Source organism: Mobula birostris, chromosome 7 (genome assembly GCF_030028105.1).
Source record: "Mobula birostris isolate sMobBir1 chromosome 7, sMobBir1.hap1, whole genome shotgun sequence".
Taxonomy (NCBI): Eukaryota; Metazoa; Chordata; class Chondrichthyes; order Myliobatiformes; family Myliobatidae; genus Mobula; species Mobula birostris.
The window spans coordinates 123,514,996-123,659,174 of NC_092376.1; the positions used below are offsets into that span (position 1 = coordinate 123,514,996).

Sequence of the window (144,179 nt, forward strand, 5' to 3'; positions counted from 1 at the left end):
ATTTGGTAGATTTGGCAGCTTCATAGTTTGAAGGTTACTGGAGAGAGCGTTTATGCCAACAGCACTTGTGTGAGAATTTCTGCCGGGAGCGCTTGCGTGAGATTTTCGCTATGGAGATCTGTGCAGGCAATCGTTGTAGAGAAGTATTTATACTTTATATAGGCTGTGTATTTATCATATCATTCCTGCTTTTACTATATGTTACTGTTATTTTAGGTTTTATGTGTTATTTGGCATGATTTGGTGGGTTATTTTTGGGTCTGCGAACGCTCACAAAATTTTCCCATATAAATAAATGGTAATTGCTTCTTTGCTTTACGACATTTCGGCTTACGAACTGTTTCATAGGAATGCTGTACCTTCGGATGGCGGGGGAAACCTGTACCACACAGTAGCAGCGGCAGCAAAGTGGGCATTTCAGAAGTTTCTCCAGATGTTCCTCTGTACTCTCATGTCTGTCTCCATCAAATCAGAATTGTGCACGGTGCACTACTTGACAGATTACAGATATTCACCGGAGAGGCCGCGCGCGCTGTGTCGCATCACCATCTTTTCCTCCTTTTCCTCCTCCTCCTCCTCCTCAGAGTATCCCAACTGATTGCTTCATGGCTTGTCGTGGGAACACCAGTGGTCAGGAATGGAAATGGCTACAAACAGTGGTGGATACATCCAGACCATGCCCTCTCCTCGCTGCTACCATCAGGCTGGAGGTACAGAAGCCTTAGGACCTGAACTACCATGCTCAGGAGCAGTTAGTGCCCTGAAGCCATCAGGGTCCTGACCTGGTGTGAATAACTTCATTCACCACTACTCTGAACTGGTTCTGTGACCTACAGACTCCCTTTCAAGGACTCTTTACAACTCATGTTTGTCTATTATTTTCATTTTCACAGTTTGTCTCCTTTTGCACATTTTGTTGTCCGTCTTAATCTGTTTATGCGTAGTTTTTCATAACATTCTATTGTATTTCTTTTTTTCCCATAGACGCCTGCAAGAAAACAAATCTCAAGGTAGTATATGGTAACATAGTGCTTTGGTAATAAATTTACTTGGAACTTTGAAGTTTGATGATTTAGGGAACTGCTTTCTTTCCACCATCAGATTTCTGAGATGTCTGTAAACCCATGAACACTACCTCATTATTCCTTTTTTTTGCTCTATTAGTAATTTGTAGTAATTTTCATATCTATGCACAGTACTAAGAAAAACATGGTAACATACCTTAATGACTATTGCCCCATGGCTCTGCCATTCATCATGATGAAGTGCTTCAAGAGGCTAGTCATGGCACGCATTAACTGCAGCTCCCAGCCAACCTTGATCACTGCAGTCCGACTGAAACAGGTCTATGCCAGATGCCACTTCCATGGTCTTACACTCATTTCTGGATCATCTGATAAGTAAAGACACTTATGCTAGACTATTGGTTATTGACTACAGCTCTTCCTTTGTTATTATAATTCTAAAAAACTCATATCCAAACTCCTAGACCTGGGACTTAGCACTTCCATTTACAACTGTATCCTTGATTTCCTGACCAACAGACTTCAATCAATAAGGATAGGTAGCAACACTTGTGCCATGATCATCTTCAATACTAGTGCACATAAGGCTGTGTCCTTCACCTCCTACTCTACTCCCTATACACTTATGTCTGTGTGAGCAGCTTTTATAACCATCTGCAAGTCTGCAAATGTTACTATCACAGCCAGAGATTGGTTGCTATGTGCTTTGTATTTGCTCAATGTCACTCATGGATATGTGTTGTCCTTGGATTGTTTATCTTTTGTGTCTAATTGTTTGCCTTTGCACTAGCCCAGGTTTTTCACTTTGTTTTGCAGGTGTCTCATTTGGGGTCATTGGGTATTGTTAAACTTTGTTCTCATGACTTACTGAATTTGGGATTATTAATGTGGTATTGTCAATGTCCAGAATTCCTACGTGCTCCAGAGTGTATTTCAAGGGGGCATGCCAATTCCTCTTTGTTGGGTCGTTGTGGTTCCTTGTTGAGTGAAACTCAAACCGAGTTCTTCTGTGTGACACAGTGACTTCTGTTCATCAAGATACTGTACAGTTAGCCTGAGCTTTTGTTGTTTTTTTTTCTAGTTATTTTATGTAATAAATCTTTTGTTCTATTTTAATTGCTGAAGTCTCTGTGATTCCTGCACTTGGATTTGCTAGTGATCATCACAGTTACTAACATAGTGGGCCATGTTTCAGTGATGGACCAGAGTACAGAAAGGAAATAGAGAGCCTCGTGAAGTGGTATCGTGACAATGATTTTTCCCTCAATGTCAGCAAAACAAAAGAATTTTAGGAAAGGGGGCAGTTCTCACGTTCTTGTGTATATCAACAGCACTGGGGTTGAGAAGATTGAGAGCTTCAAGTTCTGAGGAGTGAATATCAACAATAGCCTGGCCTGGTACTGCCATGTTGACGCCATGGCCAAGGAAGTTCAAGAACACCTAGCAGGCTAAAGAAATTTTGTATACTCCCTTTGACCCTTACTAATTTTTATCACTACTTCTCATTATGTCACTGGGCAGCAGTGAACGTCCTCCATCTCTGGCGGTGCTCAGGGCTTCCTTCACCATGTCAGTAACTTCCTCTCGGTGTTCACTACTGTCAGTCATATAGTCCCTGGTGGAGTCCCAGAAATGCCATCACACTTGGATGTAGAAGGATTCTTCATTGCTGTTTCTGTAACAATTTTTTTTTTTACCAGTCAAGGTTGTTAGCTCTGAGCTCAACCCCTGAATCTTGAGGTCAATTTTTGTCAAGGCACCATAGAAAACATCCTATCTGGATGCATCATGGCTTGGCATGGCAATTACCCCATGACTGCAAAAAATTGCAGACACAGCTCAGTACGTCACAAAAACCAGCTTCTCACCATGAATTCTGCCTACACTTCTTTCTGCCTTGTTAAAGATGCCAACAGAATTAGCAACCCCACCCAGTCAGACATTCTCTCTTCTCCTCCCTTCTATCAGCCAGAAGATACAAAAGCCTGATACATACTACCATGAGGCTCAAGCTGGTTTAAGCTTATTGAATGGTTTTCTGGTGTTATATGATGGACTCTTGACATTACAATGTACCTCAGTATGGTCTTGTCTACTTGCACTGGTCTTTACTTCTAATTGTAGCTCTTTATTCTGCATTGTTTTTGTTTTACCCTGTACTATCTCAATGCTTTGTTGTAATGAATTGACTGTGCAAATAGCAAGTTTTTAACTGTATCTTGGTACATGCGGCAATAATAAATTTCACATCATGTAAGTGGGTGATAATTCTGATTTAAATATAATAAATATTAACCTGACTTCTGAGAGTATTATAATTAACCTGTTTTATTCTGACTGGCCGGATTTGGAGAAAAGCTATATGTCCTTACAGCAATTGTTGGCTAGGAGAAGCGAGTATTTTCTCCAGCTCAGCAAGCCATCAAGTATCACTTTTTCAGAATGTCGGTACTAATCCTACCCCTAACAACAGGTTGACCGAAAGACCATGTGAAATAGTAGTATTAAGCTATTCGATCCATTGAGTCTGCTCTGCCATTTGATCATGGCTGATTTATTTGCCCTTTCAAGATATTCAATCACTCAAGGTCTGGACCTCTCATTCTCCCCAATGTGGAATCAGGTCCTTAACAAGCATATTTGCACAACCTGTCCTGAAGGCTTTCAGGCTGGACAGAGTTCCCTTGAAGTAAATCTTAGAAACTGTAGATATTAGATTTGTGATATAGAGGCGGAACTAAAAACTAACCTTACACTCAGCCATTGCAGAGTCAATACCTTACAATACCGTATACCTACCTCGTCTAGTGTGAGAAAGCAATACAAGTCTTATTTTCTGGTCTGAGTGCTGTAAATGTACTGGATGTCAAATGAAAAAAGTATTTCTTTGCTTCATCGGAAGGCTGGGAACTCTGTGTTGATGCTCCGAAGTAGCTGTTGTTAATGTAGATGTCTAAATGCCCGAATTTAAAATTTTCTTTACAGGAAAAGGTTGGATTTGATTAATATGCCACATCATATTATCTTAGATGCACGTAAATTCCAGAAAGCTGATAGGATATTTTACCATACAACAGTTCGTCATAATATTAGCCACTTTGAGAGATGGTTATCAGTTTAGCTAGTTGTAGTCGGAGCTGTAATGTCTTTGGATGCTGAGGCGTTATCTACAAATGGTGGAATATATTAGGCATAATCTATATTATAAGATGTATTATAAAATGAATATCTCAAATGTTTATTTCAGGTGTCAAGATGGGAGTAGTTGTTAAGCACTGCATACTTAATGTAATATGACAATTAGATGCTTTGCTCATCCCAAATCCCACAGCTTTAAGGAATTGATGGATGTAGAGCAGAATGAAACACTTAGTTCTTTGAAACATGGATCTGGTACAGGTGGGAGAGGAGGTTTGTCATGCAGTGAGAAGAGAAGGAGGATAAAACTTCTAGCCATTGAGTTCAGTATTTGAAAGTTTCTTTTAAAGATTCTGGCCACAAGGTGGCTCTGTATTAAAATACAGTATTACCAGTACAAACAACAGGAATTCTGCAGATGCTGGAAATTCAAGCAACACACATCAAAGTTGCTGGTGAACGCAGCAGGCCAGGCAGCATCTGTAGGAAGAGGTGCAGTCGTCGTTTCAGGCCGAGACCCTTCGTCAGGACTAACTGAAGGAAAAGTTAGTTAACTTCCTTCAGTTAGTCCTGACGAAGGGTCTCGGCCTGAAACGTCGACTGCACCTCTTCCTACAGATGCTGCCTGGCCTGCTGCGTTCACCAGCAACTTTGATGTGTGTTGCTTGAATTACCAGTACAACATTGGACCACTTACTAGACCTGATTCATTTCTGAAATTTTCTATTGCTTGGTTTTCTGCCACTTATAATCCTGGTTGATATTACACTCACTTATTCTGCAAACCTAGATTTATGAAACTCTCAGCTACTGAACTGAAATATAGTGTAATATTTGCAGCCACTTAAGGTGTTAAATGTTGAAGAAAATGTGCACAATAATTGCAGCCTAAATGGAAATGTTACTGTTTATTTTCTATGCATTAATAAGGCACCTTATTGCTTATTTGAAAAAAGGTGAATTACTTTATTGAGAGAAAAATGTTCCTCCTTTGTCATATTCCATTGTCAGACAAGATTGCTGCATTTTGTGATCAGCTTGCAAGGTTACTTTGAACTAAAAAGTTAAGTGCTATATATTTCTTTATTCCTGGTGTAATATTATTAAGACATACTTTGATTAACAATTCCCTCAGTTTTGCTAGAAAGGATTACTTTTGCACAAAACAAAATGCCCAATTTGAAAGAGAGTACTTGAATTATTCAACCTAATAAATTGCTTTTAGTTTTGGCTATTGTTTTATTAACTGTGTAGTTACAGGTCAACAAATGATGGTAAATGTAGAAAACAGTATATAAAATTAGAGCCTGGGTCTCAGGTTAAAATTACAAAATTGTACGGTACTGATGACCAGCAAATTGTTTTAATAACATTAACAAGACTAGAAATAAAGGAAACCTAAGATATTATAGTTGAAAAAGGTGCTGTCCTTTGCACAGTTGGAAATAATATGGAAAGTTAATTAACACAAGTTCAGAACCATATAATTTTGAAATTAGCCCAGAGTTAAAATTATCCCACAAACTCCTACATGATTTTTAATGAGCCCAATTTTACAAAGCAAGCTCTATTTTAACTAAATTAAATAAGGATGTGCACCTAGTGACAGAACCTTTCTGAGGTAAAATTATTGATTTGGAATTGACAGTTGGATCAGCTTGCAGGTTATATCTAACCACCTATAAAAAGGATTTATGTTGGTGGACAGGTTCTGTTACGTGATGAACTGATAATTGAAAAGTTCTATGTTGTTCAGGGCTTCACCAGTACGATTGGAGCTGACCTCACTAAGAATCTGCTTAAGGTAATAGTTTGTAGAGTAGATAGGTTTAGCGTCAACAAGAGCTATTCTGAAGAATTCTGGGCCATTATACTTTTTCCTTTTATAATATATAGTCATTGACTTTAAATGTTAATTTCGTTTCTCTGTTCATGGATGCTAACTACATTGCTGAGTGTTTAGAAAATAAAACAGTCAATCCTTTAGCCAATGTTCTACAAATGCTTTTCCCTTTAAGAATTTGTCACAAAAGTCCCATCACATGACTTAGTCATTTTGTGGCCTATATAGCAACTGTTTCCATCCGTTACCAGTTGCTTTTGACCTCTGAAGCCAAAATACAGTAATGCCAGTTAAACACAGACTGAAACATTTATTTTACTGAAATCTTCTGTTTCAGTATTCAGATAAGTATTTGTATCTTAGAAATGTCTTTATCAGGGTAAAAACTGTAGAGTTCACATTGAATTTATGCATTTTAATCAATCACAATATGTATCTCAATCAATTCTTGATCCAGAAGGTCATTTGTGAAGAACTTAATTAAAAAAACAAGTTACATTTTAAACTGGAGTAGCCTACCCTCCAATTCAATAAGATCATGATTGATCTGATCCTTGACCATAACTCTTATTTTTTTGCTTGATTTCAAAGCCAGCCATTCCCCCATGGTCCAAAAATCTGCCTGACTTAATTGCTGAGTTCTTGAAGCACAATAAATATTTATTGTTGTGCTTGCCCCACTTATTACCAAAAGTTTTCATGGAAAAAAATTCCTTGCTCTTAAATTATATCACATCAATTGATCAAAAACAGAAATGATGTAGATTTAGAAAATTACACAGGTTTGTTTGAATTCTTTCTACCTTTATCACTACACTAGTGATAAAATTAGGCGCCTTATTTGTAAAACATTATAGTTGTATTTGAGGACAATGTTTTGTAAACTTAACATTTTAAATGTGTATTTTCTTGGGCTCAAAAATAGACTTGCATTAAAGTAGGAAAAGATTCCCTTAAATGTGAATTTATTTCTCTTTAATTGTTACTTTATACAGTCTGAGGAATTTGTTTCATCTTTTTGGCTTGGTTGTCTGCAATCCAAAAAGATTGTACCATTTGCTAATTTTTGGCTACAAACAAACTCATTTTTAGTAAAGATGACAACTATTGATGCCCTAAAATACACCACAACAAATTCAAGTACCTGTAGTATAGAATTACTGATTGGAGTACGTGAGCTTCTTGTCCATATATATCAAATATTTAAATAATTTTTTGCCACTTGTAATCTTTTGAAATAAAGTGTTGATATTCAAAGGCATATTATCCTTTAAACATCAACATACTTCAAAAGCCAGGGATAGATTAATTACACCTTAGAATGAATATTCCATTGCGTTCATGATTTTTAAAATTCAGAGAAAAGAAAGATATCTGAATATGCTTTTTTTTAAAAGCTGTTTCTGTTATGGAAATATTGTAAATTCAATACTTTTGTAAATTCTTATGTTTGTTAAAGTGTGATCTGATACATATATAAATTGGTTCCTACAAATCTTGATGTCAGCTCTGTAGAGCTCCACCAGACTAACTGAGGGTATGGAAAATACTTTCAGCCCACATGTCTAAAGATAAACTAGCTCGTTTTTACTCCCATATAAATCCTATTTGTGATAGATGTCACTCTGAGGTGACTCCTTTGACTCATATGTTCTGGTCCGGCCCTCTTTTGGAAAAAATTTGGAAAGATACCTTTGATATAATTTCAACAGTTTTGCGCTTTGATTTACAACCCCATCCTATTACGGCAATTTTTGGTTTGCCAATGATGGAACATAGCTCTTTATCCTCTTCAGCTTGTCGGATGATCACATTTGTTATATTAAGGGCCAGAAGATCCATTTTATTTAATTGGAAAGAGACCAATCCCCCTACTATATTTTGATGGTTTTCCCAAACTATATCATGTTTAAATTTAGCAAAAATCAGAAGTGACATTTTTGATCCTTCGGTTAAATTTGAAGAGACTTGGAAGCCATTTATTCAACATTTTCATATGATGTAGTTTGACCTTTTCCGAATCCTTTTTATTAACTTAGAATACATGAATAGAGGAGCGGAGTTGACGACATTAATGAATGTATTCAATCTACTATATTGGTTCAGCCCTGTTTTGTTCTGTTTGTTTTTTTTGGGTTTAGTAATTTAGCTTTTTTTTAAAGTTATTTTTTGTTTTTTTTGGGGTTTTTCTTTGTGATATCCTTTTCTTTTTATTTCTTTTCTCCATGATTAATTATATTAAGAGTCTGGAAGTCTATTACACTTGTACTATTTGTAGTTTCTCTTGTATATGTTTATTACCAATAATATAATTCCAATCTCTTTGTATCACTATTGTTATTACATTTATGAAATTGAAAACTAATAAAAAGATTAAAAAAGAAAGGAAAATAGTTTCAGCATGCCATGACCTCCTTTTTACATTTCATGTGATACCATGGCTTTCGTTATGTGTGTGCTGCATGCAAGTGTGTATCTGATCCCTGTGGGGTAGTAAACCATATCATCAGCAAATTGCCCTTGTGTCTTGTTCTGAGCCTTTTGTTTGTAGTGATCACTCAAATGCACGTGGCATAGTCAATCACTACAGAATGAAGGCATTTTATCAGTTGTCAGGATAATGGGTATTAACCTGAATGAGTTGCCACCTTGTTTGCAGACCTGCTGAAAGTTATTTTTGGGTGCCTAGTTCAACATGAGAAGGTGGTAGTGAACCACCTTCTAAAACTGCTGTCATTCTGGAAAATCAATGCCCCAAAATGCTATTGGGTTAAGACATCTAGGATTTAGATCCAGCAATTTTGAAGGAAGTGTATTGTATTTCTAAGATAGTATGGTGTTCAGCATGAAAGGAATGTGAAAGTGGTGGTCTTTCCAGGAACATTTGTTGCTCTCTTGATTAGAAGGGCACCACAGAAATCAGTGCTATAGTTCCGGTCACAATCAATATCAATGATACAGCTGCAGGGGTCAAATGTAACACCAGACTAAGTGGAGATATTAGTAGCAATAAGGATTCATGGAAGCTTCAAGTGGATATAGACAAGCTCATTGATTAGGCAAAAACATAATGCAATGTGGAAAAGTGATGTTTACCCATTGGTGGGAAAATCTAAAAGACTGAGTTTTTAAATGGTAAGAATTGGGAAGTATTGGTGAATAAAGGGACCTAAAGGGCCATTATATAACGCACTGAAGAAAATAACATTAATGTGTAGCAGGCTTCTGGGAAAGAAATTCAGGTATTAGCCTTTATCTCAAGAATTTTTGAGAGCAAGTCTTAGCCTGTCAATTAAATGCTCTACTTGGTCCCAAACAGAGCAAAGCCTCTTGAGAGTTGTCATCCAGGTTAGCTAAGAAAGTTATATCAAGGCCCGTGCCTTGCAAATACATGGTGGAATGTGGATAGCTAAAAAGTAAAACTAGTTTAGATCTTGGTATTGACTGGGGTCCAAGTTTCTGGAATTCTCTTCAAACCCCGTAAGTTTCTATTTCATTTAAACTCAATTTTAAACATTCTACAACGGGTTAAGGCGCTGCTAATTAGTTTGGCCGAGTTCCTTTAATTTAAAGCAGTGAGAACTAACCAAGTAGCAATTCAATACGTAATGTTACTCTGTTTTAACAGGATGGGTTTGGTAGCAGAGTTTGCTGGGTAAATGCAGTAGGCGGCGTTGTTTGCACAATGCAGAGAGGAGCATCAAGGGTTCTGGGCTGGACGTCAGTGTCCCGCAGCGCACGGATTTTTCACTTTCAGCACCAAACCTGTTCAGTCTGCGGCAGGAGCGCTCTCTGGTCAGAATCTACTGCAAAATCTTCCCCTTACCAAACGCCATCTTGTGACATTAGGTGCTTTTATTGTAAAGGTAAAAACCACCTACACTGTAAGTATGCATCAAAGAGCATAACACCAAACTGTCACATTTTATCGAACGTAATTCGGACGGTCTGGATTTCAGCCGACGTCATTTAGCTCCAAAAAGGCAACATTCGACTGGCATTTCCAATATGTGAATTGTCTGACTAATATTAATTCGTGTCGAGTCAATATGAATGTAACGAAGTGCTAACCTTTTGCGGAACAATTACATTTTTTTTCTTTGTGATTTATCATGGTTGCGTTGAAAATTAGGCAGGTATAAATGATACACCGTGGACTCCAGATTAGTGCAGGTGCTGTGCTGTGGTGGGCGAGCTCGAAGGGCAGAGAAAATGGCAGTGGGGTACGGTCATCCACTACATGCGGGAATTATATTAAATACTTGTTAAAGTGCAAGCGTTCGTGTTTCGTCTTTCCTATCTGAAAAAGAATTCTTCTCAATAATCAAGTCGTAAGGAGTCTGTTCGCATAATCTACAAACCGACATATCGACAACAATGCAGTCATCGTTCGGAATGCAGATCCCCAGACGTGAAAACGCGAATTCTACTCGTCTTTGTACTTAATAAATGTCACATAGGAATGGGAACAAGTTCAATTGTGCGGGCTTTTTGTTTCTGTGATCGGGATTGTATTTAGTCACGTACACAATTCTGATATGTATATGGATGTAATGTTGCACGTTGCGTTGGCATTAACGAAGACTTTCTTTCGTACGCTGGCTGAAATTTGTCATCTTGGAGTCGAGGATCCTTGTGTGTTGTGATGGTTAAATTATCTTATTTAACATAGGACGCTTTATTAATCGCTTTGGGATTTATTACAGCACGAAAGAAATGAATTAGTATTCTAAGCTCGTGCCAATTCCTTTCTGAAAAGAAGATGGCATTGTACTGAATTCACGGTGTGGATTTAAAAGGGAGATACGTGGAAAGGTTTGCTGTAAGAGTCTACTGTGTTCTTTCTGCTCCGTGTCAAAACATTGCTCCTCTCTTTCTCTTGTTTTCCCAGGATTTGGAAATACGTGAAGTAGCCGCCCTCGTGAATAATGGTGAAGCTGGGGAGTAACTTGAATGAAAAGAATGCCAAGCAGTCTTGTAGCGATGATAATTTTCACACCGTCCCTTTGATCACACCCTTGGATGTGAATCATCTGCAGTTCCCCGCTCCAGACAAGGTACTAAGCTTCAGTCAACTCACCGCAGAGATGAACCACAATAATACAAACGAGCACAGCTTTTGAGTCATATATGATTTATTGAATAATACTAATTAATTGCAACAGCACGAGGAAAGGGTAATATATTACCTGAGTCCATTTTGGATATGGCTATAATGGGCGAGTTCCAGGGGCTACTATCGGTCAATCAAAAGTTAGTAAAGACCGATGAAAATTGACCGAATACGCGCATTAGGTTATTTGGTGTTGACTCCGATGAATAAACACTGGGCCGAACAGCTGCGGAGGGGAATCGGGTGGGGCAGGAGTCTTGGGTTAAAAAATGCATCACAATTGCGGTGCATTTCTGCTATCGTTATGTTTATAATTTTCAGTATTGGTTCAGAGTAGCTTTGCAGGTTAAAGAACCGGCACGCCCTGATTTTTCCTTTATTGTAGGTGGTGGTGAAAACGAGAACCGAATTCCAATCGGATCAAAAGAACAAAGGGAAACTGCGGGTACCCAAAATAGCTGAGTTCACCATCAGCTTCAACGACGGAGTGTCGGAAAGGCTCAAGGTAAAGGTTTCAATACTACTTCATTTTATCATAATGGAAACACATTTCAACATATCTTCGGTCCAGTGAAGTATTAGGTACATAACGAATGGAAAAATCCTGCATTAGAAAAAATCATAATCAAAGAAAGATATTTGCAGTGGAATAAATGTGGAACCTTTTATATCTTTTCCAGAATTAAGCACATTGGTATATATATTTTTTAATAAAATTGAATGTGTTTTAACACCAACTTTATTTCTCTAATTTTGAGAAATGTTCATATTTTTTCCTGAATCAAAGTACTTATGATTATACTGTATAGAGAATAATTTAAAGATCGTACCTCTCAGAGAAAACCATTTTATTTTAGATGGACTGAAAATGTTTCACATATCTCAGAGATATAGTGAATTTAAATGAGTGGAATATTTCACACACAGCTGGTCTCGATGAAATATATAATGAACATAGGAAAGTATTCACTTTTTAAATTAAGAATTATGATGTAGTACAAATTCTCCTCAAGCACAAAGCAGATAGATGACACATTATATCCTTTGAAATAATCTAGTTATGCATGCAGACTAATGATTAAGGGGACTTGGCATCAATTGTTCATTTCAAAAGGCTGGAAATTACCCAGTTTACAGCAAAGAGATCCACAAATAAATATTGTGGCCAAGATGCTTGGCTAATAAAATACAAATGCTCAAACCAATCAAAAATTGGTGAAAGGTCATCTCTGTGAAATGCTGACTTTGTTTCTCTCTTCACAGATGCTTCCTGACTTTTGAGTATTTCCAGGATTTTCAGTTTTTTTAAAATTTAGGTTTGCAGCTTCTGCAGTTTCCCCCCTGTTTTTAGGTAGTTCCTCAATTATGTGCAGGTTTGTTGCTGACTGTTTTGAAGATGAGATTGGTTGTTGAGAAACATCCTTCCTGTTTGCAATCTTAATGCAGTTTCGGTACTTTACAGGGAGTTCTACTGCAAAAGTAAGATATGCATCCTGACATTTAAGGTTCTAGTGATATTTCCTCTTGGTGTGCATGAAGAGGCAGTATGCAAAGAGGACCTGCCAGAAGAGTTGGAGGAAAAGAGCCTCAGCAGAATATTCATCAAGAGAGCATGGGAAGTAGTTCAACATGTATCTTGCAAGGAGCAATGTAGGAGGGCTCTACTTTAGAAGGGTGATTGAAGATAGTCGCAACTCATCTGCACTATTAATCAGAATTATGTTGCCAGTGGTTGTAAAGGCCAGGGCGAGCATCAATTTCAGTGTTTCTGCATCATTCCTGATGGGTCTCAGAGACATCTGAAATGCTTTTCTGTTTGTAGTATGTTCTTGCATTAGGGGACTCTTTTACTTCTGGAGAATGGTATCCATTTCCTGTCATTGAAAGCTGTGAAGTTTTGCAACAGCAAGAGTTTCCATTTCCCACATGTGCATTGATGACCTTTTTCAGTGGATTTTTATTGTCACTGCCTGATGCTAGATAGCAACCACAATCTATTTATTTTATGACATTCCCTCCATCTTTCACTGTGGAGTGCCTTCCCATCAGCTAATTCTTGACTCCTGTCAGAACCACATACAGAGGGACATGGCAAAATTCAGAGTGAGTATCGTGCTGCTACAGGCAACCTCCGAGAATAGATTGTCATATCCATGCAATGCTTTCACTGCCTAATTTGTTCTGGTATAGGATGCACAATGAAACTGGATTCCAGGTTCTATTTTCAGTTGTATGCTTTACACCTGTCAATTATCATCTTATCATCTGAAGGTAGTAGGAGAATAGAAAGAAAGGAGGCAATGTTAGATCCATTTCATGCTGTCAGTGACCACATCTGAATTATCCAATTCACCACGGTTCCCATTTTACTGTCCACTTAAACACATTGAACAACAAAAGCCAACGCCAAGTCAACAGTTCACACTTTGTTATCCAATCACAACAAGTGATTGAAATCAAAAGGAAATACTTTCACTGTTAGAAAGCAAAGGAAATTAGTGCTCAGTGGAATCACTACCTCCCCCTAGGGGATTGTAGCCCAGAAACCCTTGTAGTCTTTTGAAAGACTGGTTACTGGAATAGGGATGCATTTTCGAAGCTCTTTGAAATACTGCTGTACAGAGCCATAATAATAGCATTTAGTTCTTACCTAGCATTTTTTTGGTTGTTGACTTTAGCATGTAGTTTACTTGTGGCTTCTGCTGCTGCAAATAGAAGATAGGAACTCACCATCAGATAGTGCATGAAATCTAGGTCCATAACTGCTTTGCCTTTGTACTGGAAAAGGATGGGTTCTAAGCTTTGTGTAGACCCCACTAGTCATAACTGGATTCCTTTGTGGTTCTCAGTGTTGCACGTGTGTTTTTTATCCAGTCCTCCAATCCATCAGGCATTTTGCAGTGCATTCAGCCTCCTATGGGCTGCTCAGAAGAGTACGCTGAATGCATTGCTGTAATAAATGTCTGTACCTCTTGCTTCAGAAGTTTATACCGTTGCTACATTTTCCCTCTGCCCTTGCAACAGGCCATATGTACCTGGTAACAATATGTGTGGGTATTGCTTCTCAGCTGACATCGACAATATACAAAATTGCCAGTAACTACTGGGAGTTGCATCTATCAGGTAGATTAATAGGGTGTCTTTTCCTCTGTTATTTTGCTGTTAAGTTGCCTCCTGTCCATGTTTTATTTTTGGCTAACTAAAAATGAAATGCCACTGCGTGGGGTTGTGGAGAGGAGGAAAGTGTTTGACACTATGTTTGTCTCTTAATCTAAACAGATTCTGGGGTGAGTGAGAACTGTGAATTAGCATTATATTTCATCATATCATCATTCTCAAAGTAAAGATTTGACTATTATCTCTATGATGGCTTGTGTTTGTCCTCTAGGGTGGTTAGACATTGTAGTCTTGAATTTGCATTTCTTGTTTTGCTGCTGTGGCACCAGTTATGTGCCTCCCTGTTGTGCAAGTGGAAATGTGTGGTATGATTCTCAGAGTTAAATCGGTGTGCATTCTGTGAAATAGGGTTGTGAAACTTAGAGTGGTGCTAGATGTGTAAGAGTGTACTTTGACATGTGAACATTAGGTTCAAACCATGCTTTATGAAGACTATTGATAGCTGAGTGATGGGCCATGTGGTGCATTGAGCAGTGTGTGTATTTGTTTCCTCATAAGATGGAAAATATCATTCAAAAACCAGTTCCCTTCTCTTATGACCATTAAGATTGACACCACTATGTTGATGGCCTTGGTGCTGGACTCTCCCTGTTGCCCTTGCCAGCTACTTTTGGCCAGTAGTATTTGAGCATATACCTGGAGAGATTCTCTTCCTCTGAGTATCTCCTTCCATTTTAATAGTTAAGGCCTCCAGTGATTGGTCCAGCCTTGCGTTTCAAAAAGTTCCTAAGACCTCCACAATGACTTCCATTAAAAGTTTTTGCCACCAAACTCCTCTAAGTTAAGAAGTGGAGACTGTTTTTAATCATTTGAGACATCTTAAAATACTACTTCATAAAATTGATGCCCATGATCATGCTCCAAGTCAATCAATAATGTTGTAAACTTATTTGAAATCACAGTAATGATCAAGCAGTACAAAATTTGCTGCAGCAAGCCAAATGGACATGTCTTAGTTGTGCATTGTGGCCCCAGCTCCCGTCTTTCAGTACTATCGAGTTTTTGATTCTACTGTATCTATTCAGACATCACAGTCATTTTGTCAAGATGAGTCCTCATTGCCTTGAAATAATTTTATTAATTGGATCAATGTGATAAAATACCATCATGGATTTGTCAATAGAATTAATTTGATTATTGAAATAGCAAAAATGAGAACGGAAGAGCAGCCAATATAACAAAACTTAATACATTTTACAAAATGTAATAAGCAATGATGTGTTCCTTGCCAAGCGTATTTATTTAGATGTAAAATTAATAACAAACCATGAGACTAAAACAATATATTTTTGAAAGTAAAACCATGTAAAATATTTTCTAAACTTTGTTTACACCTCTGCCTCAGTAAACTGGATTGCTGCTGAGTTCTTTCATTACAATCTTTCTCTTAGTTCTCTGCATATATTTTGTTCAAATAGGTGAGATGGAAGATGTAGCTGCTAACTCAACTCCTGATATCAGATTGAACTTGAAATCTCTTCATCTAAATTTTTATTTGCTTATTTTTAAATGTTTCTAACATCACTAGGATAATAAAAAGGGTGGGATAATTTTTATTTTTAATATTTTATGTGCATTCTTGTGAAATGCAGAGCTGTAATAAATGAGTGACAGCACACACAGCTAAAATCTCTATGTGAATGTAAATTCCAAAGGTCAACAGAGTACAGGGAAACAATTTATTATCTCCACATGGCAAAAATAAAACTTGTATATGAATTTCACAAAATCCATACTCTCATTGACTTTGTAACACAGAGGCTTGTTTGGTAGAATTATGCATACATCTCAGTCCAGAGGCTTGGCACTACAATAGCTCAGCAGTTAGTGCGACACCTGGGGCAATCCGGAGCTCAGAGTTTAATTCCGGCACTGTTCTGTAAGGAGGCTGTATGTCCTCCCCATGGAAAGTTTGTTTTTTCCCTGAGTGCACCTGTTCCCTCCCACAGTCCATAGACTTGCTGGGTGGGTGAATTGGTCATTGTAAATTGTCCTGTGATTAGTGTAGGGTTAATCAGGTTTGTTGGGGGTTTCTGGGGCAACGTGGCTCAAAAGGCCAGAAGGGCTGACACTATACTATACCACAAAATAAATATATATGTGGGTTGACATTCCAGTTCACTACTGAGGTCCCATCTATTTGTCTATGAAATATTTTAGAGCAGGGATATTTTCTCATGGGCAGAATCTAGGTCTTAATCAAAATTACTTTGAAAAAGATGGATTGATCATACTGCTGTTTGTGGAATTTTGGTGCACCAGTGACTACCAGCTTCCCTATATCACCATGGTGAATATATTTCACTACGTGAGGGATATTTGTGAGAGAACAGTATACGCAGATTGGTGGCCACCTTTCTCACAGTACCGTTAAAGGCGGTATTTCAGAAGGGTGTGAACTTCTTTAGGACATCCTCTTGCTCTGAAAAGCACTACATATATATGGTTGTTGTATTTTATCTTGTTCACTTGAAATTGCAGCTCTCCTGATTCTCATTACCTGGCTCGATATACTTTGAGAAACATACAGATAGTGTTCTCTGTTTTTTACAGTGTTCTTAATGTTCGGAGTAGGATTTCTTTCTTCTGTTTGAGGCATAGTAGTAACATCATTGCTCCACTGTTAATCCAATTTGATAAGCTCATAGTGGTGCTCGGTCGTGACATACTATCCTTTGATAGAAATAATGCTTTTGATAACCTCAGAATATTTGAAGTATGTCACAACCTGGGAAATAATTTTGAAATGTATTCACTATGGTGATCCAGGGAAGCTGGTTGTCATTGGTGCACAAAAGTTCCACAAACAGCAGTATGATTAATCAGATTAAGCACTATCCAAGACAATGGAGTAACTCTCATGAAGTTCTTGCCATGGTATTTTTAAATGTCTGGCAGAACCTTTCCAACAGTGCAACTAGCCATTGTATTCAGCTCTCTGGAATAATGGTTAGCACCACTAACAATAATCAACTTTAATATCAATCAGTATATCTTCAAAATACACAATCTCTGCACATTCTGCATTACACTTATCACAGTAGCACAGGTTCATCGTGAATTAGTTTAAATTTCCTATTAGTATATTGTAGTCAAATTAAAAGTCAAAATAAGAAGATTCTACTTATCAATTACATAAAATAACCCAGATATAGTGCTACTTTCACAACTTTTTGTCTGTAGTTTGTACCCCTCAAGAGGAAATATATTTTCAACTATTGTTCTAACATGGTAGTGCTGAAAAATTAACCATTTCACAATAACATGATTAAAGCAAGTTTCTGTGTCTAAAAAACTTCATTCATTTAAAAAAATCTGGAATGTCCAGTTTCAATATCTTGGGTGCTTCGACTGCCTGAAAAATCCAGTAGCAAAAGGTTTTCACAATTGATTTGATTTAATTTTTTCAATTAGTCACAAAGTGGTAGAGGAAAAAAATTTTATAGCTTAAAGGTAGCAATAGATATTTAAGAGGATGTTAAGTGGAAAGGGTGGGAGAGAATAAAAAAGAACAGGTGAATATCACTGGATTTTTAATTTTTTAATTTTAATTATTTAGATACAGTGTGGAACAGGCCCTTCTGGCCCTACTAGCCACGCTGTCCAGCAACTCATCCATTTAACCTCAGCCTAATCACAGGACAATTTACAATGACTAATCTATTAACCAGCACTACTTTGGATTATGTGAGGAAACTGAGAAAACTCATACAGTCATGGGGAGAACATACAAACTCCTTACAGATGGCACCAGAATTGACCTCTAAACTCTGATGCCCTGAGCTGTGATAGTGTTGTGCTAACAACTACGCTACTGTGGCACCCACAGCTTTGACATAGATTTATAATACAATGTTCATCTTTTTTCAATCTTCAGTATCCAAAACCATCTACTTTTTCTCTGGAAGTATGGTTGTATATTTACATGAAGCATTATTTTCAGATGCATTGTTGAGAAAATGGAATCAAATTCTAGAACAGTACAGCACAGGAAAAGGCTAGTCAGCCCATGATGTTGTGTTGCAGTAACTAAACTAATGACACTTAATTAAACTGATTCCTTCTGTCTTCCATTCTCTGCATATTCATGTGTTTAAAAAAAAACCTCTTAAATGTCTCTATCATATCTGCCTCCTCCATCACATCTGGCACCTACCACTCCATGTGTAGTTGGAAAGGAATCTTGTTTTGCACATCTCATTTTAACATTCCCCCTTTCACATTAAATGCATGGCCTCTAGTATTAGACATTTAAAGCCTCGGGAAAAAGATAGTTGCTGCTTACTCTATCTACGCCTCTCATTAGTCTATAAACTTCTATTAGGTATCCCTCAGGCTTCCACTGCTCAAGAGAAAACAACCCTGATTTATTCAACCTCTCCTTATAGCACATTCCCTCTAATTCAGGCAGCAACCTGGTAAACCTCTTCTGCATCCTTTTCAAAGCCTCCACGTGCTTCCTATAATGGTGCCAGCAGAATTGAATGCTGTACATCACTCCAGATGTGGCCTAACTTGAATCTGATTCTTGAACTCATTGCCTTGAGTAGTAAAGTCAAGCTTAACTTGTGCCACCTTTACCCCCTATCGACTTGTGTAGCCTCTTTATGGAGAGTGGGTTTGAGAATGATGAGTGTGTTTGAGAATATTTTAAGTTAAAGTTTCATGTAAAGTCACTTCAGCTTCAAATCGCTGTAGGTCTAGCCCCACACCATGCACTCATGCACTGAACTTATCTTCTGCAACCTGTCACCACAGCAGAGACAGAGTGGAGGCCGAGGGGAAAGTTGTGAGTAGAGTGCACCCAAGGGAGAGGAGAAGAACCTGTTCCTGAATCACTGAGTGTGTGCCTTTAGGCTTTTGTACCTCCTTGATGTTGCAATAAGAAGAGGGCAGGTCCTGGGTGATGGGGGTCCTTGGTGATGGACACTGGCTTTCGAGGCACCACTCCTTAAAGATGTACTGGATACTATGGAGGCTAGTGCCAACGATAGACCTGACTAATTTTACCACCCTCTGCAGCTTACTTCGATCCTGTGCAGTAGACCCCCGTACAAAATGTTTGCCATGGTAAACCTGCAGGAATTTGCGAGTGATTTTGGTGACATACCAAACCTCCTCAAACTCCTAATGAAGTATAGCCACTGTCTTGCCTTCATTATGGCTGCATTGATATATTGCATCTAGGTTAGGTCCTCGGACATCCAGGAACTTGAAATTGCTCATTCTCTCCACTTCTGATCTTTCTGGGGACTGGTGTGTTTTCCCTCATACTACCTTTTCTGAAGTCCACAATCAGTTCAGCGGTCTTACTGACGTTGTTGCTGTGACACCACTCAACTAGCTGGTATATTTCGCTCCTGTACGCCCTCATGTCACCATTCAGATTCTGCCAACAATAGTTGTATCGTCAGCAAATTTAAAGATGGCATTTGAGCTATGCCTAGCCCCACAGTCATGAGTGTAGAGGGAGTTCAGCAGTACACCAAGGACACATCTGAGGTTTGCCAATATTGATTGTCAGCGAGGAGATGTTACTTCCAAAGGATACAAAAGGCAATATTTTATGCTATTCTCACACTTAGTTGCAGTGGGATTTATGAAAGTGTTACTTTTCAATCAAGAAAACAATCATCATTGCAAATTGACCAGAATATCTCTGTTTAAAACAGTAAATCTTATGGTTTGTATCTTAGGCTAGACACACAAATATCTACCTTTCGTTTCGGATTAAGTGTTGTGTGGTACAGTGTTTTACCCTTTGTAAGAAGAATGTTCTTTAACTTGGAATAACCTGACAAGTGTCATAGTATGAATAAACTTATTATAAGTGAAGATTTTGGTGGACTATAAAATTGACTGAATATTGGCACATAGCTCGCCCAGTTTCCATTCCATTAATTTCAGTGGACAAGAAAATCTAGCAGGAGATTTTACCAGTGGCTAATCCATCTATTTGATGGTCCCAACAAAGTTCCATCACAAGTATTTAAAAAATATTCTATGATTCAAAGTTTGATTGTTTAGTAATATACTGGTATAGCTTTCTATTAACTAAAGTGTTGAATGAGTTTTTCTATGACTAGAAATTCTATTATTTTGAACTGAAACCAACCAATTTCCAAGGAATAGGTTGTACAGTATTGTATTACATGTATTATTCCAGAGAAATAACTTTTGTTAGCCTCCAGCATTGATATTGGAAATGGCTTTTATTCTTCAGTATGTGATTAAAAAGGCAATGTTGCAAATAGCAAGTTATCCTTTCTTGTTCAGAAATGACACCTATTGGTGACACATTTCTATAATAGGAATAAAAATCGGAAATACGAAGATTTTGCCAGAATGTATATTGGATGCATTAGGTCAGGGGTCAGCAACCTTTTTGCCTCTGTGGGCTGGATCGCGTATTAATGAGCAGACGGTGGGCCCGATAAATGCCATAGAGACTTGAAATATGGGAATTATCTACTTAAGTACATCCAGTTATGTTTTGCCTCAAATTAATGAATAACGCATGCTAGAAAATCATTTGTGCTTAATGTTCCCTACCCCTGCATTAGGTATTCTTAACAAGAAATGCAGGGCGGCTATTTAGATCAAGTTCTCTGTTATGGCTTACAAACCCAGAGCATGTGATCCTTTTTAAATATATAGATGGACATCAATTAGATTGAGTAATTTGTCTTTCTATTTTGGTTACTGTTATACTTTATGCCATGTATCATATTACTTTGGGGGGGTAATCTTTGCTTCCTATGTTTGCTGTATGTCGCATCATTACTGATTTAGACCTATCTGTCTGCTCCATTTTTTTTACAGGTATTTCACACTTGGTACGAGTCTTTAAACAGAATATTTACTTTGACCTTTCAGAAAACCAAACTAATCCTCTCTTTATTTCCCTTTTCATCTCTTGTGCATTGGAACCCAGCAGTCTTATAAATACATTATTCTACAACTGTACTTTGCCTCTTCATTTATACATGTAATGGTCAGGATACCAGAATGTTCAATGAAATTTTGTTCCACTCTTTCCAACGTGGAATTTTCATGTGACTGTTGTTTCTTTCATCAAATGCAAATTCAATCTGCTAATTTTACTGTGTAATTCTATTGATTTGTTGACGGTCAGTTTGTGGCTAACCCACATCAACATACATTAAGTCCCTGGATGGATTTTCCTTTGACTATTCTTTCTGATCATTAGGTAAGACATACTTTTTCTAGCTTGATATTGATTGGCTCATATAAATCAGCTTTCATTTCTTTGGCATAAGGCTTCATTAGATGTGAAGCAAGCATTTTGTCATATATTGTATATTAATCCTTAATACAATCTCCTATGATAGACAACTCATTTCTGTATTTATTCCAAATAGTTTTCTTTTTCCTTTGTTTAATATCATTACAATGGGTCCATTGTATGAATACATACCTTTTTTGAGATTTTGCATGAAAGTGCAGAATGGAAGACGTTTTTTGTATAACAGTAACAGCTAAACGAGAAAGTTTATTGCATTCCTCATTAGATATTAGTTTTATTTTATAATACTGTTTTAGATTCTTTCACATTATTTACTATATTTGAAAGCTTTGATGTTTTGATCCAAAATCAATTATGCATAAAGAGCTTTGAGGTTAATGCCATGTATTTCCATAATTATGGGATAGATTATTAGAAGAATATCTGTAGAAAAGTATGTTTTGAGTCAAACTATATTTTGCAATAGTAACTCTTTTTAGCTGTACCTAATATTTTTTTGCACACATAATTAGTTATCTGTTCTTTCTGTTTAATTATGTAAACCTCAGAGAACTGTGAAGGTTCAGTGAAAACTAAAGTCTCCACCATACATTGATGATATCAGCGCATAAATGTGTTTTCACTTCTGTTCTAGATTGTTGTGATTTAATGATGCCATTCTAAATTACAATGACTGCTTTAAGCAGTATGTCCAGAGTCTCTAATGATCTTAACAGGCTTCCATAGTGTGTTATGTCTGTGTATGAGATAGGGCATTGTATCAGTTTACTTTGTCTGGGTGGATTTGGCTAAACATTCCATATAGCATGATTTAAGAAGCTTCCAATCTCTGGTTCTTGAGTAGAATGAAGACAGTGCAGTGAACTTACTGGCCTGGAGCTTTCAGCTCATTTTTAGAATGGTGGGTGCCTGGAATGTGCCCCCTGGGCTGGTGCTGGAGGCAAGTACGAGAGAGGCTGTTAGATAAGCACATGAATTTGCATGAAATGAAAGGATATGGACATTGTGTGGGAAGAAGAGATTAGTTTGGCATTTGATGACAAATTTAATGAGATGGCACATCATTGTGGACTGCCTGTTCCTTTGCTGTTCGAGGTTCTATATTGCCCTTCTATATTCTATGAAGTGGGCATGGTCTGCACAGGTGATACCTGCTTAGTGGAGAGAATAAACCTGTGAGTGAGCCAAAGCAGTCAGTTATCATTTGCTATTTTGTAACCTTGCTTATTACTTACAGTTAGGCTAAATTCAACTCAGTAACCTTTTCCCCCCAAAAAAGTGTGATTGACCTCCACATTGCCTTGTTGCCATTTTGGGAGATAAACTTCCCTGTCCATTAGGTTCGCTGCTGAGCTAGTTAAGGAATAAATGCATTCTAATATCCTGCTGTTTAGTTTATTAGCTGCTCCATGGACCCCAGCTTTACATTCTATTCTCTCTGTCAACAGGTACTGCTGCTGCCTCTCTGATTCTTTCTTAAATATTGATGTGGTGATCTCTTTTCTCACTGAACCATGCGTGAGCTTGCTGAGTATGTGGAGGCGTGGGCATTGGAATTAAACATATGCCTCTGTTGCTGCCGTAAGGCAGTCTGTGTCCTGATCTCCTTTTCCAAACTGGTTGTAGAACAAATACCAGCAGCTTGCATAAGAGAAAAAGGCACTGCAAAATAAATGGATAGAAATTCATTTGCACATAAAACCATGCATGAGTTTGATGTTGTGCAGAGTATCCATTGCAATGACATTAGCAAAATATTTTCATTGTCAGGTATTGTGCAAAGCTTCATCCCTGAAATTGGTATAATTCACAATTTTGTTTTTTTTCAGGATTATATAGTTACGTATCTTTATTTTGGGATTTGAAGGCAGTACAGTAAGTAAACCTGAACTGTCACATGTAAAGGCTGAAACTCCTAAAGCACAACAATCAGCTATAGCTGTGTTGTGAAAAATGCTGAAACATATAGAAGTGGACAGTTTGGTTTTCTGCCTTTGACTTTGGGATTGTGCAGATGTGAGCATCTATACTGATTGTTCTCTACCCCTTTCAACAAAAGGCCGCATTGTCCATGACTGAACCAAAACATCTTACTGTGTTTGCAGCTCAGCTGAGTTCAGCGTGAAGCAGAGTGCAGTGGTTGATTCAAGTGTGCAGTATGTGATCCTTGGACTACACTGTGATATATTCAGGCAGCTCCAGGCATTCCACTAGGAGGGAACAATATGATCAATAATTTCAGGGTGCACTTGCACCACAACTATCTTGTAGCATAAGATAATTGTAATGCAAGTCTAAGATGATTGCAATTATCTTATAGCATGGAAGTGCACCCTACCCCTATAAACTACATTTTTATCCATTCAAGTACATACCCAATTTAATTAAAATAAGCTTGCTAGTACCCCCCTTTCAGTCAATGCATTCAAGGTCAGATGACAAAAATGTGATGGCTGAATGATAACTAGGGACAGGTAGGAATGTCAATTTAAGGAGGAAATTGGATCAACTATGAGCTTTTTGAGTGATGGAGTAGAAACAAGTGGCCTGCTGATGTTCTTAATACCTATGTTTGCATTACACTATGTACGGATATTCATCTTTAAAAGGAAAGAATTGTATGTAATCTCCAAGAGCACTATGTGTGACAATCACTATTTTTCATTGCTGGATAAATCAACTGATATTGTTCTACAATTTACTGCTATCATATTTGTTACGATTGCTTTTTTGGACACTGATACTTGGTTGAAACTTGCAGCTAAATATTAGCCCATTTCTTTCTAATTTTGTTGCTACTTTGAATTTGTCGACAATGTAATGATTTTGTTAGCCCAAGTACATTTTACAAGGCTGCTGTCGTAGTCAGCGCCCCAATAATCAACAAATGTGTTAGTTGATAATAGTTGATACTGGAAGGTTCGAATTAAGTAAGTTAATGTTCAGGAATAAGTCAGCTCTTAACTAGCAGAAGCTCTGTAATCACTGCTCTAAAGATCATTGAGTTTCAGCAGAGATAATCCTAATAATAAGTGCCTTGGCTACTAACCATTCTTTGAAATACAATATTTTTGTTTGCCGGTCTGTTTTGGGTTCTCTTCCCCTGCTCCCTCTGAGCTGATTGTGGAGAGGCTACTGCAGAGGGTTGATTGGAAAAGGGAACAAGAATTAATTTTAAAAAATATTTTAAATTTTAAGTATTCCATGTAATTCATTACTAAACGCGGGATGTGATGGATCCCACTTAGGAAGAATTCCAAAAATTTGGCTTCTATGCGGCATTACATTTTGAGCAGTAGTTCTTACTGGCTAATCTCAATGAAGTTATCCCTGAAGAGGCTGCAGTGGAACTACCCCGTACACCAGGTGAAATGTACATTGCCTTTATTTGAATAGAGTAGTAACCACACTAGTACATTTTTATCTATTGGCCTGTATGTTGTTATAATCCATAACATCAGCAACAGGTGGGACTCTTTTGATGCTAAACTGTTTACAATAGTCATTGTGGGCATATACAATCCCTTAAAGTTAGGTTGTCACTTACACTGAATCATGTTTGCTCTGATCATAAGAAAAAGGAGGTCTTGCTTTGCATCAAGAGCAGTGGTTCCTTTCAGTTCCCTTTTCACTTTGGCAGGTTTAACTCCTTTTGTGAAAAGAAGGCCACTGTAGCTGTGGAAGGACTTTAATATTGCCTATTAAATAAACATCTACATCTGACACATGGAGCTACCTTTATTTGCAGGCTGTAAGTGGTAGAGGGAGTGAAAGTCTACAAGCAAATAGCTTGTAGACAGCTTGGAGACAGCTTATCCACTGATTCCCCTTTCTAGATCTTTCTGTCTCTGTCTCTGGAGACAGCTTATCCACTGATTCCCCTTTCTAGATCTTTCTGTCTCTGTCTCTGGAGACAGTTTATCCACTGATTTCCCATTTCTAGATCTTTCTGTCTCCGTCTCTGGAGACAGCTTATCCACTGATGTTTACCTGGTCCATTACCGACACCTCCCTCCCCTTTGTAGATCTTTCTGTCTCTGGAGACAGCTTATCCACTGATGTCTACTATAAGCCTACTGACTCTCACAGCTATCTGGACTATTCCTCTTCTCACCCTGTCTCTTGCAAAAACGCCATCCCCTTCTCGCAATTCCTCCGTCTCCGCCGCATCTGCTCTCAGGATGAGGCTTTTCATTCTAGGACGAGGGAGATGTCTTCCTTTTTTAAAGAAAGGGGCTTCCCTTCCTCCACTATCAACTCTACTCTTAAACACATCTCCCCCATTTCACGTACATCTGCCCTCACTCTATCCTACCGCCACCCCACTAGGAATAGGGTTCCCCTGGTCCTCACCTACCACCCCACCAGCCTCCGGGTCCAACATATTATTCTCCGTAACTTCCGCCACCTCCAACGGGATCCCACCACTAAGCACACCTTTCCCTCCCCCCCCCCCCCCCCCCGCATTCTGCAGGGATCGCTCTCTACACAACTCCCTTGTCCATTCGTCCCCCCCATCCCTCCCCACTGATCTCCCTCCTGGCACTTATCCGTGTAAGCGGAACAAGTGCTACACATGCCCTTACACTTCCTCCCTTACCACCATTCAGGGCCCCAAACAGTCCTTCCAGGTGAGGCAACACTTCACCTGTGAGTCGGCTGGTGTGATATACTGCGTCCGGTGCTTCCGATGTGGCCTTTTATATATTGGCGAGACCCGACACAGACTGGGAGACCGCTTTGCTGAACATTTACGCTCTGTCCGCCAGAGAAAGCAGGATCTCCCAATGGCCACACATTTTAATTCCACATCCCATTCGCATTCTGACATGTCTATCCACGGCCTCCTCTACTGTAAAGATGAAGCCACACTCAGGTTGGAGGAACAACACCTTATATTCCGTCTGGCTAGCCTCCAACCTGATGGCATGATCATCGACTTCTCTAACTTCTGCTAAGGCCCCACCTCCCCCTCGTACCCCATCTGTTACTTATTTTTATGCACACATTCTTTCTCTCACTCTTTTTTTCTCTCTCTGTCCCTCTGAATATACCTCTTGCCCATCCTCTGGGTCCCCCCCCCCTTGTCTTTCTTCCCGGACCTCCTGTCCCATGATCCTCTCGTATCCCCTTTTGCCTATCACCTGTCCAGCTCTTGGTTCTATCCCTCCCCCTCCTGTCTTCTCCTATTATTTTGGATCTCCCCCTCCCCCTCCCACTTTCAAATTCCTTACTCACTCTTCCTTCAGTTAGTCCTGACGAAGGGTCTCGGCCTGAAACGTCGACTGCACCTCTTCCTACAGATGCTGCTTGGCCTGCTGCGTTCACCAGCAACTTTGATGTGTGTTGCTTGAATTTCCAACATCTGCAGAATTCCTATTATTTGCAAGCAAATAGCTCTCCTTATTTGTCAGGAATTTTGTGATTGATATGTTAATTATTTTTGTATGGCAGCAGCACTGAATTTTTATAATATCACTCCAGTATATGCCAGGTTACTGATAATCTGGTAACCACTAATGGTGATATTACTACATTAAATGGAATTGGGTCTGATTTCTGCATGTGGAAATGGACTAATATCCTAACACGAAGGTTTGCTAGTGCTACATGGGGTGGGGGTAAACGAGGGTTGCAGGGGGATGGGAACCAGAGTGCCAGAACAGATAATGGAGAGGTTGTGGAGACGTTAAGACTTCAGACAAAGTCAAGAATCAAGATATTGAGCATGGTGTGACTAATGTTCTGAGCTCCATATATTTCAATGCAAGAAGTATTGTAGGAAAGGCAGATGAGCTCAGGGCATGGATCAACACATGGAATTATGAAATTGTAGCCAATAGTGAGACTTGGTTGCAGGAGGGACAGGACTGGCAGCTGATTATTCTGGGGTTCTGCTGTTTTGGATGTGATAGAATGGGAGGGATAAAAGGGGGGGAGGGGTTGGGTTACCAGCTAGGGAAAATGTCATGGCAGCCCTCAGTTAGGGAAGACTGAGAAACTTCTAGTGATGCTTTATGGGTGGAACTGAGGAGTAAGAAAGGTATAACCACATCAATGGGGCTATAGTATAGACTACCAACAGTCTGCGGGATTTAGAGAAACATTTCTGTAGAGAGATCACAGACTGTTGCAGGAATCATAAGGTTGTTATTTTAATTTTCCACATATTGACTGGGACTCCCATACTGTAAAAGGACTAGATGGGATAGTGTTTGTCCAATGTGTTCAGGAAAGTTTCCTTCATCAGTGCATAGAAGTCCCAACATGAGAGTGTGTCTCTTATTAGGGAATGTGACAAGACGAGTGACAGAAGTTTGTGTAGGGGGACACTGCATCTAGTGAGCATAATGCCATTAGTTTCAAAGTGAATATGGAAAAAGATGGGTTTGGTCTGTGGATTGAGATTCTAAATTGGCGAAAGCCCAATTTTGATGGTATCAGAAAAGATCTGGAAAATGTGGATTGGGACAGCCTGTTTTCTGGCAAAGATGTACTTGGTAAGTGGGAGGCCTTCAGAAGTGACATTTTGAGACTATAAAGCTTGTATGTACCTGCAAAAATAAAATGTAAAGGTGACAGGTTTAGGGAACCTTAATTTTCAAGCGATAGTGAGGTCCTAGTTAAGAAAAAGAAAAGGAGGTTCACAATGGGTATAGACAGTTAGGAGCAAATGAGGTATTTATGGAGTATAAGAAATGCAAGAGAACACGAGAAGGAAATCGGAGGGTTAACAGGAGGCATGAGTTTACCCTAGGAGACCAGATGAAGGAGAATCTGAAGTGATTCTACAGATATGTTAAGAGCAAAAGGATTGTAAGGAACAAAATTGGTCCTCTGGAAGATCAGAATGGTAATCTCTGCTTGGAGCCAAAAGAGATGGGGGTGACCTTAAATGGATTTTTTTCATTTGTGTTTACTTGAGAGACGAACACACAGAATATAGAAGTGAGGCAAAGCAGCAGTGAGGTCATGGACCCTACACAGATTACCGAGGAGGAGGTGTTTGCTGTGTTGAGGCAAATTAGGGTGGATAAATCCTCAGAACCTGACAAGCTGTTCCCTCAGACCTTATGGGAGGCAAGTGCAGAAATTGCAGGGGCCTTAGCAGAGATATTTAAATCATCCTTAGCAACACATGAGGTACTGGAAGATTGGAGGATAGCTAAAGTTGTTCCACTGTTTAAGAAAGGATCTAAAAATAAATAAGGAAGTTATAATCCAGTGAGCATGACATCAGTTATGGTAAAGTTATTGGAAGATATTCTAAGGGACTGGATATATGAGTATTTAGATAGACATAGACTGATTAGGGATAGTCATCATGGCTTTGTGCATGTTAGTTGTGCCTAATCCATTTTATAGAGTTTTCTAAAGAAGTTACCAGAAAAGTTGAAGAAGGCAAAGCAGTAGATGTTATCTACAAAGCATTTGACAAGATCCCGCATGGGAGGTTGGTCAAGAAGGTTCAGTCCCTTGTCATTCAAGATGGTTTAATAAATTGGAATAGATATTGGCTTGTGGGACAAGCCAAAGAGTGGCAGTTGACGGTTGCCTGTCTGACTGGAGGCTGGTGGCTAGTGGAGTGCTGGGTCATTGTTGTTTGTTGTCTATGTATATCAATGATCTGGATGATAATGCAGTTAACTGGGTTAGAAAATTTGCAGATGACGCCAAGAATGGGTGTGTAGTGGACAGCATGGAAGACAATCGGAGCTTGCTGTGAGATCTGGGCCAGCTGAAAAAATGGGCTGAAAAATGTCAGATGGAATTCAATGTGGATGCATGTGAGGTGTTGCACTTGGGAAGGACCAACCAGCATAGGTCTTACACAGTGAACGGTAGAGCACTGAGGAGTGCAGTGGAACAAAGAGATCTGGGGATACAGATACATAATTTATGATGACATCACAAGTAGATTGTTTCATAAAGAAAACTTCTGATCAAAGTATTCAGTACAGGAGATGGGATGTTATGTTGACGTTCTCTAAGACATTGAAACCTAATTTGGAGTATTGTGTGGCAGTTTTGGTCACCTACCTACAGGAGGATGTAAATAAGGTTGAAAGAGTACAGAGAAAATTCAGCAGGATGTTGCTGGGACTAGAGGACCTGTGTTATAAGGAAAGATTGTATAGGTTAGGACTCCTCTACTGTAAAGATGAAGCCACACTCCGGTTGGAGGAACAACACCTTATATTCTGTCTGGGTAGCCTCCAACCTAATGGCATGAACATCGACTTCTCTAACTTCCGCTAATGCCCCACCTCCCCCTCGTACCCCATCCGTTATTTATTTTTATACACACATTCTTTCTCTCACTCTCCTTTTTCTCCCTCTGTCCCTCTAACTATACCCCTTGCCCATCCTCTGGGTTCCCCCCCACCCCCCGTCTTTCTCCCCGGACCTCCTGTCCCATGATCCTCTCATATTCCCTTTGCCAATCACCTGTCCAGCTCTTGGCTCCATCCCTCCCCCTCCTGTCTTCTCCTATCATTTTGGATCTCCTCCTCCCCCTCCCACTTTCAAATCTCTTACTAACTCTTCCTTCAGTTAGTCCTGATGAAGGGTCTCGGCCTGAAACGTCGACTGTACCTCTTCCTAGAGATGCTGCCTGGCCTGCTGCGTTCACCAGCAACTTTGATATAGGTTAGGACTTTATTGTTTGAAACATAGAATATTGGGGGGATATTTGATAAAGGTATACAAAATTAGGAGGGGTATAGATAGGGTAAATGCAAGCAGACTTTTTTCACTGCTGTTGAGTGGGGCTATAAGTAGAGATCATGGGTTAAGGGTGAAAGATGAAAAGTTTAAGGAGAATTTGAGGGGGAACTACTTCACTTAGGGCAGTGAGAGTCTGGAATGAGATTCCAGTGCAAGCTCAATTTCAAGGTTTAAGAGAAATTTGGATAGGTACATGGATGGCAGGGATATGGAGGGCTATGGTCCGTCCCAATGCAGGTTGATGGGAGTAGGCAATTTAAATGATTGATGATGGGCTAGATGGACTGAAGGGCCTGTTTTTGTGGTGTACTTTTTTATGATATCTGTATTTTTTGGTAATGTTTTGAAGAGGTCAGAGGTTTCCAGTACTTTTGGAGTTTTCACATATCAGAATGGAGGCTCGCTTTCAGAATGACTTAACATAAAACTGCAAGATTCTTAATCAACACATTAGGTTTAATAACAGACTCAAATAAGTCATGGGAGCGTTGGAACTTTGGTTCACCATTGAGCAGTAATGTAATGTTTGACCAGGTGATTTTGATCTGTCAGGATGCTGTTTGTGCCTGTACTGGGGACGTCACCCATTACAACAGGTAGCCAGCACTGATGCTCCTTGGTACAGAACTAGAAGATCCACATGGAAATGCTGTACAAAATATTTTGAGATTATGCAGGAAATGATGTATTCAAATTTTTGGAATATCCTTGTCCATTTTTCTTTTCAAGGTTTAAAGATAAGTCGGCATGGAATCCTGATGTTCCTTTACCTGTTGAGTGTACATTTTTCTAATTTCCTGATTTCCAGGATATTGCAGAGGGTCACCAGGGAGAGAGAGAGAAATGATAATATTTTACTAATCTCTGGCTTTGACATCCTATCATTGAACAGTGACTATCTGATCTATTACTGTAAGAGGGAGAGGGAATTAATTATCTGGTTAGATTGTACACAAAAGCCCAGCAAGTTTTCAGTTCATAACTCAGTTGCACCTATCCTTTGGTGAGAAACGCATTAACAAGTAAAGACAAACTTCCCTTTTTCATGGCTGCTTTGCGGGGATCCTTGAATCAACTGCCCATTTATAAAATCTAACCCTCAAATGTAGGAGTTGCTAGTTCAGACAGTAGCTATAAATGATATAAAACCTTTCAATTTATTGGGCATGTCTTACCCTAGACTTGGATGGAACCAAAAACCGTAGCCTTCTGAGTCAGGTGAGAGCATTACCATTTAGCCAATGTATTTTTCTATTGGACTAATATCCAGTGATGAATGGAGAATACTAAATGAAGAAATTAACATTGCAATCTATTTGGGCCATCTTTATTCCTTCTTTAGGGAATATCCCAAAATAGATAATCCTCACTCATATTATTTGGAGCCTCACATAATTTTTTAAATATATCTGATTATTTGCACCTGTTGCCGAATGAACTTTTGCATTATATAGCATTGGAGATTGAAAAGGATTTGCATTTTATTATCACTGGCATATGTTGTGAAATTTGTTGTTTTGTGGGAACAAATGAGAGGAAATCAGTTTGTTTACAGAAATGCTTCATAAATAGTAGCAACATCAGTGAGCAATTAGATTTTAAATCTCTAGTTGGTTTAAGGATAAACGAACACCAGGAGAATGTCCCTGCTCATTAAATAATGAGGCCATCTTTTATGAGCAGCTGAGAGGAGAGCCAGGATATAGATTGGTGTTTCATCTTAGTGCTGCTTGACTTCACCTAATGTATGGTTTTCCAAAATATTTAATCAGTTTCTTCGACCTTAATAATTTACAGAAGTTCTTTTATGTCAAAAATAATGAAGAAAGCACTGGAAGTTCAATATATATTTTTGCTAAGGTTTATAACCTAGTAATGAACACTAGTCATGAATGCCAAAGCATTTTTGATATATAATGTTGTATTAAAATAAAATCTTGTAATGAGTCCCTCATTATTCTGCCATGAAAAATTACCTAATCTTAGCAAACACATCTCTGCTTGGTTAAGGGAATTCCAAGGAGATGTGTGGGGCAAGCTCTTCAAAAGGGTGGTAATTGCCAGGGCTGCTGGTGGAGGCAAATACAACAGAGTTTAAAAGGCTCTTGGCTCATTGCTTGAATGTGCAGAGAATGGACGGATATGAACATTGTGTAGGCAGAAGGGATTAGTTTCGTTAGACATATAATTACTAGTTCAATTAATTCAGCACAATAACATAGGCTGAAGGGCCTGTTCCTGTGTTCTATTGTCTTCTGAGTGAAAACTAAGTGCACTGTGTGAGTTAAGAGCTTGTTTATTTGGCATATATTCTCATGTAGTGTCATTGTTAATGTCACGTAGTGATCCAATGTCTTAGACGGCTGCTTGTCTTCCAGTGAAGGCATTTGCAATATATTCTCAAATTGGGATAGTGTAATTTGCAAGGATACTGCAGGTGAGGCATTTCCAAGTACTTGCAGTCTTTTCTTTTGTTAGATGTCCTGGATTTAGATGAGGCTCTTGGAGCAACCTTGGCAAATAATTGTAGATTTGAACGAGTGAATACTTAAGGTAATGAATGACGTAGCAGACTTCTTCAGTGGTTGGACCTGAACTCGCCTATGTATCTGCAGAGCACATATTCCGAATTTGGTTGCATAATTGTTTTAAGAATGCTCCCAACTATTAGAGGACACTTTCATCCCATCTACCTGGACTGAGTTTGAATGGAAATCCTAGTGGTAAATATTCTTAGCATGCCATTATGCAGAGGCTGAGCTTATCTACAAGAGATGCATTATAATCTTCCAAACTAAAACACTTAGAACTTTTAAAACAATATGCAGCTTTGAAATGACTGGTTGTGTTTCCTTTATTGCAGATAAAAAAAAAAATTACAAAATATTTTAATTTCAACTCGGAAGAAGGAAGCATCTAGAACTGCGTTTAACAAGAAATAACAAGATTTTGTATCAAATATCTTTGGAATTAAAGTGGTAGTGATAATTTAATTATTTCTAATGTACAAAATACAAATTAACTCAGAATTAAAAATGAAAAATAATTATTTGAAAAGTCTGACAGTAGACTGTTATGATTCTCTCACTACACAGGGTGTAGTTTTGTTATAGTTTGGAAAAAAAACATTTAACTACTTACAAAATCTTCAGGTAGAAGTTCATTGGAAAAAATTACTTCTGTTCTTTTACTCCTTTAGCTATGTCTTGACGTCTTCTCCATTTCAAGTAAACATCCTATTTTCTTTTACCATTGGGAAAATAATTTATATAATTCTACCTAGTACTTAGAGGGCAGATAGATATTTGGTCCAGTGCAAACCATGCAGGTTTTAATGCTTCACTCTAACCTCACCCCACCTATCTTCTCATCCTTTCTATTTATTTCTTCTTCCTGGGTTTATCTGCAGATCATACTTCTTGTATCAGCTACTTCTCATGTCAGTAAGATTCACGTTCTTGCCCCTCTTGGGATAAAGAAGTTCCTCATGAATTCCCTATTAAATATGAGTGGTTATCGTATATTTTTAGTTTTGCTTTTTGTTGATCTACTGTCAAGTCTTAGACCACACTGCTCTCTTTTTCTATAAACAGAATATAAAATCATAAGACATAGGAGCAGAATTAGGCCATTCAGCCCATCATGTACGCTCCACCATTCTATCATGGCTGGTCCCAGATCCCACTCAAACCCATACACTTGCATTCTTGCCATATCTTTTGATGCCCTGGCTGATCCAGAAACTATCAACTTCTGCCTTAAATATACCCACTTGGCCTCCACCGCAGTCTGTGGCAGAGCATTCCACAGATGCACCACTCTCTGACTAAAAGTATTCCTCCTTACCTCTGTTCTAAAAGGTCGCCCCTCAGTATTGAGTTGTGCCTTCTGATGGATACCCCCACAATAGGAAACATCCCCTCCACATCCATTGGAGAAAATGTGAAAAAGGTTTAGTGAAATGGTTCTATAAATACAGTGAACATGATTGAGGAAATGTTGAAGAAGATAAGACAATTTCTCAACATTTAACTCAGCAAATCACTTCACGATTTTATAGATTTCCTCAGAACTGTCTTTATTATTACTGAAGAAAATAAACCCATTTTCTTCTCCACCGTGCCCCAAGGTATAACTGTATATGTTGGTTGGTTGTTGGAGCTCTGTACTTCAATTTATATTGAAATGGACAGAAATAAGGGATTTATGATAACTGACATTATTAGATGTGTGTCATTTATGCTAGTATGAATAGCACACAGACTACTGCCCATTTTGATAATCGACATGATTTCATGCCAAAATGATCTCAAATGCAGTATAAAATAAAAACATAATTTGCTTCTCTGCAATGCCAATCTGGTTTCTAAATGTTAATATGACTCATGGGAACTCTCTAATGGAAGGCTGATCCATAGCTATTAATTTAGGTATTTTATCAATAGAATGATGGCTATAGCACTTGAACTAGATGTAAACGCAGTTCAGGAGTAATGCTTCATCATGAGATCCAGTCACTCTAACATACTTCAAAGTTCAAAGTAAATCTATTATCAAAGTTCTTGTATGTCACTATATACAACCCCGAGATTCATTTTCAGTGGGCATACTCAATAAATCCAATAATCATAATAGAATCAATGAAAAAGTGCACCAACGGGGTGTATAATCAGTGTGCAAGAGATAACAAACTGCACAAACACAAAAAAGGAAGTAATAATAAATAAATAAGCAATGAATATTGAGAACATGAAATGAAGAATCATTGAAAATGAGTCCAGAGGTTGTGGGAACAACTCAGTGATTGGATAAGTGAAGTCATCCTCTCTGGTTCAAGAACCTGATGGTTGAGGGGTAATAACTGTTCTTGAACCTGGTGGTGTGAGTCCTATGGCTCCTGTACCATCTTCCTGATGGCAGCAACAAGAAGAGAGCATGTTTCGGCTGGTGTGGATCCCTGGTGATGGATGCTGGTTTCCTGTGACAATGTTCTGTGTAGATGTGCTCAGTGGTGGGGAAGGCTTTACCTGTGATGAACTGTTCTGTATCTACTACTTTTTATAGAATTTTCTATTCAAGGGCATGAGTGTTTGCATACCAGGATGTGATGCAGTCAGTCAATATACTCTCTACACGTCTATAGAAGTTTGTCAAAGTTGAAGCTAGTTTCAAGTTTTCTGTATGCCAGCTTAACTGTATACTTGGTAATGTTATAAAATATACATTTCAAGACTATTCAGAAAGCATTTCTTACTCAAGTATAAAGCTTCTAACTAAAAATGATTTAAAAAAAAAAAGAAATTGTAGATTGCACACAAACTGTACTTATGTTCTGGGTTTTGCAAAATAGTTTAGTTTTTTAAGAAGGCAGATAGCATTGTGAATAGAATACAACAGAAAAAAAAATCTTTTTCTTTGTCTTAATACTCCAAGGCCCAGAAAATTCGGAGCCTATCCAGTCCCCACTAATGGTTCAATGAGTGGTTGAAGTGTATACATTAGTATTTTCATGTATTTGATGTACTAGTTTATTCAACATATGGCTGCTTAAATGAGCTTAATACTTCTGGGGACAAAATTAGAATACTTAGAATAAGTTTTACTCCGGATGTAAATTCTATGCAGAGTTATGGGAATATTGGTGGTTAGGAAATCAGAAGGATTGGGTTTCCCAGAAGTCCTGTGAATATGAATGCAGCATGATTGATAAATGAGAAGATTTTTGAGTAGACAATCTCCTTCTGAACATGACGAGAGCAGAAACACAGGAGTGAGGGAGAGAATTGGAGTGGGGGCTTGGTTGGGGTGGCTGCATTTGCAGTGGAGACAAAGCTTTGAAGCCAAGCAGGTGAGGGGTTATATCCTGTGATCAGAAAATCAGAATCAGGTTTATTATCACCGGCATATGATGTAAAATTTGTTAACTTAGCAGCAGCAGTTCAATGCAATACATAATCTAGCAGAGAGAAAAAAAATAATAAATAAAAATAATAAATAAACAAGTAATAGATTTTTTAAAAATCTGCAAAAACAGAAATACTGTATATTTAAAAATAAGTGAGGTAGTGTCCAAAGATTCAATGTCCATTTAGGAATCAGATGGCAGAGAGGAAGAAGTTGTTCCTGAATCGCTGAGTGTGTGCCTTCAGGCTTCTGTACCTCCTACCTGATGGTAAAAAGGAAAGGTATGTCGCATCCGGAGTTTCTCTGGTTAGCGGACGATTTCCCTCTGACATAGTGGGGAAACCGCGTATGAAGCAAGTTACAGCAGTGGTTTGCCAATACCTTCTGCCGGGTGAGTTTCCAAAGAGATCACCAGCTCGTAACCCAGCAAGATGTAAAGCGTGCAGGGGAGCTGGCTGGCTGGATTCAAACACGGGACTTTTCGTCCCGAAGTCCGACGCTGATGCCATTACGCCACCAGATGGTAACATTGAGAAAAGGACATGCCCTGGGTGCTGGAAGTCCTTAATAATGGACGCTGCCTTTCTGAGACACCGCTCCCTAAAGATGTCCTGGGTACTTTGTAAATTAGTGCCCAAGATGGAGCTAACTGGATTTACAACCTTCTGCAGCTTCTTTCAGTCCTGTGAAGTAGCCCCTCCATGCCAGACAGTGATGCAGCCTGTCAGAATGCTCTCCACGGTACAGCTATAGAAGTTTTTGAATGTATTTGTTGACATGCCAAATCTCTTCAAACTCCTAATAAAGTATAGCCTCTATCTTTCTTTCTTTATAACTACATCGATATGTTGGGACCAGATTAGATCCTCAGAAACCTTGACACCCAGGATCTTGAAGCTACTTACTCTCTCCACTTCTGATCCCTCTATGAGGATTGGTATGTGTTCCTTTGCCTTACCCTTCCTGAAGTCCACAATCAGCTCTTTCATCTTACTGACGTTGAATGCCAGGTTGTTCCTGCGGCACCACTCCACTGGTTGGCATATCTCACTCCTGTATGCCCTCTCGTCACCATCTCAAATTTTACCAGCAATGGTTGTATTGTCAGCAAATTTATAAATGGTATTTGAGCTATGCCTAGCCATACAGTCATGTGTATATAGAGAGTAGAGCAGTGGGCTAAGCACACAACCCTGAGGTGTGCCAGTGTTGATCGTCAGCGAGGAGGATATGTTATCAGCAATCCACACAGACTGTGGTCTTCCAGTTGGGAAGTCAATCCAATTGCAGAGGGAGGGACAGAGGCCCAGGCTCTGCAATTTCTCAATCAGGATTGTGGGAACAATGGTATTAAATGCTGAGCTATAGTCGATGAACAGATCCTGACGTAGGTGTTTGTGTTGTCCAGATGTTTTGAGGTTTAATAGTGGTCGATGGGACAGACAGATTGTGGAAAAAACTCGAATCAGATTAATTATCAGTGACATATGACATTGCACTTGTTGTTTTGCAGCAGCAGGACAGCGCAAAGACACAAATTTAGTTTTAGATTCAGATTTAGTTATCACATGTACATCAAAACATATAGTGAAATTACAATAATATATAGAAGTAAATAATGCAACAAGAAAAGTATAAGAGATAGTGTTCATTGACCACTCAGAAATAAATAATTGTGTAGAATTTGATCACTGTCTTTCTCCTGGTGTACATAAGTGCCTCTATGCTCATTTGATTGTCAAACATCACGTCCACTGGCTGCAGGCCATCTGACTTCTCTGCTCCCATTTCTCCAGTAGCACAACACCACACTACCTTTGATCATCTAAAACCACTCTCAGAAAAGCCTCTTCATCCAACCTCCCCACTTTCGCTACATGATATCACAGCCCCATACCTATCTATCAATCATCTGACTTTTTGCCTGCACAACACATGACCCCATACCCAGAATGATTTAGCCGCTGTATTAATGACTGCAGTCACTTCCAGGTTCTTCCTTGTTGGCAGGCAGTTCTCATCCAGACCCTTTTATCCCACCACCAGTCTTCACATAGTATTTTTTGGGCAGTCTTTCAAATAACTCCCAGATCAGCCATGGCCATTGGATTCCTTTGTGCTTTGTTGCAGTGTGCAAGGCCATTACTCCCTGGGGTGCTATTACAGGTGTGAAAATTTTGAGCTCATTACTGGTAAAATTTCACAATAATGTTTAAATGATTAATCCACTTCTCACTGCTGGATTATCCTTCTGCTGTGTCTTCCTTCATTAAAACTGGTAGTTAAAAGATTCATTTTTTTGTTCCAGGGCTGATGGAATTTCAGTTAAGTGAAAAGCAGGTGATTATACTTGGCCTTCAGCAAAAACTCTCATTCTAAAAGCCAGGTTCCAGCTAATTTTGTTTACTGCTTATAATGCTCAGAATCATTTGAATGTGCTGGTTTTGAGGAAGGTTAAAAGAGCATTGTGATGGTGATGCTCACTACAGCAAAGTAAGCCAAGCAATTTCAGAGCAACACTAATAATGGTGGTGACTCACAATATGGGACAATTCTCTGCTGTCCAGAAAAAAATAATCAAAACCAATCAAATGTCATCAATGATCACAGTCCTAATTGTCAGTAAATTATGGAAGAAGTAGTTACCAGCACTATGAAATGGAACAAACTATTGATAATCTGTTCAGTGATGTCTAGTTTTGGTTCTAGAATTTCAGAAGATAAATTCTGAAGGGGAATTGAAAGGACCTCCCCTTGAGCTCCAATGGTATTCGATCAAGTATGACACTCAGGAATAATAGCAGATGTGTGATAGAACACAAACTACTTTTCTACATCACTGAAGCCTTCAGCTAGAACCATTGACTTCACCATTCATAACCACAATCATCTCTCTTTGTGTCAGGTATAATTTAAGCCACTGGGACCTTTCATCTTGATCACTGGTGACTCTGATTTTGCTGTGGCTTTTTGATGCCATACTGGATCACCTGTGCTTTGATGTTAAGACAGCAATACTTGCAGTTACATAGCATTTTTGATAACCTTAGGGCATTTTTTAAGATATAGTCACTGAGAGATGTGGCAGCCAACTGGGACACGTTGAAGCTTCAATGAACAGATTATTGCCTGGAACTTGGATTGTGCTAAACAGGAACATCTTGCTTTGTATGTTGTGGGTAGAGTTAAGAAACTGCAAGGATAACAAGTCCCTGATGGGAATTATATACAGACCTCCAAACAGTAGGCATGACGTGGGAAATAAATTACAATGGGGGATAGAAAAGGCATGTAAAAAGGGCAATGCTATAATGTTTATGGGAGATTTCAATATGTAGGTAGATTGGGGAAAATCAGGTTGGTGCTAGATTCGAAGAGAGGGAGTTTGTAGAATGCCTATGAGATGGTCTTTGAGAGCAGTTTGTGCTCGAGCCCAGTGGGGGAAAGGCAATTTTGTATTGAGTGTTGTGTAATGAACTGGATTTGATTAGGGAGCTTAGGTAAAGGAGGCAGTGGTCATAATATGATAGATTCACCCTACAGTTTGAGAGGGAGAAGATAAAGTCAGATGTATCAGTATTAAATGGAATTACAGTGGCTTGAGAGAGGAGCTGGCCAAAGTTGATTGGAAGGGGATGGCAGAACACCAATGGCTGGAGTTTCTGGGTCAATTCAGAATGCGCAGGATAGATATATCCCAAAGATGAAGTATTCTGAAGGGATAATGAGGCAACTGTGGCTGACATAGGAAGTCAAAGACAATATAAAAGGAAAAGGGAGGGCATATAATGTAGCAAAAATTGGTGCGAAGTGAGAGGATTGGGAACCTTTTTTAAAAAAAAAACAGCAAAAGGTAACTAAAAAGGCCATGAGGATAGAAAAGATGAAATATGAAGATAAGCTAATGTATAATGTAAATGAGGATACCAAACATGTTTTGAGGTGCATAAAGAATAAAAGAAAATCGAGAATGGACATTGGATTGCTGGAAAATTGCGCCGGTGAGGTAGTAATAGAGGGGGCGGCAAAGAAATGGTAGATGAACTTGAATATTTTGTGTCATTCATGACTGTGGAAGACACTAGCAGTATACCAGAAATTTGAGAGTGTCAGGGGGTAAAAGTGAGTGTAATTGCTATTACAAAGGAGAAGGTGCTTGGGAAGCTGGGAAGCTGAAATGTCTGAAGGTAGCTAAGTTACTGGGACCAGATGGACTACACCCTAGGTTTCTGAAAGAAGTAGCTAAAGAGATTGTGGAGGCATTATTAGTGATCATTCAAGAATCATTAGATTCAGCAATGGTTCTGGAGGACTGGAAAATTCCAAATGCCACTTCACTGTTTAAGAAGGGAAGAAGGCAGAAGAAAGGAAATTATAGACCAGTTAACCTGACCTCAGGAGTTGGGAAGATCTTGGAGTCTGTTATTAAGGATGAGGTTTGGGGTACTTGGAGGCACATGATAAAATAGGCCGAAGTCAGCATAGTTTCCTAAAGGGGAAATCTTGCCTGACAATTATGTTGGAATTCTTTGAGGAAGTAACAGGCAGGAGAGTTAGTGGATGCTCTTTACTTGGATTTTAGAAGACGTTTGCCAATCTGTTGCACATGAGGCTGCTTAACATGATAAGAGTGCATGGTATTACAGGAAAGATACTCACATAGATAGAAGACTGGCTGAATGGTAGGAGATAAAGAGTGTGAATAAAGGGGGCCTTTTCTGGTTGGCTGCCAGTGACTTGTAGTTTTCCGCAAAGGTCAATGCTGGGACCACTTATTTTACATGTTATGTCAAAGATTTGGATGATGTATTAGATTAGATTAGAATATGAGGACACTAAGTCCTTGTTTATTGTCATTTAGAAATGCACGCATTAAAAAATGATACAACGTTCCTCCAGAATGATATCACAAGAGAAACAGGACAAACCAAGACAAACTGACAAAACCAGATAATTATAATATATAGTTACAACAGTGCAAAGCAATACTGTAATTTGATAAAGAGCAGACCATGGGCACAGTAAAAAAAAAAGTCTCAAAGTCGCGATAGCCTCATCATCTCACGCTGACGTTAGGAGGGAGGAACTGTCCCTGCCATGAACCTCCAAGTGCTGCAAACTTGCTGATGCAGCACCGTTGGAAGCATCCGACCGCAGCGGACTCTCAGTCCTTCTGAAAACTTGGAGTGTCCGACCAGCCCTTTGACACAGCCTCTCTGAGCACTATCGTCTACCAAGCGCTTCAACCCCGCCCTGGCCACCCAGCAACAAACAAAGGCGAGGACTCAGGGCCTTCTCCTCCGGAGATTTTGGACCACACAGAAGCAGCAGCAGCGAAGCAGGCATTTCAGAAATCTCACCAGATGTTCCTCCATGCTCTCACGTCCGTCTCTATCAAATCAGGATCGTGCACGGCACCCTACTTGACAAATAACAGACATCACCACTGGAGTGGCCGCTGCGAGCTGCGTCGTGCCATCGTTTTCTCCTCTCCTCTCTTTAGATGTCTTTGTGGACTATATGAAGTTAGGTGGAGGGGTAGGTAGTGTTGAGGAAGCAGGGAGTCTGCAGAAGGATTTGTACAGATTGGAAGAATGGACAAAGAAGTGGCAGATGGAATATAGTGAAGGAAAGTATATGGTCACGCACTTTGGTAGAAGGAATAAAGGTATAGACTATTTTCTAATTGGGGAGAAAATTCAAAAATCAAAGGTGTAAAGAACTTGTGGGTCCTTGTGCCGGGTTTCCAACTTTTTCTATGCTGTGGACCAATAACATTAAGTAAGGGATCTGTGGGCCCCAGGTTGGGAACCCCTGCCCTAAACATTAACTTGCAGGTTTAGAGTCGATGGTAAAGAAGGCAAATGCAAAGTTGGCATTCATTTCAAGAGGACTAGAATATAAAAGCATGGACGTCATGCTGACGCATAATAAAGCATTGGTCAGACCGCAAGAATATTGTGACCAGGTTTTGACTCCTTATCTAAAAAGAATATGCTGGCATTGGAGAGGGTCCAGAGAAGATTCACAAGAACGATTCTGGAGATGAAAAGCTTAACATATGAAGAGCATTTGAAGGCTCTGGGTCTATACTCACTGGAGTTTAGAGGCCTAGATAGTGGATGTGGAGAGGATGTTTCCTATAGTGGATGAGTTTCAGACCAGAGAGCATAGCCTTAGAATAGAAAGAAGTCCGGTTGAGAAACTTATTTAGCCATATGGTATTGAATCTATGGAGTTCATTGCTGCAGACAGCTGTGGAGGGCAAGTCATTGAGTATATTTAAAGCAGAGATTGATAGTTCTTGATTAGTCAGTGTATCAAATGTTACAGGGAGTGGGCAAGAGGATGGGATGAAGTGGGATAATAAATCAGCCACAGTGGAATGGTGGAGCAGACTCGATGACCAAATGACCTACAGTACTGTGCAAAAAAATCTTAGGCACCTGCAAAAAAAATTCAGTAAAGTGAAGCAAATGAAATAAGTTCCTATAGTAAATATCAGAAAATTTGCTGTAAAGAGCAGTAAACAGTAAAAAAAAATAATTTGGTGTGACCACTCTTTACCTTTAAAATTGAATCATTTTTCTTGTGTACACTTTTTTTTTAAGAAAATTGGCTAGTAGGTTGTTCCAAGCATCTGGGAGAACTTGCCACAGTTCTGTAGACCTTGGCTGTCTTGCTTGATTCTGTCTCTCCAGTTAATCCTAGACAGCTTCAATGATGTTGAGATCAGGTCTGTGGAGGCCATAACATCGATTTTAGAACTCCTTGTTCTTCTTTTCACTGAAGATAGTTCTTTCTGACCTTGGGCATCTGTTATTGTAATCATTGTCCTGCTGCAAAATCCTCCTTGACGGTATTGTGTGATGGATGAGAATCTAATTCCACTTTTCTCAGCATTCAGGATTTCATTAATTTTGACTAGATCACCAGCACGGAGTATAAGAAATAAAGTGGATGAGCTTGAGGCACAGTTGGAAATTGGTAAGTATGATGTTGTGGGAATAACAGAGACATGGCTTCAAGTGGACAGGGCCTGGGAAATGAATATTCAAGGGTATACGTCCCATCGAAAGGGCAGACTGATGGGCAGGGGGGTGGGGTGGCTCTGTTGGTGAGGAATGATATTCAGTCTCTTGCGAGGGGGGCCATAGAAACAGGAGACGTAGAGTCAGTATGGATAGAACTGAGAAATTCTAAGGGTAGAAAGACCCTAATGGGAGTTATCTATAGACCCCCAAACAGTAGTCTGGATGTAGGGTGTAAGTTGAATCAAGAGTTAAAATTGGCATGTGGCAAAGGTAATGCTACAGTTGTTGTGGGGGACTTCAACATGCAGGTAGACTGGAGGAATCAGGCTGGTACTGGACCCCAAGAAAGGGAGTTTGTGGAGTCCCTCTGAGATGGATTCTTAGAACAGCTTGTACTGGAGCTAGAGAGAACGCAATTCTAGATTTAGTGTTGTGCAATGAACTGGATTTGATCAGGGACCATGAGGTAAAGGAGCCATTAGGAGGTAGTGACCATAATATGATAAGTTTTAATCTACAATTTGAGAGGGAGAAGGGAAACTCGGAAATGTCAGTATTACAGTTGAACAGAGGGAACTATGGTGCCATGAGGGAGGAGCTGGCCAAAGTTCAATGGAACAATACCCTAATAGGGATGACAGTGGAACAGCAATGGCAAGTGTTTTCTGGGAATAATGCGGAAGGTGTAGGATCAGTTTGTTCCAAAGAGGAAGAAAGATCCTAAGGGGAGTAAGGGGAGGCTGTGGCTGACAAGGGAAGTAATGGACAGTATAAAAATAAGAGAAGAAGTATAACATAGCAAAGACGAGTGGGAAGCTGGAGGATTGGGAGACTTTTAAAGAGCAACAGAAGGTAACTAAAAAGGCAATACGTGGAGAAAAAATGAGGTATGAAGGTAAGCTAGCTAAGAATATAAAGGAGGTTAGTAAAAGCTTCTTTAGGTATGTGAAAAGGAAAAAAATAGTTAAGACCAAAATTGGGCCGTTGAAGACAGAAACGGCTGAATTTATTATGGGGAACAAGGAAGTGGCAGACGAGTTGAACAGGTACTTTGGATCTGTCTTCACTAGGGAAGACACAAACAATCTCCCAGATGTAATAGTGGCCAAAGGACCTAGGGTAATGGATGAATTGAAGGAAATTTATATTAGGCAGGAAATGGTGTTGGATAGGCTGTTGAGTCTGAAGGCTGATAAGTCCCTGGGACCTGATGATCTGCATCCCAGGGTACTTAAGGAGGTGGCTTTAGAAATCGTAGACGCATTGGTAATCATTTTCCAATGTTCTGTAGATTCAGGATCAGTTCCTGTGGATTGGAGGGTGGCTAATATTGTCCCTCTCTTCAAGAAGGGAGGAAGAGAGAAAACAGGGAATTATAGACCGGTTAGCCTGACGTCAGTGGTGGGAAAGATGCTGGAGTCAATTATAAAAGATGAAATTACGACACACTTGGATAGTAGTAACAGGATCGGTCCGAGTCAGCTTGGATATACGAAGGGGAAATCGTGCTTGACTACTCTTTTGGAATTCTTTTGAGGATGTAACTATGAAAATGGACAAGGGAGAGCCAGTGGATGTAGTGTACCTGGACTTTCAGAAAGCCTTTGATAAAGTCCCACATAGGAGATTAGTGGGCAAAATTAGGGCACATGGTATTGGGGGCAGAGTACTGACGTGGATTGAAAATTGGCTGGCTGACAGAAAACAAAGAGTAGCGATTAACGGGTCCCTTTCGGAATGGCAGGCAGTGACCAGTGGGGTACCGCAGGGTTTAGTGCTGGGACCGCAGATGTTTACAATATATATTAATGATTTAGATGAGGGAATTAAAAGTAACATTAGCAAATTTGCCGATGACACATAGCTGGGTGGCAGTGTGAAATGTGAGGAGGATGTTATGAGAATGCAGGGTGACTTGGACAGGCTGGGTGAGTGGGCAGATGCATGGCAGATGCAGTTTAATGTGGATAAATGTGAGGTTATCCACTTTGGTGGTAAGAACGGGAAGGCAGATTATTATCTAAATGGAGTCAAGTTAGGAAAAGGGGAAGCGCAATGAGACCTAGGTGTTCTTGTACATCAGTCACTGAAAGCAAGCATGCAAGTACAGCAGGCAGTGAAGAAAGCTAATGGCATGCTGGCCTTCATAACAAGGGGAATTGATTACAAGAGCAAAGAGGTCCTTCTGCAGCTGTATGGGGCTCTGGTGAGACGACACCTGGAGTACTGTGTGCAGTTTTGGTCTCCAAATTTGAGGAAGGGCATTCTTGCTATTGAGGGAGTACAGCGTAGGTTCACAAGGTTAATTCTCGGGAAGGTGGGACTGCCATATGTCGAAAAATTGGAGCGACTGGGCTTGTATACTCTGGAATTTAGAAGGCTGAGAGGGGATCTTATTGAAACATTTAAGATTATTAAGGGATTGGACACGCTGCAGGCAGGAAGCATGTTCCCGCTGATGGGTGAGTCCAGAACCAGAGGCCACAGTTTAAGAATTAGGGGTAGGCCATTTAGAACGGAGTTGAGGAAAATCTTTTTCACCCAGAGAGTGGTGGATATATGGAATGCTCTGCCCCAGAAGGCTGTGGAGGCCAAGTCTCTGGACGCTTTCAAAAAAGAGATGGATAGAGCTCTTAAAGATAGCGGAATCAAAGGTTATGGGGATAAGGCAGGAACTGGATTCTGATTGTGGATGATCAGCCATGATCACAGTGAATGGTGGTGCTGGCTCAAAGGGCTGAATGGCCTACTCCTGCACCTATTGTCTATTGTCAGCTCTATACCTGCAGGGACACTGTGTTGTGCTTCACTCCTGGCTGCAGACACTCATCGATGTAGTGCTCTTCAGCTCTTCTATAAACAGACTGCTTCCTGTTTGAGCTAAAAATGTCAAATTTTGATTCGTCAGTCCAGAGCACTGCTGCTATTGTTCAGCACCTTTGTCCTTGTGTTTTTGTGTGTAGGTGAGTCCTGGCTTTGTTTCCAATTTGGAGGAATGGCTTTTTAGCAGCACTCTTCCCTGAAGACTACTTCTGACAAGACTTATCTGGATTGTAGGGGGTATATTTGGAATCCAGTGGTTTTTGTGAGATTTGAGCTGATAACAGTGCTGGACTTCAGCCAGTTTAGAAGGAATATTAGGTTGATGTATTTCTTCTCTGCTGCACTCTGTTCACTGTCCACTATTGCTGTTCACTGCATTTCTGTTCCTCAACTTTGCCCATTTCATGTGCTTCTTCAGAAGAACTTGGACAGCACATCTCGAAACTCCTGTCTTCAGCGAAATTTCTGCTTGGGAGAGACCTTGCTAATGCAGGATGACCACTTGTGTCTTGTTGCTATGCTTGCTCTTGCCATGGTGTAAGAACTGATGATTTGAAGGTTAAACTTGCACATTTGCCACACCTTCACCTTTTAGTTTGGTTGTCCTTCGCCTAGTTTGATTCCTTCTACACCAGTTTCTGTTGATAATCGTTTTAGTCCATTCAGCTCATTATGTCATTGTTTATGAGCATCCTGTTTGCTAGCTTTGTTTAATCAAGCACTGGGCGAAACACCTACAAAGTAATCAAGTTTTTATTTGAAAGTGGTTTATTACGTAATACGTTGCTTTCTTTAATGAAATACAAAAAATTCTCTAACATTCAAGTTTTTGGAAAATGAATGTTTGGAAATCTTAAATTTGCTTTTTTCTAATGACACACAAATGCAGAAGACAAAATGTAAACATTTAAAACAAAACATGTATAAAATAATCTAGGCTGCCTAGGACTTTTGCACAGTACTGTAATTCTGCTCCTATGTCTTATAGTTCCCAGCATTTGGAATGCTAATCGCAGGCTTCCATGATACTTGATGCAGTAGAGAACAATTAGTTCTTGAAATCAGTGCCACTTCATTGAGTCAGAGAGAAGTACAGAACAGAGTCGGGTCTTTTGGCCCATCCTAATACATGCCAAAACCATTTAAACTGCCTACTTCCATCAACCTGCTTGAGGACCATAGCCCTCCATGTCTCTACCTTCCATGTACTTACCGAAAATTCTTTCAAATGTTGAAATTGAGCTCGCTCGCACCACTTCTGGCTGGTCATTATCTCACATCATGTTTCCTTTAAACTTCTCACCTTTCACCTTTAACCCATGAAGTCTATTTGTAGTTCACGTGCCAATTGATGTCTATGTTCCAGCCCATAAAAGGATGTTCTTCACATGACTAAGTATCACTCACAACACGCTGGAGGAACTCAGCAGGTCGGGCAGCATCTGTGGCAAAGATCGGTTGACGTTTCGGGTCGGAACCCTTCGTCAGGACTGTAGGGGGGAAGATGCAGAGGCCCTATAAAGAAGGTGGGGGGAGGGTGGGAAGGAGAAGGCTAGTAGGTTCCAGGTGAAAAACCAGTAAGGGGAAAGATAAAGGGCTGGGGGAAGGGAAGCAGGGAGGTGATAGGCAGGAAAGGTGAAGAAAGAATAGGGGAAAACACAATGGATAGTAGAAGGAGGCGGAACCAAGAGGGAGGTGGTAGGCAGCCGGGGGAGGGGGCAGAGTGAAATAGGGATAGGGGAAGGGAGGGGGAGGGAATTGCCAGAAGTTGGAGAATTCTATGTTCATACCAAGGGGCTGGAGACTACCTAGACGGTATATGAGGTGTTGCTCCTCCAATCTGAGTTTAGCCTCATCATGGCAGTAGAGGAGGCCATGTATGGACATATCTGAATGGGAGTGGGAAGCAGAGTTGAAGTGGGTGGCTACTGGGAGATCCTGTCTGTTTTGGCAGATGGAGCGAACGTGCTCAACGAAGCGGTCCCCCAGTCTGTGTCAGGTTTCACTGATGTAGAGGAGGCCGCACTGGGAGCACCGGATGCAATAGATGACCCCAACAGACTCACAAGTGAAGTGTTGCCTCACTTGGAAGTACTGTTTGAGGCCCTGAATGGTGGCAAGAGAGGAGGTGTAGGGACAGGTGTAGCACTTGTGCTTACAGGGATAAGTGCCAGATGGGAGATCCGTGGGGAGGGATGTGTGGACCAGGGAGTCGCGGAGGGACTGATCCCTGCGGAAGGCAGAGAGGGCTGGAGAGGGAAAGATGTGCTTAGTGGTGCGGTCCTGTTGAAGGTGGCGGCAGAGGATAATGTGTTGGATCCGGAGGCTAGTGGGGTGGTAGGTAGTCTCCAGCCCCTTGGTATGAACATAGAATTCTCCAACTTCCGGCAATTCCCTCCCCCTCCCTTCCCCTATCCCTATTTCACTCTGCCCCCTCCCCCAGCTGCCTACCACCTCCCTCTTGTTCTGCCTCCTTCTACAATCCATTGTGTTTTCCCCTATTCTTTCTTCACCTTTCCTGCCTATCACCTCCCTGCTTCCCTTCCCCCAGTCCTTTATCTTTCCCCTTACTGGTTTTTCATCTGGAACCTACCAGCCTTCTCCTTCCCACCCTCCCTCCACCTTCTTTATAGGGCCTCTGCCCCTTCCCTCTTCAGTCCTGATGAAGGGTTCTGGCCCGAAACGTCGACCGATCTTTTCCACGGATGCTGCCCGACCTGCTGAGTTCCTCCAGCGTGTTGTGAGTGTTGCTTTGACCTCAGCATCTGAAGATTATTTTGTGTTTACATGACTAAGTATGTTTGCTGCATTTGCTGCTTTTTGTTAGATATCAAATAGTTGCAAGAAATGAGCTGTTCGTTTCACAGACCGTGGTTTAATCTTTCAGTTTGAGAAGGTAGGGCACAGGAGGCAAGTCTTCTGTACAGAGAAGTTGATTGTCTCCCCAGAGCAGGCATGATGGACAGATGACGTGGATTGGCTATAGGAATAATCTCAAGGAGTGAATCATCACACAGGTGGGAACAATGTTGCAAGAAATTCAATTTCCTGACAAGTTATGTGAAGGTATATGTCCTGACTATTAGAATTGTGTTAGGGCATTCACTTATGCTATCTTAAAACTCATCCCTCAGTCCTTTACTAATACTCACAGATCTATATCCCATATTTTCTCCAGTGACATTCTCGGAGTTATTCTCAGCAACATGTATATCCATGCACAACCATGTGCATATAGAGTGCATCAACTAGGGAAAACAAGTTATTTGTAGCATTTTGAAAATCCTCCTCACCTCATCTTCCAGGATAACAATGTAGAGAGTAAACAAATCCAGTAACAAACCAGAGGCAAACACTTCTCAACACAGCCACTCACCAGGTTGAAGGATTTGGCCCTCCTGATTGGTATAATGTTAATTTAGTCTATAGTTCATGATATGGCTGAGGTTATTTTGGATGACCCAGGGAGAAAATAGCTTTTATCGTGTATTCTTCCCTCATAACAAAGTCTCTGTGTGTTCACATGAGATGCTAGAGGAACCCAGTGGGTCTGGCAGCATCAATTGAGAAAACAAGCAGTAAGTGGTTTTGATTGATCAGGTCCAGATCAAGAACCTCAATCTGGAACATCGACAACTCATTTATCTCTGTGGGTGCTGCCTGAACCCCCCGATTTCCTCCAATGTTTACCTCTGTAGGTGCTGCCTAAACCCCTGATTTCCTCCAGCGTTTACCTCTGTAGGTGCTGCCTAAACCCCTGATTTCCTCCAACATCTCGTGCCTTGCTCCAGATTCTAGAATATGTAGTCTCCTGTGTCAATGTTCTGTGTGTGTATTCATTTGCGCTGGATATTCTGCTTAAATACATCACATGCTCTCCATGACCATGCTCATCTTTGTCTTTTATCATAGCATATTCTCTGGACATAGCCCCTGTCCAACTGCTCTTCATGTCTACTTCCACCTTTGACCTAACAACAGGTCCCAGGGGAGGAGCCTTACATCACAAATTAACAGATCAGTACTGCCCAGAGGACTCTCATAAAAGAACATACTGTATGTGAACAGATGCATGTCTGCTGATAAGGTATAGAAAATGTAAGAGCATTGGGCACTCTCTCAGTTGTCTGTGTAGGTACAAAAGTGCATCATTTCCACTTAAGTTTTGAGCCTGTCAGTATGAGATGTTGTTTACACTTCCATTTGGCAGCATTTAATGGGGCATGTTTCTTTGTTCATGGAGACACAAGTGGCCATCCAAAGCTTCAGGGCTTTAATGGATTCTTAGGCCTTTTGTGTGAGGTCTCCATTTGATGTCATATGGAGCTGGAATGATGTCACCTAGGAGCAGATATTTGTTCTTTGAGGCTGACTACTGGAAGCACATTGTTGCCAGCAGGGACCAGAATGTCCAATCCAGTTGGTTTGGTCTGGTGGTTTTGATGGCAGCTGCACATACTGGACCATTCTTGCTGCCTGCCTGCCTGACTCCACCACAACTGTAGAATTTGAAGGCGCTTTCCTGTCCGAGGTTGTCAGTGTTTCTTTGCCCGTCACTGGATTTCGAGTAGTGCTCTTACTTGCATCCCACAGTTAATTCTTCATACTGAGAAGACTCAGGCTGCTCTGTCAACTGTCCAGATAAAAGGAAGTAGGATTCCACTAACTTAGCTGCAGTCAATGACTTCATAGAAGCTTTAGGTACTAAGCCATGTTGAAAGGCACACAGAAAAGAAAAAAAACATACTTATTACAGTGCATGTGTAAGTTTTCTTCAATGTTTGTTGAACTTACTGTCATTAAAACATTTGAAGTTTTACATTTTTCCGCAGCACATTTGATCGCAGCAGGTGAACAAAGGGTGCTAGTGTTCTTTTTAAACATTTTTTATGATTTCAAAATCCTGCTAGACATTAAGAACTTAAAGTGCTGCAGGCCTACCCCATCAGTGAGTTGATACTGCTTGTGTCAGAGAGGCTTTGGAGGAGTCGGTGTGCAAATGAGATGTGGTCTAATAGCAAGTGCCCGTCTTGGTTGCTTTTGTGTGATCACAAGACCCTTTTGGACATCGTTAATGTGGGATGCTGCCAGTCTGATTCACTGACTTGTTCGCAGCTCCCCCACCATCCACTAATAAAGGCCTTGAGCCGCGGTGTCAACTGTTTTCAGCCGCCAGGAGAGAGACATCAGAGCCGGTGTGGTGCAGCGTGGAGTTTGTACGTTCTCCCCGTGACCGCATTGGTTTCTTCCGGGTGCTCAGGTTTTCTCCCACAGTCCAAAGATGTTCCAGTTGGTAGGTTAATTGGTCATTGTAAATTGTCCCATGATAAGCTAGTATTAAATTGTGGGATTGCTGGGTGGCGTGGCTTGAAGGGCTGGAAGGCCCAATCTCGATCAACCAATCAATAAATAAAGGATGTTCTGGCATTGGCAAGGGTACAGAAAAGTTCACAAGAATGATTCTGGGAATGAAAGGGTTAATGTATGAGGAGAGTTTAATGGCTCTGAGCCTATACTTGCTGGAGTTTAAAAGAATGAGTGGGGATCTCATTGAAACCTATCAAATATTGAAAGGCGTGGATAGAGTGGATGTGGAGAGGATGTTTCCAGTAGTGGGTGAGTCTAGGATCAGAGGGGACAGTCTCAGAATAGAGGGATGCCCATTTAGAAATAGAGGTAATGAGGAATTTCTTTAGTCAGGAATTTCTTTACTCTGTGGAAAGTCACTGAGTATATTTAAAGCAGAGGTTGATAGGTTCTTAATTAGTCAGGGCATCATGGGTAACAGGGAGAAAGCAGGAGAATGCGGTTGAGAGGGATTATAAATCAGCCATGATGGTATGGTGGAGGAGACATAATGTGCTGAATAGCCTAATTCTGCTCCTATGTCTTGTCTAATTCAATTGGAATGAATGATTTATTTTTGTTCTTTGACAAGTCGTCATGTATATGCTAAAGTGTGTTAAAGCATCCTCTCAATGAATCTTCAGTAGGATCAGGATGAAAATCAGAAACTCCTTGCGTGGGTAGGTAAGTAGGCACTAAAATCTGGTTATAAACACAACAGATTCTGCAGATGCTGGAAAGCCAGAGCAACACACCAAATGTTGGAGGAACTCAAGCTAAATTTCAAGTTCATTCAATTGTCATTCAACTGTACGCATGTATACCACCAAACAAAACAACGTTCCTCTGGACCAAGGTGCACAACACAGTACTCACACGTATAACTCACACACATGAAGCAATGTTGCACTAGTAAATTAACAAACAATAAGGTGCATTTATGACACATTTTGAAAGTAATGCTACTGGCGCTTTTTGCGTGGTGAAACCTGGATGGTGGCTATGAGTTTAGTAGTCTTCCAGCCTGGGGAAAGAAGCTGTTCCCCATCTTAACCTAACTCGGCATATCAGGCAGCATCTACAGGGGGGAATCAGCTGTTGATATTTTGGCCAGCATATCATGGATATCAGAGGATTTCTACTGCTGTTCTTCAGAGAAAGATGACCAGCTGGTGCCCAGTTTTCTTTTAGTGTAGTCCATAAGACATAGCAAAATTAGCCCATCTGGCCCATCGAGTTTGCTCTGCCATTCAATCATGGCTGACCCTTATTTTTTGTATCTCCTCCTCAACCCCAGTTCCCAGCCTTATCCCTGTAATCTCTGATGCAGACATCCCACCTCTCCCGGAGTCTCCCGCATATTAATAGTGGTTCCCTGATACCCGCAAATTATATACAATGTCCCGGAAATCAATTTTTTTGAGAGCGAGCAAGTGAGTGAGAGAGAAAGAGCGCGCGTGACCATGGGAGAGAGAGTGCCACAGAGAACGAGAGAGCGAATGCGAGAGCGACCATGAGAGAGAGAGAGAGAGAGAGAGAGAGAGGAAGAGAGTGAGCGCACGAGAGAGAGAGAGAGCGCGCGCCATAGCAGAGTGTTCCAAAAAAAGAAAATATAAAATGTACGTCACCACAGACTGCTCTAAAGTGTACCCCTGCCTAATAAGGGTCAAAAATAATGACAGCGTTGCTCGCTGCACTGTTTGCAACAGTGACTTCTATTGCCCATGGTGGGTTAAGACTGTAAAAGACATGTTGAGGTGAGTTTAACAGGTGTCATTTGTTCATTAGCATAGCTGACGTTATTTAAAGTAGCTGGCTAGCTGCTAAGGAGCTACTCTATTGCAGACATCCCACCTCTCCTGGAAGTTCTGGGAGTCTCCCGCAAATTGATGGTGCTACCTCCCTGAAATGAGTTTTTGCAGGGTGGGATGTTTGTTGATGCCATGTCCAATCAAGAACCTGTCAATCTCTGCCTTAAATATGGCCAATGACCTGCCCTCCACAGCTGTATGTGGCAACAAATTACACAAATTCACCACCTTTTGGCTAAAGAAATTTCTCTGCATCTCTGTTTTGGAAGGGCACCCCTCTATCCTGAGGCTATGCCCTCTTGTTAAAGCCTAGTCACTGGTAAAGCCTTCAAAAGCATTAATAAGTTACATTAAAATAAAATTTCAAGTACAAATCAATTTATAAGAAAGAGCAGCCCTTTAAAAATCACGCTTCTGTGGTGAATAGGCTGTTGTCATGCTCCCTAGTGATTGACCAATGACTTTAGTGAAGTAGAACAGTATGATCTAATTTTACCTTGCAGTGACGTAAATGGCGAATGATGTCAGCCTGTATCATGCATACTAAATGCCTGGCCTGTTCTGGCGCACATTTTGATAGGAAGGTCAGGTCCAGTTTTCCTAGTCTTTGATCAGGGCTGGGTATTTGAACTTTACATATAAAAATACTGATATCCAGTTGCACTTTAGTACATGATCCAACCTTAAGGCATTTGTGTTTTTGGTGTCACTTGAGAGTTAACTCCAGGACACCAGAACTTACCTTGAAATTTAGAGGATGGTATATAGTGTGGACCCGACAGGCATCAGTTAAACGTGCCAAGCACAAAAACACACCTGCCATAATGTAATACTCACTCAGTACTGAAGTGCCAACCAACAGCATGATTTATATCTGACACAAAGCTGTGTGATTGTAAAAGATGCTAACTGCTGCATTTCCATTTCTAAATGGTTAGTGTTAAGGGCTTTACTCAGAAGCATGGGTCCTATCACTGAGCTTAGGCTGACAGTAGACAATGGCATTCATTCTTTGAGCATTCAGCTCCTACAGGTCATGTTTATACCAATCTGTGATGAGGCTTGTTAGTGAGTAATTTTCACAGTAGCTGAACAGTGTAGGTTATTCTTCAGTAGGTGTTTATTGATGAAAGCATTGGTTTCAATCTATATGTTGTGATCAGATATACAAACTGACATCATTATAAAGTTGTAACTTAATAACAAATATTGAGCTTGCATTTATAAAATACTCCTGTATCACTGTCAGTCGCTTTGATTGTTACTCCAAGCTACCGATAATCTCTGTCCTTATGGCACCAATATGTTTTCTATAACATATTGGGTATAAATTTCATTGAGGTTGCTTTATTTGTTTTCTGTGTGTGTGTGGGGTTTTTGTACTTCCTCAACGGTACATAAAATATTTGGCAGTGTTTGTTTAACTTGCTCAGGTAGCAAATTTTATAAAATAAAAGTGACCAGGGTAATCAGTCTTTTTCCTTGAAATTTTGCAGGAAATTCTGGTAGGATGAGAGAATTAAAAGGAGATTTATAAGGAATGAATTTATTTTTAAAAGAGTGGTTTATTGCTGCAAGGGCAGTGATGGAAGTGGATATGATAATGTTCGAGGCATTTGGACAGGCAAATGAATGAATAAAGAATAGAGCAATACAGCCCTTGGGCAGGCAGGTGGGATTAGTTAGGCATAGACATTGTGGGCTGAAGGGTCAGTTTCTGTGTTATCTAATCGAATGGAAATTAGTACAATAGAAGGTGTTGGGTCTCTGTTGTTCTTCTGATCCATAGGATTCTTCTGGGGGTCAAGAAATAGGAGTTTTATTTTTTATTGATCATTTATTTTAAAGTTTAAACAAACATACAAATACTAAGCAAACTAAGTAAAGAGCCGAGAAGCAGAGCAGAGCTCCAATGAAAAACAAAGATGGGGAGGGTGAAAACATTTAAAAAAAGATGCTGCATCTGTAAAATCAGCTTTATGATCAAGTTAAGAGAACTTCCTTGGATAAGAATAAACCAATCAATGATTGCATATTTACATCACTTGGGAATGTGCTAACACGTAGCCAATGAACAATGAGAAAGGTGATACACCATTATGCAACAGCTATACTGCTTTCTGCCAGTAAGTGGGGATGCATCACCACTTACTGTGGAAAATACATGGGTTTGTTAAAAAAGTACACATGATTAAACTATGACTTTAGTCTTGCATTAATTCATCTCATATAAAAATTATTTTTAAAAAAGTGGATCCCAAGAGAGGTGCATATGGAAAGCCATAACAGATGGAATTTAATTCTGAGAAAAATGAGAATGCATTTTGGAAGGTCTAGTAAGGATAGGATATTCTTAATGTATGGTAGGACACTTGGAACACAGATCTCGGTGTATCTCTGCAGCAATCCCTAAAAGCACGGGTAGATAAGGTGGTTAAGAATGCACTCAGATAATTTTGTTTATTAGCCACAACACTGAGAAAAACAGTAAGGAAGTTATTTTACAACTAGGTAAAATATAAGTTAGACCACATTAGTTTTGGTCACTGCACTGTGGAAGGAGTGTAATCTAACTCAGTGGTGTGCGGAAATTTACCAGGATGTTGCCTAGAATGGATTGTTTCAACTATGAGGAGAGACTGAAGAGGTGATGTCTATTTTCATTTGAACAGAGGAGGGCAAAGGAAGATCTGATTGGGTTATTCAAAACTATTGTGGAGCGGTAGGGAAAAGGGAGATTAAATAGCAAAAAGTGTTTTCCCCTTAGCAGAGATCACTCTCCTCCCTATCAGATTCCTTCCTCTTCAGTCCTTTACCTTTCCCACCCATCTGGCTTCACCTATCACCTTCAAGCTATCCTGCATCTCCTGCTCCCACCTTTTTATTCTGGTGTTATCTCCCTTCCTTTCCAGTCCTGAAGAAGGGTCTCGTTCTGAAACTTTGACTGTTCATTTTCATGGATGATGACTGACCTGCCGATTTGCTCTAGCATTTTGTGTGTGTGTGCGCGTGTCCCTGAGCAGAATTGTCTATGTTTAGTGAATGCATGTTTAAGTTAAAATGTAGGAGTTGAAATCTGGAATGTATTGCCTGAGGGGCTGATAAAGGCAGATACCCTTGCAACATTTAAGTATTTAGATTGAACACTGAAAAGGCAATGGCATAGAAGTTTATGAACTGAACACTAGAAAATGTGATTATTCTAGATGGTTATTTCATGGCCAGTGAGCCAAAGGGATTGTTTTTGGGCTGTATGACCTTACGGTACTGAAACAGAGAAAACTGAGCAAAGTTTAAAATGGCAGCTTTTCTCCTTTTCTTGCTTTACTTTTCATTTTCCATAAAAAGTGGGAGCAAAATGCATGACTTTTTCATAAATCTACTCTGGTTATTAAGGATATTAATGAGCTTTCAGTAAAAGATGCCTCAGTATTCCTCTGGGTGCTACTAAAATTGCCTAATGCTGGAAGCTCATCCACTGACTGGTATTAATTCAATGATAGAGCAGTTAATCTCTTTGCAGCATCTTTTTAATATGCATTTTGCTCTTGTTATTGGTTCAGTGTTGATATTATTTGGCGAGGACTGCTTGGGGGTATTGACTTTCACCAGCGGCAAAGGACCCTACCAATTGCCTGGGTGCTAACTGCCATTTTAATCAATGGAACAGTACTATGGCTAGGGGATTTTTTTAAATGCATGATTGATGAACTGTTTGTAAGTTTATCAGGCTACATTCCTTATGTTACTTTTCCATCATGAGGAATTAGAATCGTGGTTTAAAAAAATCAATATAACACTGTTCTGTCAATATTTAAAACAAAATGAAAATTGATATTGTTTGGTGTTCTGAGAGTGAAATGTGATTGCAACCATTTCCGAGTTATTTTGCCTCTCTCCAGAAATGTGAATGGCCACACCACGATGTGAGTCAGTCTTGGGCTCCCTACATTATTTCCATTTCAGTTTTGGTAGTATGTTGCAGTTCCACATTAAATGCCCTTTCAGTCAAAACCAGATTTATTATCACTGAAAAATGCATGAAATTTGTTGTTTTCCAACAGCAGTACAGTGCAAAGACATAAAAATCCATAAACAAAAAAGTGCATAAAAATAAGGAATAATAAGGTAGTGTTCATGGGTTCAATATGGGGGAAGTCAGACCGAGGTGTCCTGGGAGCCAACACTAGTCATATTCAGGAAAACAATGTCTTGCTAGCAAAGTGGATTTGCTTTCTTATATAGCCATAATCCATCAGCTTCTCTACCACTACACTCCCCTTCCGAACCTACAACCTCTGTACCCTGAACCCATGCCTTCAATCTTCCATTCACCTTGTCTTCCAAAGCCCATCTCATTCTCTGACCGACTACCTTTTCAGACATCCCACCTCTCCTGGAAGTTCCGGGAGTCTCCCGCATATTAATAGTGGCTCCCTGATGCCCGCAAATTATATAGAATATCCTGGAAATCAATTTTTTTGAGAGAGAGAGCAAGAGAGAGCGCGAGAGCGACCACGAGAGAGAGAGAGAGCACGCGAGAGAGAAAGCAAGCAAGAGCGGCCACGAGAAAGAGAGAGAGCACACCATGGCAGTGTGTTCAAAAAAAAGAAAATATAAAACGTACGTCACCCCAGACTACCCTAAAGTGTACCCCTGCCTAATAGGGGTCAAAATAATGACAGTGTTGCTCGCTGCACTGTTTGCAACAGTGACTTTTCTATTGCCCATGGTGGGTTAAGACTGTAAAAGACATGTTGAGGCGAGTTTAACAGGTGTCATTTGTTTATTAGCAGAGCTAACGTTATTTAAACTAGCTGGCTAGCTGCTCAGGAGCTACTCTGTTGCAGACATTCTACCTCTCCCAGAAATTGATGGTGCTACCTCCCTGAAATGAGTTTTTGCAGGGTGGGATGTCTGCCTTCTGTTGTCCTGACACTGCCCAACCCATTATTTCAAGGCCTCTCTGACCTCTCTGATCATCCCATTGACCCTGATCCTATGACCTTCTGATCCTTGTCTTTGAGACCCAATTTGGAGTGTTGTGTGCAGTTCTGGTCAACTAACTGTAGGAAAGGATATCAACAAGATTGAAAAAGTACAGAGAAAATGTACAAGGATGTTGCTGGTCCTTGAGGGCCCGAGTTATAGGGAAAGGTTGACTAGGTTAGGAATTAATTCCTTGGAGTGTAATTAATTACTTAGGAAAATGAGGGTAGATTTGATAGAGGTTTATAATATTATGAGGGACATATATAGGGCAAATGCAAGCAGGCTTTCTCCACTGAGGTTGGGTGAGACTAGAATAAGTCATAGTTAAGGGTGAAAGGTGAAATATTTAAGAAGAACCTGAGGGGGAACTATAGAGGAAACTGCTACCAGGGGAGCTGGATCTGGGTTTGACTGTAGCATTTAGGAGAAGTTTTGATATGTGCATGGATAGGAGGGTTATTGAGAACTATGGTCCAGGTGTGGGTCAATGGGATTAAGGAAATATAACAGTGAGGTATGGACTAAATAGGCCAAAGAGCCTGTTTCTGTGCTGTAGAACGCTATGACTCTTTGACTCTTGATTCAGCTAGTGGATAAATTTGATTTATCCAATATACACTTTTTTAGATATTTATAAATTAGGAATTTTCTACGTACTTTGCTTCCAAGTTATCCCTCCGCTTATCCATCTAATATAATAGGTACCCTCTTCCAGGTTAAACCACTCCAAAAAGGATTAATAGCTACAATTTATAAATGGCTATTAACTTTACGAATGATATCTAACGATAAAATTAAAGCTGCCTGGGTATTGGAATTTCAAGAGTTACTTTCAGATAATCAATGAAGTAAAATTTTTCATTGGTAAATACTTGATCTATTTGTGCCTGTCATTCCTTGATACAGTTCAGGGTAGTGCATCGAGCACATATGTCAAAGTATAAATTTAGCCTGTATTTTTCCCAGTGTGAATCCTATTTGTGATAGATGTAATACTCAGGTGGCCACTTTAACTCCCATGTTTTGGTCTTGCAAAAAGTTGGAGAATTTTTGGAAAGATGTTTTTAAAACCTTATGAAGAGTGCTAGATCTGGATTTACAACCAAACTTATTTACAGCTATTCTTGGGATTATTCCATTGGAAGCAGGATGTACTCCTGCTTCCGCTCAGCGGATGATAGTCTTTTCAACTCTATTGGCTAGGAAAGCCATTTTACTTAAATGGAAGGACCCTAACCCTCTTTCCGCTTTTTATTGGCTTTTCTCTGTCATGTCGAGGGAAAATAAAGAAGTCGGACATTGGATGCATCCTTTAAATTTGAAGAAATCTGATGAGCTTTTATTTAATATTTTCATATGATCTGATTTTTGTGCTGATTCTCTTCCAGCTATTTTTTCAGAACCTTGGATTTGATCAGAGAGTCTCTCTTCTCTTAGTTTTTCTGTCAGGATGGACTGTTCAGTCCTTTTTTTCTGTTTAGAATAGAGTTTTTTTTTCTTTTTTTAATATATAAAAATTTCTAATAGTCCTTCCTTTCTTCATAAATTGATAAGAGGAGAATGAATTACTTTTTTTCTGTATTATACATTCTATATCAAATTTATACTTTGTAGATCAACACTATGTGTGATTCTGATATTGTTTATTTTACCTTCTGTATGTACTGTTACTGACATATATACCACAGATATTCTCCTCTTGTTTGTATACACAATTTTGTTTTAAATCAATAAAAAAATTGAAAAAAGAAAGAAAGACTCTTGATTCAGTATCAAGTTTCCCCCAATCTACCATCTATTCATTTACATACCTTCCTAATGGACCCACCATAATTTGTTATCTCTGATCCTTTGCTCCTGAACTTAATCCCAAATGGCCCACTTTCCATTGTGCAAAGTATATAACGCCCTTGCATGAGCGCCTGAACCTTGATCCTACACTTGCTGCACTGCTACAAAGCCCATCTAGTCTACCTCTTTTGATGTACTGTAATTTTCTAATTCATGGGCACAATTATTTAACCTCAAATGTCTTGGGAAATAATGAATAAAGTATTTGCAACAATTATTTTAGTGTCCTTGGGGGAAGCCATCATGAGCTGGATAATATTAATTCCATTAATTTTAATAATTTCTATGATAGTCATTCTACCCTGTAATTTTTTTTTCCACCTTGTATTCTAAGCATTTTTGGCACAATCCATTTATTTAGCAAACTGAAAACTACCCTCTTCTACACAAAATTAGTTTTAGCCATCTCACACAGGCAGGTTTGGGTCAGGTAGGAGTTTAAAATATTGAAAATGTAATACTGGAAACCCAGCCTGAACTTTAGAGGAGAAGGGTCAGGGGAGGGATGGCGAATCAGCTCCCAAAGGCTCGATTGTCAGTAAGGTCTCTTGAGGACTGTCCTCCATTTTAAATGAGGACTGTCAACCATTTTAAATGAGGACTGAATTCCATTTACTTCTATCTAATGAAGTGCTAGCCGTTGAAAGAACATCTTGTTGCAATGCTATTTGTTGGCCCAGAGAGGTAGGGGCATTTCTTCTCAGTTCATCATCTTTACGTAATCTGGAATCTCTCATTCACTGGAACCCTATTTACTTCTATCTGCTTTTCAACATCTTACCCTTGCATTTGAAACAAGACCTGTCAACCTGTCTGGTTGTCAAGTGAGGAACCTGCTTGAGAATATATAGAAAGGATTCTTCTGCTAAATACTGCAAATGTGTAGAAAAAACACAGACTTTTAGATTACTTATTTGGAAAACTATTTAGATCTCTTCAGTCCCAATCACTGCCCACCCCCTTCCACATCCACACCCATACACATACATTCACACAATCAAATCCCAAATCAATATTGGTATCTATGATTCCTTCAATATATAATGCTTGAGTCGTGCTTAGTTTGGAGTCAAGTGTTTGTTACATAAAACACCTTAAGACTAAACTGTGCTTAAGTTTGAATTATATTCAGAATTGTAAGACCTTCCACTATGGAAATCTACCAGAATGCTAGAAGGAATAAATGTATAGTTATACAAGAAAAAATTAAGTACTTTTTCAATTGCAGCAAACTCTGAGAATGTCTAATAAGGCTTTTAAAGTTAGAGCTTTGAGTTGGTGAATAGGGAAATGCTGTCGATGACAGGTTATCAATTTATACTTACCTTCATACAGAGGGCATGGAGAACTTTATCTGTTGTCATTATCACAGCCAACATTTCAACTTTGATGAAAAATTCATTAAGTATCTGAAGTAAAATAAGATGCAGTGTTTCAGTGAGAGAATAGAGGAATGAATTGCTCTAGCAAAGAGATAACTGTGACCTAATATGATGAATAGCTTCTATGGTTCTACTCTGTTAATTTCCATTGAATCAGATTTCTTGGAAAAGTATAATTTGTTGGCAAAACTATTCTGCGTCTTACTACTTTTGTACCTATTCAACAAGGCAGATATAATGTCTTATTCAAACCTTCTAAATGGAAATAACTTTATGATTCCTATCAAAAGGATTACATTTTTTAGTTAACAAAATATTGCAAACTCTCAAGAACTTGGTGCTAATATTCTGGTAGACTTACTTGACCAGTTCCGGAAGTATGCCATTCTTCAATATCACTCAAGTAGAGCATGAATACAAAGACTAAACAGTAAAATCATTTAATTTGAATTCCATTAGCATCCAGTTAAAATTGCTTAAGTTTGTAGAGACCTGGTGAAGAACATTTTTTCCAAAGTGGCTAGTCAGTAGTTCAGAGTAAGTTCTGTTTCTGTCTGTGACAGCAGTGGTAGAGGAAGAGCGCCTATTTGCCTACTCTCTCATGTCAAGACAGCATGATTTTGTTTTTTTTCCCTCCGTACATTTAGTGTTCGGTCTTTTTTGTTTTCATGGGTTCTATTGGGATTTTTTCGTTTTGTGGCTGCTGGTAAGGATTTGAATCTCAAGGTTGTATAAAGGATACATACTTTGGTCATAAATGTACTTTGAACTTTGATTTTTGGAGTAATATCTGCACCTGCACTCTGGCAGAAAGGTATGGACCAGGTACTGCAAAGCTGCCCGGGCACTGAGTGTTATTAAGATGACAACATTGTTACTGGTAAGGATGACAAGGGACATCTCCAAAATCTCAAGAGAGTATTAAAAAGATTAGAAGATTATGGGCTCAGAGCATGATGCAACAAGTGTGAATTCTTCAAACCAAGCATCAGTTACTGTGGTCACACCATTGATGCACAAGTATTACACAAGTGTGCTGAGAAAATTCAAGCACTTGTGCGGAAGCCATAGTATGTGTCACAGTTGTGATTCTTTTTAGGAATTGTCAATTACTATAATGGGTTCCTTCCAAACCCAGCTACTGTGCTCCACTCCTTGAAATCACTACTACAGAGCAGGAAGAAATGGCAATGGGTAAAGCAGTGTGAGGTGGATTTCCAAAAGATAAAGGAAATAGTGACATAGACACTGTACTTACACATTATGTTCCACATCATTCAGTGAAGCTTGCAATAAACTGTTTGGGATGCCAACATATCCAGAAAAAAGGTATCCAAAGCTGTCAGAACCAGTTCCTGCAGTCCCAGTGTCACCTCCTGCTACGCTTATGGTGGATGTCCCAGAAACTGAGATTATTGTACAGCCACATACCTCACCTGCCAAACTGAGTGATACCACACCCCCCACCCCCACCCCCACCCCCCCGCCATTGACACTTTTCAGGAAAGACGTTATCCCACAGAGTAAGAAATTCTCTACGGTGATTAAATCTTTAGGCTTGAGTGGGACAGTTTAAAATTTACTATGCTGTGGATGTGTATATAGTAGTGTAACGCGCTGTAAGGTTTCACTGCTAATGTAATGCTTTTTTTGTAACGTTCACTGCTGAAGTAACGGTTTTTCTGTAGCAGCAATGTTTGGGTTATGGCTGGAGATAACAGGACTGTGGATGCATATTAGCCAATCAGGATTTTGTTGCCCTGTCAGGTGAATCTGGAAGCAGTTGATTTCGTGGGGAGGGAGGGAGGGGGAGAGGGAGAGAGATGTCTCTCTCTCCCTCTCTCTATGAAGAGAGAAGACACGAATGGAGAGATTTGGTAGACCGCTGGATGGGGTGGACTTGCCCTTACTTCTCTGGCAAATAAATGGAAAAATCAGATTCAAAGTCCCAGCTATGGCAGGCTCCGCCTATTCTCTGGAATAATGCCCACCCCTAAAGGGAAGGAGTATGAGACATGGGCAGAATGGACCTCTCAGTTGTTAGATGAATGGCAGTGCTCGGATGATGAAAAGCGACAGAGATTGGTTGAAAGTTGGAATGGGCAGGCCGCTGACATTGTGAGAGCTGTCAGGTTGAAATCTCCTGTAGCGACAGCTGTCAATTATCTGCAAGCACTGGACAATGCTTTTGGTCCGACTGGAAGCCCCAATGGAGCTCATGGTGGGGTTTCAGAACATGCGTCAGGAGAAGAGGGAGAAGCTTTCTGCTTTTATTTTTCGACTGGAGAGGCAGCTAAGTTGCTTGCAGTGCAGAGGGATCATTCAGGCGGCTGAGGTGGATCAGTTAAGAATGGACCAGATAGCCAGGGGTGTCCAGTCCCATGACTGGATTTTGTGGGGTCTCCGACAGTCTCGTAAGATGTGCCCCCCTCCATCTTTTGTTGAGCGGATCAGAGAGGTATGGAAAGAGGAGAACGCGGCGGAGGCACGGGAGGACTCCGTCGGCAGGGTACAGTCCTCGGTAGTAGTCCCCTGCGGTGAAATAACCTACCCAAGGGGAGCAGTAGAGGAGATTGTGGCAGAGTTGAGAACGGAGATATGCTGGCTGTTATCAGTGGGTGTGACCCCCCCCCCCCATATGATGTAGCTGATGGGGGGGGGGCGGATTCCCCAAGGGGACGAACAGTGTGGAGGGCTGCTGGCAGCAGGTGTCACATCAGAAGGAGAGTGAGCCCCTGGGTACCTAAGCAGGGAGAGTCATTGGGAAAGCTTAGAGGAGATCTAGTGAGGGAACATGCTGGTGTCTCTGGGAGAAAATGTTCCTAGCAATGTACCAAAAAACTCTCAAAAGCAAAGGACACTATTCCTGAAGACCTAGTGGGACCACGCTCCAGTGTGTTGCTACGAATAGATGGTATTTACGCTAAAGGCATACTTAATGCCGGGTCGCAGGTCACGTTACTGTACTGTTGGTTTTACAACCGGTATCTGAAGTATTTACCCTTGACACCATTCAATGCACTGGAGATTTGGGGTCTCAGTGCTGGTGATTATCCATACAATGGTTATCTGTCAGTGATACTGGAGTTCTCAGAGGCCGATGTGGGAGTGTCTGAGGTTCTTTACACAGTGGTGCTGGTTTGTCCAGACCCTGTTGAAAAGGGTGACATTTCAATTCTGGTGGGGACCAACACCCCTCTTGTGAGGAGGCTGTAAGGAGAAGGCGGGTGAGAGCTCTTTGGGGACGTCTATGCACCCAGTGTTTCGAGCTGCTTTTGAGGAAGTGCGCGGCAACATAGGGCTGGATACTGAATTTAAACGAGGGACTGTGTGGTTCACCCAGTTGAAGCCGATGGTGGTACGGCCTGGGGAAGTAGCAAGCATGATAGGGACCCCCAAATTTCCCGGATGCCTGAGGGCAAAGCCCTCTTAAGTGGGCGCTCTGGAAGACCACGAGGGGGAGTTGGGATTTCCTGCTGGCTGCTGGTGAGGCCTGAATTGGAGAAGCCCTCAGTTGTACAGGCGAGCAGGATGGCAGTAATCGTCAGGAACACTACGAAGAGGGAGGTCACCTTCAAGTGGGGGATGCCCCTGGCACACTTGTTCCTGGTGACGGTAATGTCCAGTGCCCCTGTGAGGCATGCCAGGGAGAAACTATTGGGAAAGGGGGGAGAGTTGACCGCTGAGTCATTCAACTTTGGGGACTCCCCGGTGCAACTGGGTTGGAAAAGGAGGCTGGTAGAGAAGATGTTGAAGGTGGAAGGTGTCTTTTCCATTGGCGAGTTTGATGTGGGTTGTTCCAAGAGCACTCGCCACACTATCCGGGTGACTGAGGACACCCCGTTGAGAGAGAGGTCGCGGCGACTGGCCCCTGCAGACGTAGAAGACGTGCGGCAGCATTTGTGTAAGTTCAAGGAAGCTGGGATCATTACTGAGTCCCGAAGCCTCTATGCATCCCCAATACTAGTGGCCCGGAAGAAGAATGGGAAGGTACATATGTGTGTGGATTATAGCAGTGGTCCCCAACCACCAGGCCGCAAAGCATGCACTACCGGGCTGCGAGGAAATGATATGATTTGGCGATATGAGTCAGCTGCACCTTTCCTCATTCCCTGACACGCCCACAGTTGAGCTCGAACACACGCGAGGTCATTACCCACGTGTCATCCATGTCAGCGCAGGAAGGAGATCAACTCCTCGAGCTTGCAAATGGTGGTGGACTGAAAAGCATATTTGACATAACATCTCTGCCGGCATTCTGGATCAAAGTCAAGGCTAAATATCCTGAGGTAGCCACGAAAGCACTGAAAACGTTGCTTCCATTTCCAACATATCTCTGCAATGAATGCAACGAAAACTAAATTGCGGAATAGACTGGACAGAAGGAACCCCGTTCGAGTATCGCTGTCTCCCATCACCCCTCGATAGGACCGTCTTGTTGCGGGGAAACAAGCCCAGGTCTCCCATTGATTCAGTGATATTGGTGTGTTGCAATGACTTTATATGTTCATGCGGGGAAATATGTGCTGTGTGTTTAATATCCAAACGTTACTTGAAATGTTATGATGCTATTGACTTATATAACCATATTACAATTACAGCAAGGAAACAGGCCATCTCTGCCCTTTTAGTCCATGCCAAACGCTACTCTCACCTAGTCCCACCGACCTGCTCCAGCCCATAACCCTCCATTCCTTTCCTGTCCATATACCTATCCAATTTTTCTTTAAGTGATAATACCGAACCTGCTTCTGCCACTTCTACTGGAAGATCGTTCAACACTTACTTCAGGCTCCCCTCATAATTGACTTATTGCTATATTCATACGAGGAAAATATGTGCTGTGTGTTTAATATTAAATTCGTTAGATAAACCATTTTAGAAACAAAATTGAGTGTATTAGCCGCTTATCACCTACATTGCATTCGTGATTAACACCCCCCCCGAACAGAATCGCCAAAAACGATTTGTAGAAAAAATTGGTACATGCATGCGCACTGGTGCCTGCGCAAGGCTTCATGGTCATTGTAGTCTTTCTCGAGGTAAACCCAACCTATTTGACTGCTACTCTTGTTTGTTGGCAACCCTTACCCCCCCCCCCCCCGGTCGGCTGGTCCGCATGAATATTGTCAATATGAAACCGGTCCACAGTGCGAGAAAGGTTGGGGACCCCTGGATTATAGGACTCTGAACAGGCGCACCATCCCTGACCAGTATACGGTCCTGAGGGTCGAAGATGCACTGGCCTGTCTGAATGTTCCAAAGTGATTTAGTGTGCTGGATTTGAGGAGTGGATATTACCAGATCCCGATGAGTGAGGCCGACAAAGAGAAGACGGCGTTTATATGTCCCCTGGGATCCTTCCAGTTCGAAAGGATGCCCCAGGGCATATCGGGAGCCCCTGCAACCTTCCAGTGGGTCATGGAGAAGACAGTGGGGGATATGAACTCGCTTGAGGTGTTGGTGTATTTGGATGACCTCATAGTATTTGGATCCACCTTGGAAGAACATGAAGCGAGGCTACTGAAGGTGCTCAGCTGCCTGAAAGCTGAAGGGTTAAAACTTTCCCTGGACAAGTGCCAGTTTTGCAAATAGTCTGTTAGCTAACGTAATCTCATGGAATGGAGTAGCTACAGACCCGGCTAAGATAGAAGCGATGACCACTTGGCCAAGGCCCCAGACTGTGAGCGTTCAGCGCTCATTCCTTGAGTTCTGTGGTTATTAACAGAGATTCGTGAAGGGCTATGCCAAAGTGAGTCACCCCTTGAATCAGCTTCTGTGTGGTTACCCTCCCTTGGGGAAGAAAGGGAGAGGGAGAAAAGGACAGGAGGGTGGACGATATCTAAACCCATCGGAGCCCTTTGGACCAAGGTGGGATGTAAAACGTGAGGAGGCTTTTCAGTTGCTGAAGGAGCTGCTGACCCAGGCGCCGGTGCTGGCCTTTGTGGACTCCCGATTGCCGTATGTACTGCACACAGATGCCAGCCGAGAGGGTTTAGGGGGCATCCTGTACCAGGATCAGGGCACTGGGTTGAGGCCTGTGGCGTTTGTCAGCCAGAGTTTGTTGCCCTCCGAGAGAAACTATCCCACGCACAAGTTGGAATTCCTGGCGTTGAAATGGGCGGTAGTGGATAAGCTGAGTGGCTATCTCTACGGGGCCAAGTTTGAGGTGAGGACGGACAACAATCCCTTATATCCTGACCTTGGTGAAACTGGATGCCACAGGCCATCGGTGGTTGGTGGCGTTGTCTGCCTATGATTTCAGCCTGAAGTACCGGCCAGGAAGCTGGAATATTGACGTGGATGCTTTGTCCCGATGGGTGCATGAGGAACTGGACAGGAACAAGGAGTGGGAGAGTGTTCCTGCCCCTGGGGTGAAGGGCATGTGTCAGTTTGCCATCACCGTGAAGGCAGAGGAAAAGGAGAGGCAGGATTGAGCAGAGGATCTATTGGCGGCTTCTGATGACGCCATACCTCAAGTTTACTGGAACCTAACTGCTATGAAGACCAAACAGCTGCTGGAATTGAGTTTTGGGGAAGTGGCAGCTGCTCAGTGAGATGATCCAGGCATTGGCAGCAGTCGAAAAGGGAGACATGGCTCAGGCGGAGAAGACGAAACACGCTTCGGCGCCTCCATTACTGAAAGAATGGCTTCAGTTGGAGTTGAAGAACCAGATCTTATACCGGGTCAAGTCACCCCCGGACCGACCGTGGCGTTGCCAGCTGATTCAGCCCGAGAAGTACCGGAGGATTGCATTGAAGTCACTTCATGATGATTCTGGACATTTGGGGGTGGAAAAGATCTATGGATTGCTCAGAGACCTGTTTTACTGGCCCCAAATGAAGTCGGAGGTTGAAGAATACTGCAAGTCATGCATTCGCTGCATATGGCGGAAGACACTGCCTACGTGGTCAGCTACTTTGTCCCACTTGCAGAGTGCAGGGCCCCTGGACCCGGTGTGCATGGATTTCCTGTCCATAGAACCCGATGCCAGCAACACAGCAAATGTCTTAGTCATCACGGACCACTACACCAGATATGCTCAGGCTTTTCCTACCAAGGACCAGAGGGCAACTGCAGTGGCAAAAGTGTTATGGGAGAAGTACTTTGTTTATTATGGCCTTCCCAGGCAGATACATAGTGACAAGGACGGGACTTCGAGAGCAGACTCATCTATGAGTTACTGGGCATGCTTGGAGTTGAGAAGTCGAGGACCATGTCCTGTCACCCGCAGAGCGATCCCCAGCCTGAGAGGTTTAATCAGACCTTGTTAGACATGCTCGGGACCCTGGTGATCAGCAAGAAGAGCAGGAAGGGTTGGTGAGCTATCTCAATGTCATGAGGACATGACTAAATTTGGTGGGGGGAGAGTGTAATGTGCTGTAAGGTTTCACTGCTAATATAATGGTTTTTTTGTAACGTTCACTGCTGAAGCAACGGTTTTTCTGTAGCAGCAATGTTTGGGTTATGGCTGGAGATAATAGGATTGTGGATGCATATTAGCCAATCAGGATTTTGTTGCCCTGTCAGGTGAATCTGGAAGCAGTTGATTTCGTGGGGAGGGAGGGAGGGGGAGAGGGAGAGAGATGTCTCTCTCTCCTTCTCTCTATGAAGAGAGAAGACGCGAATGGAGAGATTTGGTAGACCGCTGTATGGGGTGGACTTGGAGAGAGGGTCTGAAGGGCAGTGACAATCGGCCTACGTGTGAGCTCCAACTTTGTGCACAGACTGTTTACTAAGATTTGGGCCCTTTTAAAAAAAATATATATATTTCATTTCTCTACTAACCATATAGTCAAAGTAAGAGTTATAAAGTTTAATTGCATATCATGTACTGTTTGTTATCTCGGGGTACTGATTTGTAACAGGGGACACATCGCGCAGCATCCACCCAAACAAGATTTCTTAAGTTTTGCCGGGCAGAGTGTTATCACCCCCTATATTAAGTCACTAGGCGAAGCGAGTATTACTGTAGTTGTATTACTGTTATGTACTATATTATTGTTGAGTGCCATCAAGCATACTATACCTATGGATAGCATAGTTTTCCATGGGGTTTTCGTGGCAAGTTACAGAAGTAGAATGCCAGTCCTTTCTTCCGCACAGATACTGCTGCTGCCCAGATTGAGACCCAGCTGGGTTCAAACTCAGAACCATCTGCCTTGCAGGCCAGTGTTGATGCCAGTATGTCACCGGTTGGGCCCATATATACTAGATATATAGAGAGATGTATTCTGTATTGAAATGGATTTTATAGTTAAGCAGGGAGGAGTGTTGTGTATTTAATATTTCAGTAATATTGTAAATGTGTTGTTTGATTAAGCATTCTTTGTTGTTTAATTCATTACAGGTTAAATGTAAAAATCTGTGAATTGCATACATCATACCACCATGTCACGAGTGCACGCCTCGCTTAAAGTAAAAATGAAACTAAGTCAGGTCCTCCTGGGCTCCCACTTTTCACTTTCATGCTTTGGAGTTACAAAGCACAACAAAATGTAACCATATTCCTGTATATTTTGTGGAGTCCACATGTTCCATCTTCTCTCTGCAGAGTTTGATGTACGGTGCCCTAATTTTTGAGGTGAACTTCCTGTTGCAAATGTCTGAGGTGGATTGGGAAGTGTTTAAGATGGAGGTAAATACATTTTTGAAAGAAGAGGGAATTGAGGGTTATGGGGAAATAGCACAAAAGAGGAGTTGAGGCTAATGTAGATCAGCCATGATCATACTAAATTGCAGGGCTGGACTGAGCACGTGGTGGCCACTTGTTCTTATTGCCTTGTATTTTTCTTGTGTCCAGGTACGGCTGGTTAAAGCAAAAGATTTTGTCTGTACTGAAAGTCCTATGTCATCAGAATTGATAAATTGACTTATTATTGCCACATGTACTGAGGTACAGTGAAAATCTTGTCTTGCAGAAAACTATGGAACAGGTGCTGCAAAGTACATTGAGGATCGTCATGTACTCGCACGTTATGAGCCACATCATTCAGTAAAGCTTGCAATGCACTATTTGGGATGCCAACATATCCAGAAAAAGGGTATCCGACATAGCTGTCAATTCATTGCAACAGTATACAGAGGTAGTACAAGGGAAAACAATAGCAGAGTGCAGAATCAAGTGTTACAGTTACAGAGCACAGTGCAGGCAGACAATAAAGAGCAAGGTGATAACGAGATAGATTTTGAGGTCAGGAGTCCCATTTTTATCATACTACAGAATCGTTAATAGTCTGATAACAGCAGGATCAAAGCTGTCTTTGAGCCTGCCTTCAAGCTTTTGTATCTTCTGCTCGATGGGAGTGGAGAAGTGAGAACTTCTGGAGTTGGTAGGATCTTTAATTATGTTGGCTGCTTTACCAAGGCAACAAGAAGTGTAAGGAGAGTCCATTACAGGGTTGGGTGGGTGTGGAGGGGGGTGGGTGGAGGCTTCTGGGTCCGTAATTCTCTGCTGCTTAAAGATTAGCTTTATTTATCAATTGTACTTCAAAGCATGCAAAGAAAAGTGTCATTTTTGCATCAACATCACGGTCCAGGGATTGCGCTGGGGGCAGCCTGCAAGTGTTGCCACTCTTTCAGCAGCAACACAGCATGCCCACAACTCACTAACCTTAACCATACATCTTTGGAATGTGGGAGAAGGGCGAACCACCAGCGCAGACCCACACGGTCATGGGGAGAACATACAAATTCCGTACAGACAGTGGCAGGAATCAACCACTGATCAGTGATCACTGTTGCTGTAAAGTGATTGTGCTAACTGCTTTGCCCCTTGTTGCAGTCTCAGGCAGAGCATTTGCCATACCAGGCCATGATGTATCTAGATAGCAACTTTTATGTGTGTTGCTTGAATTTCCAGCATCTGCAGAATTCCTGTTGTTTATGTATCTAGATAGGATGCCTTTCTGCGGTGCATAGATAAAAATTGGTGATGGTCAAAGCAGACATGCCAAATTTACTTACTGACTGCCCGTTATACTGCTGGCATTTTGGGCAGCAATGAAGGTCTTCCATCTCTGTCTGTCCATACCGTTGCACACAGATATAGCAGGATTCTTCATTGCTGCTTCCATAACAAATTTGTTTTAACAGCCAGGGTTGTTAGCCCCGAGCTAAACCCCAAAAACCTGATGGACCACGCTTAGTCTGGCCTCTACCCTGTGACCCTACCAAGAATCAAAGCATAAAGCCCTGATTCTAGCCAACATAGCTGTCCAGGTCATTGAGGCACAAAAGCTTCCAAACCCTACGACGAGGTTATGGTCCTCTTTAAGGCTGTCAAATCTCTTCAGCTGAATTTCTGAAGTTGTAGCCTAGTCGAACACCAGTATTAAGGATAATTTTGGAAGAGAGTATGCTGTCTATCGTTTTTGATGGCTGTCTGTTGATCAGGAAGTCAAGGATTTAGTTGAAAGTGGAGGCTTTGAGTCCCAGGTATAGGAATTTGGATGAGTTTGCTTGGAATTATAGTATTGAAGGAGAAATGTACAGTCAATAAACAATTGCTAAAGTAGGCATCTTTACTATCCAGATATTCCAGAGATGAGTGTAGGGCCAGGGAGATGGCATCCAGCATAGATCTGTTTTAGAAGTAGGCGAATTGCGGTGGGTCAGGATTATCTGGGAGGCTTGAGTTAATGTGTGACATGACCAGCCTCTTGAAGCATTTCATGATGGTGAATGTTAGAGTCACAGGGCGGGAGTCATTGAGGAACATTACCTTGAGTACTGGGATCATCATCATCATCAGGTGCCGTGCCCAGTTTGAGCTTTGACTGCCATGGCCCACACACTCCTGTTTTGGGTCAAGTGGATCAATTCATTGGTATTCATTTCCAGTTCTCTGGCTGCTGTCTCCATCATCATTTGTCTTTGTCTTCCTTTTTCTTTCTTCCCTTCAATCTTTCCCATAATTACCGTGCATTCTAACTCCTCTTTCCTAATCACATGTCCAATGAAGTTATGTTGCCTTTTCATGATCTCATATATTATTTCTCTTTTGGTGTTTGCTCTGTTCACGACATCCTCATTAAATATTTGTTTCATCTATGATAATCTTTGCATCCTTCTCAAAAACCACATCTCTGCTGCTTCAATTTGTTTCTTCATGTTACTAGATATTGTCCAACATTCTGAGCCATATAACGTAACTGGATAAACGTAACATTTCAGTACTCTGAGGCGGGTTGTCATATCTAGTTTAGTATCGGTCAGTATATTCCTCATTCTTGTAAAGGTGTCTTTTGTCATCCCTATTCTTCTTTTGATGTCCATGTCGCACCTGCCATCTGATGTCACCCGGCTTCCTAAGTAGCAAAAGTTCTGTACTTGTTTTATGTCTTCCCCGTTTATTCTGGGATGATAATGGTCTTAAAGCAGGTGGGAACCCCAGATTGAAGCAAAGAGGTTAAAATTGCTTGCAAATACACCTGCTATCTGATCTACACAGGATCTAAGGACATGGCTGGGGACACCATCTGGGCACAATGCTTTCTGAAGGTTTACTCTCCAGGAGACTACTCTTACATCTGCACTGGTGACTGTGGATTCGGCTGCATTGGAGGCTGTCTGGAATGGTGATGAAATTCCAATCCTTCTCTGTTCAAAATATGTATAGAATGTATTTTGTTCATTAGGAAGGGGTGCACTCTTGTTGGCAATGCTGTCTAACTTAATCTAGTAGCCAATTATAGCATGTGAGCCCTGCCAGAACTGACGGCTAATCTGAGACTTTATATTGTCTCTTGGTGTCCCTGATAGCTTCTTACAGAGGTTGTATCTCAATTTCTGGTAAAGGTTAAAGTCCCCCATTCCAAACGTTGCAGTCCTATATTTCAGGAGGGAGTGGATCTCCTGGTTCATCCATTATTTCCAGTTTTGGAGTACCTGTATTGTCCTCTTTGGTGTATGGTTTGCTGATAGTTTGTGATAGTGGTGACATACTCATCTAGACTGGCAGCTGAGTCTTTGAACGTTTACCAGTCTACCAACTCAAAGCAGTCAAACCTGGAACATGCTGTATAAGCAATGTGCTTATCCATGGCATTCACAGAAAGCTTCAGTTGTAGAGTGTTTTTATTCTGGGCAAAAACGATTCCTTGAGATGTTGCCTGATGCATTAATTTATAATTATAATAAAACCTTTCAAATTGATTTTAAAAATTACTATAATTTACAAATTAATTTTAAAATCCTTACAGGATTGATTTTAGACATCTTATTGTATATAAGAAATCCAAATAAAAGTCTGAAAAGCAATAAAATATATTTGCACTAGAACTTTTTGAGGACCTGCTGAGCTGCAGGCCTGTGTTTATTGTTTCCCAGTGCTGCCAGAATCAGATTGCTCTTTGTGTACTAAGACCCAACACTGATTGCACCAGAAATGCAACTAGCAGGATTTTTACATGTGATTCCATCTGCCAACTTTTTCCTCTTAAAGATCTTAATATTTTCTTCTAATAGATTTTGTACTTGCTGAATTAAAGAGACTGTACTCAGACATCCCACCTCTCCCGGAAGATCCGGGAGTCTCCCGCATATCGATAGTGGCTCCCTGACGCCTGGAAATTATATACAATATCCTAGAAATAGATTTTTTTGAGAGGGAGAGGGTGAGCGAGCATCCTGATTGGTCTCTCTTCGTGCTAAGAGTGGTCCCCAACCACTGGGCCGCGAGGAAACAATATGATTTGGCGATATGAAACGATATGAGTCATTTGCACCTTTCCTCATTCCCTGTCACGCACTGTTGAACTTGAACGCACACGAGGTCATTACCCACGCGTCATCCATGTCAGCGTGGGAAGGAGATCAACTCCTTGAACTTGCAAATGACGGCGGGCTGAAAAGTATGTTTGACATAACATCTCTGCCGGCATTCTGGATTAAAGTCAAGGCTAAATATCCTGAGATAGCCACGAAAGCACTGAAAACGTTGCTTCCATTTCCAACATCATATCGCTACGAAGCGGAATTTTCTGCAATGAAAACTAAATTGTGGAATAGACTGAACATAAGGAACCCCCTTCGAGTATCGCTGTCTCCCATCACCCCTCGATGGGACCCTCTTGTTGCAGGAAAACAAGCCCAGGGCTTGCACTGAATCAACGATATTGGTGTGTTGCAATGATTTTATATGTTCATACGGGGAAAATATGTGCTGTGCGTTTAATATCCAAACGTTACTTAAAATGTTATGATGCTATTGACATCACCTATATTCAGGTCGTGATTAACACCCCCCGGTCAGCTGGTTCGCAAGAATATTGTCAATATTAAACCGGTCTGTGGTGCAAAAAATGCTGGGGACCCCTGATAAGTAGACCTATCAGTTTTCTCTGTGGGCGGGCTTTACAGTCGACCTCAAAAATAATGACAGTGTTGCTCGCTGCACTGTTTGCAACAGTGACTTTTCTATTGCCCATAGTGGGTTAAAATGTAAAAGACATGTTGAGGTGAGTTTAACGGGTGTCATTCGTTCATTAGTGTAGCTAACGTTATTTAAACTAGCTGGCTAGCTGCTAAGGAGCTATGCTATTGATGTCCTACTTGATGAGGCCAAACTCCCTGTAGACTTAACGTTGTAATAGAATAAACATGATAATATAATATAATATAAGTACATATTTTAATGTCACATTTGCTGCATATACCCAGCTTGGTTTACAGATTAGCCAAAATCACTAAACAAAGTATTACATACACCCTTGGAGGTCGACGGGGGGCGGGGGGGGGGGTGCTGCTACCTCCCTGAAATGGTGCTGATACCTCCCTGAAATGAGTTTTTGCAGGGTGGGATGTCTGCTGTACTAAGCAGTAAAAAATAAACAGAATGTACTCAAGGTACTCTGCAGGTCAGGTTGTGTCTGGAGGACAAAACAGGGTTAATGTTTAAGATCCGATTAAGGCAAGTTAGAGAACAAACATGTTTTATACTGCAGAGAAAAAGAAGGGGTGGGGAGAACAAGAAGAATGTCTGTGATGGGTTGGAAACTCAGATGGATTGAATGCTGGTGGTGTCAGCTGAGAGAGGGTCTGCCTGGATGAGATTTAAATAAAAGTGGATGAAAGTGGACAGAGAAGAAAAAAATCTAAATACTGGAACAGTGAGTTACTGAACATTGAGGCTGTTGTAAATCTGAAACTGGGAATGCCAGGCAGCATCTTTGGAGAGAGAAAATAGAGTTAATGTTACAGGTTGATATCTTTTTAGTCCTTAGCCATTGAGCAACAGTCCAATCTATGAGACTGAAGATTTCAATTGTAGTTTCAAAGATACCAAAATCATTCTTTGCAATGATTTCTCAAAAACATATACTGCATGTAATTTATAATTACTTAAGTGATTTTTGATATAATTACAGGATTTATCATAATGTAGAGTATTTTGTCATTTAAATTCTGTGTGAAAACGTACCTAGTAATTTACTTACAATGTTTGTAGAATATAGATTAACAGATTTAATGTATTTAAGATGTCTAATACAGTAACAGAGAGTACACTGCTAATGACAAGACCCTTAATTGTGCAAAAGGATCTTGGGGCTCAAGTCACTGCCTCCCTGAAAGCGGCTGGACAGGTTGATAGAGTGGTAAAGAAGGCACATGACATGCTTGCCTTTATTAGTTGACGAACTGAGTTCGAGTTGGAAAGTTATGTTGCAACTTTATAAAACATAAAGGCAACATGTTAGGCAACATCTAGAGTATTGCAATCAATTCTGGTTACCAGTTATAGGAAGGATGTGGAGGATTTTTAGAGGGTGTGGAAGAGGTTTACCAGGATGCTGCCTGGATTGGAAGTGATGTGATATGAGGAGAGGCTGGACAAGCTTGGGTTGTTTTGTCTGGAGTGGCAGAGGCTGAGAGAAGATCTAACAGAGGTTTAGAAGATAATGAGAAGTATGGATAGACAATCAGTATCCTTTGCCCAAGGTTGAAATGTGGAATACCAGAGGGCATGTGTTTAACGTAATGAGGGGTAAGCTCAAAGGAGATGTGCTGGCTAAGTTTTTTTTTTACATAGAGTGATGGGTGCCTGAAATGCACTGTCTGGGTTGGTGGTGGAGGCAAATACAATAAAGTCATTCAAGAAGTTCTTAATAAGTGCATGAATGTGCAGGAAGTGTAAGGATATGGACATTCATTTAGGCAATTGGGTGTTTGTTTACTAATTTAGTTAAGTCCAACATAACATTGTGGGCCACAAGGCCTGCTCCTGTGCTGTCCTGATCTATATTTAAAAACAGGGAGTAAATCCACAGGCACATCTTCTGGGATATGAACTAAACATGAATATTATTAAAGCATTCACCCTTGGTCGACTTATTATGCAGTCAAATAAGGTTGGTTAAATATCTTGCCTAGAAGATGTGCCTTTTTGTTCTTATTATATTCTTTAGGGAAAAAGTCTTCCAGTAGTAACAGTAAATATCCTGTAATAGACCCAGATCAACTTTTACCTTGCTTTCCAGTATTCTGCTCCATTAATTGCTCTGGTGGTATGTGTGTTTACATCAGGGACCGATTATCTAGCAATTGACCTGGCATTTTCTAGCTTATTTCTTTTATTTCTATTTTGACAGCCAAAGGCTGTTTGAATCTTTGGGGTTTCTTGTTTTCAGTAATGATATACTTAGGTGAACTGAAAAAGTTGATTGAAATTAATAATATTTTGAAATGGAAAACGTTGAATATTGTGCTAATAAAATTACTTGTTTGCATTTAACCTCTCAACTGTTAACAGTTCCTGTAATCCACATGGAAGAGTTGACTACTGGCTTTTTCCATATAGATGTGTTTCTAGTAGCCAGTATCTTACCCTCACAATTGATAGTAATGAGCTACTGTTGCATAAAAAACACATTTTGAATTAGGATTGTGGTAATTTGAAGCATCAGTTGACATTTTTATCTTCACTCTGAAGAACAATGCTTTGAAAGTTGTTCATATCTGAAATTTCAGTATGTTTAATCTAAAATGGGAAGCAAATCTTGGATGATGTGAATCTGCATCAGCATTTCCTGCCTTGTATTTCCACTTGCGTATAAAAGCATGACGAGCTTACGAATTGCAGTGATTTCCTCAGCTCCAATGCTGCAAGAATTTAACTTTGAAAGGCTTGGTCATTGTTATGTTTTGTTATTCCAAAACTAATTTAAAAAAACACACCAGAGTCCAGGGATAAAACATGACTACTTTGTTCTTTACTGAGGTGTCCATATGTGATGTGGTACTGTAATGAAATATGCTGTTCACATACTCCTTACATATAACCCTTAATGTACGATGTAAACAACAAAGAATTCTTAATCAAATCATATATTTACAATATAACTCAAATATTACTGAAATATTAAATAGACTATACTCTTCCCTGCTTAGCTATAAATTTGAACTCAATATAGAATGTATTTCAACACACACACACGCATGATATATAATCGCTGTGGAGAATTTCTTACTCTTGTGGGATAACATCTTTCCTGACAAAGGGATCACTCTGTTTGGCAGCTGAGACTTGTGGCTGTGAAACAATCTCAGATTCTGGTGCTGCCTCTATGGTGGTTGTAGGAGTTGATTCTGGAACTGCAGGAAGTCGTTCTGACAGTTCTGGACAACTTTGCTCTCTAACAATTGACTGCTCTCCTCGACTGATCAATGTGCTGTCTCCAAATCACATTAGACACCATCTCCACTGTGTAGCAGAGTGGTCCAGTTCTGTCCTTGGTCTTTCCAAGTACCCATTTTGATCACTTATATAGTTTCTCCCCAGGGCCGCTTGTCCAGGAGTGAAACATCAAACCTTCTTGTGCGAGGAGCCCTCAATTTGTCTTAGCCATTTGTCCTTGTCCTACATACTCCTTCTGAGATTGGGTTTAAGGAGATCCAAGCATGAACACAAGAGATGATCCAAGAACAGTATAGATTGGTTGTAGAGTATGTTGCATTGTGTTATGTAAGCAGGAAATTGGTGAGCTTCTGATTCAATGTCAGTGTAGTGTGTTGTACTGACATGGCCTGCAGTGCATTCCTTAAACTCTGGGCAAATCTTTCCACCCAGCCACTTGTAGCTGGGTGGTACAGTGTAGATGTAATATGTCTTATTCCATTCATTTTCAGGACTGACAGAAATTGTGGTTCATTGTTGCTGCTAAGAGTTGTGGAATGCCAGTCCTTGAGAAGAGGCTTTTCAACACATTGACAGTGTGTGGCGCTTTAGTGGAGGCTATTAGGAGCACTTCCAGCCACTTTGTAGGTGAATCCACAACTACCAAGAAATTAGTGCCCATGAATGGTCCAGAAAAATCCACATTTATCATTTGCCAGGGCAATGCAGGCTATTCCCAGGGATGGAGCGGCCTTCTCTTGGCATCTTTTTGGATTAGTCATGATCACAAGGCGAGCTGCTCAATTGGCTGATCTATCCCAGGCCACCAGACAAAGCTTTGAGCCAATATTTTCATTTTGACCATACTTAGATGACCGACATGTAGCTCCTCCAACACTTTAGCTTTCACCTTGGATAGTACAACATCTCTCAATCCCCACATAAGGCAAGCCCTGTCAAAAGAAAGTTCATCCCTGTGCAGGTAAAAATGGGGGAGCTGGAGTTTCTTCTGCACATCCCAGCCATTTTGGGTGGCTATGTAGAATTGAGACAGAGTGAGGTCTTTTCTGGTTTCCTTTTTGATTATCTTTGCTGTATTACAGGGACTTTCAATATACAATGGGGAGAATATGTCAAGAGGAGTGATCTCTTCTGTAAATTTTTCCCGTATTTGCTTTTCCAAGGATAAAAGGAACAAACCATTAACATTTCCATGATTAGTTTATGAGAACACTCAGTCCTTTTTTATTGTCATTTAGAAATGCATACATGCATTAAGAGATTAGTTGGCCTCTTGAATTTGATCTCATATTTGTGTTCTCCAAGGAACAGAGCCTGTCTCTCCATTCATGCTACTGTTAGTGGAACACCCTTTTGTGGATTGAAGATGGACACTAGTGGTTGATGATCAGGAACAGGGGTAAACTCTCTCCCATATAAGTACTGTGTGAATTTTCTCAGCACAGTTGTGTAGTCCTTGTGCATCGGTTGAGTGACCACAGTAAGTGATGCTTGGTTTAAAGAATTCATGGTCTGAGCTCATAATCTTCTGATCTTTTTAATACTATCTTGAGATTTTGGAGATGTTCCTTGTCATCCTTACCAGTAACAATGATGTCATCCAGGTAACACTGAGTGCCCTGGCAGCTTTGTAGGGCCTGGCCAACAGCTTTCTGTCAGCCTGCAGGTGCAGATGCTATTCCAAAAATAAGCTTATTATAGCGATAAAGCCCTTTGAGTGTTTATGGTTAGAAAACACTTTGGACTCTTATTCCATCTCTGTCTGTAGGTAGTCCTCAGCTACGTCCACTTTGCTGATGTATTTCTCTTCAGAAAGGTTTGCAAATATATCGTTTATCCTGGGCAGAGGTTATTGACAAAAACAACAGGAATTTTGCAGATGCTGGAAATTCAAGCAACACACATCAAAGTTGCTGGTGAACGCAGCAGGCCAGGCAGCATCTGTAGGAAGAGGTGCAGTCGACGTTTCAGGCCGAGACCCTTCGTCAGGACTAACTGAAGGAAGAGTGAGTAAGGGATTTGAAAGTTGGAGGGGGAGGGGGAGATCCAAAATGATAGGAGAAGACAGGAGGCGGAGGGATAGAGCCAAGAGCTGGACAGGTGATAGGCAAAAGGGATACGAGAGGATCTTGGGACAGGAGGTCCGGGAAGAAAGACAAGGGGGCGGGACCCAGAGGATGGGCAAGGGGTATATTCAGAGGGACAGAGGGAGAAAAAGGAGAGTGAGAGAAAGAATGTGTGCATAAAAATAAGTAACAGATGGGTTTACGAGGGGGAGGTGGGGCCTTAGCGGAAGTTAGAGAAGTCGATGTTCATGCCATCAGGTTGGAGGCTACCCAGACGGAATATAAGGTGTTGTTCCTCCAACCTGAGTGTGGCTTCATCTTTACAGTAGAGGAGGCCGTGGATAGACATGTCAGAATGGGAATGGGATGTGGAATTAAAATGTGTGGCCACTGGGAGATCCTGCTTTCTCTGGCAGACAGAGCGTAAATGTTCAGCAAAGCGGTCTCCCAGTCTGCGTCGGGTCTCGCCAATATATGAAAGGCCACATCGGGAGCACTGGACGCAGTATATCACCCCAGTCGACTCACAGGTGAAGTGTTGCCTCACCTGGAAGGACTGTTTGGGGCCCTGAATGATGGTAAGGGAGGAAGTGTAAGGGCATGTGTAGCACTTGTTCCGCTTACACGGATAAGTGCCAGGAGGGAGATCAGTGGGGAGGGATGGGGGGGGACGGATGGACAAGGGAGTTGCGTAGGGAGCGATCCCTGCGGAATGCAGAGGGAGGGGGAGGGAAAGATGTGCTTAGTGGTGGGATCCCGTTGGAGGTGGCGGAAGTTACGGAGAATAATATGTTGGGCTCGGAGGCTGGTGGGGTGGTAGGTGAGGACCAGGGGAACCTTATTCCTAGTGGGGTTTTTCTCCAGTAAAGGTTTTTAGTTGGATATCTGCAGGTTTCAGTTTTGTATCTTTGAAGTGCTGTTCAAACTCATTTTGTGGAATGATGTCCGATTCCATTTGAATTAATTTGCCGTTCACTTCTGATGTAAGCTATATTGCTTGACAATTGTTAGTTTTCACATTATAAATCTCAAGCCTCAGTCCTGCTTCACTCTTATCACCACATATTTCATCAACATCAGTGCTCTTTTCGAAACTGCAAATCGACTTTTTATCTTTTTCTCTTCACTGTGGTTGCTTGCTTACTTTACTACCTGTTACGCACTGGTGCTTAGGGCAGTAGTGAAGGCCTCCAAGTTCATTGCTGTTTCTGTAACAATTCTTTTGACCAGTCATGGTTGTTAGTCCTGAGCTGAACCCCTGTACCTGGAGGACCTGTGGACCACTCTTCATCTGGCCTCTACCCTTTCATCTGTTTGGTATGGGTGATCCGGGTCACTGAGGCACACAAGCTTCCCTACCCTACGACAAGGTTGTGGTCCTCTCAGTAGTCTTCCTTTTGTAGTCCATTTATTTTTGTCTGCCTGGCATGCTCTCTGTATATGTCCTACTTTGTTGCATTCTCTGCAAGTTTCGCCTTTAAACCTGGATTGGTTTGGTTTACCCAGCACACCATGCCATAGTGTAAAGTGATTCCATTAAGGTTTAATGTGTGTTTCAGTTTGTATATAGAGAAGCTTCATAATTTAAGGTTTAAATGTTAATCTATGTTAAGCGCTATTTAAAATCATGAGGTGAAAATCTTTCTTAACTTGGTTTTTATGCTTGCCATTTCTGTAATGTAAGTGAAAGAGTGTTGGTTCTATTTAATGAGTGAAGAACCACTTTAAACTGTTGGAATGAGTTTCCACTTTGCAATTCAGATCTAAATTGTCCCCAGAACTTTGGATGCATTGAGTAGAATTATGCACTCTCTAATTACTCTTCAAACACATGCACATTGTTGAATCCAAAATATGACATAAACATCTGCTTCAGACAGTTTTGGAAAGTAATTTTTGGAAATAAGTGCATTTCGATTTAGAAAACATGTTCCTTGTTATGGTTGAGTGGCAACCTTGCATGGTTCCCATAATATAGCTTAAAATGTATTTGTCACCAAAAAAAGTGACAGAGTGTGAGCCACCAGATTTTTGTAAAACTGGAAGAGGTGTGTTTAAAAATAAATTGGCATAAACAGTCCTTCCAGGTAAGGCAACACATCTGATGGGGTCATCTATGTGTCCAGTGCTCTCAATATGGCCTCCTCTACATCAGTGAGACCCATTGTAAATTGGGGGACTGCTTTTTTTGCCAAAAGCAGAACTTCCTGGTGGTCAAGTTTGCTTAATGAATGAAACTCCTACAGTCTATAACATTCTGAGGTAATGGTATTCTTCTAAGTTTCGTTTCCTCCTTATTCTTTGTGGTAGTTTGAAACAGAACTGAAAAGGCTGGAAATCCTTAGCGGTTTGGTTAATGTCCATCAAGAGAGAAACAGAGGAAATATTTTGGTTTTATAAAATCAGAAAATGGACATTCAGATGGCCAGGCAGCATCTTTAGAAAGAAAAAGTTAATATTTCAATTGGTAATCAAATGGCCAACTAATCTTTACGGCCTACACAATGTCTATATCCTTTAATTTTCCTCACATTCACATGCCTATCTAAATGTCTTTTAAAAGTCTCTAATACATCTGTCTCTACCACCACCCAGGCAGTGCATTCCAGGTACTCGTCACTCTCTGTGTGAGATAAAAAAAATCTTCAAAATGACCCTTTCTCATCTTAAGTGTATGCCCTTTGGTATTAGATATTTCAAAAACATGAGAAAATCTGCAGAAATCCAAAGTAACACACACAAAATGCTGGGGGAACTCAGCAGGTCAGGCAGCATCTATGGAAATGAATAAACAGTCAATGTTTCGTGCAAGATCTTTCTTCAGGATTGGAAAGGAAGGGGGAAGATGCCAGAATAAAAAGGTTGGGGAGGGGAGGGAGGTTATATAGGTGTTAGGTCGAGCTAGGTGGGCAGGAAAGATAAGACAGGAGAGGAAGGAATCTGATAGAAGAGGAGAGTGGATCGTAGGAGAAAGGGAAGGAAGAAGAGACCCAGAGGAAGGTGATAGGTGAGAAGAAATGAGGCCAGAGTGGGGAATAGAAGAAGAGCACATAAGGAGGGAATTTTTTTTTACTGGAAGGAGAAATCGATATTCTTTCCATCAGATTGAAGGCTACCAGATAGAATATAAAGTATTGCTGCTCCACCCTGAGGGTGGGCTCATCTTGTCAGAAGAGGGGAGGCCATGTACTGACATGTTAGAATGGGAATTGGAATTACGATGTTTGCCTGCTGGGATGTTTTGCTTTTGGTGGATGAAGAGGTCTCCGGATTTACAATGGGTCTCACTGATGTAGAGGGGGAGGCCATATTGGGAGCACTGGACACAGTAGATGACCCCATCAGGTTTGTTGCCTCACCTGGAAGGACAGTTTGGGGCCCTGAAAGGAGATGAGTGGGCAGTTAGAGCCTTTGGAAGTGCTGGGAGGGACGAATGGACAAGGGAATGACAGAGGGATGATTCCTGTGGGAAGTGGGGTGGTGGGAGGGGTGGGGAAGGTAAAGATATGTTTGGTGGTAGGATCCCTTCCCTTTTGGAGATGGCGGAAGGTATGACAAGTGATGTGTTGTGTGTAGAGGGTTCTGGGATGGTTTGGGATATTTCAACCCTGGGAAAAAGATATTGTCTGTCTACCCTTATCTGTGCCTCTTGTAATTTTATGAACCTCTATCTGCCCTCAGCCTCCTCTGTTTCAGAGAAAACAACCCGAGTTTGTCCAGCCTCTTATTACAGCGCAAGCTCTCGAATGCTGGTAACATCCTAGTAACCATTTTCTGTACTCTCTGCAGAGCCTCGGCGATCCTCCTGTAACAGGGCAGTCAGAACTGTATGCAGTACTCCAGATGTGGCCTAACTGGAGTCTTATAAAGCTGCAACAAAACTTCCTGACTTCTGAAATCAATGCCTCGACTGATAGTCAGACATGCCATATGCCTTCTTAAGCACCCCATCAACTTTTGTAACCACTTTTAGGAAGCTAGGAACTTGGACCCCAAGATCCCTCTGTTCATCCACACTGTTAAGGATCCTTATCTATAGCTATCTCAAAACCTAGAGTTGTGGTCATTGTTTCCACTGAAAGGTCGATCCCTGGCCAGGCTCATTACCCAGCAGCAGGTCCAGTATTGGTTCTCCTCTTGTTGGACGATCTACGTATTGATTTTTAAAAAAAGTCCTCCTGGATGCCCCTAACAAATTCTGCCATATTTAGACCTCTTCCATTAAGAGGTTCCCAGCTTATATTAGGGAAGTTGAAGTCCCCTGTGACAACAACCCTATTGATTTTACACTCTTCCTTTATTTGCCTGAATATCTGTTTCTCAATGTCCCGTTGGCTATTGGGAGTCTATAGTACAATCCCATCAGAATGATTGCACCCTTCCTATTTTTGTTTTCTACCCATATAGACTCATTATGTGCCCTCTGAGTACAGTTGTGATATTGTCTCTGATTAGTAGTGCAACTTTCCCTTTCCCCTCTTTTACCTTCCTCTATGTTTTATAAAGCATCAGAATTTTAGGACATTAAGTGCCCATTCCTGTCTCTCTATCAACCAAGTCTCTGGGATGGCCAGAACATCATAGTTCTAGCATTAAACTATACACACTTCAAACTGTATGACCTATCTTTGCTCCTGTCTGGTTTTACTGGCCCTGACATCTATACCTTCCCTTCTATCCTCCATTTTCTGACCTGGTGCTTTGGTTTCATCCCTCTGCCAAAACTAGTTTATCCCCTCTCAAGCAGCACTAGTGAACCTCCTAGCCAGGATACTGGTTCCCCTCCAGTCGAGGTGCAACCCGCCCGAGAGAGCAAAAGTAGCAAATCGTAAACATGAGATTCTGCAGATGCTGGAATTCCAGAGTAACACATGAAATGCAGGAGGAACTCAGTAGGTCAGGCGCCATCTATGGAAAGGAATAAAGAATCAATGATTCAGGGCCAGACCCTTCATCAGGACTGGAAAGAAAGGGAGAAGAAGCCAGAATAAGTAGGTGTGGAGGGGGAGTACGAGCTAGAAGGTGATGGGTAGAGCCATGTGAGGAAAAGGCAGATGGGTGGTGGAGGAGAGGTTGAAGCCAGAAGCTGGCAGGTGATAGGTGGAAAAGGTAAAGGGCTGAAGAAGGAACCTGATAGGAAAGAAGAGCGGACCATGGGAGAAAGGGAAGTGGAGGGACACCACAGAGACAATAGGCAGGTGAAGAGAAGTGGTGAGAGGGGAGCCAGAATGGGGAATGGAAGAAGAGAGAAGGGGTAGGGGGGAGAAATTACTAGAAGTTAGAGAGATTGATGTTCATACCATCAGGTTAGAGACTACCCAGATGCAATATGAGATTTGCTCCTGTGGCCTTGTTTTGGCAGTAGAGGAGGCCACAGCATAACATATGGGAACGGCGATTGGACTTAAAATGGTTGGTCACTGGGAAACCCTGCTTGTTGCGGACTGAACGAAGATGTTTGACAAAGCAGTCTCCCAATCCACATTAGGTCTCACCAATGTAAAGTCCTCCATGGGAGCACCAGGTACAATAGATGACCCTGAAAGACTCGCAGATGAAGTGTCACCTCACCTGGAAGGACTGTTTGAAATCCTGAAAGGTGGTGAGAGAGGAGGTGAATCGGCAGGTGTAGCACTTCTACCACTGGCAGGGATAAGTGCCAGGAAGGAGATCAGTGAGGAGAGATGAATGGACAAGGGGATCATGGAGGGAACGATCCCTGTAGAAAGCAGAGAGTGAGGGTGTAAGAAGTCCAATCACAAACAAGAGAAAATCTGCAGATGCTGGAAATCCAAGGAACACATAAAATGCTAGAGGAACTTGGCAAGCCAGGCAGCATCTATGGAAAAGAATACTGTCAACGTTATGGGCCGAAACCTTCCATCGTGACTCAAAAAAAAGATGAGGAGTCAGTAAGAAAGTAGTGGGAGGGGAAGAAGAACCACCTGGTGATAGGTGAAATCAGGAGGGGTGAAGTAAAGAGCTGGGAAGTTGATTGGTGAAAGAGGTACAGGGCAGGAAAGGGGGAATCTGATGGGAGAGGATAGAAGGCCATGGAAGAAAGAAAAGGGAGAGGAGCACCAGAGGGAGGTTATAGGCAGGTAAAGAGGTAAGGTGAGTGAGGGAAGTGGGAATGGTGAAGGGGGTCATTTCTGGAAGTTGGAGAAATTGATTTTCATGCCATCAAGTTGGAGGCTACCAAGATGGAATATAGTGTGTTGCTCCTCCAACCTGAATGTGGTCTTAACACGATGGTAGAGGAGATCATGCACTGATATGTCAGAATGGGAATAGGAAGTGGAATTAAAATGGGTGGCTGCTTGGAGATCTCGCTTTTTCTGGCGGATGGAACGTAGGTCCTTGGTGAAGAGGTCTCCCAATCTGCATCAGGTTTCATTGGTATACAGGAGCATCAGATGCAGTAGATGACTCCAATAGGGTGAGAACAAGTTCAGCCGGTATGAATGTGGTGGCGGAGGATCTGGTTAAGTCACTGTTCAGGAAGGACTGAGTGCCCCTTTGGCCATCCTGTCATCTTGCTTTGAGAAGGATTACAATGTTAAAGCATTATGTAGAACCTGAGCAGTATCCACTACCAGCAGGAATCATCTACCTCTGACACATACAGTAAAAGGAAACCGTTCATTGACTAATTATTTTGCCTGGTAACATTTTTCACTTCACCAGTCACTTCACCTTTCTTTTGATCAGTTTGAGCTGGCTGCAGAATTGGCAGATAGTTAACAGTGAAATAAAAACTGGATGTTTATGCATTCATACTTAAATTCTCTCCGGATAGAAGAACTTTGTCAATTACTCAAGCAATGAGATGAAGAGGGGTCTTACTAATTTCTGTGTCAGGTAGCCATATTTAAATGATTCTACAAGGATTGCTTCAAAGGACATGACTTTATTAATGGATGCAAAGGCACTGGAAGCAAGTGGCTTTGGTCTCATTTGATAAATTGTTATGTCCCTGTCAAAAATATAGACCAGCAGCACAGAATTCTCTTCTTAGCACTACAGTGCATGTTGGTTGACAGCTTGGATGAACTGTTCTAAATGTCATCACTGTTAGCTGGTAATTCTTAAAGGTCCTGACCTTGTAGCTCTTTGCTGCTGACCTTTCATTGCTACAGTTAAATAGATGGGAAAACAGTCTGAGGTGCACTGGCTTTATCACACTATAGAAAGTGACATTTGCAGTGTGTAATTGATGTGCTTCTTTCATTCTCTCAGTTACTGTCCAAAGCCTATGTCAGGGAAAATCCATTTATATATTGGAAACTGCATGCCTACAAAATCGCCTTCCAAAAATTATGGTGTCACAGATGTTTCTGTTGTTATTTTGGTAGAAAAGTACTTAACCCTTACTATGCTAATGAGGGTTACTTCAAAAACAATTAAGAGCAATTCAGTTTTGAAGTTCTAATTAACATAAACTACTAATTAAAATCAAATATTGCATAAAGGAATTGTTTGCTGTTGTACGAACATTTATGTTTGCTAATGAGCAAGGAAAAACCCAAGAGAGAGCATTTTGCAGTTCCATGCAGATACTCCATTTGTCCAAGTGTTACATATAAAACATGCAGGTAGGTTGTCAAAGTACCTATAGCTTCAGACAGGCAAATAATTGTTTCATTTTCTATTTGTGAATAACAGTATCTCATATTCATCAAGAGTTATGCACTGGTCCTCTAAGTGGTATTTTACATTCAGTCTTTTTGTTTTTGGAGGCTAATAGCAGAAAGAAAATAGGCAATGCAAAGAGGAAGCAGGAGCTGAAAAAATAGGGCATTTTCTGTAACATAGTTTTTCAGGCTGTAGCCTTTTGCAAGTTGCTTAAACTCAAAATACAGATTCAGTTTTGAGCTCTGCAAAAAGATCTAGAATGTATCCGCTGTGTAGATGCAAATTTACATTGAAACCCACCTTGCTCATGGATTGTTTTTCCCACTCCCATCAGGGAGGAGGCTACGTAGCGTCCACAGCAGGACCACCAGACTCAAAAACAGTTACTTTCCCCAAGCAGTAAGGCAAATCAACACCTCCACCCACTAAATCATCCCTCCATGCCCCCAATCACCACTACTTTATTTCTTTTCAGTCACCTTGTGTACTGACACTCCAGTGCCCAGCGTTGTTTTATGGATATGTAATCAATCTATGTATATTAACTATCTTATATATTTATATTTATTGGGGGTTTGATTATTGTGTTCTTTATCTTCCTGTGTTTTTTGTGCTGTATTGGATGTGGAGCAACAATTCTTTCATTCTTCTTTACACTTGTGTTCTGGAAATGACATTAAACAATTTGAATCTTGAAAATCTTGTAATTTCTTTAGTACAGGTAATTTTTTTTTCATTGCTGGTTTTGTAATTACCAGTTTTACATTTTTTCCTGTTTTCTTTAACCTGTTCAGACTGGAATGGTCTGTAAGAAACCAAGGGTTCTCTGTCTTAAGCATCCCTTTGTATTGCTTTCTATTCTGATGACAATGCTTCATTTAAACTCCCTGTTTCCATTTTAATGTGAGACTTAGAAAGTCAAAATGTATGTGCAGGCAGGCACTTGGAGTACTGTGTACAGTTTTGGTCACCCTGTCAATAAGAAAAGCATTGTCAAGCTGGAGAGGGTGCTGAAGAGATTTACGAGGATGCTGTCTGGACTAGAGGACCTGGGTTATAGGGGTATGCTGGATCTTTATTCCTTGGAGCACAGGAGAATGAAGGATGACATCATAAAAAATTATAAAATCATGGCAGATATGGATCAGGTGGACTGTCCTGGCCATTCACTCAGTACTGGGCAGTCCAGAACTAGAGGGCACAGACACAAGATGAGAAGGGAGAGAATCAAAAGACATAACTTCTTTACTCAGAGAGTAGTGAGTACCCGCAGCAAGTTTCCACAGGAAGTAGTCAAGGTGTGTACAGTTGCAACATTTATAAGACTTTTGGATAGGTACACGGGGTAGATGAGTTTTGAGGGTTATGGACTGAACACGGACAACTGTGACAAGCAGAGAGGATGTTGTAGTTGGCGTGGACCAGTTGGGTTGAAGGGCGTGCTTCCGTGCTGTATTACACTACGACTCACTGAAAGGCAAGGGTTGTGTCTGATTGAGGAGATTTTTACATAAGGTTCTGATTAGTGAACATACATCACACAGAAGCAGGCTTATAAGAGGGTAAGAAAAAAGTCAATTACTTTTTTTTGTGACTAATGCAAGTGCTTCTGTGAGTTGAGCTTGTAGCTAACTGTAGATTGTGGATTGTCTGTAAACTTTGGCCTCATTTTCCTTTTATACTGAGCTGCATAATCACCTGGTGAAAGGTACCCAGGCACTAATAAGTCAAGCGACAACCATACATAAAATTGTGAGATAATATTAGATGTGATTCACGTTTTCTAAAAATGTTATTACTAAAAGAGTGCATGCTTTAATGAATAAGCAAGTCCTGCTGGGGTGAAAATATAAAGAGCACGTCTTCAGTTAAGTAATGTAAATTCTTTACATGCTTTGCAGTAAATTTCATTTACAAGATATAATCCTCTTATGAGGAATTCTTGATGACATTGTATGTTGCTTACTGATGTACTCAGGACTTGATAAAATTATTCAATATTGTGGTAAAAGTTGAAGTTCTTAGCAGTCTGCCATTGGGCACGATTGAATGACAGTAAATATTAGCAATGGAATATTTCTTCAGGAAGCCTCAGATTAATGTTAGATTGTTATTTGGCACTCGGGCATCTTTTTATTGAACACACCATAATGAAGGTCCTCAGTGAATACTTCTCTTCGGTATTCACCAATGAGAGGGAACTTGATGATGGTGATGACAATATGAGTGAGGTTGATGTTCTGGAGCATGCTGATATTAAGGGAGAGGAGTTGTTAAAATACATTAGGACAGATAAGTCCCTGGGGCCTGACAAAATATTCCCCAGGCTGCTCCACGAGGCGAGAGAAGAGATTGCTGAGCCTCTGGCTAGGATCTTTATGTCCTCGTTGTCCACGGGAATGGTACCGGAGGATTGGAGGGAGGCGAATGTTGTTCCCTTGTTCAAAAGAGGTAGTAGGGATAGTCCGGGTAATTATAGACCAGTGAGCCTTACGTCTGTGGTGGGAAAGCTGTTGGAAAAGATTCTTAGAGATAGGATCTATAGGCATTTAGAGAATCATGGTCTGATCAGGGACAGTCAGCATGGGTTTGTGAAGGGCAGATCATGTCTAACAAGCCTGATAGAGTTCTTTGAGGAGGTGACCAGGCATATAGATGAGGGTAGTGCAGTGGATGTGATCTACATGGATTTTAGTAAGGCATTTGACAAGGTTCCACACTGTAGGCTTATTCAGAAAGTTAGAAGGCATGGAATCCAGGGAAGTTTGGCCAGGTGGATTCAGAATTGGCTTGCCTGCAGAAGGCAGAGGGTGGTGGTGGAGGGAGTACATTCACATTGGAAGATTGTGACTAGTGGTGTCCCACAAGGATCTGTTCTGGGACCTCTACTTTTCGTGATTTTTATTAACGACCTGGATGTGGGGGTAGAAGGGTAGGTTGGCAAGTTTGCAGACGACACAAAGGTTGGTGGTGTTGTAGATAGTGTAGAGGATTGTCAAAGATTGCAGAGAGACATTGACAGGATGCAGAAGTGGGCTGAGAAGTGGCTGATGCAATTCAACCTGGAGAAGTGTGAGGTTGTACACTTTGGAAGGACAAACTCCAGGGCAGAGTACAAAGTAAATGGCAGGATACTTGGTAGTGTCGAGGAGCAGAGGGATCTCGGGGTACATGTCCACAGATCCCTGAAAGTTGCCTCACAGGTGGATAGGGTAGTTAAGAAAGCTTATGGGGTGTTAGCTTTCATAAGTCGAGGGACAGAGTTTAAGAGTCGCAATGTAATGATGCAGCTCTATAAAACTCTGGTTAGGCCACACTTGGAGTATTGTGTCCAGTTCTGGTCACCTCACTATAGGAAGGATGTGGAAGCATTGGAAAGGGTACAGAGGAGATTTACCAGGATGCTGCCTGGTTTAGAAAGTATGCATTATGATCAGAGATTAAGGGAGCTAGGGCTTTACTCTTTGGAGAGAAGGAGGATGAGAGGAGACATGATAGAGGTGTACAAGATAATAAGAGGAATAGATAGAGTGGATAGCCAGCACCTCTTCCCCAGGGCACCACTGCTCAATACAAGAGGACATGGATTTAAGGTAAGGGGTGGGAAGTTCAAGGGGGATATTAGAGGAAGGTTTTTTACTCAGAGAGTGGTTGGTGCGTGAAATGCACTGCCTGAGTCAGTGGTGGAGGCAGATACACTAGTGAAGTTTAAGAGACTACTAGACAGGTATATGGAGGAATCTAAGGTGGGGGCTTATATGGGAGGCAGGATTTGAGGGTTGGCACAACATTGTGGGCCGAAGGGCCTGTACTGTGCTGTACTATTCTATGTTCTATAAAATATGAATACAAGAGTCATGAAAATTGTTAAAGCAGTAACTTCCATTTTAAGATGCTAATGAACATACTAAGAATTTCGAAGTTAACATTTGGCTGTCACTTTTTCTGTGTGTTACAGGTTACCATACTCATTTTTCTTGCTCTTGCATTTCTTGCCTGCATTGTATTTCTCGTGGTATACAAAGCCTTCACCTACGATCACAGTTGCCCAGATGGATTTGTGTATAAGGTATGGCTACAGTTTGTGGAAAATAACTCGTAGACTTTTGGAGTCATCAGCAATGACTGTCATCTGTCATTTTTCATTGAGTTACATCATATATTGCATGTAATAATACAAAATATTTATTGATTTATTAATGCATCTTGTATTACAAAATTATTATGCATGGGGAAGATTCTGGGTAAGAATATATTACTTTTATTAGAAGTAAGATTATATTTGCATGTTTGTTCTCATAAAGAAGATTCAAATGTAACATAAGAAGTAGAAGCCATTTGACTCCATGACACAGTACTGCTATTCAATTTATTGATGATCTTCTACCTAGGATCCAATTTCCTCCACTATCCCCATATCCTTTGCTTCAAACAAATTCAATGACTGAGCTTTCCAGGTAGAAAATTTCAAAAATTCACCACCATTTGTGTGAAAGAATTCCTCATAATCTCTGTCCTTAACTGCCTATCCCTTTATTCTGGGAGCATAGCCATTTATTCTAGACTTCTCAGCCTGGGCAGTCACTGTTCCTGCATCCAATCTGTTGAATAGTGAAAGAGAAGGTGGAATTGATGTTTAAAGTTATATTTGAACATAAGTTCAAAGTAAATTTATTATCAAAGTACATGTATGTCACCATATACAAACCATTTTTTCTTTGTAATTACACTTAGGTTTTGTGTCCAAGGTAAATCCTCTGAATGATAACACTGAGGAGTTTAATACTTGCTGACCCTCTCCACTTCTGATCCTCCGATATGGACTTGCTCATGGACCTCTAGTTTCCTCCTCCTGAAGTCAATAATCAACACCTCGCTCTTTCTGACATTGAGTGAGACATTATTGTCGTGACACCACTCAGCCAGATTTTCAATCTCCCTCCTGTATGCTGATTTGTCACCATCTTTAATTTGACCAACGACATTGGTGTGATCAATATGCGTAACAAGTTACTGAAAGCCAGCCTGCAGATGTATCAAGCAAGGCTTATAAACTCTAGAGAATAAAAGGCTCACCTATTCAATTTCTCCTTGTATGACAAATCTGCCATCCCTGAAACTGAATCGTAGGTTGATTGACTCTTCTCTGAATCTGAATGGTAGGCAGATTGACTCTCTAATTGCTTGTTTTCCTGTTATGCACTGAAGAGATGATTTCACATTCTTCTGTCTTATATTTTTCTGTGTCCTTGCTCATTATTTCAGCTTGTCAACATCCCCTCAATCTCTACATCATCCTCCCTAGTTACATATTAGCTTCAGTATTATCAGCAAATTTGGAACTTGATACCTCAGTCCCATCATTGGTATAGATGGTGACTAGCTGGGTCCCTGCGACACCCCACTGATCAAAGCTTGCCAACCAGTGAAAGATCTGTTTATTTCCACTGTTTGCTTTCTGCTCAATAACTAATTCTCGATTCCTACATACAGTATATATTATCTTCAACAGCACATTGTGGAACAATCCCCCTATGTGCAGCCATATGGAAAGCCTACTGAAAATCCAAACACAACAAGCCCATTTGTGGTTCCTGATTTATTCTTTCAGTCATATCCTTGAAGAACACCAGCAGATTAGTCATACATATTTTCCTTTTTTAAAACCATGGAAACTTCACTCAATCCTATTACTTATTTCAATATGTTCTAATATTGCATCATCCATTATACAGTAAATTGCACATTTTCCCACCCATTGATATTAAGCTTAACATTGTTCGTTCACTGTCTTTTGTTTTCCACCTCTCTTAAATTGTGGGGTTAGATTTGCTACTTTCAAACCAAAAGAATAATTTGAGAATCTGTAGAACTTTGAAAGCTGGTAATTAGAGGATTCACTGTCTTATTAATCCCAAGGAGCTTGTGATGTACGTCCTTCCTGTACCTAAACACTGGGATGTAAATCACCAGGTACCTGGGATTTGTAAATCTCTAGCTTGCTAATTTCTCTGGCAGTAGTTTTTGACTGATGCTTACTCTTCAATTCTCTCGTTCTTGCCTGAACTCTGATTCTTCAATATTTCAGGCAGCTATTTGTGTTGCCTTTATTGATAACTGATCCATTGTTTAACTTTGCTGTCATTTCCTTTATGTTCATTATAAATTCTCCCATCCCTGATTAAAAATGCCCACATTTTCTCTTATTTGTCTTTTTCATTTTAAATATCTATAGAAGCACATACAGCTTTACATGAGCTAAGGCTTGTTTGTCTGAAGTGGGGGTCTCATCAGAAATCAACTAGTTGTCATAGCACTGAGAATGAATCTTATCAGCTGGGGACTTTGTACCTTGAAAAAAATCAGGAAGAAGTGGACAAAGGCTGTTTAAATAGTATCCTGTATCTGTAGTGACACTACTGAGAGTAACATAGAACAGTACAGAACAGGTCTTTTGGAATCTATAGCTAACTCCATTCGCATATTCATGCTCCATATCCCTCAATTCCCTGTCTATACATCTGTCAAAGAGAAAATGAAATAGCTAGCTACAGCAATTGATAGGAAAACACATTTATCTTCATTAAAGTTGAATGTACCTCAGTCCAGTTCATAGAAGGGGGTGGGGTTGCTAAAAAGAAAGTCATCCAATGCACAGCATATTTCTTATGAAGGTTGCGGCAATGGCTGAGTAGGGTGGCTGAGAAGGAAGCTGAAGAGCAGGATACTCTCCGTATCCTTCCCTTGCTGCATAGCTGGTCAATGAAAGAATCTTTGTTGTTTAAACATTTATTGATGGTGTTGATACTGGGATGCACAATGACACATGGAATCATTTACCCCTGTAATCATAGGAACCTGGCAACTTTGAGAAATGTAATGCTTCTTTCAATCATTTAAGCCAAAGCACCATTGATGAATGTTTATAGCTGAAATTATACTCCATCCAAGTCAACAATGTGTTTTCCATAATATATGCTGCGTTTGGTAATTTTGACTGAGATATTTTTACTTCAGCTATACACCCTATAGATATTCCTGTGCAATTCTTTCCATGAGCAATGCAGATTGTAGGACGAAGCTTTGAGAATAAAGTTGATGATGGAGCATGGTGGAGGAACACTTGATCCTTCCTAATTTTGCCTTTTGTATGTATCTGGCATCCAATGAGGTTTATGGGTTCTACTTTAATGAGGTTTGAAACTCCAGTGAAGTTGTAGGGCTGTGCTACTGCAGTGGAGATGGAATGTACTTGGAGGTGTCAAACATTTGTGCCAGCATTTGACAAGTTAGGTCCATTCCAACCCAGGAATTTTCCAGCCCTGCTATTTCTCAGTGCTAAGTTCATAAAATTAGAGTTATGTGCTTTCACAATATATATATTCAACACTTAACTAGGTCATTTATCAAAGCTGTGATGTACAATTGAAAACTTTGTCACACTAACATCCAAGAATAGAATCACACCACAATTTATGCATGATTTGTACCTTGGTTGGCTTACAATTTGCTGTGTATATGTGAAGTGATTAACAGCATTATCTTAAAATATACTCATGTAAAGCTAGCCAAGACATGATTCTAGCCACAATCCTGACATGGGAAAAATATTTTGGATAAATACAAGGAATTAAGACATCTTTGATGTGATTCGGTTGACCAAGAACCTATTTGGGCGATAACAGTAGATTCCTACAGCTCACCTCGAATTTCATAGGTTCTTACAAGAATTGATTTTCCCTTAGGTTTTGGAGGACAAGTCATTTTCAGGGTAAGCTGATTAATATATTTCTGATTGATTAAGCAAAAACATAAATTCCCTGCGATAAAACATTCTGGGTATTTGTTTCTAACCTAACCTCAGGATTTTTCAAGCATATTCCCTATTCTAGTTGTACCCATTTGTCAATGATGCAAAAATAAAATCTTATCTGTTTTTATTAAACAGAGTATGAGTAAATTACAGAGTATGAGCAATTGGGCCAATGGAGGGTTCTGGGGCTGGATGAATAGTCAATGTTAAAGTGTCACAAGTTAAAATGTGAAATATTCTGAACAGAAACTTAGCATCCCTCTGTATACCCATAACCCAAGTTGGGTTTGTAGTGAAAATGTAACATGTATTTAAAAGCATTGCCAAGTAATTTACAATTCACACACAAGACAAGTGATACAAAATGTCTGGTTGTGTTTTTACTAATAATCTATATATGTGAGGACTGAACTTCAAAGCCACAGATTTTCCTAGTGGGAGACGGGCATCGGGGTGAGGACTGGGCCTCAAAGCCATGATGTCACCTAGCGGGCATTGGGGGCCAGTCGACATATGATATCGGTGGGCTGGTGGGGGGGTTGGACTCGTATATTCTACATCGTTGTATTTTTACTGATACCTGTATGGGTTTGTTGACTTGTATGCTTCAAGCCACGACATCGTCTGGGGTGGGTGGGCGGTTATTACATGATTGTGATCTTGTGTGTTCTTACTGTGTTTGACTGTTGGTAATGTGTCTTTGCACCTTGTCTCATTTGGCTGCATTCATGAGTATTCATGTATGAAATGAGAATTAAACTTGAATTGAATTGACAAATAATGCTTATTTAAATATTATAATAAAACTGCTTTGCTTTCTTTTACCAAGTCAGACAATTTTTTTTAAAAACCATGGACAGTTGGGTTTCACAGACCTTGGAAAAATTTGCAGTTGAAAACAAGTTCAACTTTAATTGTCATTCAACCATATACAGCTAAACAAAACGTTGTTCCTCTGGGGCAAAGGTGCAAAACATAATACATGTGGTCGAAAAAATAATATTAGCCCAAGTCCCTGAGTGGCATGACCTGAATATTGATGGTGCATGGGATGTTGTCATGGAAGCCACGTTTCTGCAAGAACAAGCATATAGCAGTTCCTTATCATGCAGCTGCAGAAAAATGCAATTCAGCTTGTCTTCCACCAAGTGAACACTGGAGAGCAGCACTGACAGGAAGGCCAGCCCCTAAACCAGTATGGGCTCCAGTGTGTCCACTGTACCTCTGCTCTCTGTCATACTGCCTCTGACACCTCGTTCTCTGGGTGGCTGGAAAAGGTGACACCATGGCATGAGGGCCTGATCTACTCAGCAATTGAGGGCATGCAGCTCTCCCCTTCCCACTCAGTGATCTCATCAATGAACTAGGCTTATAGTATTCTACATTTCCAATGTTCAACAGGGTCTTGCAATCACAAGAAAAATGACCCAGACAATCACTTGCACCATTTGTTGTGCTGCACATCTCCTCTGATGTCACCTTCCCTGGGTGGCTGTAGCAGGTGATGACACACTATGGCCCAAAGCCTCAGTATTCAGTTCATCATGTTCGTGGGGCAAATCACCACAAAGTTCACAGACACATATCACAACAGCTGGAGGCAATCTCGCAGCCTCAATGTCACATTTAATCAATGGAGTCAGCGCATTTTATCATTGGGGTTGTCAACATGCTGGTACCTTTTTTATCCAGTTGAGGAGTGGTGTTGGTGGAAGTTCAGGATCTATCACCCCTCCCTAATTGCCTTGAAAGAAAGGTATTGACCATTTCCTGATGAAAGTAGTTCCACACTGCTTTCGGGAAGTGAGTTCCAGGATTTAGACATAATGATAATGAAGGAATGCTCATGTACATCCAAGTCAAGATGTTGTGCGACTTGGAGAAGGGCTTGGGGCTTGGACCTTGGACCTTGGACCTCATGTTTTTGCCATTCCTTATGGCAGTGGCTGCTATTTTGCAGCTATGTTAGACTGGATGAAGAACTGTCATGGACTTTGCAGATGGTGTACACTGTGTTAGCAAGGAATTGAAGGTCTAGGATGGTGGTTGCTTTGTCTTAGATGATACTCAATTTCTTTAGTGCTGTCAGAACTACACTCATTTACACAATTGTAGAGTATTCCCTCGCATTTCTGACATGTGCCTTTTTAATATTGGAATAGCTCTTGTGTGTCAAAATGTGAGTCACAGGTACCTAACCTGTAGCCTGCCGATGTAAGCACAATATTGATTCTGGTAGACCTATTGAGTTTCTGATCATTGAAACCCCAGTGATGGTGTGAGACTCAACTTGTAAGTGTTCAGTCCCTTCCTAGTTGTAGATGGACTTTGTCTGACCCTTCTGTGACATTAAACTTAATGGCCACTTATCAGAGTGAGTTGAAAGCTGTTAGGTCTTGATGCATGCAGGAGTGGACTGCAGAGGAGCTGGACACTGTGGCTTTGATGAAGCTATGGAAGGATGGTTACTATTGAACCAGATAATGATGATGTCTTGTGCAGAGATGATTGGTTTCCAACAGACAACATTATTATTCTTTGTATGAGGTATGCCTCCAACCATTGACCTACCTCTGCATTGATGTGATATTGACTTCAGTTTTACCAGGTATCTTTGATGCCATACTCTGTCAACTCCTGCTTTGGTGTCACAGGCAGTAACCCTCATCTCACTTCTTGAATTCAGCTCTTTGATCCTTGTTTAGACCAGGGTTTTGATAAATTCTGAAGCCATATGATGCTGGGAAAAACCCGGACATCAATAGGTTAGCAAAGAAAAGGGACTGCTTGATTACACTGTTGACAATGTCTCCCATTGATTTATAGATGAGAGAAAGTAGATTGATTGGACTGTAAGTAACTTAATTGGATTTATATTTCTTTTGTAAAGAGAGCAACCCAGAAAAGTTTACACAGTGTATAGCAGATGCCAGCATTGTAACTGAATTGGGACAATTTGGCCTGAGGTTTATTTAGTTCCACTGCAGGTTTCTGAACGACAGCCAGGATGCTGTTTCATTCCCTCCCCTTTGCTGTGACCAGTACTCTGCTGCATCTTGATATCATGAGAAGTGGTTCAAGTTTGCTGAGGTCTGGTTTTAGTGACATTGGGGATTTCAAGTGGATGCAGAGATGGATCACCTGCCTGGTACTCCTGGCTGAAGGTAGTTGCAAATATTTCACACATGCTCAGCCCTGCCAGCATTGCAGAGGAGCACATTCCTGGAACTTTCACCTGCCATCAATTGTTTAATTGTCCAGTATAATTGATGGCAGGATGTGGAGGAGCTGCAGATCCTGGACCTGGCCCTTTGATTTTGAGATTCTTAGCTCAGTCTATTGAGTTGCTCTTCAGCACACCTGTAATCCTCTGTTTCAGTTTCATTAAGTTGACTCATTTTTTTGTTCATCTGGTACTGCTTCTGACACACCTTTCTTCTCTTCAGGATTGATCCCCTGTCCTAATTGTAATGGCCAGAATGAGGGATGTGCTGGCCAAGAACATTCAGGTTATGGTAGTGTACATCTCTGCTGCTGATAGTCTACAGCACCTTCTAGATATCTTTGTTCTGCATCCATCTCCTTTAGCATTATTGCAGTCATAGAGGTGCAGAGTATCCTCAGTATGAAGGTGGAATTCTGTCTTCCTGAGGTTAGTGATCAGTTCTCCAACTGATGTAAAGGGGAGGTGCAGCAGGTTAATTAATGAGGATGACATTTATCTCTCATGCTGGATCACCCGCTATTGCCCCAGACTGAGTTTGACAAGTATGTCCTGCAGCTCAGTCATTGGTGGTGCTACCAAGTCACTCATCATGATAGATATCCTCAGAGGGTACATTAACTTTTGGTGCTTCAGTGAGGTTTCCTTGGAATAGGTGAGAGAGAAAGAAATGAGGGTAGAAAGATAAGAAAAGGAATAAAGCGAATTGTAGGAGGAAGAGTAAGGGGAATGAGGAAGGTGGATGGAAGTAAGGGGGGGGGGGGTGGTAGCTTGGTACCTGCTAAGGGTCCTGACAGGTACTAATCTGTATGAATGAGAAACCATTGAACAGCATTTCCTACAATTCAAAAGGAATGCCTGTATGAGATTGATATGGGCGCTCCTAAGGTGCCCATCTTCCAGCACTATTACTGGTCATCCATCAGACTCGGCTCCATTTCTTTTCCTCCCTTGACAACTGTCCGGTATTACCCAGTTCATCATGATCTGGGCTACACTTCTCTGTTACTCATTCACCTCAGGCTTCCACAGGCTTTGCCCTTAAAGGCTTTCTGACTGCTTCTGTCAATCAACTTCTTTTGTGGACCAAGAACCCCACTTATAAAACCATGCCATTAAATGCTGCAGAGAATTCAAGAAACCTGCATTCTAATCTTCTGACACTTAACCTATACAGAATTTGTCTTTATCCTAAAGTCCAGGCTGAAACCCCACCTTGAAGGAGAGAAGAACGACAATTACATTTAATTTTTCACAAGAAATCGAAAGAGAAATTAAGAGTAAACTCCTACCAGCTTAATTGTTGTTTTTCTTTGGTTCAACTGCAAGTAAATTTGACCAGCAGTTTTAGTTTGCATGCTTTGCTTTTCCAAAGTGCTTTGTCCATGGTGGTCTTATGTACTTTTAGCAGCAAGTAGCTTGCTATATCTGGAGTCAGATATAAGATCTGAGCATCAAGCTTTGAGCAGAAGTGATGGAAAATTACAATTTGGGGGTTTGCAGTGCTCATGTAAAAAGTCTGAATGTCAAAGATCAAGAGTTACGGTATGGTGCAATGTTACATTAAGTTAGTGGTACCAAATAAATATGGGGCACATTACATTGTAATTTTATGAATTGTTTCTATTTGACTAAACATAAATATAAAAGATTGTGACATTCTGATTTGTTAAAAATAACGTAGTTGATTCAGGTATTGTTTAATTGGACATTTTCTAAATAGACTAAAATTATTTTTTAATTCAATAGTTTACCTTGTGCTGATTCCAAGCAATTACATGCTACATTTCCCATATGTGTAATCACATCTAATTCTTGTTGATTTTACATCATTGAATTATGTCATTTCAAATTAAACTAGGTTGGCATTTCTACTGTGTTATTTAGCTAAGGGAAATGGTGTTGTCACTATTAATAGCCGCTGGGAATATATTGGAAGAATGAAAAAAATACTCTAAAAGATGCACAGTTTCTATTTGTGTAAGTCAAAATGTGTAAACAAAGCTATACAAATTTTCTATTCCTGTGTGAAATTAACTGATTGAACATTCTGTTGTTTTTCTTTGATCAGCAACAGGATGCTATAATTTTTGTCTGCCAAACTACTAAAGAAAAACAATTTTGTGTCTTATCTACCAAGAGCTCAGAGTTGTAAAGGCTTTTTAGTTGAAGCCCTTTGATCAGTAAGTTCAAACTCAACTGTGGTGAATTATGAAACCAGATTAAATAAGCCTGCTAAATTCAAGGTAGGTGCCAAAACGATATCATGAAAGCAGGCAGAATATTATAAAATCTATGAGGGTAAACCAACATCCTTCAGTGAATGTGTTCTACTGCCCCTGCTCCTATAATTCTAAGACCTGACACCATTGGAATACCTTTGCAAAAACCACATCATCACAATAATTGCTATACTTTAAGGAAAAAAATTCACTGTGCATTTCAAGGCACTTTGGAAAAGTGCAATACAAATGGTCTTATCATTGTGACCCACATTCTGAAAGCAAATTTCAAAAAGGATTGGAAATCATAATTGTATCAGCTGATTCTATTGAAATTCAACATATGGTATCACACCAGTTTTGTTTTTGGTTTTCAGTATTACACTTGGTACAGGTTCTGTCAACTAGAACCATTATTTAGACTTTACTCATGCAAAACCATGTAACTTTGACAAAACATTAGAATACTTTTACGCTGTTTGTAGTTGTGCAAGAAATTCTCTGCTGGAAAACTAAATAAATTTTATTTAAATTAGTTTTATATTATGGCAAAACTAATATGCAAAACTATCCAAGAAATGCTAATTATGTTTTTTCCTCCTGGCAGCATAAACGCTGTATACCAGCATCTCTTGAAGCCTACTACTCAGCACAAGATTCAACTTCCCGAGGGCGGTTCTACACAGTCATCAGCCATTACAGCCTGGCTAAACAGACCACCTCCCGATCAGTTTCTCCATGGCTGCCTGCTACATCAGCTGAGAAGCCAGCAGAACATGATTCAAAATCCTCAACCAGTGACAGTCACTGAGCAACTTCCCCTATGGTGATGGTTTTTTTTAAAACATAAAACCAAGTGAAAGATGTTAACATTGCTAATAATGGGACTGTTGTTGCAGTTCCAAAATGAAGCAGTATTTGGAACATACAATAGTTGTTTCTTTTGTCCCTTGTCTTTGTTGATTTGTAATTGATTCTGAAGTTCTTTTGTACAAAGGCATGTTTGGTGTTGCTGCAGTTCATATTATAAACTCATTTTTAAATAGGTAACTTGAAGGAACATTTCGTCAATAACTTCTTATTGTTTGATTGAATTTCAAGAATAATCTCACCAAGTGTCCAGTGAGCCTCTCTGCTGAAGACTTAGGCAGTGCACACTTAATCATATTTTGGAATAGAGCATTTCCCGCATGAACAGTTTATGTGCATGAAATTTTGCACGTTTAGCTAACGTGTACACTTATAATCATATAATGTTTCACCTTCATGGCTGCACTTTTCTAGGAGTAAAAGAGATAAGATAAGCTTATGTAACACAGTCTTTGGTTGATGAGCAGTTGATAACATATTTCTCCTTCACCTGCAGTCACATAGGTGTTCTGCAGTTCCTGCGTTCTATAACAATGCTAATGCTTGGAAAAGGATAAAGTGTTGTACATATGAATCCTTAATATTAAGGGGTGCAGTGTGAGGATTTAAGCATTAGATTTTACATGAATTATCAGATTTGTAGCTGAAGCTTGGTAGAGAATTGTAATTAGTATTTAACACAAGTGCAGTATCATTTTATGTTTTTACATGTAATATATCATTGTCAATAGTGTTGATTTTCAGCTAATGTTAAAAAGAGGAATAATTTATAACTCCTTGTGGTGTATTTTTGTCACTATTTAGCAGAAACTAAAGTATTTTTGGTTGTGTTTCTTGGGATTTTTCCGATGAAGAAATAAAGCTAGGTGTGTCTGACATTTCAATCTTTTTCTGTTGGATTTTCCGCTGTTCACAAATAAAACAAATTGAGCAAATATTTTATCATTCACTACTATTAACTATGACTTCACTGATCTCATGTCCATTTCTGCACTGCCATATTTATATTAAACTTTCCTTAACTACAGTTATACCAAAGCATTGAATTCCCCTGCATCAAACCCTATCATGGAGAAAGCAGAATAATACAGCAGTGTCAAAGAACAAGCAACTGATTTGTTCTTAATTTCCACCAAGTTAGTTTCTCATCTAAGAATACTGTGGATAAGGCTATGCAAGCATCCTTGACAAACTCCTAATAAATCCCTTTTCTCGGTAAAGATGATAAAATACTTTTAGAGCCTGATAAAATCTACTTAACTCATAGAAATTGTAAATTCCAGATATACTGTATAAAAATCTACCACTCCCCACCAGCCTATAATTTTTGCCCAAAATGTTAAATCTGCGATCCTCTCATCACCCATGAATGAAACAGCACTCTCAATTTACTACATGTAAATCAGTCATGGTCTTGCATATTCCAATTAAATCTCCTCAAGGTCTCCTTTATTCCCAAGAGAATGAATTCCAGTCATGTGTTTGAAATCCTCATCTCTGGAATCAATCTAATAAATCCTTTCTGCTTCTGTTTCCTAAAGATAGATGACCAGAATTGGATGTGAATGCACCAGTTATATTTTCTACAGGTTCAACGTAACTTTCCTGCATTGTACTGTTAGTCTCATTTCAGAACCTCAGGATCCAATATGCTTCATTAATAACACATTCAAAATGCACTTCCATTTTCAGTCCCTCTATTGCTGCACATTATTAGTTTATGTTGGACCAGACTGTTAACTGTTCTAGGCCCGCTGTTTGTTCCAGTTGTCCCTGTCTCTCCAGAGCTTGGCCTTTAGAATATGGCTGAATGCAGCACAGAGGCTGTCCTCGTGCAGGCACTCAGCAGTGCTTGCAAAATGGCTGACAGTCATCAATGCCTTTTTCCTAGACTCACTGGTTATTTGACATTCACAGCCAGTTACGTGTTAAAAGCTAATGTTATATTTACCTCAAAATGCATCATTCACGAGTACATTAAAACTAATAACTAATAAAATAAACTTTCTACTAGTTCAGCCAGTGCTGTCTCCCATTCATTGTCTGGGGACTACTGGAGTGTCATGTTTAAAGTGGTGCTGGCGCTTTTGGCCAGCTTCCCAGTCTGCAAGCTGAAAAGCATGCAGGAAAACAGGCTACCTTGTTAGGCTCAATGAGGAGACTGGCAAAGCAGCAGAGGGGAGCAGGGTGAAACATACCTGAGGTCAAAGCAGGTGTTTGGAATGGGGGTGTTTGTGATGATTTTCATGTCAGTATAAAAAAAAATGTCAAAAATGAGGATCTGCCCTGCTGACTCCTTATTCTTTCTACACATATATATCACTTAAAGCTTCTCTATATTAAATTCTGGTACTAGTCTACCCAGGTCATCCATATCCTTTTGCATTCTAATTTATATTACTTGCAAATTTATAATTTTTGCCTTACGTGCATATATCTAAGTAACTGATAGTCATAGTCATACTTTATTGATCCCGGGGGAAATTGGTTTTCGTTACTGTTGCACTATAAATAATAAATAGTAATAGAAATAGTAATACTACTATTAGTAAATAGTAATAGTCATGGAAATAATAAATAGTAATAGAAAAATAGTAATAAACAGTTAAATAGTAATATGTAAATTATGCCAGTAAATTATGAAATGTCCAGGACCAGCCTATCAGCTCAGGGTGTCTGACCCTCCAAAGGAGGAGTTGTAAAGTTTGATGGCCACAGGCAGGAATGACTTCCTATGACGCTCTGTGCTGCATCTCGGAGGAATGAGTCTCTGGCTGAATGTACTCCTGTGCCCACCCAGTACATTATGTAGTGGATGGGAGACATTGACCAAGATGGCATGCAATTTAGACAGCATCCTCTTTTCAGACACCACCGTAAGAGAGTCCAGTTCCATCCCCACAACATCACTGGCCTTACGAATGAGTTTGTTGATTCTGTTGGTGTCTGCTCAGCCTGCTGCCCCAGCACACAACAGCAAACATCCAAAAACGTATCATCGTCAACATTTGCTTTTGTTATAGGGAGTTTCATTAAGTGGATATCTCTGACTTGATTGTTAAATTTACACCCAATTTTTGTTAACAACTTACTGCACGTACATTTCACTGGGCTTTTTCCACACATAAAATGGGAGCAGTGTAAGATGTGCAAGAAATAAGAGAAAAGTTCATCAGAACAGGCTGGTCTGGCATGCTGGTTAAGAAAGTGGCCAATGCAATCAGTACAATGGGTTAAATTGGCAAAGATACTGACTGTATTGGTAAGAACTGTGGTACTTTCACACCTGAATGGTCAACAGGCTGTGTGTGTAGCTCCAGCAATCCAAATTTAGTTCTGACCACTGGTGCTGTCTGAGTGAAGTATGGTGTTGTTCCTTTGGCTAGATAGGGTTATCCCCATGTGCTGCAGTTTCCTCCCAAATCCTAAAGATATGTAGCTAAATTAGTTGGTCAGTTTAATTGCTCCTCGCTCGCTTTAAGTTGCATTTGGAAATTCCAGTTGGTGGACGATTTCCCTCCACACCGCTCTGACATATTGGGAAATCATGTACTCGGCAGGTCACAGCAGTGGTTTGCCTTTGCCTATTGCCGGGTGAGTTTAAAGAGATCACCACCTCTTGCAGTGGATGACCAGGACGTCTAAGTGCCTTGTCGTGCTCTTAGTGCTCCAGCAACGCCAGCTGGCCTGCCTTCTTGACTGTTGGACCATTAATCAGTCTCCTCCGCTCCATCTGCCAGGGCCAGACTTCACACACTGGGATAGGCAGATCCCCTACCTCACCGAGGGTCGAAGACCCGTCGGCTACCCTCACCTGGTTTGGTCCGTCTGCCGAGATGGTTCACCGGGGCGTGTGCTACAGCTACTTGGAGCCACAAGTGAGAGCTGAGCGCCAGGTGGGGACCAAAGGTGGATGAGCTGCCTTGAAAAGGGCACGGCAGGCCCCCCACCAGACGTGCTACCCCTCCCGAGATACCTCATACACCCCAATTGCTCCTAGCGTAGGTGAAGCAGGAGAAAGTTGATGAGCACACAGGAAAGAATATGTCATGTGGCAAGACGCCCTAAGAGACGTATAGACCTAATTGATTAAATGACCTCTCCCAGGTTGTAAGAAAATATGAGAAAGTGCATGGAAATTGTTTTGGAGAAAAGAGATACTCATTTATTAGGGTGGGGATGACAGTACAAAAAAAAGTAATATATGCTGCACACAAAAGATTTGATTTTAATTTAGGAATTTCATTTTATAAAGGTAAGCATTTCAGTTGGTGAAAGGAAGAACCTTATAGCGCAAGACAAATATCCAAGTAATAATGTATCAAAGTTCATCCCTGACTGGAATTATGTGTGCAATTATTGACTGTCTCATTTCATCCATTAAAAATTTTTTAACGCAGTTCATTATAGTGGCCTCTAATGGTTGAGCACCGAATGGCGCTGAGTTTAGTTGTGAATAACATTGATTTGAAGTTAGAAATTAATTACAGAGAATGGAATCTGGCAGATTAACTATTTAAATAAAAGCAAATTACCTGATTGGTCTTGCCAAAAGCAATATTAAATTGTTGGGGTGGTTTCACCGGGTGGGTGAGGTAAAGGCTGTGTTTCTTATGGCTCCCTGTATATGTGTAGCTATATACAAATTGCAAGGGTCATCATTCCTTGAACATCTAACTGCAGTATCATAGTAGGATTCCGGACGGGTAGAAGGGTTGTTGTCACTGCATTGTTATCCAAAGCTCTGCCTTATCTATTTCAAGATGTGAGTTCAAATCCCATCATTGGAGAAATAAACTTTAAGTAACTAAATTCAGCTGGAGTTAATATTAATAATCGCTAACTACAAATACACAGACAGTTGTAAAAAGAAAACATATTTGGTTTACTTACGTCTTTCGAAGAAGAAAATCTGTCCTTAATTGATGTGACTGATATCTGTATCCAGACCCTTTGAAATAGTTAACTCCTAACTTCCTTGTAAAATTCAGTAGTTCTAGGGATGGACAATATATACCCAACCTGTCAATAATGGACGTTTTCTGTGAATAAATGAATGAATAAAGGATCACATTGATGCTTGGACAGATAGACAGATCAGTGGACTCCAAGGGAGACAACAGTGATGGGGAACAGACAGAAAAGTGGAGCTGAAGTCAAAATTAGATCGGCCATGATCTTAATGAATAGTGGAGCAGACTTCAAGGCTGTGCTACCCAATCTGGTTTCTATATCCTATGTCAGAATCAGAATCAGAATCAAAATCAGGTTTATTATCACCAGCATGTGACGTGAAATTTGTTAACTTAACAGCAGCAGTTCAATGCAATACATAATCTAGCAGAGAGAAAAAAAAATAAAAATAATAACAAATAAGCAAGTAAATCAATTACACATATTGAATAGACTTAAAAAACGTGCAAAAACAGAAATACTGTATATTAAAAAAAAGAGAGGTAGTGTCCAAAGATTCAATGTCCATTTAGGAATCGGATGGCAGAGGGGCAGAAGCTGTTCCTGAATCGCTGAGTGTGTGCCTTCAGGCTTCTATACCTCCTACCTGATGGTAACAGTGAGGAAAGGGCATGCCGTGAGTGCTGGAGGACCTTAATAATGGACGCTGCCTTTCTGAGACACTGGTCCCTTAAGATGTCCTGGGTACTTTGTAGGCTAGTACCCAAGATGGAGCCGACTAGATTCACAATGTTCTGCAGCTTCTCTTGGTCCTGTTCAGTAGCCCCTCCATACCAGACAGTGATGCAGCCTGTCAGAATGCTTTCCATGGTACAGCTGTAGAAGTTTTTGAGTGTATTTGTTGACATGCCAAATCTCTTCAAACTCCTAATAAAGTATGGCTGCTCCTGCAGTGCCCACTACATATAGGCCCCTCTGCTACACCAAAGCTAGCAACAGGGGAACAAGGGCCCTTCCCTCTATTCTTGCTCCTCAGCTGCTCAGCCCAAGACCGCAAGAATTTACAGAGTGATGTTAACGCACCCCAGTCCATCACACTAACCAGTTTCCCCTCATTTGATTCCATCTACAGTTCCCACTGCCTTGGCCAGGGAACAAACATAATCAAGGATCCTTCCCTTCCTGGTCATTCTGTCTTTTCCCTTCACCCTTTGCACAGAAGATACAAAAACATGGGAGCACGAACTATTAGACTCAAGGACAACTGCTAACCCACTGTTATTAAACTCTTTTATACAAAAACAGATGAACTCCTGACTTCTAAATCAACCTTATTGTAGCCCTTTCACTTCATTTGTCTATCTTCTGTAACTATAACTATAACACTATAACTCTGTAACTGTAACGCTATAATCTGCAACCTGTTTTCTTTCTAACACCTCAGTGTAGTAATGCATGACAATGAATTAGCTGAATGGGACACATAAGCTTTTCACTGTATCTTGGTTAATGTGACAATAATAAGCCAAAAAGAATACTTTAAACTGCTCTTAATGCGTTTACGGGCTTCTTGCTTGAATCTCATGTTTAGTAGATAAAGATACGTCACTTCAACGAGGACGCAATGTGAACATATTGTTGACCTTGAACCATCAGCTTTCATTCGTTCTCGTCTCCCACGTGTTGAGACTGCAGTTGTATCTTGAGCTATATTCAAACTTGCCTTTGGAATGCCAGAGAGAGCTTTTTCACTAATTTACATAAATATCAGAGGTTATTAGCAGTAGAGTGTAATTACAAGTATGCAAAAAGAGTACACATGCAATCAGATTAATCCTGAATTGGTGTTGGTTCAAAGTAAGCACATTCCAACTTGTAGTGAATGTCCTAATGTGCATTAATTGCTTCTAACAGACTTCAGTGAAAAAGCAGATTTGGACTTCTATTTACAGAGGTGGCAATTGATTAATCAAAGAGTGATAAATGGGAATTTATTTCATGAGGGTAATTCGCTAGATTAAAAAATTCAGAACAGACAGTTTCAAATGAATGTAATTGAAAATATGACAGTTATATTAAAAATGGCACCATGTATATTGGTCCAGACTAATTTTATTAGCCTGGAAAATACAGTGGGAAATATTATGACACTAACATTTTTCAAATAAGCAAACTAATACCACATTTTAGGTAGCAGATAATATATAGTTCTGCGCGCATGCGCGCACACACACACACATTCACCTGGATAATATTGCTAATGGTAACTTTTAGGTTACATTAAATTCCTTTATAAAAATGGGGAATATTTATAAAGCATTTGCTAACTATCAAGTATTAAAATACTGACTCATGTATGAAGCAACTTGAAGCAAATTAAAACAAAGTAGATGCATCTTCTTAAACTCAGTGCACTGACAAACAGAGAACTGGAAATAAAACTGCCCATGAAAATAAACACAAATCTGTTTGTTCCAGTGCTATTATTTCTCGCATCTTATCTGTATCTCCAATTTTTGCTAGATAAGTACTAAAGAGTATTTAGTGTATTGCTCTGCTCCTTAAATTACCTTATAAGCTGGTTATTTACAAGGCTGCATGCTTCTAACAAACAAATTAATGCCTTTATGTCCTGAAGTGGAGGTGAGTATTGAAGATATTCCTTTCCAAAGGCCATTGGCCATCTTAAAAGACCATAAGACCATAAGACGTAGGAGCAGAATTAGGCCATTTTGCCCATCGAGTATGCTCCACCATTCAATCACGGCTATTCCTTTTTTCCCTTTCTCAGCCCCACTCCCCAGCCTTCTCCCTGTAACCTTTGATGCCATGTCCAGTCAAGCTGTACCTTAAATACACCCAACAACCTGGCCTCCACAGCTGCCAGTGGTGATAAATTCCACAAATTCACCACCCTCTGGCTAAAGAAATTTCTCTGCATTTCTGTTTTAAATAGATGACCCTCTATCCTGAGGCTATGCCCTCTTGTCCTAGCCTCCCCCACCATGGGAATAGTCCTTCCCACATCTACTCTGTCTAGGCCTTCCAACATTTGAAAGGTTTCAACGAGATCCTTCCCCATCCTTCTAAATTCCAGCGAGTCCTGACACAGAACAATCAAGCATTCCTCGTAGGATAACCCTTTCATTCCCGAAATCACCCTTGTGAAACTCTGAACCTTCTCCAATGCCAACACATCTTTTCTTAGATGAGGAACCTGGAACTGTTCACAATACTCAAGATGAGGCCTCACCAGTGCCTTATAAAGTCCTAGCATCACATCTCTGCTCTTGCATTCTAGACCTCTTGAAATGAAAGCTAACATTGTATTTGCCTTTCTCACCACCAACTCAACTGGCAAATTTGCCGTTAGGGTGTTCTGCGCAAGGACTCCCCAAGCTCCTTTGCATCTCAGATTTTAGGATTTCCTCTCCGTTAAAAAAATGGTCTTCATATTTATTTCTACTACCAAAATGCATGACCATGCATTTTCCAACATTGTATTTCATTTCCGCTCTCTCACCATTCTCCTAATCTGCCTAAGTCCTTCTGCAGCCTACCTGCATCCTCAACACTAACTGCCCCCCTCTAATCTTCATATCATCTGCAAACTTGGCAACAAAGGAACCTACTCCGTCATCTAAATCATTGGTATACAGCATAAAAAGAAGCAGTCCCAACACCGACCCCTGTGGAACACCACTAGTCACTGGCAGCCAACCAGAAAAGGATCCTATTATTCCCACTCAGTGTCTCCTGCCCATCAGCCAATGCCCTAACCATGCTAGTAACTTTCCTGTGATACCATGGTCTCTAAACTTTTATCTATCCTACCTGTAATCTCCTCAAAGAATCCCAACAGGTTCGTCAGGCAAAATTTTCCCAGAAGGAAACCATGCAGACTTTGTCCTATCTTGTCATGTGTCACCAAGTACTCCATAACCTCATCCTTAACAATTGACTCCAAAATCTTCCCAAAAAAGCACTATAGTATTGCAGCAGAACTGTAAATTGAACGGGTTGTCCAGAGAGTGTGGTGTCATACATGGAGGCTGAGGATACCAAAGTCAAGATTAATCGACATAAAAGAGGTAAAGTCCAAATGGAGGAGATTGGTAATAATCAAAGGGATGATCTGAAGGTCTGGTCCCAATGCGAGGAAAAGTGTGGAGACCTCATTCTTCTGGTCTGCTTAGTGGAAGCAGGAGGAAATTCTATCAGTCATCAGCTGCATTATTACACTCACTCATTTTGCAGTAGTTCAAAATTTATAATTTAATCTTGCAGCCTATTCACTCTCCAACTACCCAGCAATGCCAGGGATATCACACATACACATTTTAACAGGACATATAGACAATTTTCCCTTTATTTTGATAGGAAATCATTGTAGGGACAAATAATTGAACACGCTGCTCCTTCCACTTCCTTTCTTCATATGACATGGCTAATGTTAATCTGATAGTAATTTCAGGGGATCTGAGCAGCTACCAAAACGTTGATTCAGAGTCGTTCAGCAATGAAGTCGGCCATACAGCCCACCTGCTGACCGGTATTGAATTGAAGAACAAATAAAAGACAACCACAAAAGTTGATACCAGAGGACTCAGGGATCACCAACACTGTAATGTTTATTGTGTTGGCGCGTGGCCAATTGGTTAAGGCGTCGGTCCAGTGATCTGAAGGTCACTAGTTCGAGCCTCAGCTGAGACAGCGTGTTGTGTCCTTGAGCAAGGCACTTAACCACACATTGCTCTGCGACGGCACCGGTGCCAAGCTGTATCAGCCCTAGTGCCCTTCCCTTGGACAACATCGGTGGCGTGGAGAGGGGAGACTTGCAGCATGGACAACTACCAGTCTTCCATAAAACCTTGCCCAGGCCTGTGCCTTGGAAACCTTCCAAAGCACAAATCCATGGTCACACGAGACTAACAGATGCCTAATGTTCGCTAAGGGTGGAGGGGATTAACAGAGTAATTACTAGTCAGTAAACTTGAGCTGGGAAAAGTTTTGCAATCAATTCAGAGAAATTCATTTGGAAAGTCATAAACTATTATTATGATTATGATTATGAGGACACGCAGTCCCCTTTTATTATCATTTAGTAAAGCATGCATTAAGAAATGATAAAATGTTTTTCCAGAATGATATCACAAAAACACATGACAGACCGACTTAAAAACTAACAAAAACCACATAATTATAACACATAGTTACAACAGTGCAAAGCAATACTGTAATTTGATAAGAACAGACCATGGCACAGTAAAAGTATCAAAGTCTCTTCAAAGTCCCATCATCTCATGCAGACAGTGAACCTCCAGCGCCGCCAACTTGCCGATGCAGCATCCTGGAAGCATCTGACCACAGTCCGACTCCGAGTCCGTCCGAAAAACTCCGAGCCTCTGACAACCTATTCGACATCGAGCACTGAGCACCATCTCTGCTGAGTGCTTCGACCCCGGCCCCGGCAACAGGTGATAGGCAAAGCTGAGGATTTGGGGTCTTCGTCTCCGGAAATTCTTGATCGCACAGTAGCAGCGGCAGCGAAGCAGACATTTCAGAAGTTACTCCAGATGTTCCTCTGTGCTTCTCACGGTTGTCTCCATCAAATCCGGATTCTGCACGGCCCCTAGTTACGCATATGATATCATTCGGAATATCACGCGCTGCCATCTTCTCCTCCCTCCTTCTCACTAAGCAAGGTTCATGGATTTGTGAGGAGCAGCTTCTGTCTAAATAAGTGAGCATTTCTGAGGAGATAACAAGGAGAGATGATGAAATCAGTTCATTTGGTGTAATCTACACAACATGAATAATAACAAGGTTTTGGACAAAGCCAGTCAGAAAATAGATGCCAATGTGAATCTTTGAGAATACCACATTGAATCGTAAGCTAGGAGAATGTCAGGAAGCAAAGGGTAATTGTGGATGGGTGTTTTTGTGATGGAAAATCTATTTCCAATGGGGTTCCACAGGATGCAGTACTCAGTCCTTTACTTACTGAATTGTATATTAATGATTTTGACTTAAATGCAGGTGTCACTGTAAATTTACTTGCATAACATACAACGAATAGTCATGTGATTATCAATGAGAAGGAAAACTTTAGAATGCAGGAAGTTGGAGATGGCCTTCTCCATTGGGAAGAAAAATGGCAAATGAAATTTAATCCAGAGAATTGTGTGGGAATGCTTTTGGGAAGAATTGAGAGGGTAAGAAAATATAAAATAAATGAATGCACTGTGTGGCTAAGCACAACTCAAATGCCATCTATAAATTCACAGGTGACATCACTATTACTGGTAAGATCACAAGATGGCAATGAGGAGGCGGACAGGAGTGAGATTGGCTGGTTAAGTGTGTTATGTATTTAATATTTCTGTAATAATTGAGAAATATTGTAAATATATTATTTTATTCAGCATTCTTTATTGTTTACATAGGTCACTGCTGGTTATATGTAAAAGCAAGTGAATGGCATACGTCATCACGACACCATGCCATGCATGTACGCCTCACTTAAACTAAAAGCAAAGTTAGACACACTACTCCCGGCTCCGTGTTTTCATTTCAATTAGTTTTTATGTTTTGGAGTTATAAAACATAATGAAGTTGTGTTGTAACAATAACAAAACCAAAGAATTGATTGTGGACTTCAGGAAGAAGAAGTTGGGAGAACACACACCATGCCCTCGTTGAGGGGTTAGCAGTGGATAAGGTGAGCAGCTTTCAGTTCCTGGGTGTCAATATCTCAGAGGATCTATCCCCGGTCCAACACATTGGTGCAGTCATGGGAAAAGCATGCCAGGGGCTCTACTTTGTTATGAGTTTGAGGAGATTTAGTATGTCACTAAAGAATCTTATGAATTTCTGTAGATGCACTGTAGAGAGCATTGTGAATGGTTGTATCACAGCCTTAATAGGAACATGAGAAATAGCAGAGGGTTGTAGTCTCAGGCAGATCCATCACCGGACAATCCTCCCCACCATGAAGGACATCTTCGAGAGGCAGTGCCTCAGGAATGGGGCATCCGAAACTAAGGACACTCATCATCCAGAACATGCCCTCTTCTTGCTATAACCACCAGAGAGGAGATGCTGGAGCCTGAAGACCCACAGTAACTGATTCAGAAGCAGATTTTTCCCCTCCATCATTAGATTTCTGAATGGTCCGTAAACACACACTACCCTGTTGTTCTTCTTATTTGCACTATTTATTTACTTTGTAATTTGTAGTAGTTTTATTCTTTGTACTGCTGCTGCAATACAACAAATGGTGGCACCGCAGCATAGCGGTTAGCGCTGCACTTTACAGTATCAGCGACCTGGGTTCAATTCCCACCGCTACCCGTAGGGAATTTGCACATTCTTCCTGTGACCGCATGGGTTTCCTCCGGGTGCTTTGGTTTTCTCCCACTGTACAAAGACCTACCAGTTTGTGGGTTCACTTGTCATTGCAAATTGTCCAGTGGTTAGGCTAGGGTTAAATCAAGGGGTTGCTGGGCGGTGTGGCTTGGAGGACTGGAAGGGTCTATTCCACGCTATATCTCAATACATCAATAAATAAGTAAATAGCAAATAAATCAATCAATCAATAAATGCCACATCATGTACGAGAGTGGTAATAGATCAGATTATGATAGTGAGAAGAATGGAGGAACTGAGGGAGCTTGGACTGCATGTCCACATTTGCTTAAAGTTATCAAGCCAGGTCAAAGGGTACATAGGATGACTTCCATTGGAACATAAGAACAGGAGTGTGATGCTAAAACATCACAACGCCAGCTCACAGTTTGAATGCTGAGTACACTCTAATGGCTCTAATTCCTTGTTATAGGAAAGAAAAGTTTGCAATGGACAGGTCCAGAGGATATTTATGAGGATATTACCAAAACTGGAAAATGTTAGTATGAAATAGTGTGGATATGATGGGGATGTGTTACTTAGGATAGAGGACCGAAGGGAGAATTAGTTCAGGTGTTATATTAGAGAAGGATTATTAGGTGGAGAGAGTACTTAGGAAAGTTTTTTCCCTAGATAGAGAGATCAAAAACCCAAGATAGGTTTAAATTAATTGGTGTGAGGATATAGAGGAAAAGGAAAATCACACCGGAGGTGGGTCTGGAACTTACTGCCTCAAAGGGTGTTAAAAACAGACATCCCCATCACATTTTAAAAAGTACTGGAGAGCACACTTGAAGAGCCCTGCAGGGCCACAGACTTCATGGTGAAGATAGGATTTAGCTGGCTACGGTTTTTTTTTTGAATGGCCTGGCATTATTAGAAATCGTAGTGACCTTCAACTTTTCAAGCAGATCTGCTCAGGGCCGATTGTGTCGTTAGATCTCTGTCGACAGAATCTGACAGGTTTCTGAGTACACTTACAGAGAAAACCTTAGTCCCTGGACAGAAGGAGAACAAAGTGTCGCCCTTTGAATTTTCTTGAGGGTGGGCTCCTTCTCTTGCTCCTCTGAAACCTTTGGCCCCTTTCTGCATGCTCCTGGTCACTCTAAAAAGGTCAACTCCTTTCTGGGTCCAGTGAAAGTCCCTCTCAAAGCTCTATTCAGCCCTCTACATACCCGAGCACAGTTATTCCGTCTCTCCAACTAACCTGCATGTTATTGTATGATCCCTTGAAACAACATGGATGTTCAGCTTGACTTGTTTGTTCACATCTACTTACCAATGTGTGCCTGGATGATATGATTACATGTAAATCAATTTAATGGATTTAAGACAACTCATCATTGCAAGACCATGGACACTACATCTCCCAGGCACACCGCATGGTTAACCATATATTTATTAAGTTTCTGGAGGTGTGTATTCAAAAGTTGTACCAAATGTTATGACCACTACAAAGTTTAATAATAGTGATTTTAACATTTCAAGTTGCCATCTCTCATATTAGTTCCAAAAAAATCTGAACCATAAAAATATTTCTTATTTCGTTTTGGATTAGTTAGCTCGCAGTTTAATCCAGGTTTAATTGAGCTCATATCATAAAAATGATCCTTACTGCTTCTGTAAACCAAGATTTTCCATCTTGCTTGATATTTCATACTATCAGTAATTTATCAGTTATTTTACATATTTCTTCCTATTGAATGAATGATGTCAAATTAGTTGTGCAAATTACTAATACTTTTTACCATTACCTTTTATTCAATATTATTTAAATATTGCAAAAACTCGATGATTTGTTTGAAGTGCAATCTTCCAAAAGGAAACAAATATTAAGAGAAAACAGGATAAGGCTAATTAAAAAAAAATGACTGAGCCAAATGAGTTTCTAGTGCTGCCTAAAAAGCCCAATTAAAAGTTTTTGGTGATTCTGTTTTTTTTTCAGGGTTTTTTTCTTTGAGTTGAATAAAATCTAACATTGTTCAACCTTGCACAAGGTCAAGAGAGGTGAGGGTTGTTGGGGTGGGGTGGGGGGAGTGTGATGTACTGCCCAGATGCAATATTGATAGGTGACTCAATAGTGAGGGAAGGGTCAGGTCTAGAGTCGTTTAGAGTCACGAGTCCAGTATGGTATGTTGCCTCCCTAATGCTAGGCTCAAGGATATCAAAGAAAGGGGAGGGTAAACAGCTAGAAGCTGCCTGTAAAACCAGATGTCTTCAGTGATGTGATATTGCCTGGGAATGAACAAATTCGTTCTTTAACTTTTCCTTACTCAGCCTTCTAGTTCTTGAACATAATGGGTTAGGATACAGGCTGGTAGTCTAGTTAGGTTTAATCTTTTGTTCGAAGTTCAAAGGAAAATTTATTAGCAGAGGATATACATGTCACCACATATAAACTGGAGATTCTTTCTCTGTGGGCATACTTGGCAAATCTATACAACAGTAACTGTAAACAGGATCTCTAAACTGTAAACATCAGGAACTGTAAACTGTAAACAGACTGTGCAAATAAAGATAATAAGTAAATAGCAACAAAATAACAAGCATGAACTAAAAGAGTCCTTAAATGAGTGTAGTTATCCCCTTTTGTTCAAGAGTCTGACGGTTGAATCCCTGAATCTGGTGTTGTAAGTCCTGAGGCTCCTGTACCTTCTACCTGACGGCAGCAGCGAGAAAAGAGCATGGCCTGGGTGATGACGATGGATGCTACTTTCCTACAGCAATGTTTCATGTACAAACGTTTGTAGATGTGCTCAATGGTTGGAAGAGTTTTACCCATGATGTACTGGGCTAAATCCACTACCTTTTGTAGGATTTTCCACTCAAAGGCATTGGTGTTCCCATACCAGGCCATGATGCAGCCAGTCAGCGCACTTTCCACCACACAGCTATAGAAATTTGCCAAGGTTTTTGATCACAGGCCAAACTTCCGCAGACTCCTCAGGAAGTAGAGGCACTGTTGCGCTTTTTTAGCAATACTATTTATATGATGGGTCCAGGACAGATTCTCTGAAATAGCAACACCTAGGAATTTAAAGTTACTGACCCTGTCTAGCTCTGATCCTTCGATGATTACTGGCTCATGGACCTCTGATTTTCCTCTTCTGAAGTCTACAATCAGTTCCTTGGTCTTACTGACATTGAGTGAGAGGCTGGTGTTATGACACCACTCAGCCAGGTTTTCAATCGCCCTCTTGTATGCTGATTCACCACCTTCTTTGATATGGCCCACAACAGTGGTGTCATCAGCAACCTTGTACATGGTTTCACCTATGACTGTGTTCCTGTACACGGTTCTAACTCCATAATCAAGTTCACAGATGACACCGTGGCAGTTGGCCTGATCAGAGGGGATGACGAGATGGCCTACAGGGACGAGGTCCAGCATCTGGCCGCGTGGTGTGCTGACAACAATCTGGCCCTCAACACCCAGAAGATAAGGAGATTATTGTGGATTTCAGGCATGCTAGGAGCCACACTAGATTAGATTCAACTTTATTGTCATCGGGCCAAGTACAGATACAAAACCATTGAAATGCAATTAGCATCTGACCAGAAGTGCAAAAGAATAGTATTATTTACAAAATAACTGCTGATAAAAAGTAAGTGCTACAGCACACAAATATAGAAGTACTGAGACAGTACAATACTGATGCAATACTGTTTAGCGCTGTGATGTGGGGTTCAGCAGTGTCACAGCCTCAGGGAAGAAGCTCTTCCTGTGCCTGCTGGTGCGGGAGCGGAGGCTCCTGTAGCGCCAACTGAATGGGAGGAGAGTAAAAAGTCCATGGTTAGGGTGAGATGCATCCTTGATAATACGTTTCACCCTGCCCAGGCAGCGTTTATGGTAGATGTTCTCAATGGTGGGCAACTGGGTGCTGATAATCCACCACCCGCTGGAGTGCTTTGCGGTCCGATATGGGAAAATTGCCATACCACACTGAGATGCAGTTGGTGAGTATGCTCTCAATGGTACAGCGGTAAAAGTGACAAAGTGGACAGAGGTGAGCTTTCTTGATGCTCCGCAGGAAATAAAGGCGCTGTTGCACCTTTTTGATCAGGATGGAGGAGTTCAGGGACCAGGTGAGATCATTGGAAATGTGGACACCAAGGAATTTGAAGCTTGATACACGCTCCACTACAGCTCCGTTGATGTAGATGGGGACGTGAGCGTGGCTCCTAGCCTGCCTGAAATCCACAATAATCTCCTTGTCTTCTGGGTGTTAAGGGCCAGGTTGTTCTCGGCACATCACATGGCCAGGTGCTGGACCTCATTCCTGTAGGCCGTCTTGTCATCCCCTCTGATCAGGCCAACTGCCGTGGTGTCATCTGTGAACTTGATTATGGCGTTAGAACGGTGTACAGGAACACAGTCATAGGTGAAAAGGAAGTACAGAAGAGGGCTCAGTACACAGCCTTGAGGCACGCCGGTATTCAGGGTGAGAATGGAGGAGGAGAGATTGTGGTCTGTTCGTCAGAAAGTCCAAAGTCCAATTGCAGAGGGATGAGCTGATACCAAGCTGGCGAAGTTTGGCGATCAGCTTGGAGGGGATCACAGTATTGAATGCCAAACTAAAGTCAATGAACAGCATTCTGATGTAAGAGTTGGGGCTGTCCAGGTGGGTCAGGGCAGAGTGAAGTGCCGTGGAGATGGCATCCTCTGTTGACCTGTTGGTGTGATGGGCAAATTTATGGGGGTCCAGGGTAGTGGGCAGACAGGATTTCAGACGTGATAGAACCAGTCTCTCAAAGCTCTTTGCAATGATGGGGGTGAGTGCAACTGGGCGGAAGTCATTCAGGCCCGTGGCAGTGGAATGCTTCGGCACTGGCATGATGATGGCGATCTTGAAGCTTGTGGGGACAACTGCCTGGGCCAGGGACAGATTGAAAATGTTCGTGAAGGCTCTGGCCAACTGCCCTGCAAAGGCTCTGGGCACACGGCCAGGTATTCCATCTGGATCAGCTGCCTTCCGTACATTCACCCTGCTCAGGGTGGTGCAAACATCAGAGATGGAACTGCCTCACAGAGGCAGTTCACAGGTAGGAGATCTGCTTTGAGGGTGACCTCCTTGTTCCTTCCTTGTTTTGGAGCCGTACGTGGCCACACAGTCATGGGTGTAAAGTGAGTAGAGCAGGGAACTAAGCACGCATCCCTGTGGTGCATCAGTGCTGATGGAGATCATGGAGGAGATGTTTTTGCCAATCAGGTCTGCCTGGGGTCTACAAGTGAGGAAATCCAGGATCCAATTGCATAAGGGGGTATTGAGGCTCATGTCTTGGAGTTTACTGTTTTGTCTGAATAAGTTGGCAATGCGAAAATAAGTTATCTGTTCCAAGCCTCCCCTTCACATGTATCTTTGTATCTGCTCTCAATGGGCACATTCTGGCCACTTTTTAAGGTAATTCCAGAAATCTTAGAGTAATATGATAAGGTTGGAGACACAGCATTATACACTTTTTTATATTTCACTTTATATCCAAAACTAAGCATCCCTAAGTCCAGACCAAAGTTAAAACTCTCCATCTCCATTTTTGCTGATGGAGGATGAATGTAGACTTTGGCAGGTGTCGTCCTCCAAGTGACAGGATGCTGCGAAGCTCTTATAGTCATAGTCATAGTCATAGTCACAGTCATAGTCATAGTCATACTTCATTGATCCAGGGGGAAATTGGTTTTCGTTACAGTTGCACCATAAATAATAAGTAGTAATAGAACCATAAATAGTTAAATAGTAATATGTAAATTATGCCAGTAAATTATGAAATAAGTCCAGGACCAGCCTATCGGCTCAGGGTGTCTGACTCTCCAAGGGAGGAGTTGTAAAGTTTGATGGCCACAGGCAGGAATGACTTCCTATGACGCTCTGTGTTGCATCTCGGTGGAATGAGTCTCTGGCTGGATGTACTCCTGTGCCCACCCAGTACATTATGTAGTGGATGGGAGACATTGACCAAAATGGGATGCAACTTAGACAGCATCCTCTTTTCAGACACCACCGTGAGAGAGTCCAGTTCCAAACCCCACAACATCACTGGCCTTACGAATGAGTTTGTTGATTCTGTTGGTGTCTGCTACCCTCAGCCTGCTACCCCAGCACACAACAGCAAACATGATCTCACTGGCCACCACGAACTCGTAGAACATCCTCAGCATCTTCCGGCAGATGTTAAAGGACCTCAGTCTCCTCAGGAAATAAAGACAGCTCTGACCCTTTTTGTAGACAGCCTCAGTGTTCTTTGACCAGTCCAGTTTATTGTCAATTGGTATCCCCAGGTATTTGTAATCCTCCACCATGTCAACACTGACCCTCTGGATGGAAACAGGGGTCACTGGTACCTTAGCTCTCCTCAGGTCTACCACCAGCTCCTTAGTCTTTTTGACATTAAGCTGCAGATAATTCTGCTCACACCATGTGACAAAGTTTCCTACCGTAGCCCTGTACTCAGCCTCATCTCCCTTGCTGATGCATCCAACTATGGCAGAGTTCTGAAAACTTCTGAAGATGACAAGACTCTGTGCAGTAGTTGAAGTCTGAGGTGTAAATGGTGAAGAGAAAGGGAGACAAGACAGTCCCCTGTGGAGCCCCAGTGCTGCTGATCACTCTGTCGGACACACAGTGTTGCAAGCACACGTACTGTGGTCTGCCAGTCAGGTAATCAAGAATCCATGACACCAGGGAAGCATCCACCTGCATCGCTGTCAGCTTCTCCCCCAGCAGAGCAGGGCGGATGGTGTTGAACGCACTGGAGAAGTCAAAAAACATGACCATCACAGTGCTCGCTGGCTTGTCCAGGTGGGCGTAGACACGGTTCAGCAGGTAGACGATGGCATCCTCAACTCCTAGTCGGGGCTGGTAGGCGAACTGGAGGGGATCTAAGTGTGGCCCGACCATAGGCCGGAGCAGCTCCAGAACAAGTCTTTCCAGGGTCTTCATGATGTGGGAGGTCAATGCCACAGGTCTGTAGTCATTGAGGCTGCTGGGGCATGGCGTCTTTGGCACAGGGACGAGGCAGGACGTCTTCCACAGTACAGGAACCCTCCGGAGCCTCAGGCTCAGGTTGAATACATGGCGAAGTACTCCACATAGCTGAGGGGCACAGGCTTTGAGCACCCTGGTACTGACTGGAATGAGCTCAACTGGCTTCTTTTTCTTCCAAGTGTCATCACCATCATCAATAGAACACCAGTTGATTGATGTCTTTGAGTTTAGAGATGAAGTTTAAAATTCAAAAGGTGATAAAATTAGAGGACATAGTTTTAGAGGAAGGGATAAGAAATTCAGAGGATACCTTCACCTCGAGATTAGTGAGCACCTGAAGTAAACTACATGAGAGAGTGGTGGAAACAGAGTCACTGAGGCTAAAGAGCAAAGCTCCAGAGATTAGGACAACAAAGAGGTGGTCATGGGAGGCAGAGGAGCAGTTATGGGATTGCTTCAAGGTGGTGGACTGAGCTGTGTTCCAGGATTCATCTGTGGACCTGTATGAATACACCATGGTTGTCACGGGCTTTATTAAAAGAGTTGTAGATGAGTGCGTCCCCACAAAATCATTCAGAATGTTCTCCAATCATAAATCCTGGATGAACTGAGAAATTGGCAATCTGCCGAAGGCCAAATCAGAAGCTTTCAAATTTGGTGACCAAGAAAATCACAAGAGGACCAATGCAATCACCAGAAATCCACCTCACAGCTGAGTGGCAGTTCTGGATGAAAATTTAATCAATGAAGGATGCTTGACAGTTGTGGCAGGGCTTGAATACTATCACCTCTTATAAAGTGAAATCAAGCGGCATAGGCGACAATAGGGATTTGCTTCCAGATGAGCTTAATGCCATCAATACTAGCCTTCACTGTCAAAACTTGGAGGAACCATCACAAACTCCCACAGGCCTCAATGATCCTGTGATTTCAGTCTCTGAGGCCAACATGTGAGCCGTCTTCAGAAGGGTGAACCCACATAAAGCATCCAGCATAGACAGGGTACCTAGCCAAGTACTGAATACCCGTGCTGATCAAATGGTTGGAATATTCATTGAGATCTTTAACCTCTCGCTTCGGCAGTCTGTGGTACTCACCTGCTTCAAGCAGTCTGCAACTGTGGTTACGTGCTTCAATGACTACCATCCAGTAGCACTTACATCCACAGTGATGAAGTATTTTGAGAGGTTAATCATGAAACATATCAACTCCTGCCTGAGAACTGAATTGGATCCACTCCAGTTTGCCTACCAGAGGAACAAGTCCACAGCAGATTCCATCTCGTTGACTCTTCACTCAACCCTGGAACATCTGGACAGCAAAGATGCACACATCGACTACAGTTCAGCATTTAATACCATAATGCCCTCAAAACTAAATGATAAACTTAAAGACCTGGGCTTCAGTACCTCTTTGTGGAACTGGATCCTGGAATTCTTCACTTGCAGACTCCAGTCAGTTTGGATTGGCAACAGCCTCTCCTCCATGATCTCTATCAACAGAGGTGCACCACAAGGCTGTGTGCTTATGACTTTGGGACCAAACACAGTTCCAATGCCATATTCAAGTTTGCTGACAACACCACTGCCGTAGGTCAAATCAAAGGTGGTGACAAATCAACATATAGGAGGGGGGCTTGAAAATCTGGCTGAGTGGTGCATTAACAACCCCTCTTACTTAACGTCAGCATGACCAAGGACCTGATCATTGACTTCAGAAAGAGCAAACCAGAGGGCCAAGAGCCAGTTCTCATTAGAGAATTAGAGGTGGAGAGAGTCAGAAACTTTAAATTCCTTGGTGTTGTTATTCTGTCAGACCTGTTTTGGGCTTGACATGTAAGTGCAATTACAAAGAAAGCAAAGCAGCACTTTAGAAGCTTGTGAAACTAGCTGTATCAAAGCCTAGTATGGAAACACCAATGCTCTTGAATGGAAAATGTTACAAAGAGTAGTGGATATAGACCAGAGCACCATGGGTAAAACCCTCCCCACTATTGAGCATGTCTACACAGAGCATTGCTGCGGGAAAGCAGCATCCATTATCAGGGACCCTCATACTCTCTTCTCACTGCTGCCATTAGGAAGGAGGTACAAGATTATTTACCCACACAACCAGGTTCAGGAACAGTTAATACCCCTCAACTATTAGGCTCTTGAAGCAAAGAGAACAAATTTCCAGAATGAACCAGAGGTGATTAGAGAGATTGAGGTGAAGGGACCCTTAGGAGGCAGTGATCATAACATGATCGTGAAATTTGAGAAAGAGAAGCCGAAATCCGATGTGCCAGTATTTCAGTGGAGTAAAGGAAATTACAGTGGCATGAGAACACAACTGGCCAAAGTTGACTGGAAAGGGACACTAGCAGGAAGAACGGCAGAGCAGCAGTGGCTGGAGTTTATGCGAGAAGTGAGGAAGGTGCAAGACAGGTGTATTCCAAAAAAGAAGAAATTTTCGAATGGAAAAAGGATGCAACCATGGCTGACAAGAGAAGTCAAAGCCAAAGTTAAAGCAAAGGAGAGGGCATACAAGGAAGCAAAAATTAGTGGGAAGACAGAGGATTGGGAAGCTTTTAAAAGCTTACAAAAGGAAACTAAGAAGATCATCAAGAGGGAAAAGATAAACTATGAAAAGAAGCTAGAAAATAATATCAAAGAGGATACTAAAAGCTTTTTCAAGTATATACAGAGGCAAAAGACAGGTGAGAGTAGATATAGGACTGATAGAAAGTGATGCTGGAGAAAGTGTATTGGGAGATAAGGAGATGGCAGAGGAACTGAACGAGTATTTTGCATCAGTCTTCACTGAGGAAGACATCAGCAGTATACCGGACACTCAAGGGTGTCAGGGAAGAGAAGTGTGCGCAGTCACAATTATGACAGAGGAAATATTCAGGAAGCTGAATAGTCTAAGGGTAGATAAATCTCCTGGACCAGATGGAATGCTCCCTCGTGTTCTGAAGGAAGTAGCTGTGGAGATTGCGGAGGCATTAGCGATGATCTTTCAAAAGTCGATAGATTCTGGCATGGCTCCGGAGGACTGGAAGATTGCAAATGTCACTCCGTTATTTAAGAAGGGGGCAAGGAAGCAAAAAGGAAGTTATAGACCTGTTAGCTTGACATCGGTGGTTGGGAAGTTGTTGGAGTCGATTGTCAAGGATGAGGTTACAGAGTACCTGGAGGCATATAACAAGAGAGGCAGAACTCAGCATGGATTCCTTAAAGGAAAATCCTGCCTGACAAACCTGTTACAATTTTTTGAGGAAATTATCAGTAGGCTAGACAAGGGAGATGCAGTGGATGTTGTATATTTGGATTTTCAGAAGGCCTTTGACAAGGGGCCACACATGAGGTGACTTAACAAGATAAGAGCCCATGGAATTACAGGAAAGTTACATATGTGGATAGAGGGTTGGCTGATTGGCAGGAAACAGAGAGTGGGAATAAAGGGGTCCTATTCTGGTTATCTGCCGGTTACCAGTGGTGTTCCACAAGGGTCTGTGTTGGGGCCGCTTCTTTTTACATTGTACATCAACGATTTGGGTTATGGAATAGAGGGCTTTGTGGCTAAGTTTGCTGATGATATGAAGTTAGGTGGAGGGGCCAGTAGTGCTGAGGAAACGGAGAGCCTGCAGAGGGACTTGGATAGATTGGAAGAATGGGCAAAGAAGTGGCAAATGAAATACAATGTTGGAAAGTGTACGGTTATGCACTTTAGCAGCAGAAATAAACAGGCAGACTATTATTTAAATGGGGAAAGAATTCAAAGTTTTGAGATGCAACGGGACTTGGGAGTCCTCGTACAGGATACCCTTAAGGTTAACCTTCAGGTTGAGTCAGTAGTGAAGAAGGCGAATGCAATGCTGGAATTTATTTCTAGAGGAATAGAGTATAGGAGCAGGGATGTGATGCTGAGGCTCTATAAGGCGATAGTGAGACCTCACTTGGAGTACTGTGGGCAGTTTTGGTCTCCTTATTTAAGAAAGGATGTGCTGACATTGGAGAGGGTACAGAGAAGATTCACTAGAATGATTCCGGGAATGAGAGGGTTAACATATGAGGAACGTTTGTCCGCTCTTGGACTGTATTCATTGGAGTTCAGAAGAATGAGGGGAGACCTCATAGAAACATATCGAATGTTGAAAGGCATGGACAGAGTGGATGTGGCAAAGTTGTTTCCCATGATGGGGGAGTCTAGTACGAGAGGGCACGACTTAAGGATTGAAGGGCGCCCATTCAGAACAGAAATGGGAAGAAATTTTTTTAGTCAGAGGGTGGTGAATCTATGGAATTTGTTGCCACGGGCAGCAGTGGAGGCCAAGTCATTGGGTGTATTTAAGGCAGAGATTGATAGGTATCTGAGTAGCCAGAGCATCAAAGGTTATGGTGAGAAGGCGGGTGAGTGGGACTAAATGGGAGAATGGATCAGCTCATGATAAAATGGCAGAGCAGACCCGATGGGCTGAATGGCCGACTTCTGCTCCTTTGTCTTATGGTCTTATGGTCTAAATTCACTCAACTTCACTAGTCCCATTATTGAAATGTTCCCACAAGCAATGGACTCACTTTCAAGGATACTTCCTCTCATGTTCTCGATATTTATTGCTTATTTAATATTATTATTTCTTTCTTTTTCTATTTGTGCAGTTTGTTGTCTTTTACACACTGGTTGAACGCCCAAATGGTGCAGTCTTTCATTGACTCTTTTACGGTTATTATGGTGAAATGAATGTCAGGGTTGGATATGATAACATATATGTACTTTGATAATAAATTTACTTTGAACTTTAGATGAGCATTTGAATTTCCTAGGCATTGAAGACTACGGGCCAAGTACTAGGAGGTGGAATTAATATGGGTATTTGCCCACTTGATGTTGTGGATGTGGTGAGCCGAATGACTTGTTTCTAAGCTGTGTTTCAAAGTGACTCTGTAGGGTAATGTAATGGGTGACAGATGACACATATTGTTCGTAATAGAATCTGTTTACATAATTCACAAACACTGTCATTGACTTGTGTTCTCTTTAAGAGACAGGGTCTGATGTAATGAGGTCAGTGTGAGGTGAATGCTTTTGGTTTGTTCGTAATGGAAGTAAAGGGCTGAGGCTTTTGTTAAGTACATAAAATGACTCACAGGTTCATTCATAAATCACAGCATTGAGCATAGGAGTTGGGATGTAATGTTGAAATTGTACAAGGCATTGGTGAGGTCACATTTGGAGTATTGTGTACAGTTTTGGTCACCGAATTATAGGAAAGATGTCAACAAAATAGAGAGAGTACAGAAAAGATTTACGAGTATGTTACCTGGGTTTCATCACCTAAGTTACAGAGAAAGGTTGAACAAGTTGGGTCTTTATTCTTTGGAATGTAGAAGTTTGAGGAGGGTACTTGATAGAGGTGTTTAAAATTATGAGGGGGATAGATAGAGTTGACGTGGATAGGTTTTTTCCATTGAGAATGGGGGTGATTCAAACAAGAGGACATGAGTTGAGAATTAAAGGGCAAAAGTTTAGGGGTAACATGAGGGGGAACTTCTTTACTCAGAGAGTGGTAGCTGTGTGGAATGAGCTTCCAGCAGAAGTGGTTGAGGCAGGTTCGATGTTGTCGTTTGAAGTTAAACTGGACAGCTATATGGACAGGAAAGGAATGGAGGGTTATGGGCTGAGTGCAGGTCGGTGGGACTAGATGAGAGTAAGAGTTTGGCACAGACTAGAAGGGCCAAGATGGCCTGTTTCCGTGCTGTAATTGTTATATGCTTATATATTTTTATTCACATGCATTGGTAACCCCGACGCTCTCGAATGATTCGAGAATTACTCAGTGATATTTTGACTAATGCAGTTGCTTCGAAGCAGTGCATGTTTTGGGAGCAACATGCTACCACATGGTTTGCACAGGCGGAAGCCCAGTCTGCACTGTCAGAAATCACCGTGGGCAATACTAAATTTTACTACGTCATAGCATCGCTAAGTTGTTCCGTTGTAGGAAGTGGTGAGTCTGCTGGAAGACCCCCCTGCATGTGATAAATATGTCCCTCTAAAAGCTCACCTATTACAGACTTTTCCACTGTCTGAGTCTGATCGCAACGAACAGTTGCTGTCTATGCCGGGCCCAGGTGATGCTACGCCTTCAGAAGTAAGAGACACATGCTATCTCTTCTGGGATATCACTATCCTTGGTTTACTTTAAAGAACTCTTTATAGAACAAACGCTTGATCAAGTTCACAGAGCCCTTGCTAATACTCCCATGAAAGACTATACTGTAAGAGCTTGCTAAAATGGCTGATCGTCTATACTCAGCCATTCAGGGATGCATTGTTCCTCTTCCTTTCCCTGTCTCAATGAGCCCTGTCAGCAGACTCACACCCGTGGCTCTGAACCAGACAACAGTAGGTTTACATTTTTACCACGCACGGATGGGTACAAATGCCCAAGAAGTGCCGACTGCCATGCAGCTTTGCCGGTGCCAGTGCTTCGGGACATTGGGGGTCTGTGAACACCATGGGTTCCAGCTGCCAGGGTTTCTATTCTTCACTACAGACATGAGTGTGCTCCAGCATTGCTGACTGATTACAGGGCAGAGAGCGACGGACCCTCACTAGAGGCCGCCAATGGCAGCAGGTTCCAAACTTATTGGACACAACGGGTTCAGTGGAAGATGCACACTGGACTACACATCTATCTTAGTTGAAGTTGCTAGACATCCGCTCGGCACAGATTTCCTGTGTGACAAAGGACTGCCATTAGACCTTGGGAACTGCTAGCTTGTGGACACAGAGGAATTTGGGTTATTACCCTGTACCCCCAGTAAGTTCCCCATGATGTCTCTTGTCAAATGCATGCACCACCATACTTTAATTCACTCGCTTGCTGGCCCAGTTCCCAAACTACAGTCACAAAGCATGGGGTCAAGCTCCACATTTCCATAACCAGCTCACTGGTCCACACCCATGGAAATAGACTGGACTGAGAAAATCTGGCCAGCGTGAAGGCTGAGTTTGCTAACGTGGAAATGCTTGGCATTGTAGACGGGTCAAATAGCCCTTGGGGTTCACCCCTCCACGTGGTCCCTAAGCCTGATGGCGGTTGTCAATCACATGGCAATTACCAACACCATAAAGAGGCCACCACATCCCCTGAGTGTTACTCGGTCCCATATATTCAAGACTTTTCGGCATGTTTAGTTGGAAAGATAATTTTCTCTAAAGTGGACCTAGTTAGGGGCTACCATTAGGTGCCTGTGTGTACAGAGGACATATCCAAAACTGCTGTTATAACCCCATTTGGCCTATTTGAGTTTCTGCACATATTGTCCAGGCTGAAAATGCATTAGACTTTGCAGACTAATGGACTCTGTGTTAAAGGGCTTAGAGGTTCTTTTTGCTTACCTGGACGATGAACGTGTCACCAGCGCATCCAAAACCGACTGCTAATCGCATCTCTGCACGCTTTTCAAGTGCTTAAACTAACATGGGCTGATTTTTAACCTCACTAAATGTCAGTACGGGCTGTCTACTATTGACTTGGTTGGCCACCATATCTCCGCAAAGGTATGACACCTGACGTCAAAGGTCATCACTATGATGGAGTTTGCACTGCCCCACACTACCAAAGGACCCTCTCATTCCTGGAATCATTCTTGTGAATCTTCTCTGAACCCTCTCTAACGTCAGCACATCCTTTCTTAAATAAGGAGCCCAAAACTGCCCACAGTACTCCAAGTGAGGTCTTACCAGCACATTATAGACCTTAAGGGTATCCTGCACAAGGACTCCCAAGTCCTGTTGCATCTCAGAACTTTGAATTCTTTCCCTATTTAAATAATAGTCCGCCCATTTATTTCTTCTGCCAAAGTGCATAACCATACACTTTCCAACATTGTATTTCATTTGCCACTTCTTTGCCCATTCTTCCAATCTATCCAAGTCTCTCTGCAGACTCTCTGTTTCCTCAGCACTACCCAGCCCTTCCACCTATCTTTGTCTCGTCAGCAAACTTAGCCACAAAGCCAGCTATTCCATAATCCAAATTGTCGATGTACAACGTAAAAAGAAGCGGCCCCAACACGGACCCCTGCAGAACATCACTGGTAACTGGCAGCCAACCAGAATAGGATCCCTTTATTCCCACTCTCTGTTTCCTGCCAATCAGCCAACCCTCTATCCACATATGTAACTTTCCCGTAATTTCATGGGCTCTTATCTTGTTAAGCAGCCTCATGTGTGGCACCTTGTCAAAGGCCTTCTGAAAATCCAACTATACAACATCCACTGCATCTCCCTTGACTAGCCTGCTTGTAATTTCCTCCAAAAATTGCAATAGGTTTGTCAGGCAGGATTTTCCTTTAAGGAAACCATGCTGAGTTCTGCCTATCTTGTCATATGCCTCCAGGTACTCCATAACCTCATCCTTGACAATTGACTCCAACAACTTCCCAACCACCGATGTCAAGCTAACAGGTCTATAATTTCCTTTTAGCTTCCTTGCCTCCTTCTTAAATGGCTGAATGACATTTGCAATCTTCCAGTCCTCCGGAACCATGCCAGAATCTATCGACTGTACTTTTTCCATAGATGCTGCCTGGACTGCTGAGTTCCTCCAGCATTTTGTATGTGTTGCGATGACACCAAATGAGCTCTTTCAAACGTAACCCTGCTGGTGCACCCACTTCCCATCACACCTATAACCATCACTACTGATGCCTCGGTCTATGCTATGGGTATTGTGCACAAACAGTTGTTTGGAGGTGTGTAGCAGGTGCTCTCCTTCTTGGCCAGCAAATCTGCCCCCTCCCCCCAAGAGGAAGTACAGTACGTTTGATTACAAGCCTCTCAGTTTCTATATGGCCATCTGCCATTTTCATTTTCTACTGGATATTCAGCATTTTACAGCATTCATTGTCCACAAACCCCTTGTACATGTGATGGCCAAAACGTCAGACCCTTGGTCTGCTAGGTAGCAACACCACCTGCCTACATTTTGGAATTCATGAATGACATACAGCACATCGAAGGATAAACTAATGCCATGTCTGATTGCCTCTCATGGCCTGCCATTAATGGGGGTGACTATGCTGGCATGGCATGACTCCTTGACGGACAAGTGTTGGTATGATAGTCCCCCATGGGTCCTGCTGGGGTTCAGAACAGTTTTGAAAGAGAACCAGCAATCCTCTGCAGTTAGGTTGGTGTACGGGCAGCCACTACGGGTACCAGGTGATATTATTCCGGATACCATGACTGCCTGGTCAACGGCTCAGCAACATTCCACCCTCCTCAGTAACTCAATTCTTTCACACCTACTGTATTCCTACCTCCCATACACCACTTCTGGGCTCCAGTTGATATACATTCTACCTCATTTGTTTTTGCCCTGCATTAACACCTTCTTAAGCCCCCTTATGATGCCTGTTCCATGTTTTGGAATGGGTGAAAAGATTTTTATTGTAGACAGGAAGGGTAAACCTGAATATATTCCTGTAGATTGCCTCAAACAGCACACCAATGCCTAGATGGTTCCAGTACCGTACTCCCTGCATGACGACATGGCCACGTGACTGTCAGTACACCCCTGGACAAGCCAGATGCTCCTGCTGTTACTCCAGCTTAGGCACTTGGGACCCAAGCCAAGCAGTTTGTATGAGCTCCGGACAGACTCACAATGCTGGTTTAGATGGATTCTGGGGTGTCCTGTGTAGGGTAATGTAGTGGGTGACAGATGACACATATTTTTCATAGTAGAAACAGTTCTACATAATTCACAAACACTGTCGCTGAGTTGTGTTCACTTTAAGTGACGGTGTCTGATGTAATTTCATCAGTGTAAGACAACTGTTTTTGCTTTTGTTGGTAATGGAAGTAAAGGGCTGTGGCTTTTGTTAAGCACAGAAAGGACTCTCACATGTTTTACTTACAATATCTTGAAACTCTGTGTATACAACATAATTAAACATGGGGAACTAAGGAGACAATGTCTTACCAAAATAGGTTAAACAGGTTGGGCCTGTATTCTTTGAAGTTTAGGAGAATGAAGAATAATCTTATTGAAACATATGAGATCATATAGGGGCAGGCCAAAGTAGATGTTGATGTTTCCATGAGTGCAAGAGACTTGAATGAGCAGACAGTTTAAAGAGAAGGGCGGTTAGTCAATTAAACTGAGGTAATTTAATTTTTTTTCTCACAGAGGGTGATGAATCTCTGGAATCCTTCACACAAGAAAATTATGGAGGCTGGATCATTTAATGTGGAGATAAATAAACATTTGAAAGGTTGGAAGGTGGGACGTGGGGATCTAGCACAGAAAGGGATTTTAGGCCTAGGCTGGGTCAGCAATGGTAATAGTGAATGACATGGCAGGCTTCAGGCACCAGACAGGCTGCTCCTAATTCAATTTTCTTTCATTCTTGTTTAAGGCAGTTGGATTTGATAGAGTTATAGAAAAGTACACCACCTAGTTCATGCCGAATTCATTTAAACTGCCTACTCCCATCGAACTGCACCGGGACCATAGCCCTCCACACTCCTATCATCCATACCCCTATCATCCATGCATCTATCCAACGTCTCTTAAATGTTGAACTTGAGCTTTCATGCACCACTTGTACTGGCAGCTCATTTCGCACTCTCACGACCCTCTGATTGAAGATGTTTCCACTCATGTTCCCCTTAAGTATTTCACCTTTCACCCATAACCTAGGACCGCTGGTTGTAGTCCCACCCAACTACAGTGGAAAAATCCTGCTTGCATTTACCCTATCTTTACCCCTCATAATTTTGTATAATTCTATCAAATCTCCTCTCAGTCTTCTACATTCTAAGGAATGAAGTACTATCCTAGTCAATCTTTCCTTATAACTCCGGTCCTTCAGAACCAACAACATCCTTGTAAATTTTCTCTGTACTCTTTCAACCTTATTTACATCCTTCCTATAGACAGGTGACCAAAACTGCATGCAATACTCTAAATTAGGCCTCACCAATGTCTTATACAATTTCAACATAACATCTCATCTCCTGTATTCAATACTTCGATTATGAAGGCCAATATGCCAAAAGATTTCTTCACGACCCTATTTACCTGTGATGCCACTTCCAATTAATTATGGACCTATATTCTTAGATCCCCTTGTTCTACTCTTCAGTGCCCTGTGGTTCACTGTGTAACACCTACCCTGGTTGATCCTACTGAAGTGTAACACCTCACACTTGTCTGCTTTAAATTCCATCTGCCATTTTTCAGCCCATTTTCCCGCCCATTTTCCCAGCTGATCCAGATCCCACTGCAAGTCATGATAGTCTTCCTCACTGTTCACTACACCCCAAATCTTGGTGTCATCCGCAAATTACTCACTCAATTTGCCACATTATCATCCACGCCGTTGATATAGATGACAAACAACCATGGACCCAGCACCAATCCCTGCAACACCCTACTAGTTGTAGGCCTCCAGTCCAAGAGGCAACCAATCACTACCACACTCTGGCTTCTTCCACAAAGCCAATGTCTAATCCAATTTACTAGCTCATCTTGAATGGTGAGCGACTGAACCTTCATCCATGCAGGACCTTGTCAACTGTCTTGCTAATGTCCATGTATACAACATCCACTGCCTTATCTTCATGCACTTTTCTGGTAACTTCCTTGAAAAACTCTATAAGATCGGTTAGACATGACCTACCACACATTAAGCCATGCTGACTATCATTAATTAGACCAAATCCATCCAGATATGTATATATCTGGACCCTTAAAATATTTTCCAATAACTTTCCCACAACTGATGTCAGACTCACCGGTCTATAATTTCCTGATTTATGTTTAGAGCCTTTCTTACAACTGGAACAACATTCCAATCCTCTGGTTCCACTCCTGTCACTAAGGATGATTTAAATGTCTCTGCTAAGGCCCTGGCAATTTCCACACCTGCCTCCCACAGGGTCCGTGGGAACACTTTGTCAGGCCCTTGGGATTTATCCACCCTGGTTTGCCTCAGGACAGCAAACATCTCTTCTTCCATAATCTGTATTTGGTCCATGAAGTTGATGCCACTTTGCCTCACTTCTATAATCTCCATGTCTATCTCCTGAGTAAATATGATGCAAAAAAAATTTAATATCTCCCCCATCTCTTGGATTACCATTCTGATCTTCCAGAGGACCAATTTTGTCCCTTGCAATCCTTTCCTCTTAACATAACTGTAGAATCCCTTAGGATTCTGGTTTAAGATGGGGCTGCCAAAGACATGTGACAGCTAACTTGTGGTTCAAAAGCAAAGGAATTTGATTTAAAACATTATTACTAACACTTTTTTCGAAGTAAATTGTGGTAAACTATCACCACAGACATCGAAGAGTTGAGTGAGGGCAAAGCAAACTCAAGAGAGTTACCCTGCTGGTGCACTGCAAAATTGAAGCATTTAGGATTGGAGCCATGCTGATTGGAGTAGATGATTCAGAGGGGAAAAGACGAGCCGGAGGAATTCTGATGTCAGTCCAACTCATCCAAGTGTGAGAGTGGGTCGCTCTATGCACCGAGCCAATTCGATGAGGTTGAGAATGGCTCCTTTGGCAGGGAAATCCAGGTATGAAGTGAATCACTGGGCAGCATGTTCAAAGTCTGTTAAGCAAACAAATCTCAAGACTTGTATAATTTATACATTCATTGATAATAAATGCATTTTGAATCTTGAATCTTTGAATCTTTGATTCTCCTTCACCTCATCTGCTCGTCCAACTTCATGCCTTCTTTTAGCCCTCCTGATTTCTTTCTTTCTTTTTTTTTGGGCATGTGCCTGCGTGCGTGCGAGTCTGTGCATGTGTGTCTGCTTGTGTGTGCGTGTGTCCGTGATGATGTCTTTTTCATGGCTTTTACAAGGTGCAGAGCGAAAGAGAGACGGTGTGGCGCGCCTCTCTTCACACAGACACCTTCGCAGTATTTTTCCCTTTATTTTACGAGGTCGAGTTGCGATCTCGACACTCAACCCGGCACGGATGGAAAGCGCACTCAGGAGCAGACCTGACTGGTTTCAAACCCGGGAACCTCCGCTCCCGGGTCCGGCGCTGATGTCATTGCGCCACCAGCCGGCCCCTGATTTCTTTCTTAAGTGTTCTCTTACATTTTTATACTCCATAAGCACCTATTTGTTCCTTTCTGCCTATACCCACTACGCACCTCCTTTTTTCATTCACGTAACCAGCGCTTCAATATCTCTCAGAAACCAAAATTTCACTTTCGAAGGCCTCCGAGTACATCTTTGCCTGAAGTCAGCCTGCCTCAATCCACACTTGCCAGATCATTCCTGATATCATCAAAATTGGCATTTTTCCGGTTTAAAATTTCAACCCATGGACCAGACCTCCCTCTTTGCATATTTACTTTGAAACTAATGGCATTGTGATCACTAGATGCAAAGTGTTCCCCTGCACAAACTTCTGTCTCTCACCCTGTCTCATTCCCTAATAGCAGATCAAGTATCACACACTCCCTCATTGGGACTTCTATGTTTCTTGAACACATTTGACAAACTATATTCCACCTAGTCCTTTTACAGTATGGAAGTCCCAGTCAATATGTGGAAAGTTAAAATCGGCTACCATCACAACCTTATGTTTCATGCAACAGCCTGTGATTTCTCAACAAATTTGTTCCTCTAAATCCCTCGGACTGTGGGTGGTCTATAATATAGCCCCATTAATATGGTCATACCTTTCTTATTGCTCAGTTCGACCCATAACGCCTCACTAAAAAAGTCCTCCAGTCTGTTCTGATGGAGCACTGACACTGACTTGTAACGCCACCCCGCCCCCTCTGATTCCCTGCTGTGTGGCATCAAAAACAACAGAACCTGGGAATATTGAGCTGCCAGTCCTGCTACTCCTGCAGTCCTGTTTCCCTAATTGCTAAAATAGCCAGGTGTTGATATATGCTCTGAGCTCATCTGCTTTTCCTACAGTACTTCTTGCATTGAAATATATACAGCTCAAGATACGAGTAGCATCAGCCCAATCTTTTGATTCCTGACTTTGTCTGAGGTCTTACCAACATCTATCTTCACAACCTCTCCACTAACTGTTCCGGCACTCTGGTTCCCATCCCCCTGCAACTCTAGTTGAAAGCCCATCATGCAGCATGAGCAAACCTGCCCACTAGGATATTAGTTCCCTTCCAGTTCAGGTGCAAACTGTCTCCTCTGTACAGGTCCCACCTTCCCTGGAAGAGAGCCCACTGTTCCAAAAATCTTATCCCCTCTCTCCTACACCAACTCCTTAGCCATGTGTTAAACTGTATAATCTTCCTAGTTCTGGCCTCACTAGGACGTGGCATGGGTAGCAATTCTGAGATTACAACCCTGAAGGTCCTTCCCTTTAAGTCAGCACCTAACTCCCCGAACTCCCTATGCAGAGCCCCTTTACTCCTTCTACCCATGTCATTGGTGCCTACATGGACCACAGCCTCTGGCTGGTCATTCTCAACACCGAGGAAAGCTGAGGACTCAGACTGAGACATCCCAGACCCTGGCACCCAGGAGGCAACATACCATCCAGGAATCTTGTTCTCATCCACAGAACCTCTTTTCTGTTCCCCTAACTAATGAACCTCTGTCAGCACGGTTCGCTCTTCTGCCCCCTTCATTTCTGAATTGCAGAGTCAGATTCAGTGCCAGTGACCTGACGACTGTAATTTTCTTCTTCTTGGTCACCCCTTCCCCAACAGTATCCAAAGTGAAATACCTGTTGTTGAGGTGGATGGTCTCAGGGGCACTGTCTGTTTAACTGCTTTCCCTTCCTCTCTGTTTCCCAGTTTCCTGTGCCCTGCACCTTGGGTGTAACTACTTCTCTGTATGACCTATCTATCACTGCTTCAGCCTCCCGAACGATCTGGAGCTCATCCAGTTCCAGCTCCTACTCCTTAACATGGATTGTCAGAAGCTGCTACTGGATGCACTATCGCAGTTGTAGTTGTCAAGGACATTTGAGGTCTCCTTGTCTTCCCACATCCTGCAAGAGGAGCATTCCACTACCCTGCCTGGCATCTCTACTGTTCTAACTGAGCAGATATAAAGAAGGGGAAAACAAGCTCTGCCTGTAGTTTTTTTTTACCTTCTCTGAATGAAGTCTCTTTTTGCTGAAGGCTCAAAGATCTAAAGCCTTAAAATCTCCCACTCTGACTCTGCCCACTCCGAGAATGGCCACTCCACGTGTCCCTGCCTGTCTTCAATCTGTTTTTGCTGTCGATCAGTTTAGGAGAACAGAATGAGCACAGACATGGTGAATCAAAATATCTGATTTCAGAGGTAGAAATGTTGCCAGGTGAGCTCAGCTCTTGGTCACTAAGACTTAGATGCAATACTTATTCCTCTTTTTAAACATATTCTTACAGTAAGTTATTGAGTTTCATTTGTAACTCAGCTCATTGCAGTTTTGTCTTGGAGTCAAAAAATTGTGTTGAAAAGCAGGGCAGAATCCAGAAAACAGAAAGTCTGGTCTAACACTCCAGTAATGTGCATTTGGAGTCAGACTTTGGGACAAGGTACTAAATATGACTGCTTTCCAGAAGATGCAAGGCAAACCACTGCACTAGTTCAATAAAGAGAAAGGGAACTATTCTTGGTGCCCAGTCCAATAGTTGCCCTCTGTCAACATTTCCAACTCAAAAATATTTCCTACATGTACAAATGACTTCTTTGACAGTAAAGTGTTTTAAGATGATGTGGAAAAAGTGTATTACCTTCTAATCTTCTTTAAGTTTCAATGCATTGTGGGATAGTTCAGGTTTTGCTATGTTGATGCCAGGAGCATGATTAGACGTGCGAGCTGCCCAACACAATTCTTGCTGCTTTGATTTGATGCAAGTGACACATTTCAATGCATGCTTCAATGTCCTTGCGACAAATTAAGTCAATCTTAATCGTTTTCTTTTTATGAATGCAGTACAAAGCTGGCCACAAGTCTTTACGGGCAAAAGAATATCTCATACGAAGCAGACTGTTTGTTCTTTTCTATTGAATGCAGGTGCATTAGCTTGTATAGGTTTACTGTTGAGAATTACCACTTACCAACCATGAAATAGCTACTCATGATTAGGGAATTCGTTGGAGATATATTCCACCAGTCCTTTGCTCATTTTCACCCACTGTTATTCCCATTTTGAAGTGATAAAGGAATATTACGTTTAGCTGCCTAAGTATCACTTGTAACAGTACATGATTTTATAACCATTCTATTGATTTCCTTCTGTTCCCTTTCCTCACCCAGATAAACAATATGTGGAAATATTAAATGCTGTGTTCCATGTGTAAAATTGAATAAAGAGATTAGTACTAAAATTGCAACATGACAGGATTGTTTGCATGTTGGTGCAGATCTGCTTGAAGAACAGCTGGCACTACTGAAAAAAGTGCTTCACTTATTTCCGCTCAGTCAACTGCAGTCTCACCCAGTTTGCACATTGACAGTATCCCCATATTGCTACTCAAAGAAAAAATAAGATTGAAATGTCGAATGTGTAGAAACTGCCTCCCACCTTCTAAGTTCTTAAATTCATAAGATTGAAGTCAAGACGCTCAGATCTCTAATCCCTACTTCGCACTGTGGAATAGCAATGTTGGGCATTGGCAGCCAAACTACACCATTGGCATGGCACTGAACTACCTACTGCCCATTACGTACCATTGCACTCAGACATAGAAAGGTTCTTCATTGCTGTTTCCACAACAGTTTTTTTTTACCACTCAGGGTTGTTAGACTTGAGCTGAATCCCTGAACCTGGAGGACCACAGTGCCTCTTAAAATTGAAACTATTTTCAACTTAAATGAATTTGGCCACTACTAAATCTTCAAAAGGTGAGTGATGAATATCATTAACATCTGATCAGTGTGCTTCAATCAGAAATCCTGGTCTAACAAATAAGCCAATTAAATTTAGTCTGTTCTAAAGTGAGTTCAACTTTAGACTGCATGCTGGTAAAGTGACTCAGAGAGAGCCACTTTGCAGTGAACATAGCCAATATAAATGTTTTTAGCTTATCACAATCTGTCGGAATATTTTGGGATATCACAGACAGCAGACCAATGACTGAGATGTACAAATAGTTCATATTCAGAAAAAAAAAACTGTAGATTTTGGACTTGAATCCTGATGCTTATTAGAGATACAGTAGCTTTGATTGGCTTCTATTTATTTAAATCAAAAGCAGCAAATGGTTTATAGTAAATGGAGCTGTACATTCAAATTTGTTTAATATCTATCCATTTTTCCAGGTAAGTTCAAGAGTCTTATCAATAATAAATTCAGAAAAATAACGAAAAGGGGAACAAATATGGGGAGAGAACCAGGTCTGTTATCAACTGGAAAAATAGAAAAGAAAATTGTGAATTGCTTGTTACTCCTTCAAGTACTCCATATGTCTGCAGCCTTTCGAAAAAGTCAGCAAGTTATTTTGCCTTTTTACTAAACTCTGGTTAGGTTGCATCTAGAGCAGTGTTTCCAAACGTGATTCAGCCCATTGCCCCCCAAAGCATTTTCCTACTTGTCAGTACCCCCCTAAAGCACTTCCATACTTTTCAATGCCCCTCATAAGCACAATATACTTTCCAGCGCCCCCTCAGTGTAAAAACATGTCTACTATATGCTAACATGAGAAAAATGATTCTGCTTTAAATTTTCACTTGTCTTTAAACCTAGCTTCGACAGTACCTGTGCGCTGTGCAGCAGCTTCAATATCAATGTGATGCTTGTGCTTGATGGTTTTTAGCTAGGGTTGACATATCTGATTCAAGTTGTGACAGCAAAAGCCTTAAGTCCCCATGCATAACAATGTTCAAGCGGTTTTTGTTTCTTGTGAGTATGTCACTCACTGCACTGAAGTCTCTTTCAACAAGGTAGGAAGATGGATATGCAATGAAGAGCAGTTTGGCTCTTTTCCAAAGACCAGGAAACTTAGGGCAGTGCAGTCATTTACCACAAAAGCCGAAATTTGTGAAAGGCATTCATTCTGAATTTCGATAAATTCTTCTTGCAAGCTCTCTTCCTGTTCTTCCACCTTGCAAAGAAATAGATTAATTCCCAATCCAGAATTTCCAGATCGTTCAATTCCTTGAATCGATTCTGAAAATCCTTCTTCAGTGACTACAGGTGTAAGCAGTACTCTGCAAATCACCGTCTGTGAAAGTGTGAGAACATTCTTCTCCCAATGCTTTGCCTATATATTTCCAATTTTCCAATAAAAGTGGACACTGCACTTTTTGCCTGGATTAAACTGAAAGTCTGACCCTGCAGTTTCATATTTAGAATGTTCATTTTGTTATACAGATTGGCTAGGTATGCTACATCTCCGAGCAGAATTTCAATCTTGTTTCCCACTCTTGTTAACTTTAAACAAAAGTTCAACCACAGTGTCAAAAAGATCAAAGAAGCTTTTTAAGCAGTAGCCTTTTGACAGTCAACGCACTTCGGTGTGAAGAAGCAAGTGTTCCAATTCTTCATTGTTATCTTGGCATATCTGGCAAAATATTCTGCTGTTTAATGAATGAGCTTTAATTTTGTTGATTGTAGATATTGCAAGAGTCATGCTTTAAAAAAGTCACTTGCTGAGGTTTTTGTCCGCAAGATGTTGATGATGAATTACACCATGGATTGCAAACAGACTTGGAATTTCTTTTCTCATAAATACTACTAAACCAGTATGGTGACCTGTCATATATGGTGCTCCATCTGTTGCACAAAAAATCATGTTCCTAATTGGAATATTTTTATCCTCAATGAACAATTTGAGTTCATTGTAGTTGATTCTCCATTGATACTTGTTCTTAAATTTTTACAAAAGGGAATCTCTTCATAAACCTTTCCATTTTGATAAACCACCCAAATGTCATTAGCAATACCTCAATTGTCTCGCCCTTCCTTGTACACACAGGGGTGAGGCAGGGTGTGTGCTAGCACCAGTGCTCTTTAACATCTTCCTCTTGTGTGTTACCAAGCTTCTCCACAACGAGATTGAAGATAGCAGCAGTGTGGCAGTGGATGTCAGATTAGATGGCAACCTCTTTGACATCAGGAGGCTCCACACAACCACCAAGCTCCGTAGAGAGCAGATCCTGGAGCTGAGTATGCAGACGACTGTGCTCTTGTGGCCCATACTCCGGAGGATCTTCAGACTGTCCTTGCTGTGGCGGTGAGAGCGTACAGCAGGATGGGGCTGACTGTCAATACCACCAAGACAGAAGTGGTTTGCCAGTGGAGTACCACTGTCCCACCCACTCTACCTGCCTTCACTGTTCATGATGAAAAGCTGTCAGTAGTGCCATCTTTCAAATATCTGGGGAGCATTCTCTCTGAGGCTAGCGGCATTGACAACGACATCCAGAGCCGCATTAAACAGGCATCAGCTGCCTTTGGGAGACTTCGGTGTAGAGTCTTTCAGAACAGGAGCCTTCGTCCCTCCACAAATTTCACCGTATACCAAGCGGTCTATGTCACCACCCTCCTTTAAAGCTGTGAAGCTTGGGTAACCTACAGCCATCACATCAAGTCCTTGGAGCACTTCCACATAAGCTGCCTCCAGCTCATCCTGGGAATTACCTGGCGTGAGCGGGTGCCTCACACTGAAATACTTGTAAAGACCAACTGCAGGAGTATTGAGGCCGTGATCACCCAGCGTCAGCTGCAGTGGCTGGGGCACGTGATAAGGATGCCCCCATGTCAGCTACCCCGCAGAGTGTTATACGGCCAGCTATGTCATGGTCGGCGCTCAGCTGGAAGGCCGAAGGAGCGCTATAAGGATCAGATAAAGAATGCTTTAAGGAAGTGCAAGATCAGACGCGAGGACCTGGAGGAGATTGCTGCTGACTGTACAACTTGGCGACAGCTGTGTAGGGACGGGGTTCGTATTCTGGAGATGGAAAGGACAATCAGAAGACAGCAGAAGAGAGCCAGGAGAAATGCAGCCATGGTTGCCACCACTGCTACATATACATGTCCCAGCTGCAATAGAGCTTGTGGGTCCAGGATAGGACTGTATAGTCATCAAAGATCTCACCGTTAAAGGAGTAGACGTCGTCATCGGATTTCGATGGACAACCGAAGAAGAACAATTGTCTCGTACAGTTGATTCATCCAGTTGTATCCCAAATTCTGTTTTTTGTAGCTCTGTGCATAGTTGATATTCAATATCTTTACTCATTTTGTCATTACGACGAGCTACAGAGCTATTACTCAGAGAATTGATTTCAAAATACTGGTATCCATTTTGAGAACAGTGGTGAGCACTTCTAATACTACAGGCACTTGTATGAGATTTTACACACTTTGCTATCATTTTGGAAATGTTATAAGAAACAATGAGACCACTATCAAACTCATTTTTAGCTTTCTTGGCAAATTACTTGCGTGTGCAACACTTTTCAAATGCTTCTTTCATCTTCTAGAACTGAGTAATACCATAAGTAGCCTTTTCATGGTCTCTTTTACAGGAGTGTTCCTGCAACCTTGATAGTTTCATGGCTTCACTAGACAGTACAGTATTACAAATAAGACACATGAGGTGTCACTGACCTGACAGGAGCAGAATAAAACCATACTCCAGATATGTAACATTGTATTGACACACATTCTGTAGTTCCTGTTTCTTAGCAGGATTAGAATTCAAGGCTTCACTGCCTTCAGACTCATAGAGTATGTATTTATTCATCATTAACGGGGCTAAGTTAAAATAAAAAATTAACACAAACTGGAAATGTCTATTGAATGTTGACAATGACAGTGAGTTGACATGGATGGAACGATGGTAGCAGCACACAAAGGAATGGTGAGGTGAAGATGAAGACAATCACAACAGTGAAAATTACATTGACAAGGATTCAGATTGGAATCTGAATGTTAGTCGGTAAAGAGCTGGTATTCGGCAAGCTACCTTTATACTGTTCCAGTTAGTAAAATTGTCCATAATATGTAAGGTCTCATAATTCCAAAGATGGTTCTTGACCGCACATATGAAACCAAGGTCACTTTGAACATCTCAAGAGGAATCCTCGGGGTTGACAGGTTCACTGATTGGCTCCATTTAACTGTTTGGTTCCAGCCAGTGCTGTATTGTTCCTTAGATCAGTCGAGAACTGCTAAATTCCATGAACTCGTTCCATGCCAGGAGTCAAGGGGAACTGCTGAGCACCCTGGTTGCTAATTTATGAATCCCCAATAATGTCCGTTTGGTTGGTAAGATTGGATGAGAATGCCGAGTTCCAGACATGTGATGACGAGTGCTCACTGCCTGGAGAGCTATTGTTCTTCCCCTGTTCCAGAGCCTCATCCATTTTTTTTTTTGGAAGTGTCTGCTCTACTAATGGTCAGTCAGGTCTCATACTTCAAGTCAGGGTGTCACTTACTGCACCCCCCCAGAATCTTGAACACCACCCAATGACTTCTATTTCCCCTAACACCCCCTTAGGACATGTAACTGTTGGCAATCACTGGTTTTGAGTATTCCATTCAATCTGGTTGTCCCATTATGGGGAGGATGTGGAGACTTTGGAGAGGGTGCAGGAGATGTTTTGCAGGATGCTGCCTGCACTCAAGTGCATGTGCTACAAGGAGAGATTGGCCTACATTACTTGGGTTGTTTGCTCTGGAGAAGTGGAGGCTGAGGGGAGAAATGATAGGAACTTATAAGATTGCGAGAGGCACAGATAGAGCTGACAGCTGATATCTTTTCCCAGGGTTGAAATGTCTAATACTATTTCAGGTGAGAACGGATAAGTTCAAAGGATGTATGCAGCACGGAGTTTTTTGTTTTGCACAGTGTAGAGGGCGTCTGGAAAGCACTGCCTGGGGTTGTAATGGAGGGAGGTACAACAGAGATCTTTAAGCGGTGTTTTGGAGAGGCACATGAATGCACAGCAAATGGAGAGATATCGACCGTGTAGAAAGGAGGGATTAGTTTATATGGGTGGTTAATTACTAGTTTAATTAGTGCAGCGTACTGTTATAGGCTAAGGGCCTGTTCTATGTGATATTGTTCTATGTTTTAAAGTGAAGGCCAACTAGAAGCTAACACATTATGAAAATTATTAAAACAACAGATCAATGAAAGCAGGGAGCAGCAAGGCAATGTGAATAGATTGCTATGGAAAATAACTCTGTTGATAAGTAGGGATCATGAATGTCACTGGATATGAAATGATCATTCTATGAGAAGCTTTCTGCTAGGCAACTGAGGACAATGTGTGTATGATAGACTCTGGTGTAACTAGCATTAAAGGTCAGTGCTTAGTTTGCTGATTTTCAGTGCTATTGTAATAAATCTCCACATCATTTTCACTTTTTACCAACCCTGTAATCTCCACCATCTACAGTTCTCAGATATCATGCTCCTTTACTCCTGCAATTTAATTACTCCACTGTCAGTAGTTGTTGCTGTCGGGCCCAAACCTCAGAAATTTATTAATTTCTCTATCTCTTAACCTGTCTCTTTATGTTCCTTGAGAAAACTTGGTCAGTGCCATTGAATTATCAGAGTCAAGGTTATAGAGAGCACGGAAAAAGCCTCCTAGGCCACTGAGCCTGTACTGACCACTTAAGCACTGATTTACGCCAATCCTACCCCAATCTATTTTTGCTACCTATAATTCCGTCAATTGCCACTTCCCCAGACAATACTCACTAGAGCTGATTTACACCGGCCAGTTAACATACCAGCTCACACACATTTACAATGGGGGAAGAAACCGGAGCACCTAGAGAAAGTTCATGTGGTCATAGAGACAATGTACAGGTAACAATGGAAATCAGGACTGCTGGAATTGTGAGTTACATTCCCTCACATGTTCCCTCACAAAATGATCATTTGTGGCCATGCAGCAACTGAGTAGTGGGCATCAAAGACATTTATTGGTTCTGTCCTTCCTAAATGCCACCTTCTTTAATGGCAGGTTATACACAATAAATGGTTGATCCTTATATCATTATGATAAGAGAATTG

The 144,179-nt window shown here is 41.3% G+C and overlaps 1 protein-coding gene across 1 annotated transcript; it reads left to right on the forward strand.

Moving 5' to 3' along the window:
* The first annotated feature begins 10,921 nt into the window (after nt 1-10,921).
* nsg2 (neuronal vesicle trafficking associated 2) lies at nt 10,922-101,886 on the forward strand. The gene is made up of 4 exons (XM_072264425.1): nt 10,922-11,063; nt 11,505-11,624; nt 91,730-91,840; nt 101,637-101,886. The coding sequence occupies exons 1-4, from the start codon at nt 10,935-10,937 to the stop codon at nt 101,838-101,840; spliced, it is 564 nt and encodes a 187-aa protein (XP_072120526.1). The 5' UTR covers nt 10,922-10,934; the 3' UTR covers nt 101,841-101,886.
* Nucleotides 101,887-144,179: the final 42,293 nt, after the last annotated feature.

Bases quoted from the DNA above. Each gene is read 5' to 3' on its own strand.
- nsg2 (XM_072264425.1), top strand. From the start codon at position 10,935: ATGGTGAAGCTGGGGAGTAACTTGAATGAAAAGAATGCCAAGCAGTCT. The intron at 11,064-11,504 runs GTACTAAGCTTC...CCTTTATTGTAG, and splicing joins AGTTCCCCGCTCCAGACAAG to GTGGTGGTGAAAACGAGAAC. The intron at 11,625-91,729 runs GTAAAGGTTTCA...TGTGTGTTACAG, and splicing joins GAGTGTCGGAAAGGCTCAAG to GTTACCATACTCATTTTTCT.